We start from the raw sequence: 144,179 nt of genomic DNA on the forward strand, positions 1-144,179 counted from the left end.
AATAGGCACATGAAAAAATGTTCAATATCACTAATTATCAGAGAAATGCTAATCAAAACTACAATGAGGTATCACCGCACACCAGTCAGAATGGCCATCATTTAAAAGTCCACAAATGACAAATGCTGGAGAGGCTGTGGAGGAAAGGGAACTGCTGGTGGGAATGCAGTTTGGTGCAGCCACTGTGGGAAACAGTATGGAGATTCCTCAAAAGACTAGGAATAGACTTACCATATGACCCAGGAATCCTGCTCCGGGGCATATATCCAGAAGGAACCCTACTTCAAAATGACACCTGCACCCCAATGTTCATAGCAGCACTACACAATAGCCAAGACACGGAAACAGCCTAAATGTCCATCAACAGATGACTGGATAAAGAAGATGTGGTGTATTTATACAATGGAATACTATTCAGCCATAAAAACCAACAACGTAACGCCATTTGCAGCAACACAGATGTTACTGGAGAATGTCATTCTAAGTGAAGTAAGCCAGAAAGAGAGAAAAATGTCATACGAGATCGCTTATATGTGGAATCTAAAACAAACAAACAAACAAACAAAAAACATAAAAACAAAACAGAAGCAGACTCATAGACATGGAATACAAACTTGTGGTTGCCAAGGGAGTGGGGGGTGGAAAGGGACAGACTGGGATTTCAAAATGTAGAATAGATAAACAAGATTATACTATATAGCACAGGGAAATATATACAAGATCTTATGGTAGCTCACAGCAAAAAAAAAGTGTGACAATGATATATGTATGTTCATGTATAACTGAAAAATTGTGCTCTACAGTGGAATTTGACACAACATTGTAAAATGACTATAACTCAATAAAAAAAAAGTTAAAAAAAAGATACCCCCATTTACTAAGTCTCTCTCTACGTTATCATAATTTTTTTTAAATTGGGGTATAGTTGATTTACAATATTATATAAGTTTCAGATGATTCACAATTTTTAAAGATTATAATTCATTTATAGTTATTACAAAATACTGGCTATATGCCCTGTGCTGTACAGTATATCCATGTAGCTTAATAGAATATATGCAGTGACATCATCTACAGTATTAGCAGCAAAATAAATATGAATAATCAGTGCATTAATGTAATTTGCTTTAATCTATTTATTTATGAATAAATATGACATTTAATTGGGAAGGGGGGATTTCCACCCCTTGAAACCACCTTTTAATTATTACATAATACTTTTCAATTCCTATAACAAAATATTATATATCAAGAGCATATGTATGCACATAACAGCCAGGTATGTTGGCTAATATCCTTTGGCTATTAATATTGTGTTTTGTATGTGGTCCACTTGCTTATACTTTATTCATAATTATCATCTTTAGTGTTACCCAATAACCTGTCTATTAACTTTCTGTAATTTGAAGGCAGTAAAGTGAGTGCTTAAGTGCACATCCTCGAGCAAGACTGAGTTGAATCCTAACTATGATTTTGTAGCTGTTTGACCTTGGACAAGTCACTTAATTTCTGTGTCCCAGTTTCCTCATCTGCAACATAGGGATGGTGATAATAGTACCCATTTTATAAGGTGTTTGTTAGACTAAATGAGTCATGTGTAAAGTAAAAGAGTTCTTGATGTATGACAGTCTGTACATTTTAGCTTTATAATAAATATTAGCATTGTAAAAATAAATAAATAAATAAATAAATAAAATGCTTAGCCTTATAAATGTTAGCTACTATTATTGACATTATTGTTTTATTATCATTATTATTTTAAAGTTCTTAAAATTAAAATTATTTTTAGTGAATCTCTGAAGTTTGTTATTCAGTATAAATTTACCAAAGCTAAATATGGTGAAAGAAAACAGCTCATGTCACACACAGCCTAATTCTGAGAGGCTTTAACTTCATATTTTATATTCAATGGAATTTTTTCCAAAATTTTAGAACAAAGTTCTCAAGATACATACTTGTTAAAATAGAGTATGAGAATTTACTGTGAAAGTGCCTATCAGATTCCTTACACACAATAGGCCCTTAATAATAAATGACTGTCGAATCTGAATGTTATCACTTCTTTACCAAATGACAGCATAGGATTGTAAATAAAGGGTTATAAAACGGTTGACCATCCCAGAAGTGGAAATCTTCTGGACTGCATTAACTTCTGTACTGCGATAGGAAAGTTTGTAAGCACTCCAGGTGGGCCAATTTGAAGGGCAAATTGGATGAAGTGGGCTTAAAGGTATTACTTCAGTGCAGGATGGTGCATAGAGACCTTCTTGAAATACACTGTCCCACCATCCTAATAACCTTGCATTTATCAGGCCTTGAGTTTGTGGTGTGATGTTTCTTGCCCCCATATTACACATGACTCAACTTATTTGGCTAGAGACAAAAGTAATTTCAGGTATATTTAAAGCAAATGTAACGAGAGAGACAATGTATAACAGTTGATAATTATCATGCCCAATACACTTATTAGACATCCATATATATCTCTTGAAAGTGCTAATGTTGGAATGGGCAGTAAATTTGACTAAAGGTTGAACACTGGTGTGAAAATTGAGCAGTGCTGGGTGCTACTGGAGGGCAGGGAGTTTTGAAAGACTGGAGAAGAAAGGATGGGTGGGAAACATTGACAAAAAACAATGGATTTTTCCAGAAACAAAGTAACTACAAAAATATAAAATCTAGAAAAAAGGATAGTAAATTCAGGGCAATGTCTGACTAAGGAGCCAGAGCATCAGAAAGCTTCAGGGATCTTCCTAAACAGGGGAGTTAGGCTTGTTGCCTATGTCTGTCTGAATTTGGTAAAGTCATATGGTAAAAACTATTCTAAATAAACTGGCATAATGGGTCTTGATTATAGCAAAACTCTCGATACAGTTTTTCAGGATAAATTTGTGGATGAAATCACAATCACAGACCATGTTTTATTTTTTTTCCCATGACCTATCATACTGCCTGACATATAGTAGGTACTTAATAAACTGAATGAATCAGGAATGTGACCTCGGAAATACCATATTAAATGGGTTCATAGCTTCTAGAATATACTTATTGATCAGTGCATTACTATCATCTCCATCGAACTTTCAACAGAGCAGAGACCATGAAATATTCTTTATCTTTGTATCCCAAGGCTGAGCAAAGGATGCACAATAAATATTTTCATATCAGCTGAACTTGGAAGGAGATACCCAGAGGCTCACCACAGAACTCAGATGTTCAACAGTTTTATCTGTGATGTGAATGAATACCTTAGAGGTTGAAGCAGCTCATCAAATGTGTGGATCATACAATGCTTAGATGGTTATTATAACATAAAATGCTATGAATACTTTGTTGATCAATAAAGCATCTTAAAACATATTAAATACAGCCATTAATGGGGTATAGCAGCAGCAGTATTAATTGAGTGAAGTTAGAACCATTAGAAACAACTTGGTCCAAAGGTAAATTTCGGGAAAACTGTGCTGCAGGCTCTCGAACAAGATGAGTTTATTTTTCCTGTCTGGATGCCATTTAAATAGGTGGTGAACCTTTGAAAGAGTCTAAGTAAATATGTAATGTGCTTAATTATGTCTGATTTTAAACTTCAGGAGAATTTGAAAAAAAGTTTGAAAACTTGATCTAAAAGCACATAAAGGAGACGTTTCATAACAGTTCACCAAAAATAATCTGGCAAAAATAACACTTGTTGAGTTGTCACCAAACAAAATGTGCTAAATGACCATCTAATTTAAAAAAATAGATTGTTCTCCAATGTTGCTAACATTATAGCATAAAATAGGTTTCGAACAGGCCCTTAGCTGGTAATGTACCAAATTAGAACAGAGTCCATCTGGCAATCTCTGAACCTGAAACAGGGCCACAAAAACCCAAAGACTCCATCTTACATTGGACAGCAGTTTCACTGTCTAAGCAAAAGAATCTCAGGAGACCTCTAAACCTGTAGGACGGTGGAGACCAAGGTGGGGAACTGAGTTCCTAGGTGATGTCTCAGCAGTGGGCACCTATTTTCCATCACATAAAGATCACAACAGAAAGGACAAAGGCCTCAGCTTCTACTTTTGGGGTTTTTTTTTTTTTTTTTTTTTTTTTTTTTGGTCTAAACGGTTTATTTCCTGCCATTTCCCACAGAATAAAAAGACCTATTCAGAGACAAATCTCTATATTAGAAATTTCTAACGTATGCAGAAATGTGCAGAGTTAGATTTCTGACTATGTAACTTTATCCTCTGTCTTCAGTAAGAAACAGAATTTTCTCCAAACTCATTTTTTTTTTTAAACATTGTCATCTCACCATGACAGCAACTTGAAGGAATAAGAAAATTGGGGGGGAAGGAAAACTAAAACATCACTTTAAAAGACTAAGGATTGCTGTGGAGTAGTTCTGAGGAGTTTAGAAAAATAGTCCACTGACTAGCATTTTGCCAGATCATTTGCCAAAATGTTGACATGAGAGTTCCCCAAAAACTCTGTCTTAGGTTTCCAACAATTTCTCTGAGGAAATTGCTAAAAGAATAAACAATCAGTTCAATTGCATACAGTGAAGAATAAGGTCCACATCCAACGTGCATATTCTCTGTTTATAGCTGGGAAGAATTTAAATTATTTGCCTAGCATTCCATTTTTTTCTTTTTAAGTATAAACTAACTCAAAAAATTAAGTAAAAATTGATGATCTAGCAATGTTTCTCTGTCTGCCATACAGTATGGGCAATGAGTTCTAGACTCCAATTTATTGGTTTGTCAGAAAGTTTGGTTATTTTCATCAATTTAGCTTTACATTTAACATTCCTCTGCTTAATTGAAACCACGCGGACACATTTGGTTAGCATCCACATTCCTATAAAAGTAAAAAGGATACTTTGTTTCAAATTCTGCACAGTTTACCAGTAAGTTATATTTTTCTTGCAGTAACAATTAAACACACAGTTGGTACTTAATAGCAAAGCCGTCCCAATCCCTATTGTCAATGGGTACAGCTCAGCTTTAGCGAACATGCAGTCAGCCAGTAGAGGAAAAAGCATTATCCATAACTTTGTTTTAATAATTGAATAAATGATTTTCCAGGGACTAATCCCAGGGTTTTAAAACAAGACCCTTGGAAAATTATGACCATTTGAGAAGTTTATTTAACCCTCATTCTCTACTTCTTGCCCTCCTGGGATCCTGCACCAAAGTGCTGGCTGAGGGGCGAGATCTGAGGGGTAAGCTAGTAAGTGCTACACTTTGTTTCTGCCTGTTCTTCTTTCTTTTTCCATCCCATTGTGGAAAATGACTCTGGATAGGTTTATGAAGTGAGTTTAGAGAGTAACAGGTTTCTAGGATTTGTACTTTCTCTGCTTCAGCAAAGTAATTCCAAGAAGCCAAAGACACAACAGAAGGATAACACGCATAGCTAAAATACAGTATTTTGAGGCTGACTAGCTAATGAAAAAATGATGTCAATCCCTTTTCCCTGTTAGGAAATATGCAAAGGATAAGAAGGAAAAAAGAGAAGAAAGTATGATAAAGGGATGAATAAAAATGACTCCTAACTGACAATGACAAGGCTGTAGCAATTAGAATTCATGGATGGGTCCACTGTTGGAGACAGAGCTCTCATTCTTTTGGCAAATATTTACTGAGGACTTACCACACACTACTCCCCTAGATACTAACACTACACGTCACCACTTCTGTAGCCATAGAGAGATGCACATGACTTGCCTTACTACAGTTTACATTCCAGTCACCTCCACCCTCTTCCTCCTCTTCCTCCTCTTCCTCAGGTGCCCGTGTAGCCAAGCACTGAGGCCAGAGCTTGGTTACTATTCCTGTCTTGCGAGAGACTGGAGCAGGGAGGCCACACCTGATGTGAAGGAAGCCAATGAGGCCTGAATAGCTAAGTCAAGAGAGGTCCAGAGGTCAAGGAGAGAGAGAAGAGTCAGGGAGAGAGCCAAGTGCATGAGTGGGGATGGACAAGGTAACAGCTCTCACTAGAGAGCCCACTGCCTGGCCTCCTGCCTCCGACTTGGCTTGTCTCCTTCCCTTTGCACAAAACCAGAGCTCTTCCAGGTTGTAAATGCGATCCCATCACCCTTCCTTAAAATATCTGAAGTGACTTCCCATGTATTGTCCTGAAGATAGAATAAAAATCCATGACTTTCACCTTTATGAGCTGAGCCTTCCCCACTGCTTCTACTCTTGTTCTCAATGCTCCAGCCATTCTCAGCTTCTCTCCCTTAATGTCTGTGCCTTTGCCCACAATCTTCCCTTTGAGAAGAATGACATCCTACTCCATCCTAATCTCCCCACCTGTTCACTACAGGTGTTAGAATTTCAGGTCTTTGTTTAAATGTTACTTCTTCTAGACGGCCCTCCCTAGCCCTTCAAATCAGCTTCTCAGAAGGCAGAACTTCAGGGCTTGTTTAAAATGTTTCTGGGTCCACTTGATGTTGGCTGAATCAAACTCTCTGGGCTGGGGCCCAAGAAACTAAATTTTTATCAAGCATTCTGCTTATTCTAGCATTTATTAACGCTTCAGGACCAATGACTCAAACTCTGGAATGATATAAATAACAACAAACAACCCATACAGCCAATCAAAATGGACATAGTGACAAATCAGGACAAATGCCATGACCAATCAAAGTGGACTCCAGCTACGAAGGTCTCATATATATGAGTCTGTACCATCAGACTCATATACGTGGTTTGGAGAGCATATATATGCTGCCTCTATGCTATGTTGCATTGCACACCACCCTTCCGCTGGGCTGGAATATATCAGCTGATATTTACTGAGCACTTCCTTTGTGCCAGGTACTGTTCTAAATACTTTTCTTCAATCACGTCAATTAACTTTCAAGATAATCCTATGTTAGGTACTATTATTATTTTCACTTACAGATAGCAAAATTGAGACACAGAGATGTTAAGTTAGTTGGCCAAAGTCACACAGCCAGTAAGTAGCAGAGTTAGAGTTCAGATGCAGTCTGGCTCCAGAGCCTTACCCTAGACTGCACTGTCATGGTATGTCTGAGGGTTTATTTAATTGCCAGTCTGGTTATTTGACTTTCTCACTGCACTGTGACCTCCATGGGGGCAAACCTGATCTGTAATAGGCTGTCAATAAAAGTTTGGAGAATGAATGAGATCATGTTAGTTCAGTTTAGGATCAAGAAGAGAGGACTGTAGAAGGATGACCCATTGCTTAAATTATCTCCTTGGGTTTTGAGGCTTTAAAAAAAAAAAAAAAAGAATTTCAAGGACAAGGAGCTTGGTTGTTTGCAGGAATTAAGGTGTGGCAACCATCTAAGACCACCAAAATCCATGCACCTAGAAAGCCCCAGCTACAGAATTAGTTTTCCTGCTCCAAGCATTTTTATCCAAAGTGATGAAAATAAAACTGACATGCATACTCTTGGCAAGTAAAACCATGTCAGAAAGATTAGAACCAAGAGAGGCGACAGGCCTCAATATTCCATGGAGTTAATTTCTTAGAAGAACCTTTCCAGAATGCCTGTTAGTGAAGCCAGTTGGAGCCCAGAGCCTTGTAATGAAACTAGCTGTGTCATGCAGATCCACCACACAAAATCAAGACTCTGAGTCGCTTTCTCCAAACATATAAATTTGGTTTCTTCTCCCAGGGTGGAGCACCATGACTGTCACTTTCCGAAACCCTGATCATTCTGAACTGTGGCCCTGTCTCGAACTTTTCATCACTGTGGCAACGCAAAGAAAGTGCTACCTCACTTCATCCTCTTACCCTCCCTAGGGCTTTGTAAGCCCCACCTGGATTTCTCCTCGGTGCCTTCCCTGACTCCAGTTTTGCTCTCCAAACCAAACTGCATTCCTGCTAAATAAATGACCTTCCTAAAACCTTTAATTCATCAAGATGCTATACTTTAAAATTCAGTCCATAAATCAATAGTTCATCATTACCCCCAGTATCAAGTTTATGCTCCTCAGACTGACTTTCAAAGCCCAAATGTAATTCGCCCGTTTTTAGCCAAAGTTTCTAGCATAACTTCTTCCCTGCCAACAGGGAACATACAAATATCCCTGGTCTTCTTTCTGAATACCCAAAGTCCAGTTGTGACACCTTCTATGCAGGTCCCTTGGTCACTCAAGTCCATGTAGTTCTTTCTTTTCTGAACTCCCGTATCATTCATCCTTTGAACTAATCTCATTTTGACCTTGATTGTAATCTGCACTGATTTGCAGCCCACAGCACTCAGTTCAGTGCTGCTTCAGGACTGCAATACTTTCTGGGTGTAATTCAAGTTGTAATGAGTCTAAAATCCTTCTCTTAGTGGCCTCTTGTTACCTTAAAAAGTATTCAGATATTTGGGGGAAATCTGATATTTCTTTAATTATTTTAATAAAAATCAGTATCTTGTCATCCATCTCAAGGAAGGAAGCCAGAAATCAGGGTACAGAAGGATAACTGATAGATTTCTGGGGCTGCAGTGAGACATGGAAGAAGTACTATCCATGGACCAGAATGAGGAGTTTTGATAATGTTCGAAGTTATTGTATGTTCTTCCAGCTGCCCAGGGAAGCCACATTCTTCCCCTATCCACCCAAACACCCCATGGTTCCCACATTGTTATCCAAGCTGCAGATCTTTGGGATTAGGTCCCATTCTCTTTTCCCCCTCAGTTTCCAAAAGAAGTACTGGAAGGATCCAGCTCTGCCTCTAGCACTGGGCACTCCTCACCTTAATCTTGGACAACTCCCATCCTAGTCCCCTGAGATTTTCCACTGTTTCCCCTGGCTGGATGGGACCTGGACCATATTATTCTGTCCTTATTTGGGCTTGGTCTCATAACTGGCCCACTCCCAGATAGGGAAACAACTAGGGAGAGGGTAGTTTGGGGACATGAAAGTTAGAAGATTCACTTTCTTAACTTCACTTTGACCTGAGAGCCCATTAGCTCCCAGCTAGCCCATTTCTGAACCTCCCTTACCCACCACCGGTGCCCACCCCAAAACCCACACCAAGCTTTGCCGTCTGTGCCACCAGGTGACGGAAAGGGGCACAGCCAATCTCAACAGAGAATTTGAATGTTAGAAATAATTAAAATTAGTATATCAAACCAGCATCAGGAAATACCAAAACTATAGAGTTTTGTTTTTAAGAATGGGTTGTGTTGCTTTCAGAATCGGGAAGAGAGAAAAAGGAGAGTTCTAAGTGAATAATTCCAATTGGATGAAAAGACTTGGAGAGACCTGTAAGAAGCACAGTGACCATCTGGAAAGATTAGCTTAAATAGCTACAAGATTTTTAGTCTGATTCCAAAAGCACACATTTCCATTATAATCGTGTTCACTATTTTTAATCAATTACTTGTTCATAGAGAGAGCAAAGATTAACTGAAATTTAGCCCATGTTTGAATTGCAATAGATTTTCTATCCCTGTTCTAAATCAAAAACTTTCACTCTGTTACCCAAAGAATCAGAGAAACTAAAACTGATAGGAGGGATAATCAACAATAATTCTAAATGATACTCAGCTCTTTGGTGATTGGCCTTTCCCATAATGTCCTCTACCATCCAGGGTTCACATCTCAAGTTTATCCCTGGGGTAGGGGTGGAGGGGCAGTAGAGATAAATTAGGAGTTTGGGATTAACAGATACATATTGCTGTATATAAAATAAACAACAAGGACCTACTGTCTAGCACAGGGAACTATATTTGATTCCTTGTAATAAGCTATAATGGAAAAGAATCTGAAAAAAAACTATATATGTATGTATATGTATAACTGAATTGCTTTGCTGTACACCTGAAACTAACACTGTAAATCAATTACACTTCAATAAAAACTAAAAACTAAAAAAAAAAAAAAAAAAATTACCCTTGGGCTACACTTCAGTATTTGGTTATCTCTTTCCAGAAGGCAATTCTATTTCATATATACATTTAATGTAGGTGTGCATTTTAAAAAGCAGATTAGTATAATGAAAAACATATTTTACATTCAAGGAGTGCTTATGTGACTCAAGTTTCATCCAATGAGTGTTGTTGACATTGATAAACCACTCGACTTTTGTTTTTTTAAGTTTAGAAGGTCACTAGGCAAGTTCAGTGGAAATACATTCTATATGTACAGTGGGGCACATTAGAAGACTCTTATAATTTGTCAATAATTAGACTCCTCCAAAGAAATATTTTACATTTCTTAAGAATTTGACTCCCCAAAGTCTTCTGATTATATTACCCACTATAAGAACAAAATCTTGGGCAGTTTATCATTGTCAATAGGTTTTTCCCAGGAGAATAATCTTTCTGAAAAATAATATCACACATTTATGTTGGTAACTTGGTTCTATTAAGATATCAGATGAATTAGAATTTCTAATTTCTAAATTATCCATGTTAGACAGAGGTACAATTAAGAAAGATTCTGTCAATTTAAAAACTCTAGAACAAGGGAAGAGGTTGGAATAAAAGATAAAAAGTAAGATCGATTAAAATCTAAAATACACACCTAATCAATTTATAAAAAGGATACGCAGTATCTATTATTGCCATATCCAGTCAGTGTGAATACTTAAATGGCAGTTTTTCCTATTATTTCCTGTATTTTCACTTGTGTTTTTGGCCATGTCACTCTCCATAATCAGGAAGTCAGTTATAACACTTACAATGTTCACACATAATACATTTCAAAGTTTACTATCTTGAAAATATGACACCCTTTGCGGAATTTAATATAGCTTTCTTGGATTCTTGCCTTTATTGATATTTCATAAGGGTTACATCCATGAGTGAGGTCTTGGAAATCTGGTAACCAACCAATTTTTCATGACACAACATAACTCCCTTAGCAATGTGGTGCTAAAACCAGGAAAGTGAAATTTCCTCCATTGTCTTTAGCTGGAGCTATGAGTTTCCTTTTGAAGAGACCACAAAGCAGGACCCAACCAGTTTAATAATCCTGATAGAACCAGAGTGAGTGAGAGTAATGAGCACAGACAGAGAAGCTTGGGGGAAGTTAAACGGTCAGGAAGGACATCAACACGTGGAGGCAAAGAACATCAGTCACCAGCATCAATTTTATACTGGTTTATAAACCAGGATACTGGGGAGAGTGGAGGCTGAGAATAGGAGCTGGGAGGAGGGTTGTGTTTAATACTGTGTTTTTCCTTTCGGTTTTTCCTTTTAATCCTGTGGTGCTGAAAGCACGGCTTTCTCAAAGACAATCTGACCTATAGTCAACATTATAAATCACTCTCCTAACCTCATAAGCTGAGGGTCTACAATGAAGATCTGTAATCAACACTGTAACTCATTCTTCTAACCACATAAGTTAAAAAAAAAACAAAGACCCTCTAACATCCTTATGGTCAATTCTGGAAAATAACTATAAAGATAAGGTAGGTTTTTTTTTTCCCCTCAGAAAAGTTTTTATACATCAATACAGTTGAAGCTATTACTTGCTAGCCCAGAGCTCAATATCTTGAACATGAATCCCCACTGACACTTTCTGAAATCAATAAATGTAGGGCACAAAGTAATGCGAATATTGTGAAAGGCAGGGTTAACAATTGACTTACACTTCAAAATTTAAAACAATGAAAATCATGCCTTTAAAATTCCAATTAATGTAATCAGAGTTTTTCCAGGTTTCTGGAACTATTCCTGTGTGTAGCCTTCACATCAGCTTACCCACTTACAAGTAAACAGGCTGGTTTCTACATGTCACTCACACCATGAACCATGAATCTGTGGGAAAGGATGTAAAAATCTAAGATAGAGAGTAGCCCAAGGGAGGTGCCAGGAAAGTGCCAAAGAAACAGCTCTGAGTAAGAACTAAATAAGAAAACATACGGGAGAATTGTAAAACAACAGTATGGTTCTGGATTTAGGAACCTTTTAGCTTCATTATCGTCTATGTGGATCAGAACACTGCTAGATGACCTGGTCTGGGTGTTAACATCTTTAAAGGAATGATACAAAACAAGACAGTGTCTACTGGAGGCCAATTGGTTTAGAAACCATGTACTAGGAAGAAAAGTTGAAAAACTAATTTTTGTGACAACTTGGGAAAGAAAAGCTGAGGATAGACTAAGGTGGTATATGTCAAAACTAGAAAAGCAGACCAGTCTCTGTAACTTCAGAAAACACAACTGGGCAGTTTCGCCAATATCATATTTTTCTCCACATAGAACAAAAATGAAGTGGCAAAAAAGAAAGAGAGGTGACTGAGTATTCCTTCACACATCCAAGCAGAGAGCGTGTGATCATGTGCCAAGGGGGATGATGAAAAGGTTCTTAACTTTTCATCCAACACTGTGATTTTGTAGATCTCAATGCATGATCCTTTGCCAAACATAACTTTTTATTTAAAAATTTGAGAGATCAAAAAACCTGAAAATCACTTGAAAGTTTAAATCCAGCATATGATGAGATGCATATCCATCCTTTAATATTCATTAAGTTTATCCTCGGCTTATGACACATACAGTTCAGTGCACATTAAATATTGTTACAAATTACACACTTAAGATAAAGTAATAAGGAAAGGCAACAGAGTCAGACACCACTTACATTTTTAAACTGGTTGATAACAGCTTAGTAATAATACTTCCTAGCAGGTGAAGACTATATTACATGCAGTAAAAGATGAGAAAAATTTTAAATATAAACAGTGGCACAGAACTTGAAGTTGGCAAGGCTGGTGCTATCACTAACATTATGTGGGAGATTTCCACCTGCCATTTCTGCGTGTTAAAAAAAAAGGCCACAGAATTCCTTAAATTGAACCACACACACAGAGGGATAACTCAGATTCCTTTTCTCTTCATACTGTCGTCTCCATGTCACTAATTAATCCACTTAGTCATCATTTATCTAAACATATTTATGCTCTCACGACAGAAGGGCATAATTTAAATCCATCTCCTTGGACTCAACATGCTTGAAAAGCATTAATGTCCTACATCAGGCCATCATTTTAATAGTATTTTCCACTGTATTCAAGGAATTACTTGGTGGGAATGGATTCGAAGTTTTGAAATTAAGTGCTTTTTTCATGATTTATTTGCAAAAGCCCCTCCATCTTGTACCTCCCTATGTTAGTGACCACTCCCAGAGCTAGATGCACATTAAGGAGGACCATAACGATCATTAATGTTTAGGATCTATGTAGCATTTCCCATTTGTTTCTATCCTCTTTCCTTGATTAATTTTTCTTCATAGCACTTAGCAACTCTTTTCATAGGTCTGCAACACTTATCCAAAAGCCTTGAGACCATTTGTGCTTCAGAATTCGGATTTTTAAAGAATTTTTAAGAAGCCTTTTGTGACAGCTCCCCACAATCAAACATTAAGATCTCTTCAATGCAGTGCATGGGAATTCAAACGGAGAGGGATAAACAAAGACTACAAATAGCTTCACTTTTCCCCAGGTCATGTTTTACTGCCAGAGAAGTTCAGGTCAGGTCAGGTTTTGCTGCCAATTGAATGAGGAAATACATTTCAATTTGAAGAGCTCTTTGAATTTCAGAATCGCAGATAAGAGATTATGGACTTGTAAATATTTATTCTTTGTCTATTTTCTGTCCAGCCTCACAACTAAGATTTAAGAGCTGTGGAGACCTCAACATTTTGTTTGTCTTTTTCATTGTGTCTCCAAAGTCCAAAATAATGAAAGACACAAAATCTCAACAAACAGTTGTTGAGGGAATGAGTTAATGAATGGATGAGTCTGGCACTAGCTCTGACTAAACAGAAGAACTTCCTAATTTATACCAGATTCTCTCTCTTAGAGACTTTAAATAATAACACACAGAGTGGGATACAGGCAGCAGACTGATGCAGAAACTGAAAAACAAGACAAAACAAAACTACTGATGGAGAGGCATTAAGCAAAAGCAATGAGGCAATAAAAGATGTAAGCAGAAGCCATGAGGCAGAAAGAGGGAAGAGCAGGTCACTCACTAGTTAGAGGTATTAGAAATAACACGCAGTGAAAGAGATGCCAGAGTCCACATGACAGACTCTAAGACTTGGTATCAGTAACACCCTACAAAACATCCATTAACCGAATCGTTATGGTTTGACTTTATTCCTTGCAACTTGAAACAACACCTTAGATAAACCACATCAAGTTTGGAGAGAGGAGGCCAAAATTTCCTTCCAAATAAAATAACTGTGTACGGCGGTAGTTCTCAGACAGTATACAGAATCACCTGGAGGGGCTGTTTAAACTCACATCACTGGACTCCAACCCCAGAGTTTTGATTTAAGAAGATCTAGGTGATGGTTGAGAATCTGCCTTCCTAGGATGAAGGTGATGCTAATGCTGCTGGTCCGGGGACCATAGTTTGAGAATCGCCGGTCCAATACATAAGCAGTTATTTATTTTACAAAACACATGTGAGTCATCATTCAAATTTCAGTGCCCTCTGCAAATTGAATTTGTCCAACTATAAAGACATCTGCAAGCTTCCCGTCCACTCTTAATATTCAATTTGATTTCTGATCCTGACATGGGAAAAATGACAGAATTTCTTTTTGCCAAGAAGTTGATTTAACCATAGAGCTAACTTTTTTTACATTAAATGAAACTCATGTTTAATATTGTCTCACAGACACCCAGACACAGGCTTGACAGAAGAGAAATTTCAGTATTTTTATTCCCTTTGGACCTACTTGTAGCAGCTACTTATTTTGGGGCAGTCAGAAATCTTTAACTTCAAAGGACACGGCATGGGCAATCTACGTCCAACCGAGTTTAAGGCACTAACAAAGTTGCTCATTTCCCTGGCAGCAAGTTTTTATGAAGTGAATACTTCACAGAATAATTTTGATTGCTCTGACCAGTGCCAAAGAGAAGCTACACAGCTTGATTTTTTTAACATTCAGATCAAAATTATCATTACAAAAAAAAAATTTCCAATGCGGCAGGTTCAAAAGTAAAGTCTCAGAAAATCTAGAATCACCAAATAAATAGGAGGACTTCTCTAGGCATAATTATACTTCAAAGAAAGTAAATGCCATTATTCACTTGCAAAGACAAGAAAATAGGTGTAAATCGCTGTATAAGTGTTCCAGAGCTCACTGGAAAAATTCTTAGAAAAATATTTCATTACCAAATGACCCCTTGGCAAAGCTATCCACCCAGCTTTCCTGCAGGAGGAAAACTGTAGTGGGGGCAGAGATAGCCTGGGGCAGTATTGTAGGTGATTGATCCATGGGTCATTAATTATTACATACAAATACGAGTGTGACAAAGCATATAAAAGGCACTCAAAGTGCACATCTGGGTCACCTGACGCTCTTCTAGAAATGAACAATGGATCCCTGAAGACTGAACTATGCATGGTACCACAGTCAGGAAAAAGAAGATGGAAAAGGAAGGATTAAAAGGTTGACAATGATTTTTTTTTTTCCCTGAAGCCAATTTATTTTTCTTTGAGCTAAAAGGGCTCTGCCTCAAGGCTGGCGTAAAGCACCCTTTCCCGGAAGCCACATTCATCACACCAAGGAAAAGCACCACAGAGGAGACAGCATGATAAATACTTAGTTTGGGAATCCCAGGATAGAGTGTCCAGAAATGAGGATAAGAATTTCTTTATCTCCTTGAAGCCTGGGCTCTTGTGCAAATCATATTCTCAGCTAAGCTGGCTTTAAAACACTATCTATTCATTGGTTTAAGACATTAGGTATATTAATTACATGATGCTTCATCATATTCTAAAGAGGTTTATAGAGTTGTCTTCTGATCTAAGACACACATGCAAGTTATTTGTTATGGTGATTGCTGGCTTTGCAGAGTCTTTGCCCTTGACCCAGTCCTATAGATCAACGTCAGGCTAAGTGAGGACTCCAGCAAGGGACAGCATGAACCCTTTCGTCAAGGTTAGGTTTTCGAAGCTAAAATCCGGTCCCAGATTCTGGGATCAGACTGACTTGGTTTTGAATTTTATCTCCAAACTTAAAGTTGTATGACCTTAAAGTGACAATCTCCAGAAGTCTTAATTCCCTCAAGTGTAAAAAGAAGCTACTTATAAATCATGCCTCAAAGGAAGTTTGCGAGTGTAATGTGACATATGAATGTAGTGTTAATGGCACATAGTAAATGTTCAATAAATATTAGTTATTGTTACTATTATTTATATTATTATCTTTTATAGTAGAGTTTCTCTTAATGACTTTCCATTAACTGATTTGCCAGACTAATGCCGTACTGTCCATTCCTTCTGTTAAGCATACAGACTGTTGCCCATGGCATCCTGCATGTCTCTACGGCAAACTACGTCTGAGAAAGTCTGTCCAACGCTTCTCTTGCCGGTTGAGTTTCATGCTGAACAAAAGCCAAATAAATTTATTCCCAAACTTGATTGTCACCGTTGTAATTGTTACTGGGATTTTGTAATTTAATAAATATCATGTAAACTTATAAAGCATAAGAGCAAAAACAAAGAGCTGTTATCTCTGTGGAAGCTAAGTTAAATGCTTTGGAAAGATAAGTAGAAAAATTTCTGCCAGATTAAGTGACAAAATTACAGAAGGTTAAGGGGGAAAAATCACAATTTAGAAAGTACTGCATGTAGACTGCCTCATAAGCCTATTTAAGATCAACCTACATTTTAAAGAAATGGAAGTAGAAATTGTTAAGAAGGCATTTTGTATGTTGCTTATGAAAGATAATGGAGAGCTCTGATTAGCAGACCAGTATGTCAAGAAAACGCTCTGGTTCTACACGAAAGGATGGATAATGAAATGTCTGTACATATTTTTTAAGTAAAAATAAAATGTTTGGTATATGAATATATCATTCCCCACAATGGTATTTTTAAAAGTAAATGACACAACACCAAGGGTGAAGCCTAATGTAAACTATGGAATTTGGGCGATGATGTGTCATTGTAGGGTCATCGCTTTTAACAAATGTACCAGGCTGGCCGGGGATGCTGATAGTTGGGGAAGCCATGCATGCATCGGGGCAGGGAGTATAGGGTAAATCTCTGTGCCTTCCTCTCGGTTTTGCTATGAACCTAAAATTGCTCTTAAAAAAAATAATTAAGTCTTAAAAAAAAAGAAAAGAAAAGTAAATGTTAGTCCCAGTTGAATCAGATAAAAGGGTTTTTATAGCATTATGCAAATACTCTTACTCATTAAGCACCTGCTTAGAGTTTTAAATTTACATAAGTTAAGGGAAGGGAGCTACTTTAGCAAGCAGGTAGGTACTTGCTTTTTGTGATTTACCCGCAATCATATTCAGTCACAGCACTTCCTGTATTATGTGAGATTCAGGACCAAAAAGTGTTGTCATGAGGTAGCAAGAGAGAGGCATTTGGAGCAGAAGCTCTCAAATATTGCTCTACTAACCGGCATCCTCAAAATTATCAGGAGAGCCTTCTAAAAGTACGGATGCCTGAGACCCACGTCCAGTGTTTAGATTTAGTAGGCCTGGGGTAGGACACAGGAAACTGTGGGTTTTTTAAAGTTTCTTAGATGCTTCTGATGGGTAACCAGGTTTGAGAAAGATTAATATTGAGCAGTACTGTCTAATTTAAATATAATTCAAGTCACATTTTCTGGTAGCTGTATTTTAAAAAGGATTTTCTAGTAGCCTTATTTACAAAAGAAAAAACAAGTTATTCATAAGACATTTTATTTAAATCAAGCTCAAAATATTACCATTGCAACATGTCATAAATATAAACAACACTAATAAGATGTTTTACATTCTTTTTATTTGCACGAAGTCTTTGAAATCCAGGGTTGTTTTACACTCTCAGCACATCTCAGTTTGGACAAGCCCCACAGCAAGTGCTCAACAGCCACAAAAGGCTCCTGGCTGCCTTACTGGGAAGAGCAGACACAGGGTGTAAAGGGGTAAATCATCTTAGTGACGTAGAGTGTCTTGGTGATGGTACTATATTTTGATGGTTCGCAACTACTAAGTGCTTGAGGAAAGAAGGTGATTAGAAAGCTCAAAAAAGAGAAAGAAACAGCATGGAAGATAAGGGATGAAAACTCACTTAACTCTTAACTGGAAGGCTTTTGTGCTTAAGTTAAGGAAGCGCACATAAATGTTCAAAGAAAAATAAAACTGAGGTCTATGTAAACAAGAAGGGGAGAAGTTGGAGAACTCAATTAGACAAGAGTAAAAACTGTCTACCACACAACTCCAGTTTTTAAGTCCCAAAACAGAATTCCTATACAGTTTACATTCACCTTTCGGAAACCTGTGAGACAGTAGCATATGGAATAAAAATACCTTTATAGAGAAAGTAAACTGCTCAGTATGAAAGCAACTTGTAGAAGCATTTCCAAATGTTTTAAGCTGTGCACACACTTTTTGCATTTATCACGCTATAATGTTAGTGAAAACACATTTTGGAGGCTGAAATAATAAGTCTGAACAAAGAGCTTAACATAGAACTGATGCACATTATCCTCTGGGAATTCAACTAATGTTATTTTTTTTAAGATTTCAACAGTAAAGTATTCTGACCAGGAATATCACAGCCCCAAACGCTGTAAATCAAACAAAACATTTGTGAAGGAAAACTCCTTAATTCCTCACCAAACACTTGTATCAATGAAAAAACAATCAAAATAGAACAAATTCAACGTCAGAGGTTAATGTAGATGTGTGAGGTATCAGATTGCAGACTTTTATTAAACAGTATGTAAAAAATTCTAAAGCAGCCCAGTGTTTCCTCTCAAGCCTAAAGCTCCACCTAAATTTACATATGAATCTAACATATGAAATACATTTTTTTCATTTTCCTCTTACCTAATGACCTCAGATGGTACAAAACCACCTTTTGAAGTAACTATAGAGGCATTGATAAAATTCAGTTTTCAACTGAATTATTTAACATGCAAATTCATAAATACATAAAATGATGCTACTGATCCTCCACCCAGAGACATCTTTTACTTGTTCATCCAATAGAGGCATTGGGTTTTCACTGATCTGTCTTCTATACTTTTGCTCAGGTTATAAGCGGCCATGGAAACTCAGGATCCAAATTATAAATTAGTAGTAGCTTGACAACATGAGTATCTAATTTGTATATTTACACACGCAAGTCACAATGGCTGTATATTAATGATTAACAAATTAATAGATTTTCCTGTAACTCTTTTAGGGATAGATCCAAAAAGCACTGGAAATCACAGCAATTAATTTTTAGAAAAGCAAACAGATGCTCAATGTATGTCTTGGATGGGTTTAATAATTGACTATTAATTGACTATTTTCAACCAATAGATTTCAATCAAAACAGCAATCAGTTAAATACACAAAACACGACACTGAGAACTAGTGTTAATTTATTAATATGCTGTGGTTTGTGCTCATTTTTCAGTAGATTTGTATTTATTCATTCAACTACTGCTTGCATTTTCAATAGGCAAAGCCCTTTGTTAGGTGTTAAGCTAAGGTATTAATTAGACACAATTTGTTCTTTATGTTCAGTCTATGAGCACTGTGCATACTCACAAATACAACTCCAAGACCAAAGCACACACTTTTGAAAAACTATGCCTGTTGATACCCTGAGTGCCCAGCCCTCTGCTGTCCCCACTACAGGTGAGTATGAGATTTTCTCCTGAAAGTCCCTCTACCATTGTTGAATTGATGTATAAATTGCTTCCCAAGTTCTGCAGCATCCCAGGTTTATTTTCTTTCCTTCTGTTTATTTTAGGTTCCTCTGACCATGTAAGTGCCTCTCATTTATCCTCCACAGATGGCTTCTCCTTTAGAGCTATTTTGACACAGTTGAACTGGTGGTGGTCTGCACGTTAATCCTATTTTACAAATCAATATCATGCAAGAATCACAGGACATACCAAATAAATGTAACAATGAAGGAGATATTAAGGCTGGAGGGTGTAGATGCCAAGGAAATAAAAGGGAGTTATAATCATCACCTTTTCATGACCATTTGACTGGCTGGAGCTTAGCACTGAGGAAACAGCAACATCGGTCTGTTAACTTCTCCAAAATGTATCTTAATTCATTTTCCTACCTTTGTGATGGTGCATGGACTGGGATGATTTGACATTAGGCTGCTTTATACTCTATCTGAAGGTGGCAAGAGATGACCATAAGTTGACTGTATCTTGAAGGTAAAAACAACAGGACATGCTGACAGAATTGAATGTGGAATATACAGGAAAGAGAAGAGGCAAGGTTAACTCCCAGGTTCTTAGCTTGAGCAATTAAGAAGATAAAGTTGTGACTTCCTGCAATGGGGAGGAATCAGGAATGGAGTAATTTTTTTTGAGGAAATATCAGAATTCTGGTTAGAGACGCCCATTGGACATCCAAGTAGAGATGTCAAGTGAGCAGTTGGGTATATGCATTTGGAGTTCAAGGGACAGGTTTATGACAGGGATATACATTTGAAAGCCCTCCATACCTATATGGGTGAGACCACCAAGAGAATGAATGTGGATAAAGAAGAGATCCCGGGAATGAAACCTGAGTTCTCCAATATCAGGTCAGAGATAGGATGAAGACTTGGTCATGTAGACCAAGAAGGAAGAGCCAACGAAATAGCAAAAAACAGAAGACAAGAAAGTACTTCAGAGAGGAGGGAGTGACCAACTGTCAAATGCTGCTGACAAGTCAAGAAAGTTAAAGACTGAAAATTGACCATTAAGTTTAACAATCTGTAATTCACCAGTGTCCTTAACAAGAGAATTTTCAGAGGAATTTTGAGTAAATATCTGATTGGAGTGGTTTCAAGATGAACTGGAAGCAGAACTGAAGACAGGGAGTACAGACAACTCCTGTGGGGAGTTCTGCTGTAAATGGTAAATGAGAAATGAGGACAGTTTCTAAAGGGGATGTGGGATCACATGCTTTGACTATTAACTCTGTCACTCTTCTCTCACCTCAAATCTTCATCACTTCCTCCCTTTACACTGATTCCGACTGGTTACCTTGCTTTCTCATTTCAATGAGAGAAAATAGAAACCATCAGAAAGAAACACCAAGTTGCCCTTACGATTTCTAATCTTCTACCTACATCCTTATATATTCAACATGAGACCAGTTGGCTTGGTTTGTTTGCTTTTCTGCAATGGTGTTTAGCTATGTGGGTGCAGGAATGCATAAGGAGAAGCACTGTACTAACCAGGGTTGGGGTTTTGCTAGATGAGGATGATGGAGGATGCTCCAGAAAAGGACAAAATAATTATAAACTTAAAACCGATACATTCCATTCTTTTTGACTCCTGAAAGTTTAAGAAATTCCCTACTGTCAAAGCCAGGGCCTTGCCAGTCTAATGGGATGATGCAGTCTTGGCAGAGATGCCAAGATGGTGGCAGCTCACTTTAGCTTTAAAGTTCAGAGATTTCTTAAAACATGTGGCTTCCCTTACCTACTCCTTCTACATCTTGCCTCAACACTTACCCAAACGTACTCTTTTCAGTTCCTGTCACTCCTTGGAGTAATGTTATCTACTCAACAGATAAAGTAGCTTTCTATTTTATTTAACTCTTATCTAGATTAGCCTAAATTATAATAGAAGGCTGTTTGTTCAATCTGTACCATACGCAATCCCTGTCATATACTCAGTTGTCATCTTTCCAGAGTGAACAGCCTCCATCCTAGGCCAGTCATATTTGGCAGCGCTTGTACTCCTGATACACCAAATACGGCCACAGTTCATATTCACATTCTCATTTTTTAAGCACCTTTTGAACAAAACATCACATTAGGCATTGGGGAAAGCATATAAGAAGAGCAGTTCCTACCTTCAAGAAACTCTTACTCAAGTATGCAATCTTACAAGCTAATGTGGGCAGTGCAAATGGGCAACCAGAAGAGGCAAGAAAGGGCAAGGAAAGAAGAATGATTATCTGAACTGATCGCTCAGAGACCCAAATTGTAATTGAAAGAAAGCACAAAGGGTCCAAAATCAAAGAGCTTTCAAGGCAGAAGACCTAGATTTTCAAAATACTTAAGCTCACTTTGTTTCTAGGATAACAACAAAATTCTATAGAAATAAAAGTAATACATTGTGTTAAGCATCCAGTATGTTAAGTAAATAAAAGTAATACATTGTGTTAAGCATCCAGTATGTTAAGTACTGTGCAAAAATGGAGGTCATGTTTGGGAAATGTTGTTCTTAAATTAACATGCATGATATCTGTGGAGGCACAAAGCCACAGTGGAGAGCTGAAGCCAAGAACAGGAGTCTGAACAGACATAAACTCCCACTGGGCAGAACAGTTTTCTGTAGTCTTTCTAAATAATCTTTAGACCAGCTTCTATGAATCCCTTAGGACTGGGACCCTAATAAAGTCCATGGCCTATGAAAGCTATTTATAAAACTTTTCTGAGAAGGTTACACAAATATATTGTCTCAAGCACTGTGTAACGAAAAGTTAAAACCTATTCCTTAGGGGATATCTGAATTTTTAACAGATCTTAAAGCTATCTTTATGTAGGCTAGGGATTTGCAAGGAAAAAGTAGTCTGATTATACTTTTTATATGTATTTAAGTATGCTGTGATAATTCCGTATCACCATCATAACTACTATCATTGATGCTCTGGACACTGGGCTAAGCACTTCACACATCTCAGTTAATCTTCACAAAAACCAAAAAAAGTATAAGACAGTATTAGTACTCCTATTTTAGAGAAAAAGAGTTAGTGTTTAAATAAGCTAAATGACTTCTCTAGGGTCTCACAATCCCTAACCAGCAAAGCCAGGATTCACATCCAAGCCCCTCTGACTATAAAACCAATGCGGGCTGAACCATCACCATAATATATATGGTATATGTACACACAATTGCATTCCCCTTTCTGAATTACCACTTTTCAAATGGATTGGTATGGATACCATACCAACCTGTACTAACCAATTCTGTCTAGTGGCTGGCCCTACAAACACACTAAAAATCTGTCAAATTCCATTTGAAAGTCCTCAGTATGTCAAAAGGGAAGAAAATTAGTACCAGTGTCTTTGTTCACAATTATTTAATGACGAGGCCCAGGCTACTGATAAAGGTAAAATGCATTTTAAGATCAGATATTCCCTCCCTACTATTTATGGAGCCCAGGATAAACCTCTGACTGCATTATGATTAAATGTCTATGGTTTTCATTTATTCAAGCTCACACTCAAGTCATTATTTCTGATATAGTAACCCTGCCAAGTGGTAGACTAAATTTCATGCTCACCTTTGGGTCTCTGGTGAACCCATAAATGCTATATTTATGTATTTGTTAACCCAGGCTTTTAATGGAAAAAAGAGTTAGCATATTAATAAAATGTTCTGTTTAGTACACACAAGTCAAATTTATGCCATTATGGAAGGGTTGCTTTCTCAAAACAGGAAAGAAGAAAAAGCAAGCATTGCCCAAGGCAGATTACATGCAGGTATGAGGAAATTAAAGCTCAAAGGTTAACAAAAATGAGCAACAGAAATCCATATTTTCAAGGTAAGGTTTTGGGAAGTATCTCCTAAACAAGACTTCTAAGAATACAGAATTTTTAAATGAAAGTGGAGGCTGGATGCAACTCATCAATTTAAAGTAATCCTCTGAATCTTTTCTTTCTTAACTAGGGTAAAGACCTAACATAGGTAGCAAGAAAACTTTTTTATTTAGGCCTTCATTTACTCCTCTTTTTTTTATTAAAGCCAATACATGTTGCTTCTCCAGGTAGCTCATTAAATTTCCTGAAGGAAGCTAAGAAAGAATAATACAAGTTCTTTACACACATAGCATATGTACATTTATTTACAGATTAGATGGATAGATAGACAGACAGATAGATAGGGATAGATAGATAGATAGATACGTAGAGATATAACGTATTTCAGCAAAATGCATCCAGGTTGCGTATTACAGATTTCTATTCCCTGGAAGCTGCCTCCTCAAGGAAAGTTACCAAATTGCATGCTAAATATAAACTGAGGTTTTAAGACCTTGATTTACCAAGTCTGTGGATTTACTGACTTAATCTTCTCTCTCCTGCACTGACATTGCAACAAAACAGGCAGTAGTAGTTCAGGTGCATACATGTATTTTTATTGACCTGAAATCTGAGTTCTTTATTCATTATTCTTAATATCAGCTTAGGAATTTGAGAAGAAATAAGGAAGATGAGTGTCCAGTGTATTTAGATTACTATTCCATAAAAAATAGAGATTAGAAATCCCACGGCTGTAGAGCCAAGTTCTTTGTCAGGCATGTACAGCTCTCTAAATCCCATAAAAATCTCAACATCTGACCCATTTCGTTTTTACAAGGGAAGGGGCTATTACTCTGGAAAATGTGCGTAAAATTCTGCAGCATTCAGAGGCATTAAACAGTTTTATTTCACATTTGTTTCCTGTGTATCCTGCTTGCTAGACACATTGTAGCACCTGCTGCTGTAACTCTGCTCTTCCCCAGCTCCCAACCTTTTCTCCTCAGAAGGGGTTCATTTGCACTTCTTTTCCAGCAGCTGAAGTCATGCTGCCACCTCCTGTTCACTGCACAGAATGTAACCAAATGACCCTCAAAGGGGAATCAAAGAAGCGGAATTGGATAAAAACATGAGCCAGAGACTGTTGGCACTTTTATAAAATGTTTTAAGCCAGTAGTTTAAAACCAATTTTATTCAATATGGCAATGCCATAATAATTTTAAATTCAATGTTTTAGAGTGAAGCTATTTTAGAGAAGTTTTTAAATTGGTAGGTAGTTCTGATTTTTCTGAGTATTGTTTTCGTATTACCTAAATTTTAATGATCTGTTTTGTACAATGGAAACATAAATAAAACATTTTAAAAGACTAAAAATAGCAATCATATACTGCATTTTAATTTTATCTAAAGTATCTCAGGAAATTGTTCTCCAATGAATCCAAATTTTGAAACATTCACAGGGAAGTAAGTGGAAGACAAAAGCTAACAACAGAAATTAGTTTTACTTTGAAATTTTACTGAAGCACAGATATAAGAAAATAAAGTAACTTCAAAATTTCTTTTCATTTCTAAATTTCAGAATCTGAAAATCATACCCACCAGAGTTCTATATCTCAAAAAGTTTTCCCTTTGCTCTTTTTAATCCTATAAATCAATTTTTTGTTATTACACTGGTGTGTTAATGCAATTTTCCGCCCAGATTTTTAAGGATAGGAACTGCATTTGAGTCTAGGCTGAGAAACCACGTCTTATGCTCATTCATCTTAAAGAGATCCTTAAGAAGCAGTTTCTTCTCTGCAAACATTAGCAATATTCTGCCCACAGTGTCTCAGAAGAATGGGTACCTAATCCAGATTATTTTTAAAAAATCCAATTCCCCTTCCAACCAACTACAGCCAGCCTCTTTAAAGGCATTTACAACTGCTTCTGAAAATTAAGACTAATTTATTCACTTTATTTAATGGCAAGGCAAAGAGCTAGCTGCAATTTTTTGTAAAATATATCCTCATTATTCACTTTGAGACAGGTTATCTTCAAATCACTCCTTCTGGACAAATGACTCCCCTTGTCTTCCCTTCTCTTTACAGGCATGTCCTTGGATTAGGCAGTTCTCCTGTGTACTGGGGACCCAACAAGCTTTCTGTTGTAGAGCCTTAGTTCTGGATACCTCACCTTTCTGCATCACTGCTGGTGGCCTGGATTAAATGGAACAAGTGCAGATCAGGAAAACACTACACAAACTCGAAGTGCACAGCACTGCAAATGGTGGCCTGTGGGAGATGAAGCTTGTCCATTTTGGCTTTGTATAAACATTCTTCCACCTCTATACATGCCTCCTGCGGAAGCCAATGAATTGTCCCTGACAGCTTATTTCTCAGGCACTTCAGTGTTTCTGGACTCAAAGCGTGTCTGCTGTCCTCACCCCTGATATTCTTCGCCAATACACCCACCTCAACTTACAAAGTGTATTCCTTCCACAAATATTAAATACAGAATATTTTGCTTCTCAACAAAATGACAAATCCTATAATCGGTTTACCCATGAGTCCAAAGGCTTCTTGGAGCATATCCTGGGATTGGGGGGCTCTGTCTTTCAGCTGGAAAATGAGGGAATCAAATAAGATTATTTTTCAGGTCCTTCCATCTGAAAAATTCAGATTCTAACTGTAAGTAGAGTCTGCAAAGGGAGACTCCTGTCATATCAGGCCTAAACTCCCAGCCCAGTTCAACCCAGGTAAGAGACAGCATCTTCTCCAGAAGGACAGGAAGAAAGCAGCAAGGCCACTTTGGTCAGCCCACATAGTTACTTCTAGAAAATAACACAACCGGTAATGATAAAAGAGGCAAGGTAGTTACCGACTCCAGAAAATAATTTACCACAATTGCCACTGATGATGACTTCAGGTGACAGTACTAAAGAGTATCACTTGTGTCACTATGTAGAAAACTGTAATAGTTCAACTTCCTAAACTGTGTATCATTTAGCAATAAGCTACCTTTGAGAGGTAATCGTGATAAGTATCACAGAAATACAATTTTTTTTACAGTAAATGATGAGTCTTAAATAAAACCCAGTATTGCATAAGAACCCACCCCTTCCTGGTAAACCCTCCTCAAAGGACTAAAGTCAAACACGAAGCAGTTTGGGAACTGCCTAGGATAGCAGAATGTTAATATAAAAGAAAAGTGTCTATTGTTCCTTTGCACAATTAACTCTCATGATCAAAGTGAAAGCTAAAATCAAGCAATCAGAATTATAGAGTTAAAGGAACAGTTTACATGTTCTTCCACTCAACTCGACACAGGAGTTTTTTGATACATGTTGTTTCTGTGTTGGGAAGATTCTATGTTGGTTGTTTATTTTCCAGTTTAGATAGGCCAATATAAATGTTACTAAATGTATTTTTCCCTCAAACATAAGTTTGCATCTCTTATCCAAACTGGTTGTTAATTTCCAAATTTGAATGCCTTACTAGATAGGTAAAGTTAAACTGTATGGGAAGGATAAAATATTTTATTTCGCTGCTTTGAGAAAAAATCTCAATACACAAGCACAAGCCTGGGGACTGGCAATGACTGTGAGCACTTTCTCTTGAGTAAAAGACCATTTCAGTTGAGACTGACCAGGCAAAACAACTACTGGGGTTCTACCCGATGCAATGAAAGTAGGACTGGTCAACTAATACTCAACTCACTTATACTTGTTTTCAACTGATGAACTGTAATACTTAAGTGAATGCTGACCTTCCAAAATCAAAGGTGCTGATTTTTTTTTAACTGAAGAAAATGTGTGGAGTAAATAAATCAATCCTTTGTACTAGTTTACAATAACTTAAATATCATTTCTCGCCCTCCCCTCTTCCTCCTTCATCTCCTCCCCTGCTCCCCTCACGTCTTTCTCTTCTTCTCTCCCCAATCCTTCAGAAATACTGCTTGCTTTTAAAACATACTTTAATTTGCCATAAATAGGCTGCCCTCTTACTTGTAAATGGTCATGAAGCTGGAGGGTCCTGGGACTCATTGGACAGGCAGGTTTCTGCTTCATTAAAGGAACTGTTGCTGCCTGCTGTTCTACTGCTGACAGTAGAAATGCACTCAGCGCTTTTATCGAAACAGTTTCTTTGAAGACCACCTCATTTCTTAGCTGCTTTAACTACCACCCAAAAGGAAAGTTTCCAACTGTGACCGATTGTTAGCTAGACCTCCTTCTGCCCTGTGACCTATTCCCCAGGACTCCAGATGGCAGCAGCGCAACCAGGAATGCTCTGAATGAGCCTCACTCCACTGGACAACACTCGGCACCAGTAAGGGTTATAAGGAGCCTAATTTTTATGCTTTGATCACAGGGATTTAAAAATCTAAAAAACTACATTGTTCCTTCCACACAGGGCTCTGAACTTTGCTTTTTCACATTTACATCATTCACATTATCATTTTCATGTTTACTTGAGTAAAATTTCTACACTCTTTACATGACAGAAATTTGGAGCTGAATAACTTTATTTCACAAAGCAGCTTGTGCGTAGGGGTAGAGGTTTTATTTCTTTTTAAAAATTATACATGTGCGCCCTCCTGAAATAATGGCATAACTACATCACTTTATTATCCACGTATGGGTAAGCACCACCTCCCAACAAGACACAACACACACCCCTTTAGCAAAACATCTGCTGACCCCTGGAACTCACTAAATGTAGCCGAACATCAAATCTAAAAAGACAGGGTTTTTAATTTGCAGCATTTTGTATGTTAATATTTTATTTTCCCTTTACGGATCTCATATTTAGTTTTTTATGTGCATTTTGCTCCTTTTAACCCGGTGGCAGCACTGGGAAATATCACAGGCCTGTTACCCCGTATTTCTCTAACAAGCCAATCAGGTACAAACAGGATTTTTACATCTGTTTGTAAATTTTAGTTGGGGGCAGTTGAGTTGGAAGGAAAAATAAAAAGACAAATACCACATTTGTGTAAGATTTAATTCACATCATTCATACAATACTGTGCTGTTGGCATGTGTCTCAATAAATAATCTTCAAAAAAGAAATTACCAGTGTAAAAATAGTTCCCCTGAATTCACATGCTTTTTACTGTTCCCAGATCTCATAATGGCTTTTAAAATTATTTTTTCAGACTCTTAGAGCTATGTGCCCCATATTGTGACAGGATATGTTTCTCTGCCCTGCTCCCAAGAGTGGAGCTGGAGGGAAGGGAAGTGGAGACAGCTTGGCACTATTCTTGTCTACAAGAGGCCCAGCTTGAGAGATTCACTTTTATTGCCAGAAAAAAAGGAACATGAGAAATTAAAGTGTCAAAGAGGCCGGGGAGTTTAAGCCTGAGAAGAAAACCCCCAAATGAGCTAACAAACAGGCAGCTCAAATCTATTCATCCAACAGAAAACACGTGAGTGCCGACCACACCAAGCACTATTCTAGGCCCCGGAGATACAGTGCAGGACAGAACAAAGTCAGTGTCTCCAGAGAGCAGCACTGTTTTAAATCTCCAAAGCATGGCTGTTGCCTTGGTACTCAACAAATTATGCCCATTTTCCAGAATGGGCCCACTCTGAAACTTTTTGGCCTTTAGGTAGCTCCAGACAAATTCTCAATACAGTAGAAGGGAAAGGGCCTAAAAAAAAAACATACAATCCACTATCAGAGCTAAACCTTTTCCCTAGGAGTATGTTGCAGAGTTTCAATTTCTTAGTTGCATATAAAATAATTATAGTCATCTCTACGGACAAACTCCCAAAGCACATGGTGAAATGACCTCACCAGCTAGGGGGTGTAGATTCTGCATTATCCAGGCAAAAAGTAAATGCAACCAGAAGTAGTAAACTGAAGCCCAACAATCTTCAAGGAATGGGAGAAGAAACTTTTCCCAAGGGGAGCCTGCCATAGTCAGCGCTAATCTTGGCTTATTTTCCACTGATGGGTCCCTCTGACACTAGCTTCTTACTGCCCTCTGCTGGCTACGTCTGAATTCACTCTTTTTAAGCTACCCTGTTTTATTCCAAGTGCTATTTTACTAGGCAAGGAGAGAAATTTACTTACGCACAAAACAAAAATTTTTAGACTTTATATTGTTACTTAAAATCAACCCCAAGGATGTCCTGTACCATTATTTCATTTCTTTACTACAGAAGCAATACATTACTGAAAAAAGAAAAACAAGTAAGCAAAAGGAAAACCAGAATACTCACCTTCCTGGAAACCACCATTAAAACCTTGATTTATGTCCTTCCAACTTCTCTTCTCTGCAGGCATGCACCCTTATATTCATTTCATTTTTGTTTTACAAAATGTGGTCTTAGGGTACATATTTTGAATATTGCTTTAAAAATATACTAACAAATATTTTCCATGCTGTCCACTTTTATGGCACCATAAGATCCCATTATGCAGGGTATCACATTTTAATCATTCCCCTCCTTCAACCAACTAAAGTCTAGCTCTGTGGTAAATATACTTACAGCTATAACCATTCTTCCATTTGCAACTGGCCAATAAATGAGTTCTTTTAACGGACGTTGTTCTGAATTGCTTTAAGACTTTTCTCCCCCATTTTATCATCAGAAATGCAAGGTTAACAGAACCTCCCGGGGTTGGCACACAGGGTCCCACCAGGGTCCCCCCACTTCCATGTTTCACAATTCAGATTATCTCATAAAGAGAAAACTTGAGTTTCACCTTCTTCCTATAAAGAGCACTTCTGTCTCTCCTCTGGTTCATTCCTTTCCCAAAGCCAACTTGCTACTGAAATCAAATTAGGAATGTGAAGATGGTCAGTGAATATGAAACAAAACAACCCAAGACACTTTTAAGAGATGTTCATACAAACTACGAGAGAACTTAGAAAATTGCCTCTTTAGGTCTCAAGAAGCCTTAGGGGTCACCCATCACCCTCATTTCTAAGCTCTTCCAAGCAAAAGCCAGATTGTGACGCAACTTTCATCAGCATACTGGGGACTCTGCTCTGTAGGATTTAGATAAAAAGCTGGCTGAAGCATTTCACTTGTGATAGAGCAGTTTTAAATAATTTATGCTTATGCTATTTGAAGGGCAAGCCACGTTTGAAAGTCTTTAACTTTGCCCGAGGAGCACAGGTACCACCAGTCCTTCTGAACACTAATGTGTTAATATTTACGTTGCCCAAGTCCTAATATCTGATCACCCTCTAAGATCAATCATCAGTTTTGACCACAACCACCCTTCTGCCCCCTGGCCCCCAGCAATCAATCAGACGTCACCGAACAGGATCTCTGTGAGGCTGGGAAAGCCTGGTGGCCTCTCCTGGGCATCTCTATAGCCCAACAACAATGCCTCCATTTTCTTGCCAGAAATTACTGCTACTGAAACAGCTGCCTTGTGGATTGGGCTTTCTGAGGAGCTCAGCTGGGAAGGCAATGCCCCATCCTCAGCCTGGAGAGGTGAAGGCTGTGATCTCACTTCTCCTCCTTCCTCCTCTGTGGGTAGAGTGCAGGAAGAGGCACTCAAAGCTTGCTTGTGCTCAACATATTAAGCCCAACTCTGTATACTCATCTAAAAAGAAAATTCCGGCTCCATTTAAAGCTTGAATTTTTTTAGATACCTATAGAGTTGGGCTTAAAGAATATTCTAAGCACAAGCAAGCTCTGAATACCTTCAGTCAGACTAACAGATGTTCCCACATTTGTCCAGGGCTTGTAACACCTCTGCCCATATAATGGTTTCATTGCCTCAATAATCCAGTTAGAAATGTTTAGGCTGGGCAGAAAAACTTTCTGAACTATTAACTTCTGATACCCGCTTCCACTAATTCCTTCTCTTTGCCCTTCCTCTCCAAAGCCAGACCTTTCTTACTTCATTGCCTCTGGTTAAGGTTCTATCAGCAGAACAAATACCACCCTCTGCCGGCTTGCCCCCTTGACTAGAAAAAGCAGGTTAGATAAAATGGTCAATTCCTAGTTTTTAATTGATACCAACTTACCACAGCCTTTTTACAATTTTTCTATGGATTCACTTTTTTAAACTGGCTTACAAAAAATACATGTAATAAAAAATTTAATAAAATCAGGTCCAGGCAAAAAATTTGAAAGTTAAGAACAGAAATAAAATGGATTTGGCTAGGTTTTCTTGCAGCAAAGTTTACAAGGATGCACAAGTCTTGTTGCCCATGTGAGCATAACAGTATCAAATGCTTGGCTTAGGTATGTTCTAGGTACATGAAGGATTGACTATCTTCCTCAGTAAAAATGAAGATGCCCGCTTCTGCCCTGGCACTTTAGCATGGATGGGCTCCCTCAAACTATATAGGCAAGTCATAACTGTAAGGCTAAACTTACATTTCTCTGATCTGGGTTTTGATGATTGCCAGATAGAGAAAAGGCACTTCAGGTAGCAGCAGAACCACCTAACGTTGTGGAGGAAAGCTCACCAACACTTCACTTGCAACTGAACAGCATGGATGAAAAACTTAAATGGGCAGTGGACTCACTGCAGGAAGTCAGTTTGGGAGGCCAGTGCAACCTGGAGTCTATGGGCTGCAAAACAAGGTAAAAAACAAGGTAGGAGCACAAGATGCCAGAAGGCTCTGGCTAGGGAAATTGGTAATAAGTAACACAAAGACATAAGTAAATACTTGGTGCAGAGCCTGGTACACACTAACTGCTCAACAGCCCTTCCCTTTCCTCTCACCAAAAACATGACTTTAAGGGGAAAGTAATAAAATTGCCACATCAGAGAGGTTGTTTTTCATGGGGTGCTGTGTAGCACACATCATGGTCTACAGCTGATCAAAGACAAAGGACAAAAAGGACTGAAGTAGAAGAATGTTCCAGGCAGGCCTCAAGATTAATACATAGGACTACAGCCTGAACTCTGGAACTGTTACAATGGAAAGGGTGGGAAGAGGGAGAAATGGCCTGAGGAAGTGTGTTGCAAGTCACAAGTATAGATCAGATATACCTTTTCTAAAAGTTAAGCAAGAGGTCAAAAGGAGTAGAGCCACTGTTTGACCACAAAGAAGTCCTGGTATTAACATTCCAGGACAGAAGCCAGAAAAACATTAACAAAAAGTGTTAAGGATGGAGACGGTTGAGTAGTATGATTTCATCAATGAACAGTTGCATACTTACTGTTAAGATAGGGTCAAAGGTAGAAAATTCTTGTATTTTGTAGCTCAGGTGATAGCAAATAAGGAAATGTCAAAAACCAATGCTAGTCAAATTCCATGTCAGAATATTTAGGTTACAGAATAGCTTCACAAAATTTTCCCAACACTCATCTCAAAAAGGGACCAGTGAGTTAATATATGGAAATGCATATATTTTGCTGTAATCAAACTGCCATTTTCCCTAGCCTCAATTATGTAATTTCCCATAAACATAAAAACTTCAGGTAATTTAAAATATATACGTGTTTTTCCTACTGCATTAACAGTTCAAGCAGCACCAAATACAGAATTGACTCAAAATTTTTAATGCTGATACTGGGAAACTAGAATTGAAATCATTTTCTTTATAAAAGCCAAATAGCTTAGGTTGACATTTAATGGCAACAGGTTACCCCTAGATGGACTTGTTTTGTAAAGCTAGCTCTAGAGTTTACATGAGGCATTCACTCCAGTGTGTAATACACCACGCTGACAATCAATCCTTAGTGACATTAAGATGTCAGACATCTTGGAGGACTTAAACTTGCAAATTCCCAAGATGCATACACTCCATACAAATATTTAAAACCAGACCTGGCTCAAGTTCAAGCTTCACGTGTGCCCTGAAGCTACATGAAAACTGGAAAACTAGGAGAAATTAAAAGGACTCCGGTTAGCAATTTACCAGATTCCAAGTTAAAGACTTCCATTAGTACTAGCAGGCTCAGCACTTCATACTCATACCAACAAACCCAACTTGATTCAAGCTTGAAATAAATGGGTCATTATTACTCTCCTCCCTGCTAAGATTCTCATGGACTCGAGCACACTAGTCTTGGAAGCATATCTTGCTTCTGTGTCTAACATTTAGGTAAATGAAGACACCATGACCTTTCCTAATGGGCATGTGCATAAGCACTCCCAACATCATGTACCTACCTTCTTGAGTCCCATAGCCTAAATCTAATCTGCCCATGTTTGTCTTAGATTGACTGCTGTGGGAACAGAGTTCTAAATTACTGACACCCACTTGACTAGCCTCAACTCATTTCTCCAGTTTCTAGGTTGACCCAGCCATACTGATGAACGTCCTCACCCAAGAAAGAACCCCTGGCTGTTGCTAGCATATTACTGTTAAGCCTACGTTTGCTTAGGCTGTCCTAACTGCCAACACTCAAGTAACTGGTTGGGATAACAGGCTGTCATTCAGAAACCAGGAGACAAATAGCATACGTCCATGATTTTTTATCTTTTGTCCTTCGTTAACAGGGACCTTATGTTACTGCCCTCCCCCCAAAGAACAGAAATGAGAAACAAGAGCCCAGTTTTTTTATTTGATCATTTCTTGCATTTGAAGTATTCCTCGATGACATCCTTGGCCTGAGACTCTTTGCCATAGTCCTAAAAAAAATCATATGCGATTTTACTAATTTAGAAACTCCACTAAATTGTTAGCTCTAGTTAGAGTGAAGCTTAAAAAAAAAAAAACCTAGCACATGTCTCATGAAAATGCTTCTCATCATTAAAATATCTTGTAGCCATTTTCAGGGACCTTAATGACCTCAATGTCTTTAAGGCTCGTAACATGGCTTTCCTATTGCCAGCATTTTCTAAATTTCTGCAGAAACACATTCAGGTAAGCAGATTCTTTGGCTGGCTTAATTACGGCTTATTTCCCTTTTCTAGAAAACTTTCTAGATCTGTTGAGAATCACACGTTTTGCTTTTAAGGTGTTCCTGACTTATGTTACTACCTAAACGCATTACGGAGTTAAGCATGGTCATCCAGCACAGCCTTCACCCCAAATACTGACTTACCTTAACAACCACACAGCTGCAACCAACCACTTTACGGGGTTTTCCCTCTCTGTCAATTTTACAGAGACCTACCCATTCCCCTAGCTTCTTGTTGTCATCAACCTATCGGAAGGAATAAAAAAAAACACATCACCACACTAATAGGCAGTTGTGCTACTGACAATACATTAAATGAAAGGCAGCTGTAATCAGATAGGGTGACATGGCAGTTTCCTCACAGCAGTTCAGTAGAGGGAGCCAGTTGTCATCATGTACAGCACCAAGCCCACCTATCAGCACTCTACCTAAGTTTTGTTCTATAAAGAAAATGTTCAATAAAATGCTGCTTTAGCTTTAGCATGGCCCATAATGCCAAGTCTGTGGTATTTTTCACACCCACAGAAAGCTGGACACACGACCCTAACTGGCCCAACTGTCATTAAGCTAAGATATCGAAACAGTTCGGGTAAACCAAATTAGATGGATTACTTACCTTGATCAGGTTGATTTGGTGCTCAGCACAAAGAGCTTCCACCAACTTGACATACATAGGCTCATCACAGTTGGATGCAAGCACACAAAGATGGGCTTGGCGCCTGAAATGCAAATCAAACAAGAGAAGCTGAAATTCAGGTTTAAATCCACCACTCCGCACTTTGTAAGTCATCTCTACACTGGCCAAAACGCAAGCAGCACACCCATTTTCAGTCTGTTGCAGATGCCACAGGCTGTGTATTTAATTCACTTATCGAAACTCCTGAAAATACCAAGTTTATACGTAGGACCTAGTTCATCAATTCGTTCCCCATTACCGGCTCAGACATTTACTACCATGCAGTATTTTCAAGGTACAAATAGTCCAAGAAATTCGTGCCAGGTACCTTCAAACAAGGAGTGCTGTTTCCACTGGATCAAACTGGCCAGTCCACGCCAAAGGGAATTGAACTGACTTAAATTCACCTGGCTCAGTAACCCTTAAAGGGCACTTAAATTCAGCTCAAATAATTCACAGCAGTTGCTCTGCCTATGTAACTAGCCCAAAAACCAAACCGAATAAATTCCCAACTATCCTACTTTCACATTCATCTTCACAGCTACTGTAAATACACGAGGTTCACGTAAAAGCCCAAATGCTCCTGCAATAAACAGTACCTTGAAATCTCATTAACATAGAAACTCAAAATTAGAAAATGTTAAATGAAGGTTCCTATCTGTTCTCTGGATAACATGAAATCAGCCCCACAACCTACAGGTTTGTCAGACTGTTAGCTTTCACTCATAAAAGGAGTGAAGGGGTATCCGACAATTTAAGTCATCATTCAAACACTGTAGTTTTACTTTTAAGTACTCATCCCCATTCCAAACACACACTTAGAGTGGTCCACTAGAGATCTTAGTTGATACCTTTTCCTAGGTTTCCTGTAGAACGGATGTCATTCAGAACTTTTGTGCTAACATCATGAACTTCACGCTTTCTTCCCTTGGCTGCAGTTTTGTTCCGGTTCCAACACCCCACAGTATTGAGACTGATACACGTACTTGTCTAAGGCTTTGGCAGCTTCGCGAATTCCACGTGCTAGGCCATCATGGATGAGGGCGGTCTTCAGCACCTCTTGTAGAGCAGTATTGACGTCCATTACACCTCCAGCAGCAATGCTAAAACGTAAGAAAATATTAAAACAATCATTACGCTACCTGCATGCCATCTAGAACCTCAGACTCGGCAGCCAACGGCGAGGTAGGTCAAACGCCGCTTTGAGCGCCACGAGTGACCCAGAGCCCGCGCTGCCGACTCGCGGCCCACACGCGGCCCAGACCCGGCCCGCATCACGACCCCGGCCCTGGGCTCACCCTTCCTCGGCCATGGCGGTGGGTTACGGGTGGAGCCGAATCTTGAATGCACTACAATGCAAAAAAAAACCAAAGACACTGGTTAACCAAACGACTCAGTTTAGGCCCAGATACTCAAAAATAGTCCTATAGCCAAAAAACGCCGAGCCACGTTCTGAAACCACCTCCCTTCCCTTAGCTCACCCCGAGCCTCCGCCTCCGCGCGACTCGGCGGCGGCAGGGAAAGAGGACCAGCACGCTTGCAAGACGGTATTTAAGGGTGTCCCAGGACCCCCCCTAGGCGCATGTGCATTCCCTTCCACGAAAGAGCTGGCTCTGGTAGTGCCGGGCTTCGAGAATTTCTGTTTCCGGATTGAGGCGGTTCTAAGGTAGGGGTCCTACTGTTCTTCTGACGCTGCTCGGCCGGTCATTGGCTCTGCGAAACAGGCACTAACGCGGGCAGCCTCCTAAAGCCGTTCCCTGCCTGGGGCGTGGCCTGCTGAGGCCCAGAGAGCTCGTTCTACGGAGCGCGAGAAGAGCCAAACGCTCCTATCTCCATAGTCTCTTCAGGCCTCCGGCCCCTGGCTGGGTAGAAACGGCTTTTAACTCTTAGCATGCACACCGTAATTGTAGCTTCCTGTCGACCCCACTGATTGGGCTTCCTGAGCGGCGTACTCTCTCCCTTGGCTTCTAACTCGCTCTGAGTGTCCGTGAATGTGTTACTCTGTGAGTGATCCTCGTAGGTGTGTATGTATGTCTTTCCATGAAACGAAAGCCAACACGTTTGCGCTAATTCTCAGCACTTCGCAAATTCCACTTTCCCGGCGAGTTTGTTAAGTGGAACGCCCGCCAGGTGGCTGGCTACGGTTTCCTAGTGTAGTTGTTCTAAATGGAGGGGTTTTTTTTCGGTTTAAACACTAAGTTGTTCCCTGAATTCGTACTCCCGCCTAAATGGAGATTCAACAGGTGGACAGAGGGATAGGGTCTAGGAAAATGTAGGCTTTGAAAAATCCGGCCTCAATTTCGCCGTCCAGAACTAGCAGAGTTAGGAGTGGAACCTGACTGTCAGTTTTAACTCTGACTTTGCCGGGAAGCAACATTTTGAGTTTTACGTTGATTGGCCTTTCCCCACCCGCATTTCCAACTCACATACATGAAATACAGCCGAATGTAATCAGTACAGTCCTTTTTCTCAGCTTTAACTTCTTCTCTTGACAAGTCACCAAGCCAGTTAGCAATTATTAAGCGTTTGATAGGTGCCAGCACTACGTATAGAGTGAACAGCGAAGAGCAAAACAGGTACTGTTAGATTCTTTGACTGCTGTGAAGAAAACTAAAGTGAGTGGCAAGAGTGTGAGGTAGAGTTAACCAGAAGAGTGATAAACCGTAATTTTAATAGATTGATATTGTTCATTTTTAGCTTTCAAGTTTTCATTTTAAAAATGATGAACCTGCTTCCTTCCATCCATACCTCATCCTAAAAAGTTGTTCACTTTACTTGTTCATTTAACTACTGAGCTTTTGCTTTAAAAAAAAAAAAAGCTGCCGAGTTTTATAAACATGAGAATGTTTATTCCTGCTGATTTCATGTTTGTGATGTGGGATTAAGCTTTGAGCCAAAGATGAGACAACCTAAAGGCCACAGTGGATGTACTAAGTGGGGTTAATGTGGAAAGGTAAGAGAAGGACTTAGGGCTCGAGTCAACATTTGAAACTGGCTCAAAAAAAAAAATAATAATAAAAATAAAAAATTATTTTAAGTGAAGAAAAGAATAAGGACAGAGCCATGGATGCTTCTTTGTCTTTGTTGAAAGTTACCTTAACACATTTGTATTTTTGAAACATGAGTGTTTCAGCAAATTTTCATCTAAAGTTAATAAAAGTTAATATGCTAAACATATTAGTAGATTTCTAACCACACGCCTCACCCCCCTCCAAATCTTACGGAGGAGGCACAAAATTTGGTAAAGATTTGGGAAATATAAATGAGAAAATAATCATTGCCAAACAACGTATTTATACAGGAGAATAATGATTAAGCACCTTTTAGCATATGCTATTTTTCCAGTGTAGTACCATCCAACACTGACTTGGCTTTTGTCTTTTTAGGAGCTCATAATTTATTCTGTAGCCCCGAGTATCATAGGCCTTAATATTTCACCTTAATGAATGCCTATCAGTTTCAAACTTCCCTTCTTAGAATTGGAGCTACTTTTTTTTGTTTTGTTTTGTTTTTTAGCATGGCCTAATGTAAATTTCAAACATGAAAAGTAATTCAGTGAATAGTTTGGTGATGTCACTGGTGAAGACAGTTTCATGTAGCTTTAAAAAGAATTATTTTCATTTTTCTTTAATTATATAATTGCAAAAAATTTAAACACAGAGTTAGTGAAAGCTTTTGTCATCCCATCCTCTGTGGATAACCACTACTAAGAGATTTTATTATGACAATTTTCAAACACATGGCAAAGCTGAAAGAATTAAGATTCAGTACATGACTCTATATCCTCCACCAAGATTCTACCATTAACAACTTACTAGACTTGGCTTATCATACTTCCATCTATCCATCCCTCTATCCCTCCAGTCATAAATCCACCTCATTATTGTTATTGTTTTAAATTTTTTATTGATTTATAATCATTTTACAATATTGTGTCAAATTCCAGGGTAGAGCACAATTTTTCAGTCATATATGAACATATATATATATTCATTGTCACATTTTTTTCTCTCTGAGCTTATTTTTTGTTTTTTGTAGTTTTTGTGGGTTTTGTTTGTTTGTTTTTGATGTTCTACTTATATGACCAGTTCTAATCCCGGGGATGAAGTTAAAGGGCACACTGGTGATTTAAGGATTCTGTAATATAGATTCTCCTAGTTCATCTCCTCTCAACTTTAGATATTGACAAAAGTGGAAGACAAATTAAATAGAGCTTAAAGGCTAGGGTCACTCTTATACCTGCAGATTATGATACTTACATAATGTGCATCTGAAATACAGAGGAAAAATAAATAAATTCTGAAGTTTGTTTTAGAAACAATAATGAAAATAATTGGTATTCTTGTTGAGCACTTCAAGTGTTATCATATATTTTCTCCCTTGATCCTCATTGAGACTCGATATGGTATTGGTGGTATTAGCCCCCTTTCACAGGGAAGGAAACCCAGGCTTAGAGAGTTGCCCAAGATCACATAGCTATTAAATGTGGAAGCTGATATTTGAGCCCAGCTGACTTAAAAGCTCAAGCTTCTAACACTTCAGCCATTTGGATGATTGCCCAAATGTGGGAAGGAAATCACAGAATTCAGAGATAACTTTACATCTCACATTTGGCAATAATATGACTGGCTCTCCCTTACTGTGCTAAAAAGTTGCATAAATGGAGAAAGGGAATATTGCAGTGTTATGCCGAAAAAGGGCAGTAGAAATGTAGGTTTCTGAATCATCTAAGTATAGATGTTATATTCGTTTGCTGGGGTTGCCATAACAATTACCATAAACTGGTGGCTTGAAAGAGAAAGAAAAAAAACATATGATATCACCTATATGTGGAATCTAAAAAAAAAAATGACACAAATGAACTTATTTACAAAACAGAAAGAGACTCACAGACATAGAAAAACAAACATGGTTACTGGTGGGGAAGGGGGGTTGGAAGGGATAAATTAGAAGTTTGAGATTTGCAGATGCTAACTGTATATAAAATAGATAAACAAGTTTCTACTGTATACCACAGGGAACTTTATTCAATATCTTGTAGTAACCTATAATGAAAAAGAATATGAAAACGAATATATGTATGTATACGTATAACTGAAACATTATGCTGTACACCAGAATTGACACAACATTGTAAACTATACTCCAATTAAAAAACAGACTGGTGGCTTAAACAACAAAGTTATTGTCTCAGAGTTCTGAGGGCAAGAAGTTTGAAATCAGGGTGTCTGCAGGGTTGGTTAGTTCTAGGCTGTGAGCGGGAATCTGCTCCATACCTTTCTCTTAGCTTCTGAAGTTTGCCAGCAATGTTGGTATGCTTTGGCATTCCTTGGCTTGTGACAACATAACTCCAGTCTTCATCTGATGTTCTCTGTGCATATCTGTCCCTGCGTCCAAATTTTTTCCTTTTTATAAGGATACCAGTTATAGTGGAGTAGGGACTCACCCCACTCCAGTATAACCCCGTCTTAATTAATTACATCTTGAACAACTATTTCCAGATAAGGTCTTGATATTTGGTGCTGGGGCTAGGACTTAAACATATGTATTTTTAGGGAACACAATTCAACCTATGACAGATATCAAAGAAGAAGGGGATGTAGAACAGATTAAATGCTAGAAAAGATCTTTGAGTTGAACTGCAGAAAGCTTCCCTGAAATACCAGAGCTGGGAACAGAAGTTAAACTAGTTCATACGCTCGAAAGATTTTATATCTTGGGGTGGTGGGGCCCAGCTGAACTGAGTTCAAATTCCAGCTCACTCTGTGGCCTTTGGCAAATGACTTCTTTTTCTTTATCAGTAAAATGGTGATATCATGTGACTTCAGCCACTTGGCACTGATGCCAGCTTCCCTTCTCTATCTCCAGGTTGTAGATGAGCTCTTTATTTGTAAATGACAGCTGTTGCTTTTTTGTATTAGGACAAGTAAGCATGTGCATTATAGAAAATTTGGATAATATTATATCAATTGTTGTTCTTTGCATGCAACAGAATAACCTTTGGCCAACATTTTTAAAAAAGTGAATATACTGGAAAGCTACTGATTGGCTCAGAGAATAAAAGGGTTTGTTGAGCCATCAGGTTCAGGGAATGGTAGAAACAGGATGGTTCCAGGGATCTTAGTTACAGGAACTTTTACAAAGTCTCTTAAGTCAGTGCTTCTCAAACTATCTGCCTAGCTGTCTGACTAAATGAAGATTTTTTTTCCCGCCCAATCCATCACAGATGATTAGTTTAATAACATACAACAAATATGAATTAACAGTGGTTCTGCAAGACTAACCCTCTTGCAGATAATCAATATAAGTCTAAAATTTTTAGAAACTACCTGAAGGCACTGGCTGAATCCCCACATTTATGGCTTTTAGCATGAGGGAATCCCATCAGTGCCGCATGGGGCAACTAATAGTCAGAGGTCCTCAGCTTTACTGCCTTGAAAGCCAGAGGAAAGAGTTTAGAGCAATCACGGCTGCCGAAAATGGCAGAGGGACAGACCAATATTCTGTGTATAGATGCTGCTAAACCTCTGACTGGCCCCTGAACTACATGTGCATGGGGCAGACTCCAAGCAACATAGTTAAGGCTAAACAAAATACACAGAGAATTCAGCTGCCTCTCATCCCTAAGAAACAAAGTTTGAATCAAGGCAGGTTAACCGCTGAAGTTAAAAAAGAAAAAAAAAAACAATATTCTTTAAAACAATACAGGAGAATCCCGAGTCTCTGCAGTGTATCATCCATGATGTCCTTGATATGATCCAGAACCATCACGTATGCTAAGAAGACAGGAAAACATGATTCACACTAAAAAGAAAAGGCAATGTATGGAAACTGGCCCCAAGATGATTCAAAATGTCAAGAATTTTAAAGCAGCTACTAAAAATGTGCTCAAAAATGTTTAAAAAATTCTCATAATGAATGAACAAATAGAGACAACAAAAACTATGAAAGAGGATCAAGTAGAAATTTGAGAACTGAGATAAAATATGAGAAATAAGTTCACTGGAAGGGCTAGCAGCAGATTGGAGAAGACGAAAGACTGAGTAAACTTGAAGTGTGATCAATCTGAAATTTTCTAATTTGAAGAAAAGAGAGAAGAAAGCAATTGAAAAAAATAGAGCTGCAATGATCTGTGGGACAAAATCAAAAGGTTTAACATGTATGTAATTGAATACATAATGCTAACATATATGCAATTCCAGTGCCATAAGGAGTCAAGAGAATGAGACAAAAATATTTGAAGAAAAAAATGTCCAAAAGCATCCAAAGTTTGGTCCAGTTAATTCATTTCTATGTTACCCACTGTGAAGAATAACTCACTCTTAAAAAAGGGTCAGTATGAACCTAATTTTCTAATTTACATTTGTATTTTTACTTTAGGTATTCCCTAAATTTTCTATGTCTACATAAGCTTCCTTTCTCACTTTTAGTATTCCTAAATTTTGCTCATTTTAAGGTAAAGGGTTCAACTATATGAAATATAGACTCTTTGTTGTTGTTGTTGTTCTCCTACAGAAAAAAAGGACAGCATATCCTAAGTGGTAGACATTAACAGTCCGCATTAAAAAAAAAAAAAAAAAGCCTTGCTCCGCCCCCGCCCCCCAGAGCTCCTCGGTGTCCTCCAGGCTGCGTGGAACTCGGGGCGGCGCTACCCGCACGGAATCGAGGATGCCAGGGCCGGGCTGAGCAGTCGCTGCCCGCTTTTCAGCTGGTTCGAATTCGAGTCCAGGGACGCAGGCTTGGACCCGGGAACCGGGGCGCCGGAGTCCTCGTACCGCTCATGGAGGCGTCGGGAGACCCCGAAGGTCCGCTCCCCCCAGGAGGTGACAGAAGAGCAGCTCGGCTGGACCCGCCTTGGTGGCTTGTGTCCTGTCTCTTTAAAAGCGACTGAAGTAGCGGTAGCTTGATTTGTTTCCGAGAGAGGTTCGAAAAGACGGGGACCTGGCCTGGGGCTCGGGTCAGCGTGCCTTTTCTCTCTGCAAGGGGGTTAAAATTTGAGCATTGGGGTGGCGTGCGGTCTCTAACAGTTTCTCTCGGTAGCTCTGCTTTTAATTACTGTGTTTAAGAATGCATTCAAATCAGTATGCCATTAGACACATGAAAATCCACTGTTGTCCCCCGCCTTTAACTTTCTCTCAGCTGCCTTCCTCATCCTCTACCAAGATTTTTACAATGATTCTTGAGACTTCCTCATGCTGCACAAATTTTTGTTTTTCTAGACAGCAATGGCAACTTCCCGAAAAAATAGAGCAATTCAGATATATATTTCTTACTTAAATTTCTTTTTTCTTAAAACCATTCAACTTAAAAGTAGCAATTAGATTCACTGGCTGTTTGAAACTGAGTAATTGACTTGGTGTCTTTAAATTAAATGGTGGGAATAAGTATTAAAATAATTGATGCAAAAGACCAGTAATGAGTGTAAACAAGTACTGATTTATGGGTTTATGGGGCTTGTTTTCCCAGGAGCTACCATTGTAAGTACTATTTCTCCAGTTGAAGGATTTGGCTTGTTTTCTTTTACTTACACTTCACTTGACTTTGATAGTATCCTGGAATGATTAATAAACAGCTAACATGATGTGCTTCAAACACCGAGTTCACATAGCATGTGAAGCTAGTAACTTGAGAAGGTCTGTTACACTTCAGAGAACAGTACCCTATGGAGTTCATCCTGTGGCCTCATCCTTCTCAAAGGAATCCATTAAAGGTGAAAGAAACAGGCCTTATGGTGAAGGCAAACCGCACGGTTTGATGAATTGTGCACTGAAATTCTAATAGGGAATAGTTTGTAAATGAAAGTGATGTATTTTGAAAATTGTAGTGATATACAAAGATTGCATTACATTTGATCAAATGTGCTATATTCAAAATAGCCATTAGCTCAGCAAATGTTATCTTCAGAGTGCGTCGTGCACAGAAATGACATTTCTGTTCTTCGATCAGTAACCCCAATTACATATTTGTAATTGTAGTGTGTTTGCCTTCAAGGTGATGGCCCTCCAGGAAGTGTAAGGGAGACCCCCAGGCGACTTTCAAGAGAACAGATTTTTGTACTGATTTCAGCAGCTTCCATTAACTTCAGTTCCATGATGTGCTATTCTATCCTTGGACCCTTTTTCCCCACGGAGGTAAGACATTTTCATATCCTTATGAACTACTAATGTTTTAAAAAAGCCTTTGAAATATTTCATTTGATAGTATGGAATATTTAAAAATCTGCATGTAGTAAAGATGATGTTTAGAACTTCAGCCAACAAAAGACTTCTTAGAGAATATATAAAAAAGAATTCAGTCCAAAAAACCCCCATCATCTTGGAAGGTAATTCATCTAAATACTAAATAAAGTTACTTTGCTTACCAAGTACTTTGATTCATCTTTATTTGGTTTCTGCAACTAAAAAAAAAAAAAAAAGGAAGTGTATTGAATAACTGAGATTTTGATGTTATTGCAAAACAAAACCTCATAAGACAGTAACTCTGTTTCCTGGAGTTTGGGTTTATTAATATTTTAGAATTAGGAAGACATGGCCCATTCTCTTTTTCTGACTTGAATTTTGTATGGAACCCTACTATCAATGTTTGTGCCGAGGAAGAATTATGAGTGATATTATTAGGTCCTTCTAATCATAGCCTTTTATGTGATGTTAGGGTCTACAGATAATGGTACAGACTTGGAGGAATAACACCTAGAGAAGCCCCCTGAAATCTGGAGGTCGATGGGGTATAGTATGGAAGGAATGGGACTGGGTTGGCTGAGTGGAGATAATGTGCCCGTGTGTTTTACTTCATGCTCTTTGCCAAAGCCTCAGCTCGTGATGCGCTGGCCCTTCCCAGTCATCTAACTGCTTTGGCCACATGTGGTCCGTCTTTCTGTGTGCTACAAAAAAGGATAAGCATGACTTGTCTTTGCTAGAGGAACAGTACAGCTCTGAACCCATAAGTGCTTTTTAGTTTCCAGTGTGCTTTCCCACACGTTTAATCCCATTTGGTCTCTGCAGCAACTCCATCAGATAGGCAGAATAGTGAGAACCTGATCGTGTTGCAAATGAAGGAACAGACTCAGAAGTTCAGTGACTGGCCCAGTCCAGTTTTGTTTACTGAATGGGAGGAGGAGGTTGAAAGACTTCCCACCCTGGAGTGTGCTGGGCCATTTGGATGTGTTAGGGCTGGAAGGAAAATCAGCAAAATGTCCCTCTCTCATCTGTCCTTTGGCAATGAAAAAATATGAAAAAAAAGAGTTGCAGAGTATTTGGGCCTCCTTGAAGAAGAGGTTGTCCTAAATGCTAGGAAGCTCTAGAAAAGAGAAAGTTTAATTTTGCCATGCATGGGTGGGATGGTGCGTGTGGGAGGGAAGGGTGGTACTGGAAGGGACTTGGCAGGATAACCTTAAGGTGAGTTTTGAGAAATGATAGTTTCCATGTTGAACAAGAGAGCCAAACCTGTTCTAGGTGAGATAGTCATGAGATTAGCAAAGTAAATAGCATGTTCTTAGGGGACTGCAGACAATGGTGTGGCTTGGGCCTCAGATGGAGTGAGGTCTCATAGAGTCAGAGGATCTGAGGAGGCAGGTTGGAGCCTGATTGCCAGGGTCCTTCCACTCATGACAAAGACAGAGTTAGTGAGAAGTCATCAGAGGTGTTTGAGCAAGACAGAGTTGACTGAGCAGATACGGGTTTTGGAAAAATATAGTGATGGGTGGAGCCAGTGGAATTCAGATGGAGTAAGTTAGGGCATTTCCCTGCTCAGCTGTAACTTAAGGAGGGCAACTAGTGTTAGTTTCTTCTTCGTGCAATACAAGTAAAGGAAAGCCGGGCTGTGGGTGTGTACCTTTTTTTTTTTTCCCTTTGATTTAGTTTTTTGCTTAGAAGAGGCAAGGGAGAGAGTTTTCTAACTTTAAAAGTTGTAGATATGAAGAGTGGACTTTTTTTTTTCCTTCATTTCTTATTAAAGCTTTAGGTTGACAAATGCCCTGGCAGAACTTACCCCTCTGCCTGCGTATCCCGTTATCCTTCCTATTAGCTGGTGGTCACCAGGCCAAGGGAAAACAAAACCCTTTTTCTTAATTTCTGGTGCAGGATTCCTGTTTCTACTCATCCTTTTTTCTGGCTCCTTCCTCCTTTGGCAGAGACTAATAAGTGAACTAGAAATTGCTTTCGGTAGCTGTTCTTGCTTTCCTAAGGCAAAGCGGGATCCACATGCCAAGAGTGGTGTTCAGTTCTTGCTGTGGTCTGTGGTTCTAGGACATCCTCAGTCACCATCCTGCTTCTGCAGAGAATGTGGGATCCTATGCAAGATGGAAGCTGTTACAGCTGCTGTGACCATGACACAAGTAACTTTTGCAAGTCTGTGTCCTCTGTAAGACTTCTGTAAGATGGGGCCAGCTAAAAATACATCCCTTATTTAATTGTTGTTAGGAACCATATAAAACAGCATGGCTCGTAGTGAGGGTCTGGTAAATGTTAGTTGCTCAAACTATTATGTATTTTCTGCAAGACTTAGGAAGTGAATGCTTCCCAGAGCTATGAAGCAAAGAACATGGATAAGGTGACTTGACCAATGAATGTTCTTTCTACATCTTAACTGACACCCTTGATAACACCTTCTCTTTGAGGTGCATGCTTTACTTTGCTAGGGCTGCAGTAACAAAGCACCACAAACTAGATGGCTTAAATGACAGAAATTTATTATCCCACAGCTCTGGAGGCAACAAGTCCAAAATCAAAGTGGTGCTGGCAGGGCTGGCTCCTCCTGAGGGGTGCGAGGGGGAGAGTTACCCCAGGCCTCTCTCTTTGGCTTGGAGGTAGCTGACTTCTCCCTTTCTCTTCACATCATCTTCCCTCTATGTGTCTCTTTGTAGAAATTTCCCCTTTTTACAAAGATACAAGTAATATTGGATTAGACTCCACCCCTCATGACCTCATTTCAACTGATTTCACGTGCAAAGACTGTGTCTCCAAATCAGATCACATTCTGAGGGGCTGGGAGGGAGGACATCAAAATAAGAAGTTTGAGGGGCACAATTAAGCCCCTAATGCTACCTGACCCTTGTGCAGACGAAGTGTGGACTCCACGTTCCCATCTACCTACTGCATAACCTCTTGCGAGGATGCCTTTAAAAGTATCTCTCATAGTGAGATTTCTCTTTTCTCCACACTGTTATCTCAGGTGACTATCGGTAATGGGAGGAGAAGAACTAAGTCTGAGCTTCATAAAATTATAGGCTTAAATCCTGGCCAAGCAGTTTTTGTAATGCTGTAGGTTCAACTTCTTCACTCTCTCCTACCACCTAGCATTTAGAGACCACATTTCCGGGTTGGGGTTGCTTCCTAGAATGAGGGCTCCCTTCCTTCCTATGGTTTAGCTATAAACAGTAGAGGTCACCCATCTTGTTTCCTGTGGTATGATGCTTTGAGACATGTAGGGTTTATTCAGAGACATAAGGACACAAGAAGAACATTTTTTAAAAAAGACAAAGATTGAATGATGATCATAACGTCGTATGGGAAGCGATGAAGTAAATTTTCATTGTAAAAGTGTAGTTAGGGAGAAGACGTAAAGAAATACAAGTTTGCTGTTGTAGAGAATGAATTTTAAAGGGTGTAGGAGTGTGTGTGTGCATTTCTATATTCAGAGTAAAGTCATTTGTGGAAGAGCTGAAGCTCTGGCGAAAGGATGAATCTTCTGACCATAATATTCACTGCTGTCTCTTAGGGACCACACCTGACACAGAAGATGTTCAATAAATGACCATAAATGACCACTGACTGCCTGATAGGATGGAGAACTGTGTGTTTTAGGCTTAGTACTCCACGACATGCCAAGTCGCCCATCTTGAAATTAAGCTCACATTTTAATTCCTTAAATGATTATAGCTAGAATCTGATGGAAGGATCTACCATAGTTCCAAGGTTTAACATTTTTTAAAGCCTTCTGTTCAGTTGTACATCGCAACTAATAGTAGCATTTGAAGTTCGGAAGAAGTAGATTTAGAATAAGTGCTGTATTAGGAGCTCCTGATAGGATGGGCTAGAAATCTTAGTAGGGATCTTTGATGCGTGATAAACTACTCCAGATGTTTCAGGAGCATGTAGACTGTGGGGGGGATGGGGGAGCTACTTTCATCTGTGTTGCTGATGTCAGGAAAGAAAACTCTTTTCTCGAGCCTGTCAGGTGGCTGATACTGGTATCAGAAACAGAGAACCAGACTTGGGATGACTCATGTTTCAACTTAAGGAACTTCCTGTTCTTGAGTTTTTTGCGCAGCAAAGTGGTTTTGTTGTTGTTGTTGTTTTTAGTGACATTCAATCCTGTACCAAAATGTAATACGGAGTAGGAAAACCTTCCTCTTGTGTTTCTCCTTTACACTCACACTACTGCCACACTCACAATACTTCAGACACCAGATGTGTGGGTTTTTTTTCCCTACACCAAGCTATTCTCTGTGACATCAGCTGGGTGTCCCACCATTCAGTTCTGACACTAACCTGAATTAGCACAGACACCATAGGTTAAAAGCTCAGTCCCATGAGACCGCCCCCCGCCCCCCACCTTCATATGCCTGTCACAAGTGTTAGGTCTCCAGGTTACCCATAGCATCCATCCAACTTGGCTACAAATCAGAGGTCCTCCTTACCTTTGATTCAGTTATTTGCTAGAGTGACTTACAGAACTCAGGGATACACTTGCTTAAGGCTTACACTTTATTATAAAAGGATGTGATGAAGTATATGGATGAACATGCAGATGGAAGAGATACACAGGGCAAGGTATATGCAAGGTGCCATGGAACTTCCATATCCCGAGTGTACCATGCTTCCAGCATCTCCATGTGCTCACAAGTCTGAACGCTCCCAAACCCCACACCTTAAGGATTTTTATGGAAGCTTCATCACATAGGCATGACCAATCATTAACTCAATTTTCAGCCCCTCTCTGGAGAATGGGGTGTGGGACTGATTGTTCCAAGCTTCTGATCATGGCTTGGTCTTTCTGGTGACCAGCCCCCATCCAGGAGTGCACCCAGAGTCGCCTCATTAGAGCTCCTATCACCCAGGAGATGCCAAGGGGTTGAGGAGCCCAGTATCAGGAGCCAGGGTCAAAGACCAAATATTAGAACAACATTGCTGCTAGAGCTCTTATCACTTAGGAGATTGTAAGGATTTAAGGAGCTTTGTGCCAAGAACTGAGGGCAGAAACCTATATATATATTTTCTGTTATCTCACAGATTCCAAAAAGCAAGTATGTCAAGACTTTTCAACTGTTTGCTTAGTTCCACTGGTGAAGCAGAGCCCAAATTTTCTCAATCAAGGTTTTTTGTTTTGTTTATACTCTAATTCTGTTTTTTTGCCAGCTAAAGCTAACAATTCTTTTCTTTTTCATAGGGGACTTTAGGAATAATTCATATACAAATAACTGCACATATTTAATATATCCATCTTGTGAGTTTGGACATATGCACTCACCTGTGATGTCATCACTGCAGTCAAAATCCTAAACACATCCATCAAAAAATTCCCATGTGTTCTTTTCTGGGTTCCTTTCCTTTCCTTTTCTTTTACTCTCCTCTCCTCTACTCTCCTCTCCCCTCCCCTCTCCTCTCCTCTCTTCTTTTCCTTTCTCTCTTTCTCTCCCTTTCTGTCTTTCTGTCTTTCTTTCTTACTTTCCCTTCTTCCTTCCCCTTCTTCCTTCCTTCCTTCCTTCCTTTTTGTGGTGAGAACATAACATGAGCTCATCTTGTATAACAGAAATTTTATACCCAAAAAGCAGTAATTCTCCACTTCCCCCTTCCCAAAGCTCCTGAGAAGCACCATCCTAGTCTCTGCTTCTGTGAGTGCGACTATTGTAGATAATTCATATAAGAATCTGCAGTGTCTGTTCTTCTACAACTGGCTTACTTCACTTAGTGTAATTTCCTCAGGGTTCATCCATGTCATTGCAAATGCCAGGATTTTCTTTTTTTAAGGTTGAATAATATTTCATTATATCTACATATAGGTATATAGATATATATATATGGCACATTGTCTTTACCCATTCATCTGTTGATGGACATTTGGTTTCCTTCTGTTTCATCTTGGTTATTGAGAATAATGCTGCAGTGAACAGGGGGTGCACATATCTCTGAGACCCTACTTCCAATTCTTTTTGATATATACTCAGAAGATTGTCTGGGAGTTATGTTTTTGATGTTTGGGGGACCCTCCATACTGTTCTCCATAGTGGCTGCAATTTACATCCTCACCAACAGTGTATAAAGGTTCCAATTTCTCCACATCCTCAACACTTGTTATTGTTTGTTTTTTTCAATAATTGCCATCCTAACCATTATAAGATAATTAAAAGATAATGAAATGATATCTCATGGTGATTTGGATGTACATTTCCCTGATGATTAGTGATCTTGAGGAGCTTTTCATATACTTGGTGGCCATTTTTCATGTCGTCTTTAAAGAAATGTCTATTCAAGTCCTTTGCCCATTTTTTAAGTCAGGGTCTTTGTGGGGTTTTTTGGACTATTCAGTTGTAGGAAATTCTTATATATTTTGGATATAGAGATGGTTTACAAACATTTTCTCCCATTCTGTAGGTAGCATTTTCACTCTGTTGATTGTTTCCTTTGCTGTGAAGATGTTTAATGTGGTGTGGTTCCATATGTCTAATTTGTTTTGTTGCCTAGGTTTTTGGTGTCAAATCCAAGAAATCATTGCCAAGATCAATGTCAAGAAGTCCCCCACCCCCATCTTCTCTTCAAGGAGTTTAACAGTTTCAGATCTTATGTTTAAGTCTAATTTGTTTTGAGTTCATTTTGTGAGTGGTGTAGGATAGGGGTCCAGTTTCATTCTTTTCCAGTTTTCCTAACACTGTTTCTTGAAGAGTGTCTCTTCCCCATTGTGTGTCCTGAGCACCCTTGTGGAAGATCAATTGACCATAAATGTGTGGGTTTATTTCTGGGTTCTCTATTCTGTTCTATTGGTCTTTATGTCTGTCTGTATGCCAGAACCATACTGTTTTGGTTATTGTATCTTTGTAATTTATTTTTGAAATCAAGAAGTGTGATGCCTCGTTTTGTTCTTCTTTCGCTAGATCGTAAAGCTAACAATTTGTTACAGGCTTGATGAGTGAATTACTTTCATGTTAGAGACTAGCTTTTACTAGCTCCCTTTCTTTCCTCACCCTGCTTACTTTAAAATAATAATCTTTGAAATTGCTACACAAAGTTTACAAGAAGATGATGCTCTGATCCAATAGCTCCATTTTTTTTTTTTAAATATTGGTTTCCTTTTCTGTTACTTTCAAGGCTGAAAAGAAAGGAGTCAGCAACACAGTTATTGGTATGATCTTTGGATGTTATGCTTTGTTTGACTTGCTGGCATCTTTGGTGTTTGGAAAATATGTAAGTATTAACGTTCATATTCACATTTTAATTTTTAAAAATTATGCGATGTGTTATTCTAATTTACTGGTCTATAATTTCCACTGATGCAGAAATAACCACCATTATGTTTTATGAATTGTGCTTCTTTTGACAGTTCCATTCTTAGGGTTGATTGATATTTAACTTCTTCCATGTTTGTAAGCAATGTGTGCTGTTATTCCACTAGAGAAGTATTGTAATGTTTTATTAACTGTACATTTCTTCCCCAAATCTTCTGTTTCCTGATATAGTGGATTTGTTTATGTCAGTCTTAACTTGTAGCAGTCATCAATTTACCACTTTTCTTTGATATTTGTTATAGCTTGTACATATTGGAGCAAAATTTATGTTTGTAGCAGGAATATTTGTCTCAGGAGGAGTTACAATTCTCTTTGGGTAAGTCATGCTCTGATACGTTTGGGAGCTTGAACAGATTTCATAGTTTATCTTCAGTTTAAAATGTTATGGTTTCTTTAAATCAGTCAGTACCATTATCGTTTAGTGCTTGGCATGTGACTAATGGTGAAGGAAATTGGATTATGTGGAGAATGGATTGAACGACATTGATCTTAAGAAAAGAATCCTCTAAGGGAATCACCGTTAAGCTGGCTACTCAATCTGTTCTTTAGGACTGCTGTGATTGTGAGTGACAGAAACTTAACTCACTTTTCTGAGTAACAAAACTTTTCTGGCTTAAGCAAAAGGTGAATTTCTTACCTAGAGAAGCAGCTGAAGAACATCGGGATACAACTGTTAAAATAATGTCATCAGAAATCTTTCTCAGATTCCTGGTTTTGCTTTCCTCTTCATGTACTTTTCTTTGGGGAAAGAGCTAAAACTAAGAAGTCTTTCTTCTACATACGTTCTTGTCAGAGTGACTCCACATTTTTCAGAAGGCCTCTTTAGTATTATTATTTAGTGCATCAGCTGTGTCAGTAGAAAAGGGCAGTGAGGCTGTCATTATGACTCAAATTCTCTTACTAAAAGTATAACAAAGACACTCTTCAAAAATTCATTTTCTAAAGAGATTTGTCTTAGTAACTATGGCTGCAGTACTACTGTTTTCAGGGAGTACAGTTCAAAAGAAAAAAATAAATCAAAACCAGTTTGGCATTTGAGGATTGTCTTGCTCTTTTTTAGTGTATTGGACCAAGTTCCAGAAGGACCGGTGTTTATTGCTATGTGTTTTCTAGTGAGAATAACAGATGCAGTAAGCTTCTCTGCAGCGATAACCGCGTCTTCTTCAATCCTTGCAAAAGCTTTTCCAAATAATGTGGCTACAGTGTTGGTAGGTATTTTATGCATTTTTCCTGTTTTCCTTTTTAGTGTGGGCTAAAATACTTGCTTGACTTTACAAGTCAAAGCTGGGGTCCGTTCTTCTAACTTGCTTTTTTTCTACTCTCTGTGTTTTTGTTACCTTTTATGCCAATTTCTGCTTGGCTGTCAATATATGTACCATTAGTCCTACTTAGGTGCTCTTCCTGGGCTTAGAAGCTCCCGAGAGAGCAAACGCAAATGTTCTTTTCATCCTTTTTTTTTCCTTAAACCTCTCTGGTGGTATTTTGCTGTCTCTCCATAGCCTAGATTGTGGCTGAGTTGCCCGAAGCAGATTTGTACTAGAGTCCTTCCTCCACTTTTCCCGGATTCATGGAAAGGATCTTAGAGATCTCCTTGAAGTCTCTAAGTGCTTCTATGCCATTGGTCTGAGGAGTGCCATCTAATTTTACCATAAAAATCCAGAGCCTTTAGCATCGTATTGACATAATTCTCACATATTGCTTTAGATGCCTAGACCCCGGATATTAGTGACATACCAGGTTCCTGTCCCAGCTCCAAGCTGCTGCCTCCCTGACCCCAACTAGCTTTCCCATAGCTCTCGCCTCTGGATCCATGCATCCCTGAAGGACTCCTGGTTTGAATATCAGAACAGATACCACCCTCAGAGCTGTAATTGTCCTCTAGACCTCAGGGTCTAATCAGCTCAGTGGTAAAGATTCCTTTGTTTACCCATATTAATAGTTTAAAAGGTTTTTTTTTTTTTTGTATATATGTATTTTTATTGAAGTATAGTCAGTTTATAATGTTTTGTCAATTTCTGGTGTACAGGACAGTGCTTCAGTCATACATGAACATACATATATTCATTTTCATATTCTTTTTCATCATAAGTTACTACAAGATATTGAATATAGTTCCCTGTGCTATACAGTATGAACTTGTTTATCTATTTTATAGTAATTTAAAAGTTTTGACCATCAGATAACCTATTTGCTGTATAAATATAAATCCTCACACTTTTCGTTAAATATATACACTTATGTAAGTATATCTTTGTATATATATCAGGGTAGATTCATTTTAGGTTCTGCACCCATTTGGCATGCAGTGGTGGCTGCTGTGACGGGTGTACTGTTTACATTTCCCAGAAATACATTTCTCAGAAAGCATTCAGAACAATACTGGTCCATTGACATGCTCTGTAAAACAAGATTTTGTGACTAAACATGTTTGGAGTGTGGATTTGCTGTCCTGCAACTTAGAGATGACCAGTTCACATTAGAGCTATTTGTGTTTCATTTTATGTGTCAACAGTCTATTTAATCACTTGCCCCTTTTCTCATTGGATTGTTCTTTTTTTCCCCTCATTGACTAGCAGTCACTCTCTTGGTGTGTTTGGGAAATTAGTCCTTTGTCAGTATTTTTTTTCTCCTATTCATCTGTCTTTTGATTTTTTTTTTGCCTTTCATAGTTCTTATATTTTCATGTAATCAGATTTGTCAATCTTTTCTTTTGTGTCATCTGTTTTTATGTCATAATTAGAAAATCTTCCCCATCATAGGGATTAGAAAACAAAAAACCTCATATTTTTCTATTTTTTATGATTTCAATATGTATGCTTAAATTTTGGGTCCACCTTGGGTGTATGTATGTAAATTGTGAGGCGGAGAGAATTATTTTTCAGATCCAGCCCATTACATCTTTGTTAATTTTTCAAAGAAACTATATTAACTCAATTCTCTTTTGTTTCCTCATTTTTAGGGAAGTCTTGAGATTTTTTCTGGACTGGGACTAGTGCTAGGGCCTCCTTTGGGTGGCTTCTTGTATCAGTCCTTTGGCTATGAGGTGCCTTTCATTTTTCTGGGATGCGTAGTTCTGCTGATGGTTCCCCTCAACATGTGCATTTTACCTAATTATGGTAAGACCCTCATTTATTACTCATTTTAAGAATCTTAAATTTAAGTATATTTATGCCCTTGTAGGAGACCAATTTAACATATATATACATTTATTTTATATAATCAGTAATAGATTTTTAGAGCATGATGAAAGAATTGATTCTCTTTTCAGAAATGTTGCTGTAGGCAATCAGTGTATATGAATTTCTGTATGTCATAAATTCTTTCTGACCTTTAGAACTAGCAAATATTTAATTTCTGATTATAAAACATATGTGGGGGAGTGCGTATAGGTCAGTGGTAGAGCATGGGCTTAGCATGCCCAAGGTCCTGGGTTCAATCCCCAGTACCTCCATAAAAAAAGAAAGAAAAAAAAATGCAGTGCCCACCAATGTCTTCTTGGTTTTAATTAAAGATTCACCATCTTTTTACAAGTCTCAGTGAGAAGAGGGCGGGGTCAGACCTTCCTTCCCCATGGTCCTTGAAGCTGTGTGTGCAGCAGAGCTCAAGTGCCAGGACACAGGACCACATCAGGCAGTGATGGGGAGTCATCTTGGCTTCAAAGCTTCTGCCCCATAGGAGTCAACCAATCCTGTAATGACACCATGGGCACAACTGCCAGGGTCTCCATGAGGCACGTGCTGGGTACAGGAGTCAGCACACTCAGGGAGGCACAAAGCATCACATATTTGTGATTTGTTTCTAGTTCCTTCTGTACAAGAGAAATTTACCAGCCAGGAGTTATTTTCATCGTAAGCAAGATTGCCTAGTAACGTGGTTGGCATTTTACCCTTATCAGATTGTGAGTGGAACAGAGCTAGAGAGTTAACTAGAGAGTGGGAGGAGAGCCTGTCCTCTTTCTGCGTGTGGTGATGCTTGTTTCTGTAGTAGGGCATCCTGACCTGTGCTCGGACTTGGCTCACAGAGGAAAACGAGGCTATTAACTAAGGAACTGAGACACCGGATCAGATTTTCATGCAGCAGGAGAAAGAATTGGGTTAACTCTTTATCAACAAGTATAGGGGGGAATAAAGTTTTGTTTACTAATTAATCATGGACATGATATTTAGAACCACCATTAGGTGTTTAGGTCTGTGGTTAGGTGCTGACTGGCCCCAACATCAGTTGTTCTTTGGGTCCTGGCTTTCCTCATCTCTACCCCTCACCCCTACAACTTGGGATCTTTTGCAGCCCCTCTGATCACTGCCAGCCTACTTACTTGGTACTTATTTCTTTTCATTTCTGTTATTCCTCAATCAAAATTTCCCTGCATCTTCAATGAACTTGACAAAGTCCCAATTAGCTATGTTTTTATGAACAGAATGGTTTGACAAACTTACTGTTTATTCACAGAAGGATCTTATATTTAGTTTTCCAAAAACTAGTATTTTTTTATTTAAAAAACTCAAAAATTGATAATGTTAGGGTTATAAATATAGATTTAGGTGTTCCCATTCAGGAGTACCTTTAAAAATTTTTGTTTTAGGAGAGCTTATAGATAGAAACTAGAAAATTACATTTTCTTTTATTTTGGTGACATTGGCAAAATTTTGTGTTCTATAAGTTCTGCCCCACTCATGTACCTCCTTCCAGACCCATGAACAATGTGGCCTTAGGTTTGGGTGGCTAAGAGTCAACTTTAGTCCCCGACTTCCCACCATTCCCCCAACAGCAATGCAACTTCTTCACCATCCTGAGCACCAGGCATGATTGTTTCCAAGTCTCCAATCATAGCCTATAAATTCCCCTCATCCTTTTTATCTTCTCACCAAGTCCCCTCTTATGTATATACTGAAGAAATATTTCTAAAACACAGTCACGTACATGACAATTCTCTTAAGAAAAATCCCTAAATCCATGAAGTGTGAGCTTTAGTTTGAAAGCCACTAGGAGCTGTTGTTAGATTTCAGCAGGTGAGTCACATGAACCAGAAAATCTCCCCTTCTATTCTAACTCCTAAGCATCCTTCAAAACTTAATTTGTATGACCTCTTCTGGGAAGTTTTTCTGAACCTTCTCAATCATTAATCTAAATGCTGAATAAGGAGTACTGCAGTGCTCAGCGTTTTTCTTGCCCCTTCACACCTGAGGGGTGCTCCCCTTCCCTGACTTTAACAGCCTCTGTGTGGCAGGCGTTGTCAGCCTCGAAGTCATGTCCCTCCAAGGAGAATGTACCAGAATTAGGGGTAGCAGAGAGAGTGCCTGAGTAGCTTGGAAAGGCTCCCTAGGTGATTTGCCATGTGTCTCTTGAAGCAGATACCACTCTTAAGTTTTCATTATTTCAACAGTTTATCTCATTATGTGTTCATTTTATATATGTTCTTATTGTGGTAATTCCCTTTCCCACTTCAGATTTAAAATAATTAGTTATTTCTCGGGCTTCTTAGTATATTTTATGAAGTCCTGCATCATCTCATCACTACATTCTTCTGGAGTGTCTTCTCTCTTCACTACACCGGTGTCTTCTACTCCACTCTCCATCCTCCACCTTTGCTTTCCTCCAGTTCTTTCATTTCCTCAAACAGAACAGTTTCTCTTCACTTCTGAGTCTTGAATGAGCCATTCCTGGATAATGTGCCTGGATTATTCTTTCCTCCTTCTTTGCTTGCTCATCTCAAGCTCACCCTTTGGACACCAAGTTAGATATGACTACCTTTGGAAATCCTTTCCTATCCAGCTTTCCCTGTGTTTTAAGGCACCGCTCTTATATGCTCTGACAGGTGCCCTCCCAGCTCCGTCCTGGCTCTCTCCACGCCTGAATGTCACCTCTCTGTGAAGACAGGGTCTGGGTTTATCTTCTTTGCTTTTTGTCTGCCCAGCATTTTGCATGCTACCTGACTCAGCATAGGTTCATAAATTAATTGGAAGATAGAAAAGTCATCAAACAATAGTAAACAATGCAAAATGGAATATAGTTTAGGTGCTAAATTACATGGCATAGATTAGAAGTGCAGTTGGAAATAGAGGTAACCTTTGTGGAATAATTAAGGTAAGAACCAGACTTTACAGAGTGAATAGAACTTGAAAAATTAGCAGAGGAAAAAGAAAGGAGTTATAGGATATGACTGGAGGCTTGGAAACAGCCATGCCTGGTGCTTGGGACAGTGAAGAAGTTGTGTTGCTGTTGGGGGAATGGTGGGAAGTCAGGTTGGCACTCAGCTGACCTTGAACACCAGATGAAGTTTACACGTGATTCACTAGCCTCCCTTTCAATCCAGTGTTTTCTTTGCCAGCAGAAAAAAAAAAATTGTCCTGTGTTCTTTGCTTAACTCAGATTCCTCAGCACACACGCATTGTTCTCTGATAAAGCTTCTGGCTTTTCTCATGCACCAGATCGAACTTTACATGTTTTTTGCCCCATTCGGGGAAGGCCTCACTGACTTCTAGGGTACGACCTATACCCTCAGCCCCCTTTTTCTCCTCACACTCTGATTCTAGTTGATTCTTTCTGAGTTTGAGAAATTATTTTTTAAAAAAACTGAACGTGGCGTGTGAGTTTGAATAACTTCTTTGCAAATATAGATAATATGCAATTTAGGCAAACTCAGAGATGCAGTTATTTGGATTACCAGATAAAGATGACCTTACCAATTTTGCTTTTCAAAATAGGTGAAAAAGTGAAGTTAAGCAATTTATGTCACTCTTAATTTCCTTTTTAATTTTTTCCCCAAAGAGTCTGATCCAGGAAAACACTCATTCTGGAAACTCATCACTTTACCCAAGGTTGCCCTAATATCCTTCGTCATCACCTCACTCAGCTCCTGTTTTGGCTTCCTTGATCCGACGCTGTCTCTCTTTGTTTTGGAGAAGGTGAGTAGCCTGGTGATGGAGACCTCTGCATTGTAGCAGGTGCACGTAATTGCTTCTCTTGGGCCCTGCTTAGTGGGAGGTGAGTGGCTGCAGGAAGGAGGCAGAATGAGAACTACAAACCAAGGCAGCCTGTACCTTCCCTGTGCGCCATCTCTGTAACTAGAGGTCTGATTTAGTGTAAATGAAAGAAGCCTTTCATCTGGTCTCCTTTTTTCCCAGAAGACCTCACTCGAGTCAGGAAAGACACTTCCTCTGTTTCGAATCCAGTGAGGCATTCGGGGTTCTTTGTGGCTCATTTAATGAGAGGTGTCCTTCTCTAACATCTCCTCTGGGTCCACTTACCTTTTAGGCTGCTGCCTATATTCTAAAGACTGTGGGCTATGTTACTCTGAGATGGAAGTAAGGAACCGAGAGTCTCTCCTGGTTTTTAGGGCTGAAAAATAAATACTGAATTCTAAAAGTTTGATGTCACAGAAATTTGTTCTCAGATAGTTTTGAAAAAAGATGATTAATAATGCAATAAATTATATTACCAATTCTGGTAGTTAATTACACTGGAGAATTAATCCGTGTCTGTAAAGACTGAAACCTGCTCGCTGCAGCCCGTACTGACTTTAGTTGAGGCACTAGAATGAAAAAAGCACAGAAACACGACCCCTTCAAGTCACTAAAGACAGTTTTCGGTATTTCACAGATAAATTTGGGGACTGTAATTTTAGTGTCTGGCCCAAGGTTTGGAGGATAATATAATATCACACTGAGGCAGTGAGCAAATATGAGGTAATGCATAAGAAAAATATTTTGGGTTTACGGTGATACATTCCATTCACATTATCAGCAATGTCTCTTTAAGAGTCATTTTTCTGTCTTTTTAAGAAGTTGTGTTCTGATACTGCAAAAAACTCATAATCAATTTCTCATAAACCCAAGTTGTTCATGTCTGCCTTATAAAAAATCTCAAGATTTTTCATGTTTTTTCTATTGCATTTTTTTCCTGTTGCCTTTCTGCTTTCTTACCAGTTGTTTGAATTGGCTATTTGCTGTCCAGTCATTGGTCACCCAGCCTTTTACTGTAGGAAGAGGTCCACCGTCTCCCCGGAATTGTAAAATCAGAAAAGGACATTTCTGACTTTCGTATCTTGCTACTATTGTTAAAGGGCTAATTTTTAGCTTGAGTTATGTCATAAAAATTATTAAAACATATACTGAAAAAAATATATGTACTGACTCATAAATAGATCTCATGAGTTTAATTAAGGATTAGTTAAAGAAATTAAGGAAAATGGAAGCAACTCAGATAATCAAGAAAGGCGTTTATATCATGTTGGTAACGGTAACAGTAGCAGAATTGTGTGGTAGCTTACTGTTTTAAAAGCCTTTAAAAATATGCCTAATCATCTAACTCTTTAATTCGATATTAATATCCCTTAGAGATGGAAGGAAGAGATATTATTGTCAGTGTTTTTTACACCAGTGCACTTCAGTCTGTGGACTGTCAGCATCACCTGGGGGGGCTTCTCAGAAATGCAGATTCTCAGGCCCCACTCCAGACTTTTTGAATCAGAAATTTTAGGGCTAAGGTCTAAGACCCTCTTTTAACATGTTCTCCAGGTAATTTTTGTGCATCCTAATGTTTTACTTGTGAAAATGCTATGATTCATAGAAGGATAATAATACTGTGTTTAATGTCAAACACTACAAAGCAAAAAATCTAGGACTTCTGACCTCTGGTTAGATTTTTTTTCCCTCATAGGGAAAAAGTAATACATTTACAAGAGTAAGACAAATTTAGGAAGGATGCTGGATGTTAGTGGTAGACTCGTGGTAGATATTAAAAGCTGAAGAAATGGTAGACAAGATAGATGTTTATCTTTAAAATGACTTAGCCATGTAACTTTAATACAGGATTTCTTTTGCAGTTTAATCTACCAGCTGGATATGTGGGACTGGTATTCCTGGGTTTGGCACTGTCCTATGCCATCTCTTCACCACTGGTGGGCCTACTCAGTGATAAAGTGCCGGTAGGTACACTTCATTGATATTTAAGGATTACTTTTGTATGTTTAGACTGGTGGTTTTCCAAATGTACTTCTGGAAATCTAGAGGTCCACTGATTAGAATTAACATACTCAATCGAAAAATTTTTATCTTTATTGAGGTCTAACTGACAAATAGAATTATGAGATAGTTAAAGTACAACATGGTAACTTGGTGTTGTGGAAGGATACACTGTGGAAGGATTCCCTCCATCTAGTTAGCACATCCGTCACCACAGTTATCTTTTTTTTTGCGGTGGGGGAGTGGGGGTAGGTAAGAACATTTCAATTCTAATATATTCAATTTTTTGAGCTGATGGAGAGGGACCAGCATGAAGTGTCAGTATCTTCCCACCTGCCATCACCCTGAGCAGATTCACTTTTTAGTTGCTTCATCTGGGAAAAGGGGTCTTGTGCTAAAACTGTTGAAAAACGCTTGGATTAGACTTTCTAAAGGAAAAGTCTCCCTTGATGCAAAAAAAGTGGATTGACCTTAATAATTAGGGCAGAACTCAAAGGTAGTTAGGACTTGACCAGGTTGAGAGGATATAATTCAGTGTTTCTGTGGGAAGGACAGGATTGGCCATGTACATTGTACATCCCACGGCCTTCCTGATGGAAAATGCCTCTATTCTCCTTTAACTCGGGCTAAACTGTTCGGTACAGAACTAGTCCTGTCAGCGAAGTCTCAGGCTTCTCTGGCTTTAGTGCTTATTTTTGTATTTCCCCTCTTCATTAGATTCGTGCGTACATTTAGGAAGGCCTGTTATGTGGAGATTACCTAGTCATCCAGGTGACAAAAAGCAAGTGTCTTAAACAGTGTTTGGAGCTTAGTTTTAAGACATAGTGTTATATACCTGAACACATACTGTACCCCTGTAATTTTAGCCTGCATCTGAGTAGTTTATAAGGAACATTTTATTTGGTATTTGTTAATAATGTGAATTTTCTAGTTATTGCGTCTACTTGATTGTTTCTTGCAGTGACTGCTTTTTAAGTGTGTTATATTTGAAATAGTTCATCCTGTGCAAAATCTATGCTACACTCCCTTTCCAAGGAAAACTTGTCCTTGCCTCACTCCCTGCCTTGGGGTACATTGTCCTTGCTTTTGTGTTTACCATCTACCTGTTGTACATGTAAAGTTTTGTTTTCTTCACTGTATTTGGATTTTTGAATATCATGACTTGTGTTCTTCAATGATTTCTCTGTGTACCTGGATTATGGAAGATCTTTACCTCTGAGAGTTTCTTTGGACTTTCTTTACCAGAGTCTAAGGAAGTGGCTTCTGGTTTTTGGAAGCTTAATCACAGCAGGATGCTACATGCTCTTAGGACCTGCCCCAGTCTTGCACATTAAGAGGTAACTTTTTTCTTCTTTTGTATTTGTGGCCAAATAGCATTAAGAATTATTTCCAAAAATTTTTGGTGTAACACTGGAATACTTAGGATTTTTGTATCTTATTATTTAAATAACTACCACAGTTAGGACTATACTGAATTGTTTGTCAGACAGTATTACTAGATACTTTCAGTGGTATAAGCAAACAGGGATTCCTAAAATCTGTTTCAGATGAGAAAAATGCTTATTCTCCCTTTGTGTTTCAATTGCACATTTGTACTTTATTTTAAAAATAGCATTTGTTGTTACCTAGCTTTAGCTAATAGTTCTTAGAATATACTTTTGCTTTTTCTACTTCTTCTTGCTCCTTGAGGTGAAGACCAGACCTTTTTTGTTTCTGCATCTTCCTGAGCATATCATAGCTGCTAACTAAAGCTTGTTTGTTACGATATATTTGCTAAAATAAAGTGAGCTACTTAAGAGATTTTTAGGTACCTCTGGGACAAAGCATGATATGGAAAAAGCAAGGATTTCAAGGTCCTTCAGCTTTGGGTTTGCATTCTGGCTTTACCACTTACTTGGTATGTGGACTTGGGCAAATCACTTAAATCCCAAGAGCCTCAGTTTCCTTATCCACATAAAAGAGCCACCAATGGGACTGTTGAAATAATCCCTCTTTCTAGGCTCAAGATGGAGCCACTCTTTACCAGGCGAGGACCATGTCAGCAAATCAAAACTTAGAAAACCTTCACGTCCCTGTCAGTGCTCGTCTTGACCAGAAAAGCATTCTATCCAGCCAGCCAGTAGTCCCCAGACGCCAAGCCAACTCTGGGCCTTCTCACCCCAAACAAGGTGGACTGTGTGGTCCCAGCCAATCAGATATTTTCTATTTTTCTCTTCCTTGTTCTATATTCTTTATCCTATAAAAGCTTCCTGGTTTCCATCCTATTTTACAGTTCTCCAAAAGGAGACCATCCACTTCCTAAAGTGTTTGTATCACCTAAATTGTCTTCTTTAATCATTTTTAATGGACTTATGTGGCAAGGTTGATGCAAAGAGTAAACAGGGTAATGGATAGTAAGTAACTGACATGGAACAAATCGTAATTTCCTGACACTTTCTTTACCACTTTCCTTCGGTGCCATTTTTCAGTCAATGGACTTTCAAAGCCAAGTAATTGAAGGAGCAATGTTAATATTAACATTTTAACCAATTCAGAAAGGATTTTATATGATGATAAGGCAGGTTGACTCTAGGCAAGTGACATGTGTGACCAAAGACATTGGGATAGCCGGATGAATTGATGTTTCACCTCCTCAAAATGTAAGGAGCTCAGAGGTGCTGTCACTGAATGAAATGGGATCAGATGGGAACAAGTACCAGACTTAGTCATGGAATCTGTGAAACTAACATCTGTGGGATCCTGCCTGCCCTCCTTGGCATGAAGCTTTGTTGCCTTCTTTACATGTTAATCTTTTTTTCTTCCAAAACTCTTGCAGTCAGCTCTGGCTGCTCGTGCTGATATTAGTCATAAATGGCATCTCTGTTGGAATGAGTTCAATCCCAACTTTCCTGGAGGTTCTCAGTTGCGCATAGTAAGTAACTTCCGTTGCTTGAAGAGCTGTATTGTGAGTAGCAGTAAACATCACAAGCTTTCTTGAATCTCTCAATTTTGTAGGATATTGGATATTTTTTACACTAATAAGTCTTCATGATTTCATGTCACACAATATTGTGATATAAATAGGATAAGCAAAAATATATTATGAACGAAAATATATCGTAATCTTAATACAGTGATAGGTTAAAAAGGGTTGTGGATAGAGGCTTGGCTTGGTTTAGACCTTGGTACAAATATACTTTTAAAAAGCCAGATCACAGTGGAAAGGCCTCAGCATTGTTTCCCTCTCATGGAGGAGGTCCATACAGGGGCACAGAGTGACCAGGTAGGATGATTCCAGCACCAGTTCCAATGTGTGGGGTTTCCCCCAAAACCCCACACTCCCAAGCAATTCTCTGAAACCAGCTGGGTGTCCTCCAACTCAACTAATTCTGACACTGTTTACCCCAAGATAGCATCAGATCCCACAGGTTAAGGGCTCAATCCTACAAGATTGCCCTCCACTTCAGATGCTAGTTCAAGTGTGGGTTGTAGCCTGTGCTTCTGACCAACTGGCTGTAAATCTGAGGTTCCCACAACCGTCTCCTTGGGTTCCATTCATTTGCTAGAGTGGCTTACAGAGCTCAGGAAACCAGTTTACTCACTAGATTACTCATTTATTGCGAAGGATATTAAAGGATATGAGTCAACAGCCAGATGACAAAGGTCCATAAGGCAGTGAGTCCCAAACAAAGGAGCTTCTGTCCTTGTGGAGTTCGGGGCCCAGAACTTGTTTTTTTTTGTTTGTTTTTATGGAGGCTTCATTACATAGGCATGATTGATGAAATCATTGGCCATTGGCAAGTGATTCCATGTCTGCCCCTCTGCCCTCCCCAGAAGTGGGGGGTAAGGGGTGCCCGGTACTGAAAGTTCCAACCCTCTAATCACATGTTGGTTCTGGCAACCAGCCCCATCCTTAGGTCCAAAAGTCACCTCATAACATAAAAAAAGAAACTTTTTATCACTTTCATCACTTAGGAAATTCCATGAGTTTTAGGACCTCTGTGTCAGAAATGGATCAAAGACTAAATATATATTTTTTATTATAAATCAGAGTGTCACACCAGATGTTTGTCACTTGGCCATCAGTTGTTAGCTTAGTAGGCATGGTGATGAAGAACACAAAATGAATTTGAGCAAGGAGAGTGTGGATGGCTCTCCTGTTGTCAATTCAACAGTTTCTCATAGCAGTAAGGAGCTGCCACTATATTTTCTAAAACTTGCCCATTGTTCTCTTTACACGTTCATCTCATCTTAAGAAATCCTCAGTTAATTATATACTTTTATAAACATTTAATGTAAGCAAGTCATGATTCTTAATATCATATTCTATATATGTAATAAAGTATTTTTAGAAAACTGTGGAGTAGGGCAGGTGGGGGTGTAGTTAGTTCAGTGGTAGAGCACATGCTTAGCATGCACAAGGTACTGGGTTCAGTCCCTAGTACCTCCATTAAAAAAGAAAACAAAACAAAATCATGGAGTAAACATAACTGTGAGAATGTCTTCAAATTAGAATAGCTTCTTATTTTAGAAATGGAGTGTTCTTGCTGTTGGGTTTGTCCAGATTATCCCTGTTTTTTTAGTTTATCTATCATATACTACTCTTTTGTTCCATGCAGGTTTCCCTTTTAACCACAGATAGACTCTTGTCTCTCTTTGCAGTGAAAATGGGTTTGAAGAAGGATTAAGTACCATGGGACTTGTGTCAGGTCTCTTTGGCGCAGTGTGGTCTGTTGGGTGAGTAGCTATTCTATTTCATTCACAGCTGCAAGCTGGAAAATAGTACCCCCTTTTTACAGATGGAGAAATTCACGCATTGAGGAGTCAGATGACTTGCTGAAAGGCACATAGTTCCTTTAGGGCAGATCTGTATTTCTAACCCACACCTCTGACTTCAAGATCAGTGGTTATACCAGAAGTTTTAATGCCTAATCAAAGTGATCTCATATACTTTGTCTTATTTAAGTGATATTTTAAAGTTCCTTTAACAGGAGCATGTCTCAGTTTTGAAAATATATTCATTTATTTATGTATTTGTGTATTTATTTTTACTATGTACTAAGCCAGAGGGATAACCGTATGCTGGCCATGTAGGTATCATCGATAAATATGTACTGAGTTATTTTAAAGACAAATACAGAGAAGGGTGGAGAGAATAATATAAAGATTCTTTTGAATACATGTCATCTTTTTTTATTTTCATGTAAGGCACCAACTTTTCAAAAGCAGTTATAATTTTAGAATTGCTTAAAAATTTTAATCATCATTATCAGGTAAAATATTTTCTTATACCTAATGCTCTTTCCAGGAATGAGCTTTTTTCTTTAGTATTTATGGTTTCAATATAATGAATTGGAGGGGTCCTGCCGCCGGTAAGAAGTAAGTCTTCTTTTTTGCACTATTTAATCATCTTTCTTCTTTTCATTGTTAGTGATTTTATAGGACCAACGCTGGGGGGGTTTCTGTATGAGAAAATAGGCTTTGAATGGGCAGCCACTCTACAAGGTCTCTGGGCTCTAACAAGTGTGAGTAATGAGTCTTTTACTTTTATTTTCCTTATGTTTATGGAGAAACATGACTTGGATAACTGACATTAACCAGTGCCTTTAATTGTGTTAAAGGGACTAGTGATGGGCTTGTTTTACCTGTTGGAGCACTCAAGGAGAAGAAGGAGGTGAGGTCAATTCTTAAGCTTTTTTTTTTTTTTCTCCCTTTAAAAGTTGGCTTGTAGAAGTGGGAAAGAAACGTGATTTTATATCTATTTTCCAGTCAGGAGATTTCTGGGTACCCTGAACCTCATCATTTGGTAGACACATTTACAGAATTAGTTGGGTAGAGATGTAGGTATTGAGTTTTTTTGTTTTTTTTTTAAGGTGATAAATATTGAGGTTATCTTCTTCTTCTTTCAATGTAGATCTAAACTTCAAAATATCCTCGGCATAGAGGAGGAACGGACCGCTCTCTTACCTGGGGAAATGTGACCTTAGGAGTCCTGACTGTTACAGGGCTGGGAGATGGATGCTGTTGGCCTTGGACCTCAGAGTTGGAAAGGTTTTCTTACTTGGACACACACAACTCCATGGACCACACACCAGCATCCTGGAAGTGTTAACATAGTTTTGGATGATCCTGTGTTGGGCTGCACTTACTATTGTCCTGAAAAACTGGCCTGCTGAACCAGCCACATTTGAAACCTTCAGTATGAGAAGAGTTACTGGAAATCAGTGAAAGTTTGTAGGTTTCAGTGACCAGACTTGGCCTTGAAGATTTTACTGACTCTAGGTCTCCTGTTTTCTGTGTTTACTTTTTGTTCTAAGTGCACTGATTCTGTGAATGTACCTTTTTTATTAACAGGGAAAGAAATGAATTGATTTGATATGCTTAACAATAATATAAAGATAACTCAAAATATACAGAAAAATGACTATGAAATCAGTTTTACAAAATTTGCCTTCTCTGTGTCCTGAGATTTTTGTTTTTTGTTCAAAAGGCAAAATTCCAGCCTACTATATAAAACTCTATAGCATACCCTGGCCCTCAGCTCTTCTAAAACTTTTGTTTGTGTGAAAGATACAAGAATAGTATTACTTAACACTTTCAGTTTTATAACATACTTTGAATTATGATCGGGTTTAGAAATAATGCTTGGTATAGTGTTATTCATTTCCCTTAATGTCTTTGTTTTAGTTCTACTATATATATATAGTGTATGTGTGTATATATATATATATATATATATGTATATATATGTGTGTGTATGTGTGTGTGTGTGTGTGTGTGTATATATATATATATATTTTTTTTTTTTTAATACTCCTAGTTGATGTATCTCATTCCCAGAGCAAGTGAGCCCACAGAAATGCTTGTTCTATGTTAGGGAAGAGAGCCCTCTGACTTCATGTAAAATCCATGTTGTTGTTTGGTGAGTGAATCTCTGCTGTACAACTCTCATAGCTCCCAATCCACCTTCATGGTGTAGTAGCTACTTATATCCACTTTTTTTTTTTAGTAGAAGAAATGGTTTACTTACTTATTTATGAAAATATTTGTTGAATGCCTTCTCTGAACTGACACTGCTTGGTTTAGGGATTTAGCTGTGATCATCATAGACACAGTCTCTCCCTTATGGAGATAATAGTCCAGAGGAAGGGACACAGTAAATAAATACCAGAATCTCTAATTATCATACAGAGATGCTATGGAGGGAAGAAAAAAAAAAAAAAACCTGGTGATGTGAAAGAGTAATTGGCTGGAGGTGACTAGGTGTGGGGATCCTTATTTAGATAAGGCGTATCCATGGAGGTGGGTTTTGAACTGAGATCTGAAGGAGGAGATTGCGGCAGCCATTCTGAGGAGAGAGCCGTCCCCAGCATGTGCGGAAGGTCAAGGAGGAGACCGTGGCCCACAGGGCTGGAGTCCAGTAAACCGAGGAGTTTGGGGAGGTGGGGAGGAACTAGCTTTTGATTGGAGGATGACAGAACTTGATTCCTGTCTCAGGAAGGTCACTGTGTTTGCATGTCAAAGGTGTGTAAGGCATGAGGGTTAGCAGGGTTGGAGGGAGGTCTTTGGAAGCTAGGCCTGGATCACGGCGGTTAAATCGCCCTGGCGCCTCTCCAGTGCTTTTCTTCCCCGGGCTCAGGCTGCAGGCTCCTGCGGGGCCACTACTCTTATGCCCGCTGGCCGAGGAGCCCACTTCTGCAGTTCCCACGTCTGCCACGTGGGGCCGCTAGGAAACCACCACAGGGATCGGCCGACGGCTCACAGCCCGGCTGCTGCGCCCGGGCTCGCACCGTCCCCGCTCAGGATTGAGCATCACTCAGGATTGTCAGCCCATTACCGTTACCAGCGCCGCTGACTGTTGAAAATAGTTCAAGGTCGACGCAGATTCCAGGCTTTCTGGCGAGAGAACCTTTTAGTCCCGCTCCCAACACGCCGCTGTCAACACGTGCTGTGCATACCAGTGTATATAAAGACGCTTTGTACAAAACCAACTTTGTCCCTTCGTCATTTTATAATTTTGAAGTATTAAATGACAAAAAAAAGTTAAAACTGTGAGAAAGGATAGAGGAACTTTGAACAATGAAACCAAAAGGCAGGTCAAAACTGTTCAAAGGAAATCTCTATTTATGTTTATATTTTTATATATTTATATTCTTCTAAATGTAACAAAGATGCCCCGCTTAAAAGAACTTTTTAAAAAATGAGACTGACTGTAGAATATAATAAATAAAAAGGTATCTTTTATGTTAAATAAAACATGGCAACCTATACACATGTTATACAGATTAATCCAAAGGACAAATTAAAAGGACAAATAAAAAATCATAAATCTTTTTTCAATTAAAACTTAAACAATTTTTGATACTTTTTAAAAAATTTAATTTTTTAACTTTTTATTTTAGTTTGGAGGAGGAGCAATTAGGTTTATTTATTTATTTAAATGAAGGTGCTGGTGATTGAACCCAGGACCTTGTGCATTTTAAGTGCACACTCTACCGCTAAGCTATACCCTTCCCTCCATGAGATAATTGTTGAGTCACACACAGTTGTAAAAATAATACACATAGATCATCTGTACTTTTCACCTAGGTTCCCCCAGTGGTAACATCTTGCAACACTTAGGGTACAGTATCATAATATACCCTTACTAATATAGTTGGCAAAAGAAGTGGGTAACAAATACTGACTTAGCCAACTAATTTTCATTAAATACAACTAATTAATGAGAAGTAAAGAAACAGCTTTCTTTTATTTATATACAGTCATATCAGAACAGAACAATCCAAAGATTTGTTAAGATAGTTATCTTTCCTTTGATATCACTGTCATATGCCCTCAATTTATGAAATAAGCTCACAGAAAGTAACATTCAGAAACAACATATTTAGACAGAACAACTAAAATGATATCTAAAGTATTAACATATGAAACTAAAGCCTACTTATTCAATGTTCCCTTAGTAATAACTTGCAACTCTTGAAATATTTGCACTAGTTTGTTTCAGAAAATCCACAGTCCCACTTCCAATCCTGCTTCATTTATAGGTGACAGTCTAGAAAACATGATGTTCAGTAATAAATTCTGATTTATAGTTTATTGCAATTGCATTATCAGTACTAAAATAACTCAAAGTGCACTTCTTGTTGACAAATGGTCAATAATAGCATGATAAATACAGAAAGTAGTACATTATTATCATTTTGAAGTTTTTGTCATCCAAGATAAATTTGAATGCCAAATCAGTGAAGTCACATTATCATATATTTCAAAAATGACAGCCATGAAATCAGTTGCTGGATGAATTTGAATAGGGTTTTTTTCTTTTAAAGGAATTAAAACCAGTGTAGGTAAATATTTCATTTAAACATGTTAACCTGAAACAAATAGACCACCAGATATTCAGCAAAGATTCAGAATCAACAGAGATAGCAATTCAGGGTTTGGAGCCATGGCGAGCCATGTGCACAGCAAGGGAAGGAGCGCTTTTTTGATGGGAGAAGGAAGTTGGGAGGGACCTGGTAAACAAAGAGCCTAGGGCTTTCCCTTAGCTGAGTCCTTACCAGGAAAGAAGGTGGATCTTTCTTTTTCCTGTTGGGCTCTGCTGCCGGTGTAGGACCTGAGAGCTTCCCCTTCTGGTTCCCCAATTCGGTTTAATTGAGGTTTCTGTTTACCAATATTTTACAAGCATAATACTAGTACTTTTACTTCTTACACTCTCAGAACTTAAGTGAAATGAATGGTTATATTCAATTCCTCTGTTGTTTTCTGTTCTACTCTCACTGTTCCTGGTTTGCTTTTGCCTCTTACATTTACTTATCCAGAAACAATCAGAGATACCTGGTTGTTGATGTGTTCATTTCTCAGGGCTGCATTCAGCCTCTAGATCTGAAACACAAAGAGTATGAGGACAGGGATGTGCGTGAAGAAGTGGTACTGTCATCAGATACTAAGGGAGCTGCCGGATTTAATTCTATGCGTGCCACTGCAAACGCTCTGGAAGAAATATTCTCGAGGCAAAATAGCATTATTAATTGGAAACATCGGCACAGGAAAGGAGGCTCTGCCCACACTTCTTCATTCCTGTAGCTGGTGAATTTGTCTTAATGCAGCTCTCAGGACTTTGGTCAGCTGAATCAGAAGAGCAAGAAGTCCCAAGCAGATACTGCGTCGTATGTGTTAATCTTCCCTATAAGTGAATTCTGCTTAGTAAATCCCAAGATTCAGATTCTGGGTGGTCAAAGCAGACACACACAGACTTCAGCTTTTCTTCTCTGTCTTTGCATATAGTCACTTTGGTTAATGGCTCAGCCTGTGAGAAACTGAAGCAGCAGCTCATAAAGAAATTCTTCTCACACTGGGGCCTCTAAATTCTTCACGAACATTAAGTGTCCTCTTCCGGAACAGGAAACGAGAGGATGTAGAAGGTAATGTGACCCTGCCCTCCCACTCAGGAGAGGCAGGGCTGTGATTAGTTTTTAAGGAAACTCCCAAGCTCTTTTCCAGAGTGGCTGGCTGTACCATTTCACAACTTTCCCAGCAGCAACGTATCAGTAATCCAGTTTCTCGGTAAGTTTTTCGTGTGTGTATGTGTGAGGCTGAGAAAATAGAATGATGTCTGAAACAGGGAGAGCTATTGATCAGAGGCTGAATCTGGGGTACTACTGGAGGAAGAACCATCAAGGTTAGCTGGTAGAAAGGGACCTGAAGTTAGTAATTCCAGGAGAAGCCATTCAGGCCAGATTGACATAGAAGAGAGGAAACATGAAAGACTTTGTGGAAAGCGCCAGAACAATAAGAAAACAGAGCATGTAGGCTAATGGACATTCTTTTAAAAGTTGGTGGCCAAGAACAGGTGAGGATCTGACCAGAGAGATTTAAAGACCTGGGTCACAGCTGCACTGGGCATCACCCTCACAATATGGCTTCCATCTTGTGGGCATGAGATAGTAATAGTCACAGCAAAGACTGTTCAGCATATATAATCACCGTTTTGCAGGTGAGGGAAACTGTGGCCCGGAGAGGACGTACAACTTGCTCTCACACCAGGGAGTGGTTCACAGCCGGGGATTCTTCTGGCCCCAGGGGCCATATCCTTAACCATTAACGGTACCATCGTGACTCTTATTACAGTGGGAAAAAAATTATGCCATATAAGCAAACAATAATTAAATGCATGCTGATACAGAGTTTAGGTGTCTTTACCTGGAGGAAAGTTCTAGAGTGAATATGTATTACAGTGGAATCCTGTGCTAAAAAGAAAGAATATGACATAAACATGAGTCACCTTAGGCCTCAAGGGCTAGAAAATGTCCAGCTGCTATTGCTCTGTTACATCTCCTAGCCATTTGGTCCTTGTTCAGTAGAAACTGTGTGATTGCATCTGGTCTGGGTGACCTGGCCTCCATGAATGCCCAGAAATCAGAATTCCCAGGCTTGGATAAAATACTCCCTTTCCTGATGCTTAAGGGGTCAGAAGCCTCTGGCCAGCTAATGCCCACCCAGAAAGGAAACCAAAACAAAGTAAGGGGTGCGAGGAAAGGGTATAGCTCAGTGGTAGAGCACGTGCTTAGCAGGCACAAGGTCCTAGGTTCAATCCGCAGTACCTCCATCAAAATAAATAAATAAACCTAATTACCTCCCCTGCTCCAAACAAAAAGCAAAAGCAAATAAAAACAAAAATATATGCATGGGGAAAAAAACCTTAAAATTTTTAAAAAGAAAAGAAAAAGGAAGTCCAGGGTGACTGAAGGAGCCACAGGCCATGGAGAGAAGGAAGCAGGCAGGCTCCAGGCAAGTGGAGGGCTTCCCTCAGAGTGAATCCGCAAGCAGTCATCTCAGCTCTCAGACATGCTTTCCCACATCCCCACTCACGGTGAACAAGGAGTATTATTATTGTGATGCCCTCATATTGCTCGACAAAAACAATAAACGGACCACAGCTTGATGATATTCTACTTTTAATCTTTCTTTTCATTTTTTTTTCCCAGTAAGTACCTGAGATTTCAGCTTTAGTTTTGTATCGTACCCTTTCAAGTACAGGTTTCTACAGCTTCCGACATAAATCAACAGATGACTTTGACCCAGCTCCTGTGGGTTTCGGTCAGTTGTGACAGTCGTCCTGAACTTACCAAAAGCTTGGAATCCACCTGTCTTAGTCAGTTCAAGCTGCTACAACAGAATACTACAAACCAGGTGGCTTAAAAACAACAGAAATGTCTTTCTCATGGTTCTGAAGGCTGGGAAGTCCAAGATCAAGGGGCTGGCAGATTCTGATTGGGTAGGACCCACTTCGTGGTTCCCTCACTGTGTCCTCACATGGGGGAAGGCGTGGTGGCTCTCTGGCGTCTCCTTTATAAGGGCAGGAATCAAACTGATGAGAGCTTGGCCCTCATGATCTAATCCCTTCTCAAAGGCTCCACCTCCCAATACCATCACGTTGGGGATTTGGCAGGGGGACCCAAACATCCAGTCACCAAGAGACGTTTCTATAAGTTTCTGTTGGCGAAGTCAAAGAACCTTTGGCAGAGTTAGATCAGAGCTAAAGTTAAAGATTTGCAAGTGAAATCCAGAAGACAGCTTGTTATTGTTTCTCCTTTGAGGAAGTGGGGCCAGCAGACAGTAGGGGAGCCTGCTGCCGGTTCAAAGGAGCTCCTGCAGCTCAGCACACCACAGTCCTCAACTTCCGAAAGGAGAAAGCAGAAGCGTAGTTGAACTACGTGAAACTGCTTTTGCTAGGTGTCTGAAACAGGTGGCTATTGGCAACTTCCTATGGCACAACCCTTCCGTCCATTCCCAGAGCACCAGGATGTGATCAATCATTATTCTCTCTTTTGAGCTTCATGAACTGTTTGAAGAGGTGAATACTCACTCAAGTCCATTGCTAGAGGAGCGCCTCACCTGGCAGGGACATGGCACTAAATGATGCTTAAAGTTCAGCTGGTTCTGCTCAAGCAGCCATTTCCTTTCTCAAAGGCTGATTCAAACAGTCTTTTTTTTTTTTTTTTTTTTTTTTTTTTTTTTTTGGTGCGGAGGGAGTAACTAGGCTTATTTGTTTGTTTGTTTGTTTGATGGAGGTACTAGGGATTAAAACCAGCTAAGCATGTGCTCTGCCACTTGAGCTATACCCTCCCTCCCCGCCAAACAGTCTGGTTGAAGACAAATTCGAGACTCCAAGCAGGGCAGGGACAGAAATATTGTTCTTTACCACTAAGTACTTTTGCTTACTTATTTTGATGCGTCATCTTTGTTACCACGAGGAAATGCTGTCAATAACCAAACATGTTATTTCCAACTCTTTGTTCTCGAATCACTTGTCATTTTGTACCTGGGAGGAGGACCAGACCAGGAAGCGCGGCAGCCTGGATCAGAGCCCTGAGCTGTTTCTTGCCTTTCTGGGGTCTCGGTGCTCTTGCAGTGCCCCCGTCACCCCACAGATGTGTGTCTGCCGTGCTCAGCTGGGCGTGGTCCAGGAGCTGGTGCCCAGGTGCTGTGCTCCCCATCCCACCCCCAGCACAGTACCCCAAACTAGACTAGATTTGTTTAACTGAATAACAGTAGTGATGTGGGTTTAACAATGAAGTGATATTAAGCAGTCAGGACGATTACATTATTAAATTGTCTCCCCTTTCTGTTAAGTATTGTCGTCCCATCATAATCTTGCGAAGGACTTTCATGTGTCTTTGACTCTCAGAATAACTCTGCAAAGGTGACAGAGCAGGTATGATTGCCTGAACTTTTAGAAACAGAGGGTCACAGACACATGCAAAGCACGAAACTACATTTCTCTCTTCTTACTTATTACAGCTGCAAAAACCAAGCCCGGCTGAATACTACTTTGAGAGATGAGCAGATTCACAATTAGAAACAAATATTTGAGCTATGTCTGTTTTTTTTTTTAAATAGTGGCTCTTTGACCAAATAATTTTGAGTTGATTGTAGCTTTTCACCCCTGTAATGAAGTCCATTAATCATCAATCGGTAAATTAGGAAGTAGGTCCTATTAGCAGTAAATTACAGTTAATCAGTGTTCCCTGTGGCCATTATTTTATAACTGGGTTAAACTAAAGAAGTTAATTAAGGCTTACTTAATCAGTCACCTTTATGAGCATGAAAATGTGAACACTTGAAGTTCCATGTCCTGAATTTTGGTCTTTTACTGCTGAAGATTTAAAACAATATTAGCTGCCTCTATGGCAAATATTTATAAAGATCATTTACTTTTCCTTTATATCTCACACATCTTTCCATATTGAAATTGCCATTTCATTTACTAGCATCCGAGTCTTCCATGCAATTATCTTTGTTCCTCACATTCTGTTTTTTGGTGAGACAATTTTTTTTTTTTTTTGGTGAGACAATTTTTAAATGCTGCAGAGAAAAAAAAGGGAACTTGATGACTTTGACTTCACAACAGAAGCCATTTCCCCTTGTGCCCTCCAGTTGAAAAACTCTAATAAACAAAATATTGTTTCTCTTGTTTATAATCAGAGAGAGAGAAAAACATCCAGGAAACATGGATCTTAGTTGTCCGATCATTTTTGTTCCTACCCTCCAGACGTCCAGACTGTTAGTTCATTGTCGCCAGCTACCTAACTACCAAGCAAAAGAGATAATGAAATATTACTAATTGGTGAGATTAAAACACAAGAAAGTAGATCACAATCTGAGTTATACTTGTGGAGATGAAAGAACTTAAGGGTCTTCCCTGGGCATCAGTTGAATCAAATATTTATGGAGTATTTAGAGTCTCCTGTGATCTTAAGGTGATCACTTTGCACTGGGTTCCTTAAAAGATGCAAGTGAGTGTTGACAGTTAGGTGCAGACATTGAACCAGAGCTCAGAAATGTGCGTGATGTCTTGGTATCAGGGGAAGATTCTAGAATCAGGAGTGAGGAAGTATGAGTAGACCTTGTTTATAGCCCTTAGACCTCGTCCATGTCAAGAATTTTATCTCAGTATGAGGGAAAACATTGAAGAATGTTATTTATTTGTTTCTACTCTTCTACTCTGTCTAAAAGTATTCAAACGAACTTTACCAAGAGACCCAGATTAAAAACAAAAAACAAAAACAAAAAACTAAACCCACGTGTGCTAAGATCAGGACAGGGGAAGGGAGAATACGGATGTCTGAAGAGGTTATCAGAGGTCACATAATGTATGTGTTTTAAAAAGAAACAACTCATTTATGTGGTTATTTTCCTCCAACAAAAATGAAAATTATACCTTAACTGGGTTATAACAGAGATGGGCTTTATGATCACTATCCTGAGATATTTCTTCCTCTTCCTTTGCATCTATTTCCAAAGAAAGGAAGGAAAGTAGGAAGGGAGGGAGGGAAGGGGAGGGAGTGAGGGAGGAAGAAAGCTTAGTTCCCTAAGGGCTGTGGCCCCCTAAGTAGAAGTTCGTGATTCCTCCTCTGGCCAAACACTAGGGAACAGTATCTGAAATACGGGTACTTTGGGCACTGAGGATGCAGCAACGTGCCAACCAGACACAAAGTCTTGTGTTTATGGAGTGTATGTTCATAGGCTTTAACAGGTAAGTCAAAGGGTTGATCTGGGTGAATTTTTTTCATAGTATTGTCTTAGTGCATTCTCCTAGCAGTAAATATTTTTGAAATTTTCTCCTCTTCTAAAAATAAACATGATGTAGATCATTCAACAGAACAGAAAAAAAAATTACCTACTTTTTGTAATTTAATAAATCAAATTTGTTGCATTCTGATTTTTCACATGAGAGTTAATTTAGTTGCTACTTTCTGTCTACTAAGAAAAGGGTACAATTGTACTATATTTCAGTTGTGTGTTTTTTTGAAATTTGATGTTGAATCTTATCAATAGTACATGCTGTACAATCCTTGTAGTACTATTTGACTGCATTCATGGAACTGAAATTTTTTTTTCCCTCCAAAGTGGTCAGGCATAATATTTATAAGATTACAAAATAAGAGCTGGCAGTCATATATTACATAAATGTTCCTCTCTCTAGAAATACTACATGAATGTTACTTTCACTTTCAGAAGTCACTTGACCTTGGCCATGATCCCTTCCTCTTTTCAAGCCTCCGTGGCAGTTTTTGCCCAAATTATCCTGCATGTCAGTGCTCTGGATACTTTTAGAGCTGCAGTGTATGAACATGCTGTCATTTTGCCAAATAACACAGAAACACCTGTTTCTCAGGATGATGCCTTGCTCCTCATGAACAAGAATATGGATATTCTGGAGAAAGCAATTAAGCAGGCAGCTGAGCAGGTATGCTTTTATTTCTGCTCATCATCATTTATGAGAGGGGCATGAAAGCTGGTGGAAGACTGGGGTGGTGAATTGTCAATATACACAGTGAAATAATTTTGTTTTAACTTGTTTTGAACAGGGTGCTCAAATTATTGTGACTCCTGAAGATGCCATTTATGGCTGGAAATTTACCCGGGAAACCATTTTCCCTTATCTTGAGTATATCCCAGACCCTCAGGTGAACTGGATTCCATGTCAACAACCCCACAGGTATCTTAGGATCCTAATTGTTTGTGTGAAGGTGCTGTGATTCTCTAAAATGTGCATGTTCACCACAGCAAAATGATAAATCCTGAATGATCATGCATGTGGTGCTTGGTATTGCTATATATCCCTTGGCACCCATTAGATTAAAAAATTACACTTAGATACCATTTAACAATTATTTATAATTGAATATAAAATTTAGACAAAATGTATAAGTAAGACATTTGTTACTAGGATTAGAAACTAAGGGGAAGAGGATCTGATGGAAATAAGTAGTAAATTAATTTCTGAAGTGAACAGTACATTGTAATTGAAAGATATTCCAAGGTCTCTATTGAAGGCACCATATTTTGATTTCATGGAGTCTCTCTGCTCCAGAATCTGTGTCCCAGGCAGAAAGACCTCACAACGTACCTTCTGGTGGATCATGAGACTTTATGCTTTGAAACTGTACATTTTCTTAGGCTCATGAAACTAATTTTCCTGGGAAAAAATAATCTAGAAACTTTCTAATATAAAATATTTAAATATATGTGTGTATATATGTGTGTGTGTAAATATATAAATCCTACCATCTGCTAAGATGAAGTATTGAGGTACAGATTGCACACTTGTATACTTGCAGTAAAAAGTCTCTCACTCACACTCATTCTGTGTCTTGAAGTTGATATAAGGGTTCTCAGAAAATGGCTTTTCTTAGCTCCAGAGAGACTAACTACACAAGGAGGAGAGTATCGGGTTACACGACAGACAACAGTTTCATCTTCTGATCCTTCCTGTTCTGAGCTTAATGCTTTCAGTCGTGTTTGTAAGAACCTTTTTTTGTGTGTGCAGAAGAGAGGCAATAGCTGGACATTTGCTCTACCTAGAGGTTTTGAGAATTGGGACAACCCATTTGTTTGTCATCTTACAGTAAGATTAAGTTCTGGATTTCCTGTTAAAAACAACAAAGGTTGCAAATTTATGGGTTAGTTAAATGTCATAGTAGCTGTGGAAACTAGCGATGGGTGGGGGAGAGGTTTATCCTATATGGTTAGTAAATACCTCTCTCATGACTCTAAGCTAGAAGGAACACATCTGGACAGAAAATGGGCTTGCATTGTCACCCAATAGAGTCACATTTAATTCATTTAATGATTCTTTTCTGAGCATCGACTGTGTGCCAGATACTAAGAATATATGGGATATAGCACCTAATAAAACAAAGTTTTTGCCCTCCCCATGGCTTATGAATATTCTAGTGGGAGAAGATAGATGTAAACAAACTCACTCATTATATAGAATGTCCTTTGGGGATAAGAGTTGGGGGAAGGGATGCTTGGGTGAGATGATGTGTTTGATCTATTGTTTTATTCTTTTATTTAGGTTGATTATGGAGCTTTGAGTGAGTATGGCTTTGTGTGTTGGCCAGGGAGGGAAACTGAAAGATAAGGTCAGAAGGTGCCACGTTGTGGGGTGGTATAGATCACGTAGGGTCTTGAAGGCAAGGCAGGGAGACCATTAGGAAGCTATTGTAATCATCCTGGTTAGAGCTGGTGAGGACTAGAACCAGGATGAAAGAGATGGAGGTGGTAAGAAGTGGCCAGATTATAGATCTGTTCAGATGTCAAGGTGACAGGATTTGTTGCCAGATTATGTTTGGGGTTATGAGAGAAAGACAAGCATCAAGAGTGACTCCCAAGTTATAAGCTTGAGCAATTGGAGGCATGGAATTGCCATTTACAGACATAAGGGAGTGTTACCGAACTAAACTTGGGTCTGCTCACCCACATGCAGCGAAGCCAATCTACTGACACTGGGTTGTGGTGAAGAAAAATGTAGCATTTATTATAAGGCTCAGCAAGGAGAATGGGTGGCTAATGCTCAAAAGACTTGAATTCCCTGATGGATTTCAGGGAAGGGTTTTTAAGGCAAGGTGAGGGAGAGTGTCACAGGGTACATGTCCAGCTCTTGCACAATTCTCTGGTTGACAGTGAGGTTGCATGGTGATGTCACAGGGGTTAAATCATCAATCTTCAGGCTCCACCTGATCTGGGAGCTTGTACTCATGGTCATCATGCAGTTGACTTCTTCCATCTGGGGTCAGTGGGTCAGTATCTGCAAAACAACTCAGGAGTGCGTCAGACATTATTATCTATGTAGTTCAGGGAGGAACAACAGATTCTGTGATTCTGCTACATGACTGATCTATTGTTTAAATTATTACAAGTTCTCCTGATCCAACTGTTATTTTTTGTTGCTATGTGTTTACATTCTTATAATCATTAACTCTTGAGCCAGCCTTTTGCGACTCAGGGAGTGCCTAAGAGACTAAAGCTTTTCTACAAACAAGAGGCAGGCAGAAGATGTGGGGTGGTCTGTCTTGGGAAGCCCACATAGGGTACTGCTTTGATTCAGGAGTGCAGAAGGACTAGCAAGTCTGGGATGGAACTCAGGGGATCAATTTTGTGCATCTGAAGTTTGAGTTGCCCTTTAGATATCCAAGTGGATATATCACCTTTGCAGTTGCGTATACAAATCTGGCATGAAAGGCGAGGTCAGAGCTGGAGATAGAAAGTCAGGAGTCTGCATATAGATGGTTTTTTTTAACACCATGATGAGTTTACCTATGAAGTGAGTTAGAGAAGAGGAAAGCTTTAAGGCTTGAGCTGTAGGAAATTCCAATGTTTACAATCAGAGGAGATGAGGAGGAACCTGAAAAGGCGGTGAAGGAAAGCACCCAGTGAGGAGGAGAATGAGAGGGTGGGGTCCAATGAGCAAGGTGAAGTGTTTCTGGGAGGAGGATGTAATTAACTGTGTGGATGCCGCAGGTAAGTAGGATGAGACCAGGCAAGATGCGGATGTCATCATCGGCATTGGTAAGAGTTGTCGGGTGGGATGGTAAGAAATGAAACCTGATCCTAGTGCTTCAAAAGAGAAAGGGAGAGGATGGGCTGAGGGTAGCAAGATGGCCAGCTCTTTCAGGAAGTTTTGCTTTACTTTAAAAGGGACCTGAGGTATGGAGCATAAATTAGAGGGGCATGTGGAGTCAAGAGAGGTTTTTATTTTTTATTTTTTTAAAGATGAGAAGTACTAGAGCATACTTGCACGTTGATGGAATGATCCGGTAGAGAGGTGACCACCGTTAATGCAGGAGAGTGAATAACGAATTGCTGCAGCAGTAGAAAAGATGTGGAAAAAACTTCAAGTTTAAGTATAATTTGTGACTTCTAAATAGCATCTCTATCATGTCACATAATTGCCATTCCTTTATTGTGTGAGAACAATTAAGATCTCATTTTATATGTGCTTTGAAGTTTAGGATACAGTATTGTTGACTATAATCACTGCTATACATTCAATCTCTGGGACTCATTTATCTCTTAGTTGCAAGTTTGTACCCTTGAACAAACCCTCCCCAGCCCCCAAACTCCAGGCCTTGGTAACCGCCATTCTAGTTTGTGTTTCTGCAAGTTTGACTTTTTTAGATTCCATATATAAGTGAGATCATATAGTGTTTGTCTTCCTCTGTCTGACTTACTGACATGTCTTCATTAAAATTTGATTTAGATTTGGTCACACACCAGTACAAGTAAGACTCAGCTGCCTGGCCAAGAACAACTCTATCTATGTCTTGGCGAATATTGGGGACAAAAAGCCATGTAATTCCAGGGGCTCCACGTGCCCTCCTAGTGGCTATTACCAATACAACACCAACGTAGTGTATGATACACAGGGAAAGCTGGTGGCACGTTACCATAAGGTAAGAGGGGCTGTGTGTGTGAAGTAGAGCCTGCTGCGAGGGGGGTGAATGCTGTGTTTAATGTCAGGGCTTCCATTTTCTTGTTTTCGAAGTGGTATCATTTTTTAAGGCACTCTCTTTGCAAGAATCATTTCAAGCTACTCTTCCATTCTGTAAATATTGATCTAGTTAACCTGGTAGCATAGTTGGTCAATCCACTTAACCAGGCCCGATAAAGTGCAGGGTGGCACAGGTCACAGATGTGGGTGAGCTAGTGACGACCTAGGTCATCTTAAATTGAGATGCTCTCACTGTTCCTTCAGGGTACCTTGGAACAGTTTGTGACCCATGTGGATCTGATAAGAGTGTTTTTGTTTATCAGTTCTTAAAATGCCAGTAGATTTCAAATTCTTTTGAAATGTTTAAGTAGAAAATAAACTGAGAGAGAAATTTTAGTTGGTTTTGTCTTTTTGGGGGTGGTGAGGGAAGGTAATTAGGATTGATTGATTGATTGATTGATTGATTGATGGAAGTACTAGGGATTGAACCCAGGACCTCTTGCATGCTAAGCACACACTCTATAGTGAACCATATCCTCCCCCCTCACTAGCTGAGAGAAATGTTTTAATAGTATTGCTCCCAACCCTTTGCCTTTCCTACTTTGCAAATCATTTCATTAAGCTGTTGACCCTGATTATTATATTAGACTAGGTTAGTTTCTCAAGTTTACCTCCAAGGAATCAGAGAGAATTAAATAAAACATTTATTTTCAACAACAATTTTGAAAGCTAGGTAAGAGTCCCTGAGATTACTTTGGATGGATCACTGCAGGGAGGGAGATGGCATCTCTCATCAGATTAACTGGTATTTATTGAGCATCTATTATGTTTCTATGTATCAGGGACTCGAAGAAGAATGATGTATGTCTTCATATTTCAAGAAGCACGTAGTATTTGGGATTTATGAGGTGGTAATTGGCTCCTAATTGAGAGAGGGAGGGTGGGATGGAGAGAGACAGACAGACAGACAGACACTATTTTTCTCTGTTTTCCTTGGAAATTAACTTCCAACCACCAGATGCATCCACCATCTATAGAATCCCTGCTGTTGAGCATAGCCAAATCTCAAAATTACTAACCTCGGAGGGTTTTCATGAGTCATCTCTTCAATAAACAAGCCTTTCCTGGTTTTATCCTGTGCATTTGTTACAGTACCACCTCTACTCTGAGCCTCAGTTTGATGTCCCTGAAAAGCCAGAGGTGGTGACTTTCAACACCACCTTCGGAAGGTTTGGCATTTTCACGTGCTTCGATATACTCTTCCATGATCCTGCTGTGACCCTGGTGAAAGATTTCCAGGTGGACACCGTATTGTTTCCCACAGCGTGGATGAATGTTTTGCCCCTTTTGACAGCTATTGAATTCCATTCAGCCTGGGCTATGGGCATGGGAGTTAATCTTTTGGTGGCCAACACACATCACGTCAGCCTAAGAATGACAGGTAATTCATGACCAGATGAGGTATGCCAATCATGTTTCTAAATGCAGAGAAACTAATGTTTCAGATATGACTTGAAATTTTTTGTTCTTTGTTGGGAATTCTCACTATGTTTGTATCCTTTCTCACACACACACACACACACACACACACACATACAATAGCTAGTGCTAGATTATAACAGCTATGGCTGTGTTTAGACTTTTGTGTGTATTATTTCATTTATCCTCACAACTCTATGTATGGGCTGAGTATTTTCATTCCAATTTGCAGAAAACTGAGACACAAAAAGCACAAGTAACTTGCCAAAGGCCGCCAGCTAGTAGGTGGCTAAGCAGGAAACTGAACGAGATGTGCTCTACAATGGGTGAAGGCAGAGGAGTGCATTATTGACACGTCACTGTCTAACAAATTACTCTAAAATGTGAAAGTGGCTTAAAACAGCAAACATTTATTATCTCACAGCTGGTGTTGGTCAGGAATGAGGGAGTGCCTTAGCTGCGTAGTTCTGGCTCAGGCCATCTCTTTCGGGTACATCAAGTTTTTGGCTGAGCTAACAGTCATGTGAAGGCTTGACTGGGGCTGGCAGGTCTGCTTCCACTTCCAGGATGGCTCACTCATGTGGTTATTCCCTCTGTTAGCAAGAGACCCTCATTTCTTGCCACACGGATCTCTCCACAGGGTTGTGTGATGTTTCTTCACTGCATGGCAGCTGGCCTCCCCCAGAGCAAGTGATGAGAGAGAAAGAGAGAGGAAATATGCATTGCCCTTTATGACTAGTCACAAACTATCACTTCTACCATATTCTATTTGTGCCGTATGTCACTAAGTCAAGCCCACACTCAGGGAGAAAGGAATTAGATCTACCCATTGGAGAGAGGAGTGTTGAAGAATTTTTGGATCTATTTGAAAACCACCACAGTGAAGGATAGGGGAAAAATTTGCATTACCTTCCCTACATTTCAGGACCTCCTGAATTCAAAGATTTTAATATTTGGCTTAACTTTCCATAATGCTAACATATTGTATTGTATTTTATTCAAAGCTTATTTGAAATGAGACCACTGATCATATATTTGAATCTCCTCCAGTAGAGGACAGGGAAGTACTCAGGTGTTCAGTGCCTTTGTGCTGTCTTATCATGACTAACCTTGTGACATGACCACATGCCCAATTCTGATGCGGAAATTGGCAGTGTTGGGTTGGTTTGTTTGTTTTCTAAATTCTTGTCTTTTGTTCTCAGGCAGCGGTATCTATGCACCACACTCTCCCAAGGTCTATTATTATGATAAGGAAACAGAGTTGGGAAAGCTTCTCCTTGCAGAGGTGGACTCACATCCCCGAATCTCTCCGACCTACCCAACAGCCGTGAATTGGAGCGCCTATGCCACAACCATCAAACCATTCCCAGTACAGAAGCACACTTTTGGGGGATTTATTTCCCGGGATGAGTTCAACTTCACAGAGCTCTTTGAAAATGCAGGAAACCTGACAGTCTGTCAAAAAGAGCTCTGCTGTCATTTAAGCTACAGAATGCTGGGAAAAGAGGAGAATGAAGTGTATGTGCTAGGAGCTTTTACAGGACTTCATGGCCGAAGGAGAAGTGAATATTGGCAGGTAATCTCAGCTCAAGTGAAGGGGAATATTTAGGTGCCAGTAAATTCCAGGGTTAACTTTTCATATTTGTCCCCCGGAACTAAGTGCTTTTTCTTGGCAGGACTCCATGCATTGTTCCCAAAAAACCACCTTCCTTGAGGGAAAATTCAGGCTTTTTTTTTAATACTAAAAGGGGAGGGGGTAAAGTCCTGGTTTCAATCAGACTCTGGAGGGGATGCATTCATTTCTTCTTTCCTGCAGCCATTCACAGGTGGGCCTGGTCAGGATGTTTCCTGTGAGCTAAACAAAGGTATTTTAGCTTAATGTTTAGTTCCTATGGGGCAGGGTTCCCAGAGATGGGCCATTATGTGTAAATTAAGCTTATAGGCAACATCCCTTTAGTGATTAACGTGTAGCAAAAGCAATAGAATTCAAAGGATAAAGTAAAAGAAACAATTAATATGGAGTCAGATTTTTTTCTTTCTTATTACAAACCTAGTTTTAACCTGGCTTCTTTCAATCCATTAGTTATCCAGGAAATGAGGGTTGGTTCTTAATCATTTGCCGTTTCCAACAAAGCAGGTAATTAAAAGAAACATGATCCAAATCCCTTTATCAAATGGAGAAAAATATTTACTTTGCTATGGTTATAAACTGAGTCAACTGTTCTAGTACAAGTTACTTAGATTCCAGGCATTGCATTTTATCTGCACCTGTTCCACACAGGTATGCACCCTGGTGAAATGCAAATCTACTAACTTGACGACTTGTGGACAGCCAGTAGAAACTGCTCTGACAAGATTTGAAATGTTCTCCCTAAGTGGCACATTTGGAACAGAGTATGTTTTTCCTGAAGTGCTACTTACTAATATCCATCTGGCACCTGGAAAATTTGAGGTAGGAGAATTTTAAGAGTGTTTTCATTTTATCTGGTCTGAAGTTACGTAAAACAGGCTATGACAGCTGTATCTGTTAACTTTTGCTGTGTAGCAAACTTCCGTAAAACTTCACGGCTTTACACAATAACCATTTCTTTAGCCCTGATTTTGTGGTTGGCAATGTGAACTGAGTGTAGCTAGGTTGTTCTTCTAGACTAGAAGGGGCTTGGTTGATCTTGGCTGGATTCATACATGCATCTGCTGCTAGCAGGTGGGTGAGTTGGGGCTGGTTGGTTTGTGATGAGCTGGGAGATTGGGGCCATTCTCTGTCTGTGGTCCCTCACCTTCCAGCAAGCAGGGCTTGTACACATGTTAGATAAGGGAGTCCAAGAGCACAAATAGGGAAAGACACAATAAACAAGTTCATTTCAAGTCTCTGCTTGCACCATGTTTGCAAATGTCTCAACCACCAAAGCCAGTCGCATGACTAATGTAGATTCAAAGGGTGGAGTAATAAATGATGCGGAACTCTCAATGGGAAGAACTGTGAAATCATACTGCTGTGGGTTTGGATAAAAAAGGGAGAAATTTTTTGGCCACTTTTGTAATTTATAGCAACTAATTCTAAAGTGATGACACTTTGTTGGAATAACACAGTAAGATACCTAGAACCTCGGTGCCTGAGGCACCATTCGTTGAAGAATATTTACTCACAGATTTTTAATTTCTTTTTGTCACGTGTGGAGACAAACAGAAAATCCGATATTTATTTCACAAATCACAGTGGCCATAATCAATTAATCCACAAATTAAACTGATCTCAAATTAAAATTAAGCTTCTGCGGGTTCATATCCTAGTTAGTACATGGCACAGAAACACACACACACACACACACACACATTCTCCACAAATTTGGACGTTCATGTCTTCACTGAACTGTGGCAAACAGTGGTGGAGTTTCAGTAACTAAAGTGAAATCACTGCATTTTTTTAATAAAAGAAAAATAAGATCTAGGCTAATTAATCCAAGGCATCAAGCAAGGAAATCTTTAAAATTGTAGATTGCCATGGTCCTACGTCTGTGTCTGCCTGTAGTGTTACATTGAAATATGTCATCCTTATGGAAGTATTTGATTCTGGGACAACAGTTTAACATCTGCTGTATCCTTAAGGCTGGGAAACTCAGAGAATGGGAATCCTTGGCTGCCATAGAACCCAGTTAGGCAGAATCTCATGAGCAAATTGAGGCTGGAATAAAAGCTTAAATGCCAACTAGAGAAAATCATGATCAGATCTGAAGTAAGGGGTCTGGAACTGAAATCCAGCAGTTAAAAGTTGGCTACACTGGCAAAAATAAGTCTAGGTGAGTTGAAAGTGTCTGGGGCTAATTCAAGGAAGTGAGAGAAGGGAGTGCAGGAAGGTCTGCTCAGTTTCACCATTAACCTTTAAGCTTCGTGAGGAAAGGGTGTTATTTGTACTCCTCGGGCTCCTGGTTATCTTGCACATAATTGGACTTCAGAAATCTTTGCTACTGATGATTTCTGACTTTTCATTAAGGTTACATTTCATTGTTGAAATTCAATTATTGCACCTTCTGGAATGATTCCAGTCTTCATTACATATAAAACAGCTGTCCCTTACCTTTCCTACCTATTCTCCAGATTCCCAACCCCCAACCCCCTTACCTAGCAACCTACTTGATCAACCATATTATCTAGGGCGGTTTCAAAATCATGAGTCTACTTGTAATGTATATTTCAATCAAGTTGACTATACTTTTCCCACATTTTCTTTAGGTTCTAAATGATGGGCGTTTGGTAAACAAGAATGGATTATCTGAGCCTATCCTAACAGTGTCACTGTTTGGGAGGTGGTACACTAAAGACGCACTCTCCATCTCAGGTGGGACCAGCAACGCAGCAACAACTTACCTGTTAATATTCACATCATTAATGATCATAGCTTTACAAAATACTGTGATGGTATAAGACATTGCTTTACCACATTCACCGCTGCATTGTACCAATATATGATTGTGAAATGTGTTCAACAGGTTCCCAAGTTTACCAAGAAACTTTGAATGGCCAGCTCAATAGTATAGACCAATGATTTCCAAATATGTGTATTTTTTCTAATCAAGGATTATTTTTAAGTGTTATGGTAATTTTGCCTCTTTTGTGGCAACGCTGAAATAATGCAGTATGGTATAATGGTGTAATTGATGATGATTGGGTCAGGTAGATGAGGATTAAATCCTAGCTCCAACCTTATTTGCTGTGTAACTTTGTGTGTACCTGTGTGTGTGAGTGAGAGCAGAGGGAAGAGCTTCACAGACGTTGTAAATATAGCAGTGGCCTTTGAAGAGAGCAGTAATAACGGGAACTGAGAGTGAATTGTGAATTCCATTTGACATTAAAGATGATTTGAACTCACCTAGTTTTCTGTGCTAATAAGCAGGGGGTGTGGAGGTGGGAGGCGGTGGACTTTACTTTCTAATCAGATGGAAACATAAACTCAACGGAGTTTCACTGGAAACATAAACCCCAAGGTTGAACTTTATATTAATGATGAAAGTTGTTTTGAGACATCCTAGAAGAAATGACGGCTAGTCCAGGTACCTGGCCCAGGGACTCCATAGCCCCAAACAGTCCTACCTGAAGGCTGTGGTGAAGCTTAACAGACACAAACCCCACAACACAAAGACCATGACTGTTCATGGTAACACTATTTTCAACATTGAATAGTCTGTTTTTCAGTGGTGATGAATGTACATGTATGTAAATAGTCCAAATCACATAATCATCAAAATTGTGTGTTCTTTTATCTCTTCATAAAATATGAAACACTTCAGATTTGCCAGGTTTCTCTTGAAGAAGTGAGACATTATGCAATGGTTTTGCAATATATACCATGACTCTTGGGCAATGACAGTTCACTTCCAGAAGTTTCAGTGTTGACTGACAATCAACTCCTGACTCTAAACCACTGGTGTGAGGGAGATACAAGCAAGGATCTCCTCATAGATTCTAAGGGACAGTTCTTTTTTTTTTCACTCTTTCAAACTAATAACTGGTTTTAAAATGATTTTCTGCAAACCTTTTTGGGCCTGGGGAAGATATTGTGAGTATTATTAACACAATGTAGATTAATTTTAGAAAAAGTGTGACTTTAGGTCAAACACATATTTACACAAAAGCAACTGCTCATTCAGGAGCTGAAAGGCAGGCTCTCTTGCTGAGCTCACCTCTGCTGGCTTCTTTTGTATTCGCTTGAAGAAGATGGATTAAATCTCCAGATACAAAATTTGACACCAACTATAAACATATTTGCAACTACAGGCACTGGGGAACTTGATACCTCCCTGGGTGTGATCGTCTACGCAGCTGAGGTGCCGGCAGGGGGGTCCTAGTGGGATCACCAATGTTTATCACTAACATGCTTGGGGGCTGGGGTGGGAAGACGGCAGGAAGCTGGATGGAGACACCAGGACAAACAGGAAAAATGAGGTTCTAGGAAACGGACACTGGCCAGGACAGGGACGGCCCGATTCACCTTGTTTTGCCTGTAGCTCCCGTTCCCAGACGTCCAATATCCGGCTGAAGTATACAGTTCATTTGACTCCGCCAATCACATCCAGACCCCTAGGTGAGGGCCCCGAGCCTGCCAGCAGCAGGGGAGCTGCCCCGAGGCCCCAAGTCCCGTCTGCCCGGCTCCCCAGGACGGGCCCGAGCAGGGCACCTAGAAGCCAACCTTGCCACGGGCCATGGAGCAGCCCAGCTTGGCCTCGTTGTTGACAAAGGACATCAGCCCCGCATAGGTCTCGATAAGCAGGGGGCGTTCCAGGACCAGCACACCGCCTGCCTGCTAAAGGACAGTTCTTCCCCTGACTCACACTCAGACCTGTCAGCTGTGCTTCAGTTCATTAAAAACAAAAAACAAAACTAAAAACCAAAAAGCAGCAAGTCCTAAGGAAAATAAAGAATATTTAACTCAGTGGTAAAAAATTGTTCACATCACAACGTTTTAACTCATCTCTTGTCCAGTGATTTTCACACACACGTTTTATTTTGCTGAACAACTCAAGCGTAGTTTGACTTGGCCTTGATTCAGGGAAATGCACCTGAGGGAGTAGCTCTTGTTTGTAAAGAATCTTGGGTCAGAACCCAGTTTCTTTGATAAACATCTTCCTGTCTCACCTTGAAATTTCATGTGAGTTTTTGAGTCTCCTGTAGGTCTGGAGGGAGTAAACAAGGCCCTGGTTTCCACCTACCCTGGCTTTTGCCAGGTTTTTTTCTGAAATGCACTATTACAATTTTCCAGTCACAGGCTTCTGTGTTACAAAACTGTTCCTTTAGCTTCAGCTTTCCCTTGGCGCACCTCTCGGTCCTTGGTTCTTTAACTCATACCATGTTCCAGGCACTAGGTCCTGGGACACTGTCTGCGCATTCTCTTGGCTCTCGGTGACATCGCCCCTGTGATATGATCTAGTCTAGTAATTCTGTGATATATCCGCCTACTCTGCCGTGATCACTGCCTCTACTTTCTACTTTTTTATTCTTTCTTTGCATTCTGACCCACCCTCATGTTGTCAACTCAAACATATACATAAGTGATTTCCAGTGACATTTTTTCTGTTTTGACCTCTTTCGTAAATTCCATTTACCTTCTCTAACTCCATTCTGACCATCTCTCCTAGATATTTCATAGATGATGGCATCTTAGGCCTGATGCCTGCTGAAGTAAATATGCTTAGAACACAGGTACACACACTCACACATGCAGCCACACACAGATACTCTAACAAAGGCATTCTTTTTTTTTTTTTTCCCAGTGAAGGTACTTGGGATTGAACCCAGGACCTTGTGCATGCTAAGCAGGAGCTCCACCACTGAGCTATACCCCCATCCCCCAAAAGCATTCTTGAAAAGACATTTAGATGTAGAAACAGTAATAACTGTGAAGAGGACTTCTTGACTTACCAGATCTGAAGACATGAAGTAGTACTTAGAGTAGGAAAGAAGATATTTCAATAATTCTGATACAGAATTTCCACCCCACTTGAGAATAAGTCAAGGGAGAAAAATAATAGGAATGAACTGAGTGACATCAACGTACCTGTCTTCTAGAATCTTGTGGGAGTGAGTAGAGCTCAGTGGCAGAGTGTGTGCTTAGCATGCACGAGGCCCTGGGTTCAATTCCCAGTGCCTCTGTTAAAATAAATAAATTTAAAAAAATCTAATTATCTACCCCCCCCTAAAAAAGAATCTTGTGACATCTTCTGTAAATACAAATCGAACAGTCTTGGTGATACCTTTGATCAGTTATGAGTTGGAAGCCTTTGCTCCCCTGTTCCTCTTATGTACTTTTTATTTTTTATCTCAGATGTTAATTTAAAAAAAAATTAGACCCTTCATTTATTCTTGTTGAACTCTTGAGGTTCAATCCATGAGCTGGAGACTAGGAATTCTTATGCTAAGCTCATTTTACATTATAATTTTAATCTTTTAAATAAATGCATAATAAATAATAAGAACATTTTATGAGATTGCTGATTTTCAGGATCTCACAAATACTGTTTGAAGATGAGGTTTCTAACAGTCACCGATTTTTTTTTTAACCCTTTATAAACAAAGAGAAACGAGGCAAAAGAAGGAGGCTGATACTCTTTTTTATGATAAGGAAAAATGGTAGTTTACATATCCTCCAGAATTAGAAGCGCAAATTTGAATACAGTTACCCATGATGACCAGTGAGCCAAAAAAGCTTTAGAACTCAGGAGCAGAAATAACAAACATAAAATATTTGAATTCCAGAAGGCTGAAATTAGGGTTTTTATAGACAACTTTATAAGGACACGCACGTACAATTATACGACAGGAATTTAGTATTTTTGGCATCAGAATTTACATAAAATACATATCAAGTGTTTTTTTGGTTTGACTTGCATCACCCACCCACCTGCATTTAGCCTGCCCTTCTGTTAAGTAATAATTAAGAAGTCTACTGTAGCAACTTCAGAATTATAAGTAAGGTTCCATTTGCTAGAACTGAAAAGCCAGAGCTACAGAAATTTAAGATTTAATTAAAAATACAGGAAATGGTAGATGTTAAAGCAAAGAATATGAAGCCTAAAATGAGTTATTTCTGCAAGACACCCATTATAAATTCTTATAACCTTCATAGCATTGATGAGTTCTAGTAAATTCACTTTACAGATGAGGACACTGAAGTTCAGGGCAAGGTAAGTTCCCAAAGGTTGATACAATTCATAAGTAGAGAACTATTTATTAACTAATTATTTGCCTAAGTCCCACTCACTCAATAACCTGGCACTTATCCAACACCCATTACTATACACAGACAAATGGAAAATAACTACCTTTGTGCTCCTGTGGAACACTGTACACCATGATAGAAATATCCCATTTGATGTATTTACCACTGCAACGAGCTTCTCAAGGACAGAAATCATGCTTATTTCCCTTGATGTGTTTCTAATGTGTATCCCAGTGCCTGAAACAAAGGTGCAGAATGAACCAAAAAAAATTTCTAAAAAAAGGGAGAATGAGTTCCCAGAATGAGTGTCTGTTTGTATTTGGGTCATGATAGTTCTACAGATCCTACTGAATGAGATGAAAATCTTTCATTGACCAGATCATGCCTCCTATATGGCCATGTATGAATTCAAATTTAAGTATCTTAGTGATGTCTAGAGCATATCAGTGAATTAGTGAGAGCACTGTCATTTGGACATAACATAAAAGCAATTGCTTATAATTTACTCCTGCTGGGAGATATCCAGTATATATATGCTCTTGACTATATGAAAATAGAAGTAGCAAGTGTGTAGTTGAAGGGCAGGTGTGTGCCTTACTAGTAACTCCTAAATCATGCATCGTGGCCAGGAACCAATTCATTGACTAAACATCTCACTGATTTGAAAGGAATCCAAATATATTAGAAAAGATGAGAAAGTGGAATGAAAGCATATATACCCATTGCCCAGTTTAGGCATGAGTTGTCACGAATAGACTGGACACCTTCTGTATTTCCTTCCAATTGCATTCTTCTCCTTACCCTGTTTGCTTTTATTAGAGGAAATCTTTATCCTAAGATTTTTCTAGATCATTCTCATGACTCTTTGGTAGTTTATTACATATGTACATAAATATCTTAGTATTATTTTGCATCTCTTAAAACTTTGTATATATGGCATCAAATTAAACATACCATTCTCTGCATGTTTCTTATTTTTTAATATGAGAAATTGTGAGCTTAATCCAGGCAAATAAGCATCGCTCTATTTTATGCACTTTCTCTGGTGTACAGTGTACAGTTATATGAATGTGCCAGTTATTCAGCTGTTATCTCTAAGCTCCAAACCCACCTTTCTGTATTCATTGTGATGATGAGGCTGGAACTAGACATAGCTCTCCTTTGCCACTTGGCTCTTTATTAGGTTGTGTGAATAAAGGGCGCTAGAGGGATACGCTCCTCTTCCCATTGTTCGCAAGTACTAGGAGTGGTAGCAGCTTTCTGCAGTTGTACGTCTGTGTTACTCCAGTGTTCCATTTTTGTCCTTCATTCATCAAATACCTGTTTAACCAAATCCCTATGTTAAATTCTCTTAAAATAACTGATATGGATTTCTGTTTTCCTGGTTGCTTCTTGCCTGAGACAATGGATAAAACAACTTTCATTTGTCCTCTCCCCTACTGAGGGATATAGTGAGCATGAACCGAAACTGCTAGGATGAAATCTTAGGTAAGCCTGATGATGTAGTAACGAGCAAAATGCGGAAGCGTTCAAAGGTGGTGCAGTGGTGGTCCCAGGCATGTTGTCGTGGCCTCTTATCCCACCATCAGTGAAAAAAAGAAGCAGGCCTGTTGTCTGACTTCCCCTGACCTGCCATGTTCTTCACTACAAGAGGGCTGCTAAAACCATAAACTTTAGGTGCACCTGGGTGAGAACACAGGCTTTGTGGCCACTTTTATCTTTGATCTTGAACACTTACCTTGTGGGACTTATGCGGTTCCTCAGTAACAAGCTAAACCAAAAGGTAATAGTAGATGACTTTGAGTCATCATTTTCAGCAGTCTTTGTCCCTGGATTTGTTTTTGTGGTTTAGTCCAGCTCAATGGAAACTTAGGCTTTTTTTTTTTTCACTTTTGGATTATTTACTTTTTTTTTAAATGGAGGTACTGGTGATTGAACTAGGACCTTGTGCCTGCTAAGCACGCTCTCTACGACTGAGCTATTACCCTCCTTCCCTTGGGCTGTTTATTTATTATACTTAACATTAATATTATTTCATGTTATAAATAAAGCTTCTCCAAGAATTCTTGTAGAATTCCTAAGAAGTCCAACAACTTTTTATATTCCTACCACTGGTCGGGAAGGTCTTATGCTGGATGGTGATAATGAATAAAACAAAACTTGTTTTCTAAGAATCTCAGTCTATAAGCGGAGACAAAGCATCAGCATCATCATTATCACTTGTTACCACAGTAATCAAATGCTGAGCAAGTAGAATGTGCCTCCCACTGTGCTGTGAATTTCCAAGCATCTCATCTAACACTTGGAATAAATGTCACAGAGTGTGATAATGCCATGATCAATATAAAGACCAGAATGAGTCAGTTTCATCTTGCAAAACAAGAGAGTTTTCAAAGACCAGTTGGGTAAGTCAAGCAGAGCATTCTAGGTAGAGTTAGTCATGCGTGCAAAGACATGAAAGAATAGTATTCTGCAAGCGGAGCCCAATGTATTGAGGCAGGCTGAGGGTAAAGGAGGAAAGGTTAGGAGAGACGATGAAAAATATGAGGCCAGAAAGATAGGCAAGGGCCAGGTTGTTGAAGCACAAATGAAGTCTGGATTTTATCCTGAAGCTAAAAGACACATTAAGGATTTTAGAGTCAAGTATCATAATGAACTAAATAGTTTTAAAAAATTACTTTGATAGTGGTTTGGAAGATGGAGAAGAAGGGAAAATTCTAAATGCTGGGTAGTCACATAGGAGACAATTTTAATAATCTCCCCTGGGTAGTGGTGGCAGAATAGCACCTGGACAAAAGCTTGAGAAACAACAAGAAGGAGGCCAATATAACTGGAGCCAAGTGAGCAAGGGGGAAATTACTAGGAGTTGATGTTAGAAGTAACAGAAGGCTGGATCACTGAAGGTCTTGCAGGCGTTGCAAGAACTTGGCTCTTTACTCTGAATGAAGTCGGATGCCATTGAAAGTTTTTGAGCAGATTGACACAACTAGTTTTACATTTTAATAGGATCACTGTGACTGTGACTACTGTGGTGCAAAAGTAGAAGTCGTGGTACCAGAACCAGGTAATAGACTATTGGAATAATCCAGGCCAGAGGCTTAGACCACAGCTGCAGTAGTGAGAGACCTGATTAAACATGTGTAGAGTGAGAGACAAAGACAGAAGTTGGGATAACTCCAAGGGCTTTGGCCTGAACAGCTGGAAGTTTAAAGAGGCCATTAGCTGAGATCTGAAGGACTGACGGCAGGAACTTTGGGAGGGAAGGGTCAAAATCTCAGTTCTGTTCATGTTGACTTGATAGGACTTTATATATCCAACTGGAGATTTTGAGCAGACAAAATCTTTGGGACGCAGGAGCCTGAAGTTCAGAGGAGAGGTCTGAGCTAGCGATGTAAATCTCTGAGTCATTAGCATGTAAATGGTGTTTAAAGGCATGAAATAGATGAAACCACCTAGGGGGTGAGCACACATAGGACAGAAGATTTCTGAGTTGGGCTCCAAGGAAAACGATGTTAAGAGGTCAGGGGTGATAAGAAGGAACTAGAAAAAAATGTGAAGCTCACACACACACACACACACAAAACAAAATACAACAAATCTCCAGAAGTAAATACATATAAAAACCAAGAAAGAAGAAGGAGGAAAACCAGGAGATTGTGGGGGAAGAAAGCACATCGAGAATGAGGTAGTGGCAGCTGTGTTGAATGCTGCCAACATGTCAACTAAGTTGGGCTTGAGAACTGACCAACTGATTTAGTAATATGGAGATCAGTGGTGACCTTGGCAAGGAAGTGATGTCATGGGGGCAAAATCCCGATGGGAGGAAAAGAATTAAGACAGAGAGAATACACAACAATGTAAAAGAATTTTGTTGTAAAATGGAGCAGAGAAATGAGGCAGGAACAGCAAGGGATGTCAGATTGAGGGTGTTTTGTTTTGTTTTGTTTTTAAGATAGGAGATAAAGCAGGGTGTTTGTATACTGATGGAATTAACCCAACAGACAAAGAAAAATTGATGATAAGGAATGGGAGAGAAGAATTTTTACAGCAATGTCTTTGGGATCTGGCGGACAAAGACAGGGGACAGACTTAGAGAGAGGCATGAACAGTCATTCACAGTGGGAGGAGAGGAGGTGGTGTCGATAGGTACGGAAAATGGCAAATGGACTGATGCTTTGTAGGAGCTTGTACAAGTCCACTTAGTTGGATAAACACCTCTGCAATTCAGGAGAGAATTTTGAGCTAAAGGTAGAGACACAATAGTTATCAGTTCATAGAAGGTAGTTAAAGGTATGAAGTAGAAAAGGATCTGCTATGGGGGCAAGACAGTAGGAGAAGGAATCAAAACTGATTGACGGTGTGGCTACTGACCATAAGTGCATTCAGGGTTCAGAGAAGTGAACAGCAACAAGGACTGGAGAGGTGAGAAAGTTGAGCTGGAGGGGCAGGATTTAGTGAGGAATCAATCCAGGATCAGAGCAGTAGTGAGTGTATTAAAATACAATAAATAGTGTGGTCTTAGCTAAACAGGAAAGATAAGATGAGACCAAGTGGGAGAGGGCTCTGATTGTCTGCCTTGATTTGATATACACAGGAGAAGCATTTTAGTTAATGAGAGCCAGGGTTAAGGGAACTTAATGGTTTGCAATATTGCCTGAAGGTTAGGTTGGGGGGTATAAGATCAGAAAGGCTGATAGAGAGCCTGTAAGAGTAATTCTTGGCTGCAGAGTCAGGACTCTGACAATGGAAATGGAGAGCAGATTTTATAATGGATATTGGAACTAAAGACCTGGGAAGGGCTGACGAACTCTTAGAGAATTTATTCTAGTAGCCCTGCTTTCCTTTAAAATTTGTGCCTTACGTATTTAAAAGCAGAATTACATTTGTTTTAATATAACACTTCGGACTCTAAACTTTCTAATCCCACAATAATTTCAAATTGTCATTCAAGTTATCTACTTGAATGTTTAAATTAAAAGCTAGTTTGAATAATTTGCATCCACAACCCCTATTCCTTACATGCATATGAGGCAAAGGCTTTACTAACCACATTTGGTTATGAAGTATTCAGTGCATGTTTCCATCGATTTCAACATAATAAGAACTTGGTACACTTCCTGGAACTACAGAGAGAGAAGGGAAATTCCCTTGTTTCTTTTTGATTCTATTCAGAGTCAGGTCAACCAAAATGACAGGTAGAATTTCAACTTGACATATGGAAGTAAGTTCCTTTTCATTACAAAGCAATTCATCTCTTACACAGGTCTCATCTTGTCCTCATATATTTTTTTTTGAAATGAATTTATGTCTGCTGAATATCATTTCAGGGCATAAGGACACATGGAGTCTCACCAGGGGGCCTGGGAGAAGGAAGGCATATTCAGATAATGGAAAAAGGTTACTAGGATTAAGTGTTTTTTAAATTATAGACCCAAACCTACTAACCAAAAAAAAAAAAAAAAAAAAAAGACACAAATATTCCAAAATCTACCAGTTTCCTTATATCAGACAAGGCACAAGGAAACAATCTTCTGAAAATTAGATTTTGGGTGATGTACTAGTATAAATATTTATGGAAGAGGGCGTCACTTGAAAAATGAGCAGATTTTATTATGATGAAGAATCTGTACTGTATGGCCCTGAAGCCTAGCTTCTTGGTTTTCTGCACATAAACTCCTTAGCATCAGCTGGATTTCAGAGAGGCCCAGGAACTCGACCTGGTGGACACTCACCATCATCATCCATGTTAGCATCTATGTTTTACACACTGTTCAGGTAAAGTTCCAGTATTTCAGACTATAGGCAGTCTTTCCAAGAAAAACTGGCAACTGTGGTTTCTGCTGATAGCATCTTAAGATGCAGACACTGGGGGCCACTGGTCATGAACAGTGAGCCCAGTCATTACCATGTATATAAATGTTCTCTCTTTCCATTTTGTGAGCCTTATTAAAACCAGGACTTGCTTAGACCCTGTTTTATCTGTCACAGCCAAATATGTAAGTTTTCACAAACTGTTGTTATGATAGCTTTGTTAGGCATTTGGATAAGTGGGGGCACTGGACAGATAAGGTGGAGGAGAGGGAGGATGGTCCAGAAGATGGTGATATGCCTGCTTTCGGCATAAGAGGCTTTATCTTCTCTAAATGAGTGCCAGCAAGAAACCGATTAGAACCTGACCTCTGGGACTGCTAGGTATCCACACGGACCTAACTGGACATGACCCAGTGCTCATCGTAATGTAATTAGCATTGTGGTTTTGCCCCCCACCCCCACCTCCATGGGTTTTTTCTGTGGGCATCATGGGTAAGGACATGAGCAAAAGGGGATGGACGTGACTAAGCACTCCAGGGGCAAGAGCCGTCAACCAAGAGACCACCTCTAAGCAAGGGTATAAGAGAAGGGACAAACAGAAACCACTACTATGCTCCCTTGGGTCAGCCTGCCTTCTGCTCTTGGAAGTGTACTTTTGCTTTGCTAATAAAATCTTTAAAATCTTTTGCTACACAATGCTTTTGTCTCCCATCTGAATTCTTCTCTTTCCTAGGCTTTTTGCCTCCCCTTTTGGGGTAACAGCTCCTACTACAATGATCCCACATTGGCCCTATTAGTGGAACTACTGAACTACCAGGAAAATACATTTTATTAAAAGAAGAAGTTCAACAGCCAGTGTGTTTAGGAATGAGGTGGATTTAACCGGTTGGCTCATTAATTTTAGAGTTGGGTGGACCTCTGAACAATGCCAACAACAGCACAGCATACTTGAGTCAACCTGATTAGGTACGGCTTACACAACATCCTTTCTCAACCCTGTGTTGTGTAATAGATTCATGAGAAAGTATAAATAACTGGTAGCAGACAGACAGATTTTTTAACATAAAAGTTTTTCCAGTGATACAAAATATAAAAAATCTGAGTTTGTTTTCTCAAAGTACACTCAACTTTAGCTATGATTATATCATATTTCCCAAAATATGTGGCAGTTTTGGTCCTCTTGGTCCTGAGTGTCAGTGCGCTGGACACTTTCATTGCAGCAGTATATGAACATGCTGTTATTTTACCAAACAGAACAGAAACACCTGTGTCAAAAGAAGAAACTTTGCTCCTGATGAACAAGAACATTGATGTTTTAGAGAAAGCAATTAAATTGGCAGCCAGGAAGGTATTGCCTTTTGACCTTGACTGGGATATTGGAAAGAAAATTTGAAACGTGCTAAGAATGTGAATGTTTGGAATTTAGGAGAAATTTTTTTGCTCCTACTTGTTTTGAGCAGGGCGCACATATCATCGTGACCCCAGAAGATGGAATTTATGGCTGGGTCTTCACAAGAGAGACCATTTATCCCTATCTGGAGGATATCCCAGACCCTGAAGTGAACTGGATTCCATGTAGAGACCCCCAGAGGTAATGTCATGACCTTTTGATTTTTTTTTATTTGACGTAGAGTTGATTTACAATGTTGTGTAAGTTTCTGGTGTACAGCATAGTAATTCAGTTGAACATACATATGTTCTTTTTCATTAAAGTTTATTACAAGATATTGAATATAGTTCCCTGTGCTATACAGTAGGACCTTGTTTATCTATTTTATATATAGTAGTTTGTATCTGCTAATCCCAAACTTCTAATTTATCCCTCCCCTGTTTCCCCTTTGGTAACTATAAGTTTATTTTCTATGTCTGTGAGTCTATTTCTGCTTTGTAAATAGATTCATTTATGTCATTTTTTAGATTCCACATATAAGTGATATCACATGGTATTTCTCTTTCTCTGTCTGATTTACTTCACTTAGTATGATAATCTCTAAGTCCATCCAGGTTGCTGCATATGGCATTATTTTCATTCTTTTTTATGGCTGAGTAGTATTCCACTCTATATGTATACCACATCTTCTTTATTCAATCATCTGTTGATGGACATTTAGGTTGCTTCCCTGTCTCAGCTTTGTAAGTAGTGCTGTTATGAACATTGGGGTGCATGCATCTTTTTGAAGTAGAGTTTCCTCCAGATAAATGCCCAAGAGTGGGATTGCTGGATCATATGGTAAGTCTATTTTAGTTTTTTAGCTCCACAGTAGCTACACAAAACTACATTCCCATTAACAGTGTAGGAATGTTCCCTTTTCTCCACAACCTCTCTGGCATTTATCTTTTGTGGACTTTTAAATGGTGGCTATTCTGACTGGTGTGAGGTGATACCTCATTGCAGTTTTCATCTGCATTTACCTGATAATTAGTGATGTTGAGCATCCTTTCATGTGCCTATTGGCTATCTGTATGTCTTCTTTGGAGAAATGTCTATTTAGGTCTTTGTGACCCTTTGACCTTTAAACAAAATTTGTGATATTGTAAAATGGCAAATTCAGTAAGCTTGACTAGTATTCTTCCTGACAAATAATCAGTCCATGCCATTGGACATAGACCCCTTTAATTCTTCAAATGCGTACCATCTGGCATGCCTCCTGTTTGGTAAATGACTTGAGATGATGATGTTTGGTTGGTTATTTATTGTAGTTTTCTTTAATTAATAGTATGTATACACACAGTTTTTATAATAGATGTGCATAATTGAGTTTCAACAAAGTGAGAAAGTTGTGATATCTAGGACTTATATTCCCAAATATAAGTAAGTTGGTTCACCCATGAACATCTGCCTCCCTTGTAGGGATGGTAAAAAGATGAATGGGTTTATGTTTCCAGAGGACTTTCATACTGGCATGTGCTGTACTCAGTGTGGTGAATGGAAATTGCATAGAACTTGAAAAAGGAGGCACTTTTCTGAGACCACATTCTACCACTTCCTGGCTGAGTGATGTGGGGCAGACAACCTAAACACTTGACATCTCTGTTTCTCTATGTGTAAAGCAGGCATAGTAAAATTTCCTCTCCTGCTTCCCTTTACAGAGTGGACATGAATGTCAAGTGAAGTAGTACACATAGAATCTGTACACTATTTGTCCTCTCCAATTTAGCTATTATTATTATTATTATTTTTTTTTACAGAAGGAGCTAGACATGAACTCTTGTTTTCTTGTCCTTCAAGAAATTTTAGTAATTGATTATAGCTGTGATTTAGGCATAGCTTTCTTTAAAAATTTTTATAAACATAAGAAAGCTTTATGAAAATAAATTATTTTAGGTGTATTTACCTTTTAAAATAGTTCATTTATTATTCCTTTAAGTGACAAAAATCAAGTTATTTAATTTGCTACTTTGAAATTAGCATACATCTGTTCAGAACTGTCATCTAGGGCACGACAGGAGGAACTTCTTTAATGACACTGACCATTTGAAATTGACTGGAGTATTGCAGCATAGGAGCTCTACTATGTGAGTCAAGTCTCCCTTGGGATTTTCCCCTGCGGAAGAATATTCTCTGAATGTTGCATAATCTGTGTTTACAGTAACCACGCTGATTCAAGGTCTATTTGATTATGGAGGTTTTCCCAGAGCAGGAAGCGCTCATTATTTGCAGTAATTCAGGAAGCTTATACTAAAATACACTCTATTTTCCTACGCTGATAAAACTGAGTTTCCTAGGGGAAAGATGTCCTGAAGCCTGATAATTGGTCTCCAACGAATCGTGTTAAGTAGGGAAGGTAGGTGACTGATGAAACTTTAACAATACTGAGTCTTGCAGACACTTACTCGAATGGCAAGCTTTCAGCTCTGTGTTGTAGAAAGGAGAAATCCAGTGTTTAATACAATGGCAATATTGGTAAATAAAGCCTCCACTTCTTCCCTAGCAACATTTATCCCTAAAATGGTAATAAAAGATCACATGGTCATCCCTCTGTGTTTAAATGCTATCATTCAGTGTACTGATGCATCTCGTGCTTTTCTGGGCTTTCCCCATGAAGAACTAACAGGGAACATTGAAGTGTCCCAATTAATTAGCCAAAAAGGAAAAACAAAATAAAATATAAGATAGTTTTATTAAAGGTCTTAATGAATAGGAATGCTGACAATATGACTGTTTTTCCTGAAGGTAAAATAAAAGAAGGGGTCTGAAGCAATCATCACAAATGTGTCTTTCTATTAAAAGATTAACTCAACATCGATTGCAGAGGGCTGAGAGACCAATGTAGATCCTGAAGGCTCTCTAAGAGCAATCAAGTCATCAGTGTCCTGGGCTGCTATAGTTACAAAATTCATAATGGCCATTATTTACTGAGCATCTACTTGGTTCCAGAATCTGTATATGGTGCACTATGCACATTATCTCATTCAATTTATGGAGCAGGTATAACAATTCCCATTTTAAATATGAGGAAGAAAAGGGGGCTTAAGGTCTCACAGTTGGTAATTAGCATGGCTGGAATTCAAACACGGCCATTTCCATCGAGCCGTGCTAATGGAACAGACTCGCAGTGCCTGGAAACACCATATTATACCTGAAATTTCCAGTAACTAGTGAATCCACTTCTTAGCATATTCTGATTTTTAGAAATACTAATCTTATTTTCCACCAAAACCTCTCGATAACTTGCTTTGCTGTTTATACTGCCTCTGTTGTATATTCATAAACACGACTCATCTTCAAATTAGTCTTTCAAATATTTAAAGCCAGCTATCGTCCCACCTTGTTCCCTACCTCAATCTCTTTTTATTTCTAGGATAAATATCTCCAATTTGGATGGTTTGGGCATGACTAAAAAGCAACTTCCTAGTCTGTATTTTTCTCCGGGTTTCTCACATGGGTCTTCTACGGTAGAAGGGAAGCCATCGTGTTGCATTGACAGACAAGGGCTCTGAGGCAGCATAGTGAAATGATATTTTTCTTTAATTTTAAAAAACATTTCCAGTACCCAAGGCGGCATTTGTTCTCTGTAGATGATCTGTATGGGACCAACTATTTACTGACTCCTGGGAGGACTGTGGCTTGGATTATGGAAAAGGTCCTCCCAACTGGAAGAGTCTGTTGAATGTCAAGCCCTTCATTTGCCTTCCTGGGAGCATCTCATAAGAGAAAGTGTTGCTTCTCTTCTTTCTCCTCTTCCTCCTCCATCATTTCTGTGCTTCAGTATTGCACCACAATCTGGAGTCTAGAACATAAAAATAACCAGCTTTTATAAAGATGAAGATTGTATTGCATGTGAGTTTTGAAATCTTTTCTGTTGATTCTTTTTTTTAAAACAACTTTATTGTGGTATAATTTCTGTACAGTAAACCACACGTATTTCAGATGTACAATTTGATGAATTTTGATAGGTGTATACACCTGTTAAACCACCACCACAATCAAGATATCTAACATTTCCATCACTCCCCAATTTTGAACTCCCAAATCATCCCCAAGAAACCCAATCAAGAAAATGGGCAAAAGACCTAAATAAACATCTCTCCAAAGAAGACATCCAGATGGCCAACAAGCACATGAAAAGATAGTCAACATCGTTAATTGTTAGAGACATGCAAATCAAAACTACAGTGAGGTATCACCTCACACTGGTCAGAATGGCCATCATTAAAAAGTCCACAAATGATAAATGCTAGAGAGGGTGTGGAGAAAAGGGAACCCTCCTACACTGTTGGTGGGAATGCAAATTGTTGTAGCCACGATGAAGGACAGTATGGAGGTTCCTTAAAAAACTAAGAATAGAGTTATGATATGATCCAGCAACTCCACTTCTGGGCATATATCTGGAGAAAAATATAATTTTCTGTTGATTCTTAACCAACGATGGTCGTGTCATAGGTAATGGGCAAACAAAGTATCACTTTGGAAGTTCAAAAATCACTAATGCATGTTAAGTTCAAGGCAATGTCTACTGAATTAGGTTTGGCCACACCCCAGTACAAGAAAGACTCAGCTGCCTGGCTAAGAACAACACCATCTACGTCGTGGCAAATATTGGGGACAAGAAGCCATGCAATGCCAGTGACCCTCAGTGTCCCCCTGACGGTCATTACCAATACAACACTGATGTGGTGTTCGATTCTGAGGGAAGGCTGGTGGCGCGCTACCATAAGGTGAGAATTACATGTGCCTTAGCTGAGCTTGACTTAATTCTTTTGTTTGTGATAAATACGTACACTTGTCTGTTGAATGTTGGTGAGAGAACTGTTCTGAAAGCATTTCTTAATTACTACATTTAGTTGAAAAGGGGATTTAATTTACTTTGGTTGCATATAAGGGTTTTGAATTTGAGTGAGTCATAAAATGGCAGAACATTAAATATGGCAGAATATTAAAACAGATGTGCTAATCACCCTAGTAACCCCATAAGGATTTTAATATTCCTTGAGAAAGAAGGGGGAAATGCTCTGTTTCATCACATGATTTAACAAGAGTTAGTTTTTTGGGCCTAACTTGTTAACGTTTGGTACCAAGCTTTGGTCACTCATTCCATTAGGATGTTTGTGATGACAATGATAGAAAACCCCCAACTGGAACTGGCTTGAAAAAAAACCCCCACAGAATTTCTATGCTTAGATACCTGAGAAAATATAAATCATAGAAAGGGCAGCTCTGATTTCTGATGCAGTCTGTCCCTCTGAGGCCCCAAAGATGTCATCACCCCTCTAGGTCTTAGCTCTTTGTTACAGGTTTTTCTTAGGCTGACTGTCCTTTTAGAAGCCACACAGCTGCTGGTCACAGAGCACCCATCCTTACAGCAACAAAATCCGGAAGAAGACTGAATTTCTCTTCCCTAGAAACTGTGCAAAGGCCTTTTCATTCCTTGACTCCCAGGAACGGAGGCCACATGCTCTCTTTGAGTCTGTCACCTGGGGATGAGGAATGGGCTGCCACCTAAGTGGAGGGCGGAGGAGCTTGGGATCCTCACTGGGGAGGGGTGAGGAAGGAATGTTGTCTGAACACTTAGGCACACATCAGGGCAAATAAAAACCTGAGCAAAGCATAACACTGTACTCCTGAGCCCAGGGTAAGTGGAGTTTAGGAGTAATAATCAGGCTGAAAAAAATTGTTAATGGCTTCCTAATTAACAAAGTTTAGCTATTGCATTGTTTAAATTGATTTTAAATGTACTTCACTTATATAAACCTAGCAATACCAGGGGGAGATATGACCAAGTTTATTTGATTAATGTGTTAGACCTTCACAGGGGCAGTGCTGCTGACATTTAAAGAATACAGTAGAAAAGCATCTGAGACTTGTGAGGTTCAAAATTTCAACCTGTGACTTTAAGACAGAAATAGTCCCCTTTTAAATATAATTTCTATATATGATCTCATCGGTTGATTCATTGGTTGTGGGAAAATGAAGTGTTTGATTAATATCACAGTAAAGAAACTTACAGACTGAAGTATATTGGGTATGATTTACACAAGTTTATGTGTAACAATTTTAAATACGCACATCAACATACATGGGAAAAAAGATTTTACGGGTATTGATCACTTCTATTTGTCAGTTTTCTTACTCATTTTCCTATTCTTTGCTTTTGTTAACAGTACAATCTTTTTGCACCTGAAATTCAATTTGATTTCCCCAAAGATCCAGAATTTGTGACTTTCAACACTCCTTTTGGGAAGTTTGGCATTTTCACTTGCTTTGACATTTTTTCCCATGAGCCGGCTGTGGTGGTGGTGGAGGAGTTTCAAGTTGACAGCATTGTCTACCCCACGGCCTGGTACAATACGCTGCCCCTCCTCTCGGCTGTCCCCTTCCACTCAGCGTGGGCTCGAGCCATGGGAGTCAACCTGCTCGCTGCAAACACCCACAACACCAGCATGCACATGACAGGTACCTCCCACCAGGCTGCCCCAAGTGGCAGCCACACTCTTGGGACAGCTTCAATCATTAAGTGTGCTTTACTTTCTTTCTTCTTCTTTTTTTTTTTAAATTGAAATATAGTCAGTTTACAAAGTTGTGTTAATTTCTGGTGTATAGCATAGTGATTCAGTTATACATGTATATATATTCCTTTTCATACTCTTTTTCATTATAGGCTATTACAAGCTATTGAATATAGTTCCCTGTGGTATACAGTAGGAACTTGTTTATCTATTTTATATATAATAGCCAGTTTCTGAAAATCCCCAAATCCCAATTTATCCTTCCACACTCTCCTTCCCCCGGTAATAATAAGTTTGTTTTCTACGTCTGTGGGTCTGTTTGTTTTGTAAAGTTTGTTTTGTAAGTTCATTTGTGTCATTGTTTTAGATTCCACATATAAGTGATATCATATAGTATTTTTTTCTCTTTCTGCCTTACTTTACTTAGTATGACAATCTCCAGGTCCATCCATGTTGCTACAAATTGCATTACTCAATTCTTTTTTATGGCTGAGTAGTATTCCATTGTGTATATATACCACAACTTCTTTATCCAATCATCTGTTGACAGACATTTAGGTTGCTTCCATGTCTTGGCTATTGTATATAATGCCACTGTGAACATTGTGGTGTAGGTATCTTTTCAAGCCATGCTTTTCTTTAATGATTCTTTTATTAACTCTAATGCCACAAAATGAATAGTAACGTGGATTTCTATATGAATTTCTATTTAAGGAACATTATTCCTGTGGATAAAGAAGGAGGCAAACATTATATTCTCAATTTCACATGAGGGAAAATTGGAATTAGAGAGAAGCCAAGTGACATTAATAAAAAACAAAGCCAGATCTAAGGAACGTTGTAGCCAACATCCATTAGTAATATTGAAATAAATATTGCTGTTGAGATGATAAAATCACTTTAGACTTAATCAGGTTTTTAGAGTTTATCTTTTATGTGTAAAGGATATGTTCAATGTAAAGCAGGCTCCCCTCCTGACTGCTTTCTTGTTCTTTGATACAGATGAAGAATCTCAAACATAAATAATTTAGAGAGGTCCATGGGGAGCTAAAATTATTCTTCCTATTTGGGAAATTTTCTAGTTTGTTGTTAAGTTGGCTAAAGAAAAGGGAGCTTAAGTAAATGAAATAAGCCATCCAAGTCAAATAATGGTTTCAGTGCCAGCAGTCCCCTTTGGGGAAGCAGAGTCAAATTGGGATTTAGGCCAAGGTGAGAGCTACCTCCTTACTTATCTTGAAAAGGCTTATGTTGTCATCATTTTATATTTCATTTGTTACAGGAAAGATTCTATTAATTTGTCACCATGCAAACTTTGGAAGTAATCTTTGTGTTTCTTTATGTCACCCTTAGGGAGCGGAATCTACGCACCAGACGCCGTCAAGGTGTATCACTATGACATGGAAACAGAGAGTGGCCAGCTGATGCTCTCAGAACTGAAGTCCTGGCCTCGAAGAGAAACCATCTCCCCTGCAGCTGTTGACTGGAGTGCATATGCCAGAGCTGTCAAGCCATTCTCATCTGAGCAGTTGAATTTTCCAGGGATGATTTATTTTGATGAGTTCACCTTCACCGAGCTGAAGAGAAATGCAGGAAATTATACAGTTTGTCAGAAAGACCTGTGCTGTCACTTAACTTACAGAATGTTTGAGAAGCGAACAGATGAGGTGTATGCACTTGGTGCTTTTGACGGACTGCACACAGTAGAAGGCCAGTATTACTTACAGGTAGAAACACTCAAATTGGTTAGAGTTTAGTTTTTTTTTTTTTTTTAACTAGTTTTTTTCCCCCCTCTAGGTCATCATTGCATTTCTTTAAGAATTGTGCTGGATTCAGTTATTTGGAATAGTATTACATTTTTCACTGAACTGTTCCCCCCAGAACACTTTATTATTTGTTCAGTCTTAGCGAGGACAAAATTAGTGCCCTTGGCTGCAAAGTGAAAACATGAAGCAGATTGATTAGTTCTTAGTAGACTGAGTTCAAGTTTAAAAAGCTGAAACTCCCATGTATTCTCTTTTTCTGTCAGGTTACTTTAGAGCTGTGGTTTTCAAACTGTCTTCAACTAGAGTCCAGAGCAAGAAGTTCATTTCCCATCATAACTCACTGTATCTAAGATGTATGACTGAGTTAAAAGAAATACCTAACTGAAACATTTTATAAAATAATTCAAATCAGAATTAGAAATAGTTCTAATTATGTCCAAGGCACTCTGATTTTGAAAATTCTTGTCTATTGCATTTTGCTTCGTTAAAAAAAAAAAGAGTTAATCTTGACACACTAAATTAATTTTAGGATTCACTAATAGGTGATGATCTGAAATTAAAGAAAAATCTGCTTAAGAGGCAACCTAGCAAATATTCCTCTATTCCTTGAAATTGTGTATTTTAGCCAAGAAAATATTTCCAAGATTTCTGACCACTTCTCTTCTTTTCCTACATAGATATGCACGTTACTGAAGTGTCAAACCACTGAACTGAGAACTTGTGGGGAGCCTGTGGGGTCAGTTTTTACCAAGTTTGAGGAATTCTCCCTCAGTGGCACATTTGGAACAAGTTATGTTTTCCCACAGATCCTTCTTAGTGGGAGTCAGCTTGCCTCTGAAACACATTATAAGGTAGGAGGTTTTCAGGAGGATAAATTCCTTTGACCAGATTGCATAGACTGGCATAATGAAAATCTTTGAGATAATGAGACCGTATTGCAGTATTGTGGTTCACATCATACAAAAACACTTTATTTGTTTGTTTGTTTGTTTGTTTTTCCTGGGGGGGAAGGTAACATATAAGAACACTTTAAAGAAACTATGATATGGAAGAAAAGTTGTGATTCTAGATTGTCTTCAGTCTGTGATGAGGATTTGGGGTTTATTTTTCTACCTAAATATGAGTTTGAGATCCAAGGCAACAAGCAGGTTATGGAGGAATTAAAATAAAAACACTGATTGCCGATGATGGCCAATAACCAATGTTCCCTTTATTTGCATGGTGGAGCAGGTCCAAGTTCAATACATTAAATAATGCATCTTCAACTTATTTCATGGATGTATTATTCTGAGAAGTTATAATTATGATAGTAATAATTGATACTTTGCATAGTGTTTCTTGAGTTAAAAGAACTCTTTTTCATACATTATCTTAACCTCCAGTGCAACAGATTTATTTGCTGCATGTTCATTCAAAGTCCTTCTGATATTAGACCTTTAGATCTGAAACAGAGGTCTTTTGACACCACGTTTTATGTGCTTTTGACTATTTCATGCTATTTTTAGACTGATATTGTCAGAGAAGTCCTCTGGGCTGGACATCAACTCTGCATTGGAATTCATCCTTTGCTTTCTTTGATCAGGTTTCAAGAGATGGACGTCTGCAGAGCCGAGGACGAACCCCTTTGCCTGTCTTGGTTCTGGCCCTGTATGGAAGAGTGTTTGAGAGGGACCCTCCGCACTTAGGGCAGGGACCCGGGTGATGACAATGATCCTTTTCACCGCCACACTTGCCTGATTAGCCTGGCAACAAGAGGGAAGAAAAAGAGAGAGCCCTTAGTGTCTATGTAGAAGTGATGGTATGAATTTGCTGAAGCAACAAACTTAAGAAGATTTAAAAAGCAATGGATGGGTGTCCACATTTGACATTTTACGAATTCCCTATAGAGCACAAGCTTATGCCTGGATGCTGCATTCATCTTCCATGTAGGTGCACTAAGTATGTGTCAGTATATCTGCGTAAAGTGCAATGTGTATTTAAGTGGAAGAATCCTGCTCTAATATGCAAATATTGAAACTCTCATTTGTGTATGCATAGGGTAAGCGTTGAAAATGCAGACAGTACTTGATCCTAGTCAATTAAGATATAGGAAGTTAAAAAACAAGGGTATTTTTGAAAGGAATTATGTATAGCTTTTTAACTAATTAAAATTGTTCTGTTATCTTTTCTACTCTTATAGTCTATTTGTATGGAAATTAGGTACTTAGAATGGAAATTTAAAAAGAGAGAAGAATAAATGGTCTCCTTCAGATCACATGTTTTTTCCTTCTGAAATTATTCTATCCTAAAATCTACCCAGTCTTGGTTAAGCCTCCTCATCCTCAGGGATTTGTTGTAACCTGTGCCAGACTAGAAATTTCCTTAGAGAAGGCCACCCTGTCACATTCCTCCCAATTACCTTTGGTCACTTGACCTGGCGCCCTGAGTCCTTTTCCTGGTTGGTCACTTATTAACTCTGGGAAGAGACACACCTAAGAGTGAGTGGGTTTCTCTAGAATGTGAGGGAGAGGTTGAGGATCATTTTGAGTTTGGGGACACATTTCTCCCCACAAAAGATATGGCCATTGCCTTCCTAGACTTTTCCCAGGGGTTTCTTTCCACTCAGTTTAATTTAATCCAGTTCCAGGAAGCAGGAGACCCTCTGAGCAGCAGAATATACCCTTGGTCTCTCTGCTTCCATCGTTCTTGGAATTTTCCCCAGGGACTATGACACTTAAATTCTAGGATTGTACCTGTGCCCCTGACTCCTCTGTTTGTGCAGGATGTGGGTTTCTTCCTCCCTGATGGCCTAGGTTGGTTCTTTCTAGGCTTCTGTCTTCTCTCTCTTAGACAGTTGTCTGGAGGTTGCATGAATGCCTGGTGGCCCCAGCATCCTCACCACCCCTTACCTTGTGCATCTTACATAAGCCGACCTCTGCCCCTTCTCTAGTACTGTTACGGAAATGACAGGCCAGCCAAGAAACAAGCACCACTCGGAGGGTTGGAGTACTCAGATTTATTACGCCGGCGGGCTCAGAGGGGCTTCTGCTCCGAAGCTCTGAGCACCTCCAAGACGTGTGCATGAGGTTTTATAGGGTTAATTACAAGCTTGGGGTATTTGGCCAATAGGCATGGAACAGCTTTAGCAGCATCATTATTACAAAAGTAGAGGCAGGGAGGCAGCAAACCAACATTTCAAGGCCAGATATGTCTCTTTGAAAATCCAGCTGGCTAGCAAAAAAACCCAAAAAAAACAAAACAAAAAAAAAAACAAAAAAACGATCAGGGAATCAGCAAACTGACACTTATTAACTTAGATTTACGAGTTAGCCCAGCAGAACTCAGATCAGTAATCTGGCACTTGTTACACTTAGATTTGTTAGTTATCTTGTTAGCCCAGCCCGGCTTTTCCTTCTCACTTGTAATGTAAACAACTTTATCAATCAGATCAACATCAGTAAGGAAATTGACACAGTGTTCCAGCCATTAAGTATTAATAGCCAGGTGTACATACTTGGTAGCAATACTGAGACAGATTTCTAATCTTTCATCACATACACTACAATTCTGACTCTGATCCCACTTCTTAAAGAAGCATAAAGCAAACTAACAAACTGACTTCCCTGATGCAAAACTGTTTGCTGATTCATTCTTTACCGAGAATAACTTTAACCCAGAGGCTATGCTCCGGGAAGAAGATAATAGGCTGATAATCTCAGAAGAATGGACAGACCCTCTGGAGTTCCTCCTGAAGATTCATTGAGTTTAAGAGGAAGGTAGCACCCTGTAAAATGCCCTGATTGTTATCACCTTTTCTGTTCCATCTAGTTTTTCTGTAAAACCTCAAGACCCCAACCCTAAGATGGGCTCACAGTCTTTAAGTCATTACCCTGCTGTGACTCCCTTTGCTGGGCAAAGCTGCTCTTTTCTTTGCTCCTAAAACTCTGCCTCCAAGTATGAATTAGCTTTCCATGGTGCAGAAGCTGATTTTTCAGCAACATTCTGATTACCAACTATAATTCTGACATCTGATTTTGATGTTGGTTTTTTTTCCCCACACCACCAAGCAATTCTCTGACACCAGTCCTACAATTCAAATCGGTTCTGGCATTATCTACCTGAAGATAGTGTCAGATCCCATAAGACTGCCCTCTCTCCACATCAGACTCTGGTAGCAAGCCCAGGTGGTCACCTTGTTGCCAAAAGATTGGCTCCCTTCCCTGACAAGCCAAATTGAAACTCAGAGACAGGGACTTGGAGCTTAGAAGAAAAGAGACAGCTTTACTATTTAGCCAGGCAAAGGGGACTCACAGCAGGCTAGTGCCTTCAAAACTGTGACCCCACCTTGGGGATGGGGTGGGGTGATTAAATTCTACATAGCTTAAACAATAAAGCATCGGTAACAATCAACAGAATCATTTTCTTGTCATAAGATTTAAGAGTGGCGTCATGATGTCTCCAGGCAACCAATTCTATAGAAGCCAGCGGTTGTCACTTTTTCCAGCTCTTTATCTCATAAGTGCCCAAGGAGTGGTCTTCTTGGTATTTAGCCTATTTTGTAAGGTTAAAGTTTGGTGACCTCCTCCCTGGAGAACAACTCAGAAACAAGTATGATTATTAATTTCGATTACTGGAATAAAGCAGAAACAGTAAAGTTAATAGCTTTATTTTAACAATAGGCCTGGAGCTGTGAGTAGCAAATGGTCACTTAGGTCAGTTGACTGTTTTAAGGGTAAGCATAAGAATAAGCAATCTGTTAGCCTAAATGTGGTCATTTAATTCTCCTTCAACCTGTGCTTCTGACCAACTGGCTATAGACTAGAGGTTTCAAGGACCTTCTCCTTGGGTTCCATGAATTTCCTAGAGCTGCTCACAGAACTCAGAGAAACATTTTACTTACTTGATTACCAGTTTGTGACACAAAGATATAACTCAGGAACAGCTAGATGGAAGAGCTACATAGGGTGAGGTAGGGGAAGAGGCTCTGAGCTTCAAATGTCTTCCTGAAGCATCCCCTCCGCACCATGTCCATGTGCTCGCAAACCTGAAAGCTCTCTGAACCCATCATTACGTAGACATGATGGATTAAATCATTGACCATTTGTGATTGAACTCAATCTTTAGTTCCTCTCCCCTCTCTGGAGGTGAGGGGTGGGGAGACTGAAAATTCCATGCTTCTAATCACGTGCGTGGTCCTCCTGGCAACCAGCTGCCATCTTTAGGTGCTTTCCAAAAGTCACCTCAATAACAAAACAAAGGAGATCTTTATTGCTCTTATCACAGAAAATGACAAGGATTTTAAAAGCTCTCAAGGGGAGAAAGGCCAAATATATATTTCTTATTATAAATCACAATATTGTACAAACACATGTGTGTGTGCATACAGATATACACACGTATTCAAATGGTTCTTCAGAGTTCACCAGATGACCTCAGATGCTCATCTTATCTCATCCTCAAAACCACTCTGTGAGATTAATATTTTGTTGAGCTCCCTTAAATCTGCCAGATCAGTTGGGTCAACTGAGGAGATGACTGATAAGAGAAATAAACTAACTAATGTACGGCAGCAAGCTAGTGGCAGTGCTGAGGCAGGAATTAGTCTAATTCCTTAAGTGCTATATTTATTGTTTCTTTTGTGTACCTGTAGGCAGGTAGGATGGGGATCCCCAGAAGAAAAGAACCAGACGTAACTTTCTTAACATAAGATAAGCCATTTCAGTCCTAAGCCATTTTGTGATCTAAGCCCAGCCATAACACTTGTCCTTGCAGAACAACAGATCTCAGTAGTTAATGGTTTTAAGGGAACAAAAGAACGTAAGTACAAATAGCTATTACCAGGCCAGGAAGATAACCACATCGGAGACAATATTTCAGTAGTAAAGACTCCAAGTTTTGTTTCAAAGGTAAAAATCTGCTGGAAGTGCATTCTTGAGCTGTTTTGTGGGATCCAAATCTCTTTGAGCACTTAACCACCAGAGCAACTGGAACCTGAGACAGGATGACACTGAGTTTTGCTGACCCTCATGACTTCAATCAGCTAGAGCCTGGACTCTGTCAATCTTTGCCCCAGTGCTATACTGAATTCTCCTTTGCTTTAGCCCCTTCATAAATATGATTGCACCCTTAGCTTAAAACTTCCCCAGTTTTGCTGTTGAGGAGACATTGCTTTGGGAAATATCCCGTACTTTCTTCTTACCTGTTGCAAGTAAAAGAATCCTTCCTTCTCCTGCTCTTTGGCTTTATTGTGTCTTTTGGCAAACCCAGGTTTCGGGTAACATTAGGGATTAGGGGAGTCAGCTCAGGCATTATAAGAGAGGCTGTCGGTGTCCCACCAGCTCCAGTTTAAGCTGATGGATGGCATTCTGCTGCATGAACTGCAACTGTCCACCTGAAGACCTTCTCCCTGCTGGTATGTGCTCAGTAGACCAGAAATGCCAGGTTGATGTGGTAGTAAGTGCGGGGGGAGGGAAGTCTTACATAGCCCAATGATTAAATCTCTGTCTTGTAGTGGGCTTCGGTCCCTGGGCTGTGCCCTTCACAAGTGTTTCTCAGCCTTTTTCTCTCTCCCTTAGTTGGGACAGGCAGGCTAAGCGGGCTAGAGACAGGCTTTTCCCATCCCCTAGGAAGCTTAGCCTCTGGTGTTGTTGGAGAATACTTCTTGCTTCATGCAGGAAAAGATTCAAGAGCAAGGCATAGTAAAGGGAAAGCAGGTTTATTCAGAGAGATACACACTCCATAGGCAGAGTGTGGTCTGTCGCACTCAGAAGGGAGAGCAGCTTAGGAGGGACACACTCCATAGGTGGAATGTGGGCCATCTTAAAAGGCAGGAGGGAGAGAGACTGAGAGGTGCGGGAGTATTTAGTTTAAAGTAAAAGTAGATACACACTCCATAGACAGAGAACAGGCCATCTCAGAAGGCAAAAGAGAGAGTGACTACGAGGTGCAGAGTTGTTAGTTTTTATGAGCTCAGTAATTTCATATGCTAACAAGTAGGAGGATTATTCCAACAATTATCTGGAGGAAGAGGCAGGGATTTCCATGAATCAGGCCCCCACTCACTTTTGGACCTTTTATGGTCAGCCTAGGAACTGTCATGGTGCCTGTGGGTGTGCCATGTGGCTCAAGGTCTACTGGAAGTCGAATCTTCCATCTTGGTTGTAACCGGTATGTCCTGTTCTCAGTTGCTGTGTCATTCCTACGGTGGTTGTGCCCTGCTCCCTTCCCTCCTGTACATTAGTACATTGTTTCTGTTGAAGGCTGGCTTTGGTTAAGAGAACAGAATGGTCTGGACATATTTCAAAGCAAGAATTTCACTTCTTCCTATTGGAACCACAAGGTTTTTTTTCTTCATTGTTCACCCAGAGAACCTATTTGGGATCCTGGAATAAAACTCACAAAAGTATCAGGGCTCCCTGAATATCAAAACCTCCTCCACTCCTCAGTTTTTTTCTCTCAAGTTTGTTCACACTGAGCCTTCAGCAATTTGTTAATGACAATTGGAGTGACCCTACCAGTACTGGCCCCAACAGTGGGCTTCTACTACAGGTAAGCCTGTCTCGCTAACTTTGGGGGCAGTGATTGTCCTGTGACTTCAGTTCTCCGATGTATCTAAAAAAATTACTGCTTCTCAGTTCAGTTTTTTCTTGTTGGGAAGTTGGGAGAGAAGACTTCCAAGCTCTTGCTATAAGAGACTGGAAACCCAGTGGGGGCTTTCTACTTAATATTTTTATTCTAATAAGATCAAAGAAGTAATTTTTTTATCTCTTGGTGACCCGTTCCAGTTTTAAATTTTATTTCAGAGGTTCCTTTATAAATTGTTATGTAATGATTACATCTCCCTGTAAAAAATAATAAACAGAAACCTCAATTAAATAGACTTGGGAGACCAGAGGGGGAATTCTCATGCCCCTTGACGGTAGCAGAGCCAAATGTTTACTACAGTCTTTCCAACTTCCTTTTTCTCTCTATTAAAGCCTTGTCCTTCCCTTGCTGTGCAGAGGCTCACCATGGTTGTAGATCTCAAATTGCAATTCTTTGCTGATCCTGAAAAAAAATCCATCTTTGCTGGGGAAATATCTGATAGTCTGTTTGTTTCAGGTCAACATCTTTGTGAAGTGTGTGTATCCCCACCCATCTGGGAATGGAAAGCCCAGAGGGGGTCAGCAAGCAAGATCTGGGGTTTGCTATAGACTTAGGAGGTCTGGACAAGTACAACCTCTTGGTTACTTCAGCAGCCACAGAATAAATTTACTATAGTACTGAATTTAAAAAAAAAATCAGACATACCTACTTGCAAATTGAGCTATAAAAACAAGCTTTAAAGTGAAATCTGAAAATAAAATGAATAATCATAAACATTAATTCTATAAATATAAAAAATATAGTTAATTTGTTACTGAACTCAGGTACAGATGCAAGGTGCTTTAATCAGAAAAACCAGCAATCTGGGGGAGAAGGTGAACTCATGTCCAGAGAACAACTCCAAAGATTCTGCTCAGCCATGACAATTTTTTTTTTTTTTAAATGGAGTACTGGGAATTAAACCCAGGACCTCAAGCATGCTAAGCATGTGCTCTACCACTGAACTGTATCCCACTCCCTGGTCATGAGCGTTTTTAAAGGGAAAAAGGGAAGGGAGGGGAAGAATCTCAGTGAATCATCAAGGCAGGAGATTGGGTTCTGCACCCTTCTCCACTGGGGGAAAGACTGGCTGACTCTCTCTTAATCTGCTTGCAGGATTGCTAAGGGGCCTGTTGGGAAGTAGAGAGTTAATCATTCTTTGCTTAATTTTTCATTCTTACTTCTTTCTATCTAGGAAAAAAAAAGTCAACAGGTTAGACAAGGCACGGTGTGCATTCAGGAGAGCATAAGTCAGGAGTTAGTTTCAACTGCTTAGTGATCTCATTCCTATAATTAGGTTCTTTTAAGGCTATAGGGGGACAGAAACGGGTGAACAGGAAAGGCACAAAAGAGCTACTTTCAAATTCACAGTTAAAACAAAATTTGCCAAAATCCATAAGCCCATTTTCTATTTTTTATTATTTTCCTATCTTCTCTCCCCTTCTTTCTTACTTTTGTTCTCCCTCCCATTCTTCACACTCCCTTCTCTATCACTCGGAGGGTCTGCAGCCTCAAAGATGATCCCTGATGCTCCCTGTCTCATTCATGCCCTCGTGGGATCCCCTCCTATCAAGGGCACTGACTTGCATTTAATAAATAAAATCATTCACAACAAAAGTGATAGGATGTCACTCCCCAGATTACGTTACTAAAAGGCTGTAGCTTCTGTCTTGGGTGGGGTCTCTTGCTCTCTGGCTGGAGGGAAAATAGTTGCCATAATGGGAGTTTCCTCTCAGTGAGGTCTGAAGACTTCACGGCAATAAACTTATTGGGCAACAGCCAATGGGCACCTGAAGCCTGCCGTCTGTTCTGTGAGTGAGCCCAGAGCTTAGAAGTGACTCTTGCCCCAGTCAAGCTCTGACATCACCACGGGGCTTGTGAAAGAGACCCTGGGCCAGAGGCCCCCTGCTTAGCTGCCCCTGGACTCCTGACCCATGGAAAATGTTAGACAACACATGCTCGCTGTTAGAAGTCACGCTTCTGGGGAGTGATTTATGATTTAGAAATAGACAACGAATAATTCTTTTCTATTTGACCTGGCCTCCCCATTTTGAGGAGACTAAGTGAACAAAGGCTGAAGCTCAGATATTCTCATGATGAGAGTAGTCATAATTTCAAAACTGAAGAGTTATTTATTCTTCAAATTATTTATAAATACCACTGCATTTTGAAGTTTTAAAAGGTAAGAATTCCAGAAATTCCTGTTTACGTCCTAACCACCTTACTTCAGAATACAACCTAATTTGGAACTAGGATCATTTCAGGTGTATTTAGTTAAGGTGAGGTCATACTGAAGCAGGCTGAGCACTAAATCCATTGACCAGTGTCCTTATGGAAAGAGGAAATTCAGACTCAGACATGCACAAGGGAGAATACGATGTGAAGACACACAGGGAGAAGACAGCCCGATTCAGGGAGAGAGGCACGAACAGATCTCCCCCTCACAGCCATCAGCAGGAACCAACTCTGATGACACCTTCCTCTGAAACTTCCAGCCCCCAGAACTGCCAGCTCCTAAATTTCGGTTGGTTAGGCCACCCTGTGTATGGTTCTGTATTAGGACAGCCCTAGCAAACGACACACATGCATTTTCTTACTTGAGCCTTGCAAACTCCTGCAAAAGGGAAGGTCATTTGTTACATGAGATCTGTTTATATCTCCGTCTATTATGTAAAACCAAAATGCTTTCCTAAAGTGAGCTTCTGTAATTTATTTTTAAAGTACTAAGTTCTGGCAATCACGTGGTTTATTGTTTTTTTCTCTTTATAAATAACAGGGCTTGCTCTGTTTTTCAGCCAGCCTTTGGACTTCAACATGATTACATCTCAGTTGCTGGATTATGTGGCAATTTTGCTTTTCTGGGTCTTGAAAGCCAGCTCCCTGGATACCTTCATTGCAGCCGTTTATGAACATGCAGTGATCTTCCCTAATGTTACCCTGACACCAGTGTCCCATGAAGAGGCACTGGACTTGATGAACCAAAATCTGGATCTTTTGGAGGGAGCAATCACATTGGCAGCAAAGCAGGTACCATGTCTAGGGTGTGCTGGCTTTTACGTAGGGAAGGGGTGGGGTCTTACAAGACATAATCACTGTCAGGGTCAATTACATCGTGGGGTGACATATGGGTCAGGGTGGCCAAGAACTTGCTTTACAATCTGAGTCCTCCCTCCCTCCAGTTATTAGAGCAAGGGCACTATTATGCTCTGCTATTAGTGAGAGTAACGTTTAGAAAAGAGTGGCTTGGTTATTGTTAAGTGACAACAGACCTTTGAGAACTTTCTGCAAATTCAGCAATTTTGTTGCTCTTTTCTGCCTCAGGAAGAGGGTGGAGGGTAAATGGGTCAGGGATCGGTTGCTATTCTTAGAGTGTTTGTGGCCTGGGAGTACTTCTGTGTTCTTAAGAGTTTGCAGGTTTTTAGATTTGTTCATCACACCAAAACAATTAAACTTAAGTTGCAAATTACTTAACAGTATGTATTATATTCTTCATACTTCATTCTCATTGCAAGACAAAAGCATGTATGTGAATGCATAGTAAGTCCTTGAGTCGGATGAAGGGTTAAGTTTAAGTGTGTGGTTTGAATGAATATGGTTTAAGTAAGCTATTCGTAGATCAGGTAAAGACGATGGATATAAGAAGTCTGATGAAAGTCATGGGTATATGCACGTGATATATATCTATCAGCATACATTCTTCTACATACAAAGAGTTAAAAGCTTATTAAGAATTCTGAGGTTCTTTTTCACCTTTAGTCCAACTATTTCCTCAAAGGCCACACAGCAGCTTCTAAGGTGATGTTCCCACGGAAGGCACCCAGGTGAGCTCAGGTTGTGTCCCCTGGTCTGGCATCCTTCAGGGAACAGTGTCTGATCCCCCTTCTGAGAAGCAGGAATCACATTCGCAGGGTACGGAGGAGGGAAGGCTGGCGTGGAGGAGTGAGTGATGAATCAGCCCTGGCACACTCAGGCACAACAGTCGGCCAAAGGTCAGGGAGGCCGTTTATTTGCGGAAGAGCTAGGTTTATAGTTAACAACTGCAGTGAGTGCCAAGACTGCTAGCAGCCTGGAAAAATATTAACGGCTACACAAGGATGAAAAAGTTACATAGAAATGATGGCTGTGGGATTAGAAAATGGAAGTGGTTGGGCAATAAAATAAATGATAAAAATATAGAAAACAAAAGAATTGAAAGAAAAAAAAGCCTACTGTTTGTTTCTCAGCCACTCAGTTCCCCTTGTAAGACCTCTCTTTGTTTGCTTATTTGAGAAATATTTTGATCAAGCCACATTTTTAACAGGGTGCCCATATCATTGTGACACCAGAAGATGGAATTTACAGCTTTGCCTTCAGCAGGGAATCTATCTACCCATACTTGGAAGACATTCCGGACCCTCAGGTGAATTGGATCCCTTGCAATAATCCCAACAGGTAAAGAACCATATTGTGAAAAATTTAACCATGAACATGAACTTACTTTATCTGGGAAAGCTTGGTAGAAGATCATTGTATAAGATCCACTATCAACTCTAAATTTCAAGTTAGTTTTATTCTTTTTCATCTATAGATACATTTATTAGGAAAATGAATATGAATTATGAAATCACAGAAATCAGTACTGGAAGGTAACATAGAAATCATTGCATTCAATGTGAATTTCCACTGAGGGAATGAATCTGGAGAGATGATAGCATAACTTGTTTTAGGTCACAGAGTGTTTGATTAGAGGAAGAACCACATCTAAACTCAGCTTTTCTGAGTCCTTACCAGTGAACAGAAAATCATCTCCTTGTGTGGGTCTGTACTATTAAACCTGTGCAAGAAAACAGTAAAACGGAGTTATATATCAGTTTAGGGTTAAAATTTTTCCTTTCACATCAGTAAGGTAGCTGGATGAGGCTAAAGTATATGACATTCTTAAAGCTTAAGATGATTACTGGGAGGTGATAGAGCAGAACAGTGTAAGTGGTTTGAATCAAGTCTAGAATAAGAAATATGAGGTCTGATAAAAGTAGCACTATTACTTTTAATATAAGCAAAACAATACATACCTTATACATGGAAGAGAATCATGTCAGTTAACTCAGTTCTTCCCAAATTCACTATTGCTAAAACTGTAAGAATTCCTCTTTTGGAACTGCTCTCAAAATCACACAGACTAGCTACTGTAACTGTTTAGAGAGACACTGATTTTGACAAAATTCAATATTATTGTCTACTTTATTTGTATTTCTTATCTACTTTATTTGTATTTCATCGCATCATAATTATTTCTCATTTAACCATGTCCAGAGCTTCAGATTCTGAAGGACAAGCACTCTGTTGCCACTTCCATTATGAACTGACTTCACTTCTTTCTGAATGACCTTTCCCTAGAACCAAATTTCCTAGGGTCTTCTGAAAATCCCCACCAGAATGTTCCATTTGTTCCATTTCAAGAAGTCTTGTAGCCTTTCCTTTTTCCCATCAACAAATGACATCTCCATTCCTTGCCTTCAATTACTCAACCCATTTTTTGAATACCTGTTATGTCCAGGCACAGTTCTGGGCAGTGGGGTGAACAGAAAGAACTAAAAATCTCTGTCCTCTTGGAGCATATATTCTAGTGTGAAATAGTCAATTAAAAAAAAGATGTCTCTATCTATTTAGTTATCTATCACCTATCTATCCATCTATGATGTACAATAGAAGTAAATATTGTGGAGAAAAATAAAGCAGAAAAGGTGAATATGGTGGCAAGCATGGGGCTTACATTTTTAGGTCATCAGGGGGCTTCAGGGGACATCTAAGCAAAGACTTAAAGGAAGTGAGAGGGTAGGTCATATGGGTATCTGAGAAAAAAGCATTTTTTAAGTCAAGAGAATTCTAAGTACCAAGATTCTGTGGTTATGTGTGTGTTTGGTATATGAAAAGCAGCAATAAGGTTAGTGTGGCTGAAATGCTGTGAGGGGAGGTGAAGAAAAGTAGGACATGGAGGCAGAAAGGCAGATTGGCAGGAAGGCCCTGACTGCATAAGGCTTCGTGGGCCATGATAATGACTTTGGGACTTGAGTGAGAAAGTAGTTATTGGAGAGTTTTGAGTAGAGAAGTGACATGCTCTGCCTTCAGTTTTATAAGGATCCTTTCGGCAGCTATGTAGAAAATGGACTCCAGAAAATAGGTCACTAAAGAAGCAGGAGTCGGTTAAAAAGCTATTGCGATAATCTAGGGAAAGAGATGATGGTGTTTGAAGGAAAATGGTAGAAGTTTGGGGATTGAGAAATGACCAGATTCCAGGTAGTCTGAAGGTGGCTCTGATGGGCTTTGTTGAAAGATTGAGTGAGAAAGAGAGGAATCCAGCTCCTTTATCCCTCATACACAATCAGATACCATGTCTTGTTGAGTGTGCTTGAAACATCCAAAGCTGATTACTTTCTTTTCTCAAAGTCACATAATCAGCCACTTAGCCTGGGTGTTATGGGAATAGACCCTTATTATTTGTCTTTTACATTTTATTTATTCATTTAGCATTTATATGTCATATGCTTCAAGAAAGATTAGAGATTTCTTACTAAATATTATATAATTCAAAAATAAGACAGTTTAGCTATAATTTAAAAATAAAAACAAAGTAGAAGCTACCTGAATAAAGGAGAGGAAGTAGTTGTTACAAGGCAGCATGGTAGTGGGCTGATTATTACAACTGAATGTACAATACAGTTCTGAGAGTTCCCAGGAAGCTGAAAGGAACAATTTGGCTTAGAAGATTTCATTGCCTCCTAGAAGAAACCTTGTAGATTTCTTGAGACACAAACTGTGTCTAGTAACCTAACTCAAAGATGAATTTACTTATTCAGCTCTTTTTCATTGACTATTTCTTATGTACTCAGTACTCCACTGTGTGGGTGTGTAGGAGTCATTGTATAAGGGTCATCCTTTACTACAGTGAATGCCTGCACCTATGATCATGGTTATGTGGCTTGCAGATTAAAGAGTCAATCATTAGTTCAACAAGTTAAAAAAAGAGCTTGCCTAATTAGCTAGTTTGAATGAAAAAGCATTTTGATATTTGATATCTGTACTGTTGTTTCAGGGTTTTGCGTGTATACACGTTTTCTCCAGTAAGATGAAAAGGCTTTGAAGTGTACCAGCCATATTTTACACTTCCGTGTCTCCCACATCATGCACTTGGACAGCTCTGCCCAGAATGTCCTTTTCCCAGATGCCCACATATCTAGCAAGGTGCTTTGTATAGTACAAGGAACCAACAAATATTTATTGAATATTTAATGTGCACTTTTTCAGTCATTAAATGTCTTTTTCAGTAATTGATGATTTTTATTATATTTTGAAACTGAATACTTTGAAAGCAGTCTTAGGAAATGCATTTAAATTCTTCCATTGTATCTCCTTTTTCTGTTCCTAGTAGCCCTACGACAGAGCTCTGCATACGTTAAGGGCTCAGCAAATACTAGAGATTGAGAAGCAGATTTCAGGCTCACATAGCAAAATGCATTTTCAAACTCCAAATCAGAGCACATAGTCTAATAAAGAATTTTGGAGCTCTTCTGGGTACAGCAAACAGCCTGAGATACATAATTTACACAGAAATATATTAGAATATGTGATGCAATTTCAAGATTAAAACAAGCAGGAGGAGAATATGTAATCAGGACTGTTTTAGAAATCCCAAACACTAGGCTTTTATTTCATGCACCTAGTCTACCACTTCAGGTATTTTGAAAAGGCTTGGGTTAAACATGTTTTAAGTGTTCAGTGTGTTATATTTATATCTGCATTTCAGATACTAATTGAAGCAAAAAAAGGGGAAAACTATCAAATGGTCATTTTAAAAAATATAAATGCTTAGAATAATTGTTTAGCTGTGGTACCCATCCTTGGGCTTTTGCAGGGATATGTTTTGTGGATGATTGCTGTGGTTTTACTGACATTGCCAGAAGATGGCACCAAATCTTCATTCTTTTAACAATTATCCTACCCTTAGATATTCTTCAGTAACTTTGCATTAACCAGTTATTTCAGGGTTGTGTCAATAGAGAGTAAATATGGGCTATATGTTATATATTCTGAAGTCTCACTTTTCAAAATTGCATTTTAATTGCTTTACTGGGACAACTACTGGTAACACGATGAAGATATTTCCATTTTTTCAATACATCATTATCTTGACTTTCTCCATGTCTTTCTTTAGTTCTCTGAGCATCTTTAAGACAGTAATGTCTTTGTCCAATAGGTCTGCCATCAGGTCTTTCTCCAGGATAGTTTTTGTTGATTAATTTTTTTCCTTTGAATGGGCCATACTTTCCTGTTTATTTGTATGCCTTATGATTTTTTATTGAGAAGTGGGCATATGAATCTTATAATGTGATAACTCTGAAAATCAAATTCTCCCCCTTCTCCAGGGTTTGTTGTCTTTGTTTTGACTGAGGTAGGCTGTTTCTGTGCTGAGAGTAAGCTTGAGGTATAACCTTAAGATTTTCTCAGGTCTTATCTTAGTCTGTGCCTTTCCCTGGGCATATGCTGTGATTTCCTAAATTCTGTATAGGTGGTTGCTTTTACATGTCCTAGGCCTTAAATATCTGGCCCCAAAAGTGGGGAAAAAAGAAGGTACAGGCACTTTAAATCCCCTAGAACTCATTTCAGTCAGTGGGGGAAGTACTTGCAACAATGTAGGTGGGCAGGGTGATTAATGGCTGCCTGCCTCTGTGTTTGTACCTCACAAGCAGAAGCTGTTATCAGTGATCAGAAGCAGATCCTTGATACTTGGAAGCCAGGGTCCTTACTGCCCACCCTGCTTCTACAAACTGCCTGCAAATTGCTCCAGGAATACCTGCCTGGCTGTCTGAAACGGTGCTGAATTGGGGGGTGCGGGGGCATGGATAACCCCTTTTAAACTAAGGGCTTAAACTGACTGAACTTAACTGCACTTTACCTTCTAAGCATTCCCCTGGAAGTTTAGTGCCTTTGAACAGACTCCAGATTTCTAAAATAATTTCATCAGCTAGATTCTGGCAGTGCAAGTTTTATTCAGGTAGAGAGATGGATTCCTGGTGCTCCCTACTCTGCCATCTTCCCAGAATCATCCTACTTCCTAGATGTTTTTCTTTCATCCAAAATATCGTTTAATACCTTTTTTCTTTTTCAGGGTTCAGTGAACAGAAGATGTGTGTCTTTGCCCCATAATAGCTATAAGATGTGACATACATTGTAAGATGAGCATGTAAATGAATATATGATTATAGATGATGATAAATGCTATGAAAAAAATTCATGGACTGGGATTTTATCCTAGAATAATTTCCTACATCCAAATTCCTATAAGCACATACTTCCTCTGAAGTCTCTTCTTGTTTTAATCCTTCCCTTCTATCTATGCTATTTAGTATTTCTTTTTGTGTCTATCACATAAGTTCAGGCAACTATCATTTTGAATTTTATTAAAAGCTAAGCTTGATTTTTTTTTTTCCTCTTCCAATGAACACATACCAGATTTGGCCGCACCCCAGTGCAAGAAAGACTCAGCTGCCTGGCCAAGAGCAACTCCATCTACGTCGTGGCAAATATTGGGGACAAGAAGCCATGCAGTGCCAGTGACCCTCAGTGTCCCCCTGACGGTCGTTACCAATACAACACAAATGTGGTGTTCGATTCTGAGGGAAGGCTGGTGGCGCGCTACCATAAGGTAGAGTTCATTTACAAACCATTCACCTGCTGAAGGCGTAACAAAATTAAGTGGACAAGAAGAAGAAAAATCTCTATTGTTGATAATAATAAGTGTATTTTAAAAGCAGAGTAGAGACAAAGAACAGAAAGCAATGACTAGGTGTGGTAAGGTCCTATGTAAAGGTCCTAGAAAAAGGAGTTTTCTTGTACATTTAAGAATGCAAGAGTTTGTCATTAGGAGTGTGTGAAAATCGGTAGGAGCTACTTGCATTGAAATCATTGAAATAAAATGTTGCCTTTTGGACTCTGTCCTTCTTATGCCCTGGCAAAGGGTCAAGGCTAGAATGAAAAACTTCTCACCAGATAGACTTGGTTTTAAAAAGAAAGGAACAAAGAAAGTTCTTTTCTACAGAAAATAGTTATGTGTTCTTGGCAAAGAGAAGTTACCTCTTTCATTCCCATGTCTTTAATATTCAAGGTCTTAATAGATAAAGACTTCCTTGTACATATCTATCAAATGTGGAAATTGAACCAAAGGCTTCTATTATCATAGCAGTCTCTGATTCTCTAACAGTCTTCCCTGTGGAGACAGTGGTCGTAGATGACATTGGCACTGTTTAATAGATGTGAGCTTGAACTTTTTCAGATGCAGTGACATCCAGGCCAACTTCTTAAAAGAGATTTTCCCCTCGTCATCTTCTGTTTGTTGCAGCAAAACCTTTTCTTGACTGAAAGTCATTTCAATGCACCCAAGGAACCTGAGGTTGTGACTTTCAACACCACCTTTGGAAAATTTGGCATTTTCACGTGCTTTGATATACTCTTCCATGATCCTGCTGTGACTCTGGTGAAGGATTTCCACGTGGACACCATACTCTTCCCGACAGCGTGGATGAATGTTTTGCCACATTTGTCAGCTATTGAATTCCACTCAGCCTGGGCTGTGGGCATGGGAGTCAATTTCCTTGCAGCCAATCTACATTACCCCATAAAGAAAATGACAGGTAATGTGTAATCTTTAAGATTTACCAACTTGATGTAATCAAAAGGGGAAAAAATCATTTTTTCTAGCTAACATGCACTCCTTAATACAATGTTTCCAACTCTTAATTTTTTCACATATCTGGCTGGTGACATGCTGTAAAATTAATCTCAACCAAAATTGTTTCCTAAATCTATTTAGTTTTATTCAACTTGAGTGTATACTTTATTTTTTTTTTTCAAACTTCACCACTTCTTATGAGAAGCTCTCTCTTCTTGGCTTTTTGGTGTCATACTCTATTGGATTTCATCTCATCTGTCTGTCTTTATCAACATACTTTTCTGAAATTAATACAGTATATAGATTATAGGAAGTGAAATGTTAATATGAATTCAGAATAACAGTAACAACTATGCAATTCCTTTTTACCTTACTATTTTCAATGTCATTTCCAAATTGTCACTTCCAGGAAGTGGCATCTATGCACCTGATTCTCCAAAAGCATTTCATTATGATATGAAGACAGAGGAAGGAAAACTCCTCCTCTCGCACCTGGACGCCCACCCACACCCCAGAGCAGCAGTGAACTGGACTTCTTATGCCAGTGGGATAGAAGCACCCTCAGTGGGAAACAGGGAATTTAACAGCACTGTTTTCTTTGACGAGTACACTTTCTTGGAGCTCAAAGGAGTCACAGGAAATTACACGGTTTGTCAGAAAGATCTCTGCTGTCATCTCAGTTATCAGATGTCTGAGAAGAGATCAGATGAAGTTTATGCACTAGGGGCATTTGATGGACTACACACTGTCGAAGGGAGCTATTATTTACAGGTAATGCTTGTCTTGGTGGCGAGGGAATTACCGGATAAAACACAGGACACCCAGTTAAATCTGAATCTCAGATAACAAAGAGTTATTTTTATTGTAAGTATATCCCACTTTGGGAGATACGTGTATACTAAAAAAATTGTTGTTATTCAAAATTCAAATTTAGTTTGGTATCTTGAATTTTTATTTGCTAAAACTTGCAGTCGTGGATGTCAGTCCAGTCTTAAACTGGTTGGAAAAAGGCAGAACGTTTGTAGTACCAATGTTTAAAATGCTATATATATATTTATTGATGTAGAGTAGATTTACAATGTTGTGTTAGTCTCTGGTGTACAGCATAGTGATTCAGTTATACATACACAGATATTTCATATTCTTTCTTATTATAGGTTAGAAAATGCTGTATTAATCAAATTACAGATGATTTTAGTGACTAATTAACCTTTAATATTTCCTACCTGAACAAATTAAGCCATTTCTCTTTCGTGTTCACTGACGCCTATCTTGTTTTATAAGAAGCTTCGCACTAAGTGTGTCCTGGAGACATACAGGGTTGAGCTCTGAGAGGCACAGTGGAATAGCTGCAAAGACTCAGACATCTCACAGCCCTCAACACAGAGGAGGGGCTATTGGAGCTGGCGGAGATGGAACCCCTAAGACAAGCAGCCTCCATGCCCCTCTCTCTCTACTCTCCTTTCCTTGACCTGCCCCCATCCTGTTTCACCCAGATTGTTGCAGTATCCTCCTAACAGGGCTTCCTGTTGATGGTTGCAGCTCCATCCAGTCCAGCCCCTACACTATTATTACGAAAACCATGGAAAGCCCTTTCTGACTATTTCTCTCTCTTGCTTAAAATTCCTCACTGTTTTCTAATTGGCAAATTAGATTTCTCAACATAAAAGACTCATGAAGTCTTGGCATGTGCCTTTTCCTACTCTGTATCCTCTTCTCTCACTTCTACCCACACGTGCCCTGGGATCCTGTCATACTGAGACATTTCCCATCTGCAGTGAGCCAGTGTCTGTAGAACCTTCAGATGTTTGCACAGGCTGGGTTTTGGACTTTTTTTTTTTTCCTTTAAGTCTCTGATGGCCCCCAGCTACTCATCATTCATAGTGCTTTTCAGGTGTTATCTTCACCAAGAAGGCTTCCCTGACACTCCCAGCTCATTCCCAGCAGCACTCCCAGTCCCCAGCTGGGTTAGGTACCTCTTTTATATACTCCCAGGCATCCTATGCTTAGCATTATCCAAGATATACCATGTCAAATTATGTACATGCTTATTTGAGACGGAAAGCATTTTGAGTGCTGGAACCATGCCCACTGGGTAACGTTTTGTTTGCTGGATGATAAGCACTCTACCAATGCTGGTTCATTTTGGCAAAGATTTATCAAGTGCCTACTACATACCAGGTATATATTCAGTGCTAATGATATGAAGATGAAGAAGTATAGACCCTCTCCTTTAGGAATTTTACTAAGATATATGAGCTTAATTTCAGTATAGGTTGGTGTGGGATGGACCGAAAAAATGCACATTTTGCTGGAGGAATACTAAGGAGCTGCACTTAGCCAATTTGGAGACTCGGAAGTTTTGGGAGACAGAATGGATGAGCTTATGCCATTTTATCCAGGATAAAAAAAAGTGGGAGGGAATTCTAGGTGTAGTGAAGAGTAAGAGCAAGGCTGTAGATGTATCAAAAAACAGAGTATGCAGTGACGAGCAGGCAGTTCAGTCACTAAAGCATAGCGGAGGAAGCAAGGATGGCTGGAAGATAAGCGTAGGGGCAGGATCATATCCTGCAGGATCTTATCTGTCATTCTCAAGATTTGGGCTTAATTCTATCAGTGATGGTTTTCTCTTGGAAGGTGTTCAGCAACAGAATGAAGTGATCACATGCCTTTTTGACAGCATTTAGAGAGTCAAGTGGGGGAAATGGCCACGCAGGGTGGAGGGAGATGGTCTCACTATTCTGTATGATTCATTCAAGGAATCCCCTTCAACTATGTCTCTCAAAACCTCTATCTAAACATCATCCATTTTACCCTCTCTGGAAATAAATGTTTCATCTTTTACTGGAACAGGGGAAGGGCAGTTGCTTATCCACGGCGAAGGACTCGTATCTGAGGCATTCTTAACAACTTCCCACCAATTTTCCTTTCTTTAAGCATCCCGATTTACTCCCAGCTCCTGAGGTACCTAGTTCTCCTAGGAATGGAATCTGAGTATTCCGCAGTGTGGATAAGTTGATTACTGCCTTTCCCCACTGTTCTTTCAGAACTTGGCTTTCTTAGATCTGCTAAATCAGTTACCATTTTTTAAAACTGCACTATAGCTGATTTACAATACTGTGATAGTTTCAGATGTACAGCATAGTGATTAAGTATTTTTGAAAATTATATTCCATTATAGGTTATTACAAGATAATGGATATAATTCCCCTTGCTAAACAGTGTAATCCTTGTTGCGTATCATCTATTTTACAGTAGTTTGTATTTGTTAATCCCATACGCCTAATTTGTCCCTCCCCACATCCCTCTTCCCTTTGGTAACCACAAGTGTGTTTTCTATATCTGTGAGTCTGTTTTTTCTATACATTCATTTGTATTATTTTTTAGATTCCCCATAAGTGGTATCATATATCACATTGTGTTTCTCTGTCTGAGTTACTTCACTAAGCATAACGTTCTCTAGGTCCATTCACGTTGCTGCAAATGGTAGTAGTTCACTCTTTTCTTATGATAGAGTGATGTCCCATTGTATGTATACCACATCTTCTTTTAAAGTTTTTTTTTTTAATTTTAATTTTTTATTGAATGGAAGATTCTTTAAATTCTGTAGTGCTTTACAATTTTTAAAAGTTCCACACACAATTTCATATTATCCTATAATAACCCTTTTTTCCTCTACAGTTTGTTCTCTATATCTGTGAGTCTGCTTCTTTTTTGTTTTATTCATTAATTTGTTGCATTTTTTTAGATTCTACATAATATATATCACATTTTCTTAATTCAGTCATCTATTGATAGGCACCTGGCCTGCTTCCCTAGTTACCATTTTTGCATCAACACCCCAACTTCAAAAATTGTGCCATGGTCTATTTTCCTGTTCTCCTATCTTTGTGGGCTCAGATCTTTAAAAAAAAAAATACTGGTTTTAGTAGGATTTCAAGGGGAATAAAATAGAAGTATGTGTTCATCCTACCTTTACCTGAAAGTTACTTGTATCCAATCTTAACACACCCTAAAATACTTGCTCTCCAACTTCACACGCGGGAGCAGGGAGACCAGTTAGGGGTTATTGCTTTAGTCAGGCAAGAATTGAAGGTGGCTTGGAGTAAGGTTTTGTAGATGCAGTGAGGGTGGAGTTGAATGAATATTCACCTTCCTTTGGGGGACTTTGCATCTGCCTGGTGGGATGATTCATACACTTAGATTTCCATTCAAATAGCGGTGTAGTGCAGTGTAGATAGATAACCATGTAGCGTAAGCAGAACTGTTCCAGCTCTTGCTCAGATTTAAGGTGCGTGACTTTTCCAGCTCACAGAGGTTGTCTCTAGCTCCACTCCAGGGTTCACTACAACTTTAAAGTTCTTTCATTGTTAGAAACAGGCACTTAGATAGAAATTAAACCAATATCTACATTAAGCCTTTTTTTTTTTAAATAATTGAACACTATTGATTATTAACTTGAAAACAATGAGGATATAATTGTGGCTATAGACCAAGAATCTGATTGTTTCTTTATGTGATTTAATCTGTTTACAGTGAATTGCGGAAAGCACTTGGGTCTGAAGGCCTTTAATTTTATTCCTAGTTGCAATAGCTATTCACTATGAACTGGATTAATCTAATGGGAAGTGACATTATATCAAACATTATAAACAAAGGGGCACAGGCATTCTTTTCCAGGTGAAGGGAGTGTTTCAAATGGCTTTCCTAAGACTTGTTTTGTTTTTATGTTACTAGATTTGCACTCTGTTGAAGTGTAAGACGATGGACTTACACACTTGTGGTGACTCAGTCGAAACCGCTTCCACCAGGTTTGAAATGTTCTCCCTCAGCGGCACTTTTGGCACCCAGTACGTCTTCCCGGAGGTGTTGCTGAGTGAAGTTCAGCTTGCACCTGGAGAATTTCAGGTACGATTCTTAGCTTAATGTTGCCAACTCATTTTATGTGAGAAGAAGCACCTTTTGAGTAGAGAACTTGCCCAAGTGCTTACAAATGCCATGAAAATCTTCATCTGGAGAGACTACAAGTGTCCTTAGGGCTCACCCAGGACGCAGAGTGAGCTGACTCTCTTGTCTGGACATCTTTTAGATGATGATTAGTGTGTCCTTGAGAATAAAGAAATATATCTGATTGTGGGCACTAGGGGCAGCAGGCTGGGCTGTTTGAAGTCCATCAAGTAGAGAAAAGACTCAAGAAGGATTTTCAGGACCCATCCAGCCAGAGGCAGCCCTTTTGTATCACTGGGAAGGGATGGCCTAAGGAATTTGAAAGGAATTCTCATGGTGTGAGAGATGGCCCTGCATGACCATAGGAGAATAAGAAAGAAGAAAAAGCTGAAGGAGAGAGAAGCTGACAGTGGCTGAATTGGCAGGAAAGTAAAACCTTTTTTTTTAAACATGTAGGAAAATCTATTATTGCACAAGTGTTCTGCCTAGTTGCATTCTCCTACTGACTTTTCCTGCAGGTTCTGCTCTCATCCCCTTTCCTGGTAGAAACAGTTGCTGTGGGGAGTCGGGGACAATGGGGATCTTGGGAGGCTGCGGTGTCAAGGACGAGAGAGGCTCAGCTCAAACCCCCCTTGGTCAATCCATTCTGACCATTTGGAGGAATCTTTGTTTTGTCGAGATTCTCTCTTATTTAGTCTCACATCCAAGAACAAGATTTCTCTCTTATTTATTCTCAAAGCCATTGTTTTATGTTTATTAACTATGGGATGCATTCTCAGATAAGTAAGTTATTGGGTATAGATTACAGGCATTTCCATAAACGAACCTGTGCCAATTCCAGAGCTCGGATCTTTCTTGTACTCTGCACCATCTCATATATTTCATATGGAACAGAATCTGGCCATCCTTTTTATTGTTTCTTCATCCAGTTGTACTGAATTTAAGAATGTGTTATGGGTCTATATAACTAAGTTATTCCCGGTCCACTTCCCTGTGTTTTAATTAGGTGTCAAGTGATGGACGTTTGTTCAGCCCGAAGCCACTGTCTGGACCTGTCTTGACAGTAACTCTGTTTGGAAGGTTGTATGAGAAGGATCCTGTACCAAATGCTTCATCAGACTTCACAGTACAAGCACTGAGAGTAATGTTCATAGTTATAACATCTATTGTATACTTGTTAAGTTGATAGAATATTTACCTTTTCTCTCTTACACTTTGGAGCATTTGAAAAATGATGGATGTGAAAAGAAGAATGGGTCTGGGGTTTTGATAATAGTGGCTGTGGTCTATCATATAAGTGAACTACTAATCTATTTTTCTCTTTATTTAGACACACACACACACCAGACAATATAAGCCAGGTAAATAGTGATAAAATTTTGAAAGGTTTTTTTGGTGAGAATTACACGTTACTACATTTAAAGTAGGAGACAAGTTCTGGCTCATGGGAAGCACTGTATATGTGTTAGCTACTACAGTGATGTATGACTATTACAGTAAAACCAATTGTGATGTATTTATTGCTAAAATTTTATCAACTCTGATTGTTCAAAGTGCATATATTTTCCAATGGTCACTCACCCTGCATATTTCAATTAGAAAAGCAATGATACTCCACATCAGCCTGCTGAGTGTGGCTTGATATCTAGCACTAATGTGTCCAGAAGGCAGCTGGGTTTACAGCTAGGAATCTGCTCAAAAGCCTTAATGTTTTCTGTGTGATTTTCAGTGGAGATTTACTGCCTGTTTAGTGCTTTGCTTATCTTGTTAGCCTCGAAGCAAATTAATAGGGTGGTTCTAAAATAGACATTTACCAAATATGGCCTGTTATTTGTTTTTGTATGGTCTGTGAGCTAGGAAAGTTTCTTATGTTTCTAAATGTTTAAAGAAGAAAATCAAAAGGAGAATAATATTTTGTGACACTTGAAAATTATTTGAAATTCAGATTTTAGTTTCCATACTGGAAGTTTTATTGAACACAGCCACATTCATTTGTTTAGTACTGTTGATGGTTGTTTTCATTCTACAGTTGTGGAACCGAATAGTTGTGATATAGAGCGTGTGGCCAAAAAAGCAGAAAATATTTGCTGCCTTTACAGAAAGTGGTTGTTGATTCATGCTCTAAAATATTAAGTAACAACAGATTATAGTATTGAAAATTTTTACTGCAAATCAATGTCCTGGAGTCTTTCTTATAATCCTTTCACCCAAAGATAAATAAAATATTTTTATTTGCTTTCTATTATATTACATCACAAAAAAAATTACATTGATTAACTTATGATCAAATATGCCTAATAGGCTAGTATCTCACACAAGTGGATATAATTTTTATAAGCATGATTGATACCTAATTATTGTAAGATACCATATTGTAAAGTCTTTTGCTATATTTGGTATGTTCTACAATTTCTGAGAGAAATTATATTAGCTTTTATTTTCAAATTTTTCCTGCAGAGCAGTTAGAACTGCTTATATGAATATACTATCTAATACTTCTTCCTATGACAAATTTGCTAGCTTGTCCTAGAATGATTTTTCTTAAAACTAAACATTGCAGGAGTGAATTTACTGTTTAAAAATTATTCTTGCTGCATTCATACCTAGCTCTGACTGATTTTTTTCACTCTGGATTTCTTTAATGTGTGTATGTGTATTTGTGATAGTTTTGTTGTGCTTTTCAAATATAATTTTAAATTTATTCTACATTAAACATTTGTGATGCTCATTTGATACAAATAACCAGATTTAAAGGAAGGCCAATGTGATGTATCAGTGATTGGCTTAAAATATTAAAGGAGTCAAACAACCCTAAATGCATCTTTTCTGTTTGATCTTGACAAATATGTTGGTAATCCATTGTGACCTAAATTATCAATTGTAACATAGCAAATTACCCCTAAATTCATAGCTTAAAATAATAAACACTATCTTATGCAGTTTCTGAGAGCAAGGATTATTTCAGGAATTGACACTGCTAAGGAAAAGGGTCTTAAAAACATCAACATATTTTCTTAATTGGCTGATTTTTTTACGCATCAGGGGTTTTTCCCCAGTAATCTACAAAAATATATATTGAAAAAGTGGAAAAAATCCACTTAAATAATTGAAGTGTTTTGGATATCAAGAAGAATGTGGAAAAAATCAACTAGAAGTCATATGAATGTCAAAAGCTGTTTTGAAATATGTCATTTGACTCATACTGAGAATAACTGATCATTCCTCACGTCTCCTCTGAGTCTCTGTCCTGTGGATATTCTGAGCATGTTCCAAATGCATTCTGTTTTTTTAAAAAAACAGTTTTTAGAGGGGGAGAATATCTCACATCCACTAATAATACTTAGACAGCATGTTCTCATATACAATAGGATTAGGCACAGATAGTGCCAAACCAAGTCTGTGTTCTAATAGTTCTATTCATTCCTAGCTGGGGTTGGCATAATTCAAGTGAAATGTAGTAGATAAAAACAGTAAGTAAGGATGAGACATAGTAAATCTAAATAGCACTTTAAATATGAAGACAATTATCACCAAAACTTAAAATATAAGGAAAACAATCTGTATGTTAGTAATACAGCAGAGTAATCCATTATTTTGTGGACTTTTTTTTTTTTTTAATTGTGGTAACTTAGAGATTAAACGAACAAGAGCTTGTGAGAGAAGGGGCTAAGCAGGTGTACTGACCCTGGCTGATTAACAACAAGGGAAAGGACGTGCCCAGCTGATGAAAAGGCAGGACATTTCTCTTATCCCACAGCTGGCTCCTTAAAATCCAAGGACATAACCCAGTATCTCTTCCTTGGTTCCCGCTGAAGTTTCTACTAACTGCTTTTTGTTTCAGGGCTGAGCTCTGAGGGAGGAAGGAGTCTGTAGCAGAAAATAACAAACACCACCACGGAACAAAGACAACAATGGTAGAACCTTCTAACAAAAGACCTCGGGAGCTGTCCTGTCCCTGCGGGCTGTCCTGGCTGATGGCTCTGTTCCAGCGCTTCCTTTCCTCGCTCCAGTGCCTTTTCTTCCCTTCTCTCTGCTCGAGCACTTTCCTTCCATTTCCCCTTCTGAGCAATAAAGTGGCTGTTCACTTGTTCACTTGTCCCTCTGCCTCTGCTGCATGACTTCTTTCACAGCCAGCAGCGAGGACCCACACTTTGGTGGGCTTCCTAATTTAGGGGTTCCTCCGCCTGCGAACACTTGTACTCTTGAAAATTGAGATCTGCTATTTCACCAAAATTGTTCTCAGCAAATCCAAAGACAACAGCATGGAAAAGTGAATAAGGTCTAACAAGAAACCACACGGAAAGGGAAGGAGTAAAGAAGAAAGCAGAAGAGGAATACCATGAGAGTTCGCGCGCGTGCGCACACACACGAGCACACCCTAATGACCACCCACAAAGGCCAATGCACGTATGGGGGCACGTAGTCAGACACAGGCCCAGATTAAAATGAGGCAGCTGTGTCTGTACTTCTAGGCGAGTGCGTATGACAGAAAGGTTGGTTTGGGTTTGGTGCTTTCAGACAGGAGACAAACTATGCACCTCTTCAAAAACCAACCCCCACAAAATGCCATTCTACAGGGAAATGTGCCTGGCTTGCACTTGGAGGGCTGAGTTCTCATTCTCAACAGTCTCTTTCTCCTTCAGCCTCCAGGCCTCTCGGGAGCACTTGGCTGCTCTGTTACTCTTTCTACGTGCAGCTCAGTACTTGTTAAATTTCAGTGGCCAAGGATGAAGGCTTTGGGAGCTATCCTAATTGTGGACTGTGGTTTCAGTTCAGACTTAGAGTACTTGGGTTTACTATAGTCAAACATTTCCTGGGCAGGGATGTTGGAGAAAGCAAGATCTCCCCAGTTTGGTTCATACCCCACAGGGACATGAATGGTGTCGGGATCAGTGGGACTCCATGCCCTGTGGTTTGCTGGCAATAGCTGACCTGGACTGATGAGATTCTTCACGCAGTTTTGAAACTTCATGCTGGGTGAATAGAGCCCAGATTCAGGACCAGAAAAGAAGGACCAGCTGAATAGCTAACCACAGCTCCAGAATGTGAAGGCCATGGTCGTGATGACACAGTTTTTACATTCTAACAATCATAAAACACTGACTGGGGAAACAGTGGACTGTCACTCTCTTCATCCAACTCTTTGTCTTTTTCTTTATTCCTTACTAAAGGCATCTTTGTCATGAGAGAAGAGCTCCTTCAATGGCTTCCTCAACAGAGATTTGGGAAGCTAGTAGAGATGGGAGAGAGGGATTAATGTGGGTTTAAGGTGGGTATACTTTCTTCAATTCACTCAATTTTTTTTCTCACGAAAACCCCAAACTTCTCAAAATGTTGTTATAGTATTTCCTTCTTCCTTTGTTAATAGTGTTCACTTTCAAGTTGGTGGAGAAGACAGGGAAGGGAAAAAGTTCCTTAGATCTCTGTATATATCTGTATGAAAAATGGAAAGAATCAAAAACATAAACAAAACAGAACTTCCAGAATCCAAGGATAGTCAGTTCTTGGAGACAGTCCAAAGGGTTCATGGTCTGCTCATTGAAGTAAGGGTTCCTACTTGTCTTGAACCCCTGCACTCACAAAAATTCAAAATTGCAAAAAAAGAAAGGAAAAAAATTAAATAGTTGCAAAATGCAGAAATACCTCTTCAGGATTGCATGGCTCTCTCAGCCTTATTTCCTGGAGCCTGGGAATACCCACCCTTCACACCCTTGAAGAAGTGTCACTATTTTCCAGCCCTTGACAGCTCTTTAACGTCCTACTTAGTGCGTTGGGACATCCATGTATAGTGGCACCAATAAGAGTCGTGTTTATTTTTAAGATATTTCAATTGCATTTTATTTCTGCTGGGGTATAATAATAATAATGAGCATTTTCAACTATGAACTATTAAAAGCTAAACTAAGGCACAGTAAACATTTTAAGAGTTTATCTGAGCAAAAATGGATTTGAATGGGGCAGCACCAAACCAGAAGTGGTTAAGAGAACTCCATTAACTGGAGCTAGAGGCTTGACTTTTATAGAGAAGATGCAGAAGCAAAGCAAGAAATTATTTGATTGCCAATAGCTTCAGTGGCCGCCTTATTTGGGAAAGCCAAGTTGGCTCTTTGTGATTGATTGTTCTTAGGTTTCAGTTTCTTAACTTTGAGGCATTTACAGGCTTAGGTTTCGATTTGCTCACATAGGTTGCTAAGGTATCAGAACCATCTAAGTCTAATGACTTTCTTGTTTAATCAGCCACTAAAAACAGGCACTTTCTCACATGAAATAATCCTTTATGCAGGCATTATCACCTTCATTCTAAAAAGACAGCATTGAGGATTAAAGAGGCTAAGATATATATTCAAAGGGATAAATAACCTGCCTCTTTTACCTCAAATGCATGTATAGTTGGCTTTCCATATCTGTAGGTTGCAGATTTGGATTCAACCAAGTGCAAAAAATTTGAAAGAAAAAAATTCCAGAAAGTTCCAAAGAGCAAAATTTGAATTTGCCATGCGCTGACAATTATTTACATAGCATTTACATTGTATTAGATACTGTAAGTAATCTAGAGATGATTTAAAGTATACAGAAGGATGCATGTAGGTTAAAAGAAAATACACCACTTTATATACGGGACTTGAACATTTGAGAATTTTGGTATCCACAGGGGGTCCTGAAATCAATCCTCCTTGGGTACTGAGGGATACTGTACTCTTCCACCATGGTATACTTTCTCTTTAGAATGTGTATTAGTCAGGATAGGCCAGGTAATGGTGCAGTAATGGATAATACCAACATTTCCATGGCTTAATAAAACAGAAGTTTATTTCTTATTCAATCCAGAGTCTATTCTAGGGCTGTATTATAGCTCAGAACTCCAGGCTTTTTTCATCTTGTGGCACCTCTATAGTTTCTGGACCATGAGAAAAGAATATGGAGAAATTGCATACTGACATTTATTTATTTATTTATTTACTTACTTATTTATTTTACTTTTTTATTGAAGTATAGTTGATTTACAATGTTGTGTCAGTTTCTGGTATACAGCATTATGATTCAGTTATACATTTATATTCTTTATTTTATTTTATTTTATTTTATTTTATTTTATTTTATTAGTTATAGTCAGTCATACTGACTTTTAATGCTTTCATCCAGAGTGATAACAGAGCATTTCCACTAATATTTTCTTGGCCAAAGAAACTCACATGGTCATGCCAAATTTAGATAAGTAGGGAGGATCATCCCCCTGTGTGTCCAAGAAAGGAAGAGATTCATAAATATTGGCTAGCATTAGCAATGTCTATCACTGAATGTAAGTTCCTCAAAGGCATGTATCTTACATTATTTTTCAATTTTTGAATATAGAAATCACTCAATAAATGATTAATGTCTGCCAGGAGTCACCAGGGCTGCTATTTACCCTTCCTTTATTCTCTAATCTATAGTTACATTATACTCCTTGCCTCTTGCACCATTAATTTGTTGTCAGTACCACATAACCTGCTAATTACAAGCCAATACTAACAGTTGCTCAAACTATCCCTGCCCTTTTCTTTGATCTGAAGACAATTGTACCTGTATCTTCTTGCTAGGAGTATATAAAGGCATCATTGACGTTTTGTGTATAGCATTTTATAGTTTACAAAACATTTAAACATATATTTTCCTTTATTTCACAAAGTAGGCACATTTTTCTCAGTTTTACCTTAGACAGTAAAGTGTCATGTTCAGATCTCCTAACTTATGTATATCAGATCTGTGGCTTCCTGAGAAATTCAATGCTAATCCTGTTTGACTGAAGTACTGGACACTGATTTTTTTCACTCACTTATTATTAAGGCTAAATTTTAATTGCATCCTTTCCTTTATAAGATCAATCACATTCCTCATTGTCAATCTTGTAACTTTAATAGCCATAGACTTTGATAGAATGCAGGATGAAGGTGAGTACACAATTAATATTAAATATGTACACACACCCTGAAGAAAGATTGAACTTAGTTGATCATATTTGTTGATGTGGCATGGAGAACATGAATTTTCCTTGAGACACTGAGAGAAGACTGTCAACATAAAGAGTGGGAACTTTTCAGACTTGGGAGGTAAGTTTAGAAGGAACAATGGCAATGTGTTAATTGTGTTCCCTTCTATGTGTTAAGTGTGCTCCTTGGATCTTTCTATTTTGAAATCAGTTCCACCTAGTGGTGCAGCCAGAGAAATACACCAAGAACTCATCAGTGTTAATAGTTGTTTAGCCATCAATACCTTCTAGAAGCTTTGAAATATTGCCAAAGTAAATAAGACCCACCTGTCGGCACAGTGGTAGATTACCTCATAAATAGTTAATGTTTAGACAATATGCTTTGTTGGATAGGTTGATTGGATAAACTCTCAATTGATTTATGAAAATACTAGTATCACAAAGTACTGTTTTGACAGATTATGATGTTGATTTAACTGAAATTGTGAACTACCTGACTTCTTTTCTTCCTGTCTATGATAAAATTTCATCTTGCTCTATCAAAGACAACTCACTGAGGGTTTGTTATCTCAGTATGAGTAAAAAATAATTTAAAAGCCTGACATCGTGTGTACCTAGTCTTAGGAAATTAGTTGTTGTAGAGCTTGATTATAGAAGCATTATAGCAAGAAAATAAAATCTGTTAGCCTGAAAATATTTATAATTCAACTTTAACTGAAATAAACATGTGAAAGTTATCTTCAGATACTGCTGATAAAAATATACTATAATAATTTTAGTATTAATTTTAATAGTAATAATTTTTAAGACAATTATAAACAATATTTTGAAACTGTGCTGAAATTACTATGAGTATGTTATTATCTCACTTGCCTAGCTTCTAATTAATAAGATTCCCCTGACCATCCATCCATAGACGGATGTTAAGCGAAGTTCTCAAGAATGTAGTTATCTCAGTTTTCCCTAGCTAGCTGTTTGGAGGGTCTGTGGGAGAAACAGAGAAGAAAATTCTTCACTCAAACTCCACCCTTTCCAAATTCTTGGTAGTAGTTAGGAGCTGGAACTCTGGAGTCAGGCAAATTTGGAATCAGACTCCACTGCTGCCCATTAGTAGTAATTTATCTAATTCTTAGTCCCTTCTTTTGTAAAGCAATGGTAAAAATAATACCTATTACTTTAGAGTTATTATGGGAATCAACTAGAGATTTTGCGTAATGCCCTTAGCCCAGTGACTGATTCAGGTTCAGTAAAAGTTGATCCTCCTCTCTCCTTCCTTTTTTCTCCTACTCCTCCTCTTCCTCCCTCTCTTCTTCCCATGTTTTCTCCTTTTCCTCCTCTTTCTTCTTCACCTCTCCCCTTCCCTTCATCTTCTTCTTTATTATTTCTCTTTTTTTTTATTGACAGGAAACAAGCTTAGGCTGTGTCCACATGAGTTTAGGTTTTGTCTTCAAGAGTTCCTAAGAAGCAAGACAAGGTTCAGAACAACACACTGTGGAAACCCACTATTACAAATCATTGCCCAAGTTTATTCCTCCTCCTCTCTCTTCTGGGGGAAAAAATGGTGAGAGGATGAAGTTACTTCATACTATGTCACTCCATTCTGGGGTCCTTGGGAGGTGGGATCCTGTATAAAAACCCACATCTTGCAAAAATTTGCAGAAGGCTGTCCTCTATAGGACCTTGTGAATATAATATCTGCACCAGAGATTCAAGTTCAGTAAGAAAGTAACATTCAAGGTGTAGTGTCTTGTGGTCAGTTAAGAAAGAGAAAACATCCTTCTTGACATGCATACACCACCAAATGCCTCATCACATTTCCGTTCTTCAATCTGTGGTAGCCAAAGAATAGATACACAAACAACCCTCCGAAGATCCTCACTATAATGTTCATGAAAATATTGAGTTACTGGCATCAGAATGACTTTATTTATGACTCAATCTGCTCTCTGAATGGAGTTTTAAGAGATTTATGAGACCTGCTAATGTTTGGTCTATCCTCAGGGCTCCGAACTGATCTCAGTTTTTGAGAACTTGTTTGGAGGTTCTAGCAGGGGAGCACAGCTACTTGTATACCCTTGATCGAGAAGAATGATCCTCCACTACTGGGGATGGTCGTCCTCTTCGACCAAGCATGAGCTTCTGGAGGGACACACATGGAGCCGTGAGGGAGGAAAGGGACACCCGCCTAGCTAGTCAGAGATCAGTCAAATCAACCCTGGCGATCAATAGGGTGACAGATGTCGCAGCCAGATTGCCCTCACATCCGCCCCATTCTAAATTTAGCCTTTTTGTGAAGTCTTCTGAGATCTTCTTTCCAAATTCAGCTTCTATGTGAATCCTTTCCTGGCTACCTCATGTGCTTTCAAGATCTCTCTTATGTGCGTCCGTAACATGGTCCTTCATACTTTCACTTAGCCCTCTACTGTGCTGTGAATATCCTTTTGCATGTCTGTTTCACCGTTAGCTATCTCTTCCTGGAAGGAAGAATTATAATTATCTTTCACCTCACAAGCCTAGCACCCAGTTGTTGGTTAAATAAATTTTCAGGTTAAAAAAATAATAAAGAACTAGGACTAAAATGAAAAGGTTAACTGGTAATGCAGTCTAGTAACTAACACAAGAGGAACTATGAGAATTCCATATCAATGTAATATTTTGTTTTTAAAAGGATAATTAATTTAATCAGTAATTCAACATTCAATCAGTAAATATGTGTTGAGCGCTTATGGTTTGCAGACACTATTTTAGATCATAGGGAGACAGTAACGAACAAAGCACATAAGATATTTGATTTCCTGAAGCTTAATAAACTCTAATATGTGACATACTCTGTTTGCTCACTCATTCACAAAATGACAGGTATATGTATGATTCAGGCAAACATTAAACTAATTTTTGGAAAGATGAATAATATTTTGTTTGTATTGTTAAACAGAAGTAAAATTGGATGTTATTTCTTGAACCAACCTTTAATGCCTAGGAATTTCTGAAGCTGGAGTTACATTTACCTTGAGTTGTGATCTAAAATGCATTTCTTTCTATTGTGGTTAAAAAATGTGAAAGCCACTGCCTTAAATTATTTTCTAATTAGAAGATGTTATTGGATTTACATACATTCTAATTTTTAAAAATATTCCTTTGGCAGGTGCAAGTCATCCGTTTTGAAAATGAGGGGTTTTTTTTGTTTTATTTATTTATTTATTTATTTATTTATTTATTTATTTATTTATTTATTTATTTTTTTACTGCTAGTTATCTCCTTTGTACAAATGTCTAATAGAGGAGCGCTTTCCTTTCAAGTGAATGAACAATTAAGGCAGTTTTAATGGACATGTGTTTTCATTTACATGCTGATAAAACCCATGACTGTGGTTACTGTTGGCTCACGCTTGAGGTTATTTTAAAAGTAATGGTAATATTTACCTTCTCTATTTAGCTTGCTCACTGCTAGCTTCCTGATGTTGGTTTAGAATAAAAGCATCTCCCACTTATATTTTTCCATAGGACATTGTTACTTGTGTCAGAAAGATTTATTATCAGTTTATCTTTTTCATATTTTAATATTTGCGTCACTCTGTCTGCTTTGACTGTGGTCTGTGGTACAGCGGCAGTGGCTCTAGCCAGCAGCAGGTGTACAGGAGACACGCGCAGATGGCCTCCTCCCAAAGGCAGTATTTCTGCTCATCCACTTGCTCTGTGACCCTTACCTGACAAGGTAAGTCTGAACACGATGAACAGCCTCGCCAAATCATAGAGACTGGCTGGGATGCCTAGGCAATCTTTTATAGGGAGAATGTTGAAGAGAATAAATGTATCAATGGGTTGGTACTTACATGTTAAATTAAATGTTAGGATTATGTAATGGGAAGATTCACAAAGTTTCTGTAATTTTAGTAAGAGAGGCTAAAAAATAGTTACATAGTTTTTACTTACTATAGCTTACTTTACATGTGATTTTAAAAATGTTTCACTTTTATTAAAAATTCACCTGTGGGAAGCTAGAAAACTTGAAAAGTTGAAATATGATTTTTTAATCTCTTTTCTTGTGAGTGAAGAAGGAAATTCCATATTGTGTTTGCTGGCTAGTTTTTAATATAGTAAAAGGAGTCTTCATAGAGAATTTTCAGTTTTTAAAACTAAATTGTATTTTATTCTTACTATATATGAAACTATAGAACTAAACTCTTATTTATTTGCACAAATATTATTTGGTGGGAAAAATCCTGGTGCATATATGAATGCCTTCATGCTTTAATGTGTGTACCTCTGTGTGTATGTATGTGTGTCTGTACATGCCAAATATTAGATTGATTAACTAAGAATCTTTTGATGCATATTATCTTTTGCACATCTACATAGCAGACTCTCAGGTATAATCTTTTAACCTTATCATAATATAGCTGGAGATTGTTTTCTATCTTTTCTTTCAGTCTATGCTGAAATCTAAGCAAGCAAATGGATTTTGCCATGTTTCCCGTTTCTTCAAGATTGAAATAATGTGCTTCCAGGCATGTCCCATCTGGACATCCCATGACTCATAACTTAAATATTTAGAAATTCTACCCCTTGACTTTTTCCCTCTTTTAAAGTATTTTTCAAAAATACTTTTAGTGTTTATTAATGAATACTAGATAAATTACAGAGCTGCAAATATATTTTTGGAATAAAATTATTAAAGTCCATTTCTAATTTTGTTTCCAAGTTTGTATAAGAGAACAAAAATGGGATATAGGTTCAGCTCAGAAATTTAGCCAAAATGTGGCTTTCATATAAAGATAAATTTCTTTACTTATATAAAGAATTATATAAACAAATAATATAATTTATTAATAATTATTCATCAATAGTTTTAAAAAAGTTTTATTTAAGGTTTCATTTGACACAATTTGTAAGCAATCTGTTTAATTTTATTAAATTTTTTTCTGGATATGAAAGGGAAATATTCTCATAGTAGGAAACTTGGAATATAGAAAAATTATAGAGAAGAAAGTAAATCTCACCCATTATTTTATCACCTAGGAAAAATTATTGCTAAAATTTGGTATTATTTCCCCTTTGTTTGTTTGTTTGTTTATCTATCTATCTACCTATTTATTGAGTTTAGATCTTATAATCTTTGATTGTAAGGTATTATTCCATACCCATTTTTAATGCTTATGCAAACATGTCCTTGTGTGTGTCTGTGTGTCTCTGTACATGGTATTTTAAAACACTCTGCAAAAGTTTTTTCTTTACTGGACAAGATATTAGTGACACCTTTCTATGTCTCTATATAAAAAGAACCAACTTCTCCAATTTAACATCTTATCGAGCACCATATGTCTACTGATGTTTACGTACCTGATATATGTTCGGTTTTACTTTCTACTTTCATTGCTTGTTACAAAAACTATTGCATTGAATATTTGCTGGGTCAAACAGTCTGGCATTTTAAACTTAAAAAGATACAGATAGAGAAACTTTCCAAAATTAAATGATTAGTTATGCATCTTGTGATCCCATTAAGAAATTTAACTTGCCAGCCACTCACTCACTATGAAAACAACTAGGGGTTGAAAATTTAAGTTCCACGTTAATATTGTTTTCTTCAAATTTATTTTTTCCATTTCAAAAATCCTTATTTAACAAGCATTGTATTATGTCATATTATCATAATTCTTTTTTGATATAAACTAAATCTTAATTTAGATATTTCTCATCATTGCTGCTTTTATTTGTAATCTTTTGCTATTTACAAATTTTTGTTTTAATTTTTATATTGTTAGAGTATTTCCTAGAGTCCCTCAGAAGGTGGTTGTAAATGTATAACTGTTGTCTTTATTTTTCCTTCATATGATTACTATTTAGCTGAATATAGGATTGCTGAGTTGTTATCCTATTTCCTGAGTTTCTAAGTGCATTCCACTGCTCTTGGGATTCCAAAAATCACACATGAGAAGCCCTATGCTAGCCTGATTCTCCTTCTGTTTTATTTTTTAGAAGTGGCATTGCTGAGTTATAATTGATATGCAAAGAACTGCGCATATTTTACATCTATAATTTGCTGAGTTTGGACTTATACAAACACCTGTGATACTGTCACCACAACCAAGGAATTTCTTTTTGAATACCTATAAGATTTTCTCCTTTATCTTTGGAATCAGCCAGGCTAAGCATATGTGCCTTGATTTTTACTGGTCCCAGGGAGCACAGAAATGAGGTAATGAACTCCTCAGTTCATTTGTTCATTGATTCAATCCTTTATTCATTTTTGTGCTCAGTACATGTTGCACACGTTTTCCAGGCTCTAGGGCTATATAGTATTGAATAAAATAGCCCATTCTCTTATAACACACTATTTCTGTTTGTTTCATCTTATTGTTTGTTCACCCTTCACCCTCTTCCTTCCTCTGCCTATAGTGACCCTCTAGAGTACATCTTTCTTTTATATTGATTTAAATATATGTGTTTTCTTGAAAAAAAAACCTTAACCTTGCAATGGTTCTTGCACATGCCCTTAACATTCCCCTTGGATGTTTACTTATTTGATAAACAGTATGTACAAGATACTACTATAAGCACTTTACAAATATTAACTCATTTCAGCCACATAAAAGCCCAGGAAATAATTTATTTTTTCCATATTAGAAAACTGCATCCCCAAGAGTTCGGGTAGC

At 38.9% G+C, this 144,179-nt stretch overlaps 5 protein-coding genes and 3 non-coding genes across 19 annotated transcripts; 4 read left to right on the forward strand and 4 right to left on the reverse strand.

Annotated features, from left to right (window-relative positions):
• Positions 1-33,750: 33,750 nt before the first annotated feature.
• Positions 33,751-36,458, reverse strand: RPS12 (ribosomal protein S12). Its single transcript, XM_010965586.3, has 6 exons — positions 36,351-36,458; positions 36,168-36,218; positions 35,856-35,972; positions 34,810-34,912; positions 34,338-34,439; positions 33,751-33,921 (listed from the first exon to the last, which is right to left on the reverse strand). Exons 2-6 carry the CDS (start codon positions 36,179-36,181, stop codon positions 33,859-33,861), a joined length of 399 nt encoding a protein of 132 aa, XP_010963888.1. The 5' UTR covers positions 36,182-36,218; positions 36,351-36,458; the 3' UTR covers positions 33,751-33,858.
• Positions 34,051-34,180, reverse strand: LOC123619865 (small nucleolar RNA SNORA33). Its single transcript, XR_006728605.1, has one exon. It is a non-coding gene; the product is annotated as a small nucleolar RNA SNORA33 (small nucleolar RNA).
• On the reverse strand, positions 34,519-34,595 carry LOC123619866 (small nucleolar RNA SNORD100). The gene has a single exon (XR_006728606.1). It is a non-coding gene; the product is annotated as a small nucleolar RNA SNORD100 (small nucleolar RNA).
• Positions 35,569-35,641, reverse strand: LOC123619861 (small nucleolar RNA SNORD101). The gene has a single exon (XR_006728601.1). It is a non-coding gene; the product is annotated as a small nucleolar RNA SNORD101 (small nucleolar RNA).
• Positions 36,459-36,665: 207 nt separating the features above from the next.
• SLC18B1 (solute carrier family 18 member B1) lies at positions 36,666-66,744 on the forward strand. Of its 10 annotated transcripts, none has more exons than XM_045524759.2 (14): positions 36,666-36,889; positions 43,861-44,000; positions 51,171-51,266; positions 51,610-51,683; positions 52,428-52,575; positions 54,327-54,483; positions 58,136-58,272; positions 60,192-60,293; positions 61,576-61,667; positions 63,146-63,241; positions 64,972-65,046; positions 65,741-65,834; positions 65,931-65,983; positions 66,224-66,744. In XM_045524759.2, exons 2-14 carry the CDS (start codon positions 43,959-43,961, stop codon positions 66,288-66,290), a joined length of 1,233 nt encoding a protein of 410 aa, XP_045380715.2. In that variant the 5' UTR covers positions 36,666-36,889; positions 43,861-43,958; the 3' UTR covers positions 66,291-66,744. The 10 variants fall into 10 exon arrangements, with proteins under 10 accessions (XP_045380715.2, XP_045380712.2, XP_010963883.2 ...); XM_045524756.2 differs by having other exon boundaries at positions 36,667-36,872; XM_010965581.3 differs by lacking the exon at positions 36,666-36,889 and adding an exon at positions 36,923-42,692.
• Positions 66,745-70,719: 3,975 nt separating this feature from the next.
• On the forward strand, positions 70,720-86,935 carry VNN2 (vanin 2). Of its 2 annotated transcripts, none has more exons than XM_010965578.3 (8): positions 70,720-70,875; positions 76,330-76,561; positions 76,683-76,813; positions 80,360-80,552; positions 81,743-82,031; positions 83,272-83,645; positions 84,351-84,521; positions 86,300-86,935. In XM_010965578.3, the coding sequence occupies exons 2-8, from the start codon at positions 76,349-76,351 to the stop codon at positions 86,489-86,491; spliced, it is 1,563 nt and encodes a 520-aa protein (XP_010963880.1). In that variant the 5' UTR covers positions 70,720-70,875; positions 76,330-76,348; the 3' UTR covers positions 86,492-86,935. The 2 variants fall into 2 exon arrangements, with proteins under 2 accessions (XP_010963880.1, XP_010963881.1); XM_010965579.3 differs by having other exon boundaries at positions 70,794-70,875; positions 76,490-76,561.
• Positions 86,936-97,607: 10,672 nt separating this feature from the next.
• LOC105077235 (vascular non-inflammatory molecule 3) lies at positions 97,608-108,554 on the forward strand. Its single transcript, XM_010965576.3, has 7 exons — positions 97,608-97,938; positions 98,051-98,181; positions 102,557-102,749; positions 104,193-104,484; positions 105,888-106,261; positions 106,978-107,151; positions 107,883-108,554. Exons 1-7 carry the CDS (start codon positions 97,726-97,728, stop codon positions 108,000-108,002), a joined length of 1,497 nt encoding a protein of 498 aa, XP_010963878.2. The 5' UTR covers positions 97,608-97,725; the 3' UTR covers positions 108,003-108,554.
• Positions 108,555-113,593: 5,039 nt separating this feature from the next.
• Positions 113,594-133,652, forward strand: LOC105077234 (pantetheinase). Of its 2 annotated transcripts, XM_010965574.3 has the most exons (10): positions 113,594-113,827; positions 116,698-116,929; positions 118,203-118,333; positions 123,392-123,584; positions 124,278-124,569; positions 125,017-125,378; positions 129,345-129,515; positions 130,561-130,695; positions 130,885-130,915; positions 133,396-133,652. In XM_010965574.3, exons 1-10 carry the CDS (start codon positions 113,772-113,774, stop codon positions 133,425-133,427), a joined length of 1,635 nt encoding a protein of 544 aa, XP_010963876.2. In that variant the 5' UTR covers positions 113,594-113,771; the 3' UTR covers positions 133,428-133,652. The 2 variants fall into 2 exon arrangements, with proteins under 2 accessions (XP_010963876.2, XP_010963877.2); XM_010965575.3 differs by lacking the exon at positions 130,885-130,915 and having other exon boundaries at positions 113,605-113,827.
• Positions 133,653-144,179: the final 10,527 nt, after the last annotated feature.

Source organism: Camelus bactrianus, chromosome 8 (assembly GCF_048773025.1).
Source record: "Camelus bactrianus isolate YW-2024 breed Bactrian camel chromosome 8, ASM4877302v1, whole genome shotgun sequence".
Lineage (NCBI taxonomy): Eukaryota > Metazoa > Chordata > Mammalia > Artiodactyla > Camelidae > Camelus > Camelus bactrianus.

Coding starts and splice junctions, on each gene's coding strand:
- VNN2 (XM_010965578.3), top strand. CDS start 76,349: ATGATCCCTTCCTCTTTTCAAGCCTCCGTGGCAGTTTTTGCCCAAATT. Junction 82,032..83,271: donor CGTCAGCCTAAGAATGACAG/GTAATTCATGAC, acceptor TTTTGTTCTCAG/GCAGCGGTATCTATGCACCA. Junction 84,522..86,299: donor TGGCACCTGGAAAATTTGAG/GTAGGAGAATTT, acceptor CATTTTCTTTAG/GTTCTAAATGATGGGCGTTT.
- LOC105077234 (XM_010965574.3), top strand. CDS start 113,772: ATGACAATTGGAGTGACCCTACCAGTACTGGCCCCAACAGTGGGCTTC. Junction 123,585..124,277: donor TGGTGGCGCGCTACCATAAG/GTAGAGTTCATT, acceptor TGTTTGTTGCAG/CAAAACCTTTTCTTGACTGA. Junction 130,916..133,395: donor CACCAGACAATATAAGCCAG/GTAAATAGTGAT, acceptor TTTTTGTTTCAG/GGCTGAGCTCTGAGGGAGGA.
- RPS12 (XM_010965586.3), bottom strand. Junction 34,913..35,855: donor GCTGCCAAAGCCTTAGACAA/GTACGTGTATCA, acceptor TTTGCATTTCAG/GCGCCAAGCCCATCTTTGTG. Junction 33,922..34,337: donor GCAGCTGTGTGGTTGTTAAG/GTAAGTCAGTAT, acceptor GATTTTTTTTAG/GACTATGGCAAAGAGTCTCA.
- LOC105077235 (XM_010965576.3), top strand. CDS start 97,726: ATGATTATATCATATTTCCCAAAATATGTGGCAGTTTTGGTCCTCTTG. Junction 102,750..104,192: donor TGGTGGCGCGCTACCATAAG/GTGAGAATTACA, acceptor TTTTGTTAACAG/TACAATCTTTTTGCACCTGA. Junction 106,262..106,977: donor AAGGCCAGTATTACTTACAG/GTAGAAACACTC, acceptor TTTCCTACATAG/ATATGCACGTTACTGAAGTG.
- SLC18B1 (XM_045524754.2), top strand. CDS start 43,447: ATGATGTGCTTCAAACACCGAGTTCACATAGCATGTGAAGCTAGTAAC. Junction 60,294..61,575: donor TACTCAGTGATAAAGTGCCG/GTAGGTACACTT, acceptor TTTCTTTACCAG/AGTCTAAGGAAGTGGCTTCT. Junction 61,668..63,145: donor CCAGTCTTGCACATTAAGAG/GTAACTTTTTTC, acceptor AAACTCTTGCAG/TCAGCTCTGGCTGCTCGTGC.